General features: G+C 57.6%; 6 protein-coding genes across 9 annotated transcripts in view; 1 reads left to right on the top strand and 5 right to left on the bottom strand.

Annotated features, from left to right (window-relative positions):
- Positions 1–422: 422 nt before the first annotated feature.
- Positions 423–18265, bottom strand: ALKBH5 (alkB homolog 5, RNA demethylase). Its single transcript, XM_040245821.1, has 4 exons — positions 16924–18265; positions 9441–9521; positions 2786–2941; positions 423–2043 (listed from the first exon to the last, which is right to left on the bottom strand). The coding sequence occupies exons 1-4, from the start codon at positions 17691–17693 to the stop codon at positions 1866–1868; spliced, it is 1185 nt and encodes a 394-aa protein (XP_040101755.1). The 5' UTR covers positions 17694–18265; the 3' UTR covers positions 423–1865.
- A 4982-nt stretch (positions 18266–23247) lies between these two features.
- On the bottom strand, positions 23248–69231 carry MYO15A (myosin XVA). Its single transcript, XM_040245820.1, has 65 exons — positions 65710–69231; positions 63693–63775; positions 63091–63154; positions 62398–62507; positions 62000–62074; positions 61783–61873; positions 60169–60174; positions 59895–59998; positions 59746–59809; positions 58749–58862; positions 58084–58245; positions 56992–57105; positions 56402–56460; positions 56205–56328; positions 55253–55348; positions 54717–54848; positions 54080–54205; positions 53319–53396; positions 52706–52854; positions 52564–52609; positions 52285–52409; positions 51692–51809; positions 51217–51392; positions 50688–50772; positions 49808–49861; positions 49629–49710; positions 49423–49553; positions 48909–49004; positions 47296–47531; positions 45860–46023; positions 45545–45617; positions 45202–45390; positions 44884–45032; positions 44679–44782; positions 44380–44494; positions 44122–44189; positions 43958–44035; positions 43622–43802; positions 43405–43537; positions 43001–43106; positions 42827–42899; positions 41655–41776; positions 41487–41546; positions 40989–41064; positions 40593–40708; positions 40374–40492; positions 38903–39044; positions 38329–38440; positions 38166–38240; positions 37586–37764; positions 36938–37053; positions 36631–36703; positions 36278–36350; positions 35984–36057; positions 35681–35763; positions 33879–34009; positions 32821–32915; positions 32602–32679; positions 32191–32287; positions 30445–30605; positions 29349–29482; positions 27519–27652; positions 27103–27236; positions 25830–25970; positions 23248–23859 (listed from the first exon to the last, which is right to left on the bottom strand). Exons 1-65 carry the CDS (start codon positions 69229–69231, stop codon positions 23758–23760), a joined length of 10482 nt encoding a protein of 3493 aa, XP_040101754.1. The 3' UTR covers positions 23248–23757.
- A 5875-nt stretch (positions 69232–75106) lies between these two features.
- On the bottom strand, positions 75107–83909 carry DRG2 (developmentally regulated GTP binding protein 2). The gene is made up of 13 exons (XM_040245817.1): positions 83705–83909; positions 82852–83012; positions 81201–81290; positions 80640–80700; positions 80283–80373; positions 79696–79768; positions 79489–79579; positions 79265–79362; positions 78939–79015; positions 77879–77967; positions 77234–77292; positions 76117–76170; positions 75107–75866 (listed from the first exon to the last, which is right to left on the bottom strand). Exons 1-13 carry the CDS (start codon positions 83766–83768, stop codon positions 75780–75782), a joined length of 1095 nt encoding a protein of 364 aa, XP_040101751.1. The 5' UTR covers positions 83769–83909; the 3' UTR covers positions 75107–75779.
- A 3250-nt stretch (positions 83910–87159) lies between these two features.
- On the bottom strand, positions 87160–101555 carry GID4 (GID complex subunit 4 homolog). Its single transcript, XM_040245818.1, has 6 exons — positions 101156–101555; positions 96596–96655; positions 92798–92905; positions 92621–92722; positions 91800–91930; positions 87160–89888 (listed from the first exon to the last, which is right to left on the bottom strand). The coding sequence occupies exons 1-6, from the start codon at positions 101342–101344 to the stop codon at positions 89825–89827; spliced, it is 654 nt and encodes a 217-aa protein (XP_040101752.1). The 5' UTR covers positions 101345–101555; the 3' UTR covers positions 87160–89824.
- A 208-nt stretch (positions 101556–101763) lies between these two features.
- Positions 101764–114461, top strand: ATPAF2 (ATP synthase mitochondrial F1 complex assembly factor 2). The gene is made up of 8 exons (XM_040245816.1): positions 101764–102070; positions 108369–108413; positions 108656–108801; positions 109516–109613; positions 110958–111038; positions 112730–112842; positions 113217–113332; positions 114044–114461. The coding sequence occupies exons 1-8, from the start codon at positions 101938–101940 to the stop codon at positions 114197–114199; spliced, it is 888 nt and encodes a 295-aa protein (XP_040101750.1). The 5' UTR covers positions 101764–101937; the 3' UTR covers positions 114200–114461.
- A 509-nt stretch (positions 114462–114970) lies between these two features.
- Positions 114971–121896, bottom strand: part of DRC3 (dynein regulatory complex subunit 3) — a 19817-nt gene continuing 12891 nt past the window's right edge. For all 4 annotated transcript variants that reach the window (XM_040245814.1, XM_040245813.1, XM_040245812.1 and 1 more), the window contains exons 10-14: positions 119667–119798; positions 117502–117572; positions 116238–116361; positions 115242–115373; positions 114971–115144 (exon numbers count right to left, since the gene is read on the bottom strand). In XM_040245814.1, coding sequence (XP_040101748.1) covers positions 115031–115144; positions 115242–115373; positions 116238–116361; positions 117502–117572; positions 119667–119798 — 573 coding nt within the window. In that variant the 3' untranslated portion in view covers positions 114971–115030. The remainder of the gene's footprint in view (positions 115145–115241; positions 115374–116237; positions 116362–117501; positions 117573–119666; positions 119799–121896) is intronic.

The following is a 121896-nucleotide window of genomic DNA, read 5'->3' as shown; positions in this document are numbered from 1 at the left end:
TGGCCAGCACACAGCAGGAACTTGACAGTTTGTTCAATGAAGAAAACTTCTAGTGCATTTGCTACAAAGGCGAGGCTCTCCCTGCCTCTGCTCATGCTATTCCTCCTCCACTGGCCTGCAGCCTCTCTGATCACTCCAGAAGAGAGGCATCTGCAACTCAGCAGAGCACGATCCCGGCTGCGGTTGGTCCACGGTGCCCACCACGGGCATCTGGACACACGGGTTACAAAGTCCATCCTCACTGCAGTTTGAGAAAGACAGTAGGCGAGCCAGTCCTCAGCCCTGGGTCAGCAACTGCTCATCTCCTCTGGAGCCCTGGTGGGCAAGGACTCTGCCCTCCCACCCCCTTCAGGGTTTCAGGGCAAAACAAAGGGATTAAGGAAGAAAGGCAAATCCTCTCTTACAACAGCATCAGACAACTGTTTCAAAATATATTAGATTTGGTTTTTATTGTAGAGCACACATATCAGGGCAAAGTGCTGCACACACAACTACAAATCATTTTTGGGAAAAAAGCTGTAAAAAAAATACAACTGCAACTGCTTTAGTTACGAAGTCCCAACTTGAGGAATCCACGCTGGCAAAGGAGTTCTGGCCCCAAAAGGGGCTTCTTGATGGTGGCTGCCCAGCTCTCTGCAGCCTCCTCTTGGACCAGCCCCTGCATGGGGCAGCCTGGGGACTGGGAGGGGCTCTGCTCTCAGGGGGCCTGGGTCTTAGGCCTGCTGGCGAGGAGACATTCCTAAGGAACCACGATCAGCAAAACCTTGCAGCCCTCAAGGATGAGTGGGTGGAAACTGCCAAAAACTTCACTTTTTTCCCCTTTTGTTATTTTTTAAAAGCCCCTTCCCCAGGTCTGATGCCCGAGGTGGAGGAGGTTCCCACCCCATCTGTAGGCCCAACCTCTGGCCCTGGACGCATGCTGCAGCAGGGCCCTTCCTAGGGGGATGACACAGGGAGAAGGCCCATGCTGGTCGATGAACGAGAAAAGAAAAGGAAAGGAAAAAGCCAGGAGGCCAAAGGAAAAAAATGAAAACTCAGAACAAAAGAAAACAAAAACCTACCACACACCACAACAATTTTCCATACCCCAAACGCTAGACCTGGAAGGACACCAGTCCCTCCAGCTAGAAACAACTCCTAAAACTGCCCAACATGGCAAGTCTATAACTATTCCGTACAATCGCACGCATATGCTTGAAAGGAGTGACCAGCAGAGAGGCGGGCTCCCAGCAAGAGGTCAGGACCACTGCAGCCAGTTCCTTGGCAGCCGGGGACCCGTGGGCAAAGCAGGCCAGAGGGCATGCAAGAAGCCCGAGGTCTCAGCCAGTAACAGCTCTATGGCAGCAGGGGCTGACACCATCCAGGCTTCTGCTCGTCATCTCCCCAACAGCGGCAGGAGGGGTATCCACTTGAGCTGCTGGGCCTGGAGAACAGGTGAGTGGTGGGAAGGCAGCAGGCCCCCTGCAGAGCCAGCAGGACCTCACCCAGTGCAGACATAGGTGGGAGGAGAGGGAGGAGACAGAACTTCATTTACAACACTGAGAAGATTTACATTTAAAGCAAAACAAGAATTTTCTTAACCAAAACATTTCGCTGTTTTTAAATAACCCAGCCTGACAGAGCCCTCCACGCCTCTACTGGCCCCTCCAGTGTGCGCTTCTGTGCCTACAGATGCCAACAGCCTTTCCATCCAGGAGGAAACCCAGAACAAGAGAACCAGGTCCTGGCCAATCCCGTTCTTCAGCCTTAACAGGCAACAAACCAAGGGGAAAAAAAATAGAATCAAAAAAAAGGGGGGGGAACCCTCAAAACAGAACAAAAGGAGGGGCAGCTAGTGAGGATCACGCGAGTCCGGAGGCGCTGCCTTAGTGCCGTCGCATCTTCACCTTGCGGGCGGGGCTGCCCGCCGCCTCCGAGCAGTCCTCCCCGGGCTCGTAGGACTTGCGCCGGTAGTTCTCGGAGCTGAAGCGGCCCGCCCGCCGGTGTGCGGGCAACAGCACAGACCGCCGGTTCTCCTCCTTGTCCATCTCCAGAATGCGAGGCCTGTGGGGAGGCATCAGGGAGGCATCACCCAGCCACCCCCGCTGGCTGGTTCCCTGTGGGGCGGCACCGGCAGAAGCACTGCCCCGTGCCCTGGCCCCACGAGGTGCCAGTGCCCCAAACCCAGTTTCTGAGACACGCCCCAGTCACCCGTGGGTCTGCTGGGCTCTGAGTCTGTACCCCAGGACACTGCCAAGGTTGCCGGACACAAGGTGGCATTCCCATCGCAGCCTTGAGACCCTGCCTGGTCCTGCTGCCTCCCTGGCTTCTCAGTCCTCCTCAACGCCCACTCTCCCTCTCTGCTCACCAGCCCCACCACCCGAGGAACTACCAAGCTCTTCCTGGCTTGGGGTTTCAGCCTACATGGCACCTTCTGACCATACTGCCCTTCCTACATACCATCCCATCCTCCAGTCTTGGTGTAAACAGCTTCCTCAGAACCCTACTGGGAGGAAACCCTGCTCCGCAAACTTCCAAGTCCCTCACTTCCCCTCGAACTCCCACAGAACCCACAGGAGCACCTTAGCGTGTCCTGAGCAAGGGGAGGCCTGCAGCATCCCCACAGGAAGGTAATCAGGGCTTAGCTGGGAACATCACCAACTGCAGCAAAGCAGACAGAAGGCTCTGAAAAAGTGGGTGATGGCAGGCTCCAAACCACCTACCCCAGACCGCCCACCCATCTCACTCTGCAGTCAGACGGTGGCACCGCTCTGCTAGCCTGCATTGAGGGACCACAGCTGAGTACCTGTGGGCAGCATCGGGGTCTGCCTTGCGGTGGGACCGCTTGGGTTTCAGAGCGGGGTCCCTGTTGTTTCCCGACAGACGATCTGAGGCATAGCTGGGTGGCAGCACGGAGCTGCTCAGGGACTTGGTTTCCAATCGGGGTGCATCTAATCTGGTCCTGCAAAGGAAACGCACGTGGGGTCACCCGCGGGGCTCTGGGGAGAACATGGCCCCATCAGACCAACTCTGGCCAGGCTAGGTGAGGCCAGCACTCTCTGTTCTATGCTCCGGTCTCCTCGTGGGTCAACTAGGGACTGGTCCAGCTGACTTGCAAAGACCCTGCTGCCCCAGGGAAAGGACCCCAGGGCTCTCTCAGCCAGATGGGGCGGCCCCACCTCACCCCTCTCAGGCCTAGAGACCCTCCGGGGACGTGTGCTGCACCTGCCAGAGGACTGGGGGTCCCACACTCCTAGACATGCCCACCCCTGCCTGGAGACCCAACAGGCAGGTCCCCAGGTCCAGCGTGTGGAAGGGCTGGAAGTGAACAGAGGCAGAGCCCAAGGTGGCCTAGGCCCAGCTCCACATTCACGCATGGCTCTGGTCCCACCACAGCTACCTGGTAGCCTTTGCTGGTTCCTGAACACCGACCAACCCAAGGCCAGAGGGCTTCTGAAGGCAAAGCCCCCACCGAGCACTGGAACACTGCCTAGTCAAGGACGCAGGAAGAAAGGATGGAGAAGGTGGGTGGGGGGCAGCCCAGGGCAGCGATCCAAGTCCTTTATGACGTCAGGCCAGGGGGAAGCTGGTGTGGGAAGCCTCCAAGAAGCCCGAGGTCTTTTGCATGATCAGAGACAGCCAGCAAGTCAGGTGGCAAGAGAAGCTGGGGGCGCAGCTGGCAGGAGGCCCTGAAGGCACCTTTGCCATGGGCTGCTGGGCACAAAGGACAACTGGGTTCTGAAGAAGGTGCTGTGACCAGGCAGGGCTCAAAGGACAGCTTCCCGAGAACACTGGGGGAAGAGAGCAGAGGGGAACATGAGAGCTGCCTTGGGTTCTTGGGAACAACTGCATCCAGTCCTCACAATAGACAGGAAAACTGGGTCAGTGAGGAGGGAGGTCATGTGTCCCAGAAGTCTTGAGAGAGCGCTAGTCTAGGTGTGACTCCAGGCCTGGCAAGCAGGAGCCACAGGGCTCCAAACCTGGGCTGGGGTAACTCTCTAGAGGTCAGCAGGGGATGCCTTTGCAGCGGAAAACCAGTATTCTGATGTCATCAGACCCAAACTGGTGGACAGGCAGGCAGGGCCAGTGTCCCTGTCCCCTTGCTTTGGCCTCTTATATGGAGAAGCCAGAAGAGCCTGGCTGCACTGACTGGCCCACCAGTCTCAGCCTCCCCTCTGGGGACCCCGGGCGACAGGATCTGGTAGCAAGAGGAAGATGCAGCCCTGAGGCTACCCTCAGTCAAGCTAGTCACATCCCTCCCCTTCTGAGCAAAGGCTTCTCTCAGTTCTCAGGGTCCAAAGACCCAAGACAAGCTGCCTCCCTTCAAGGCCAGGGGCACGGGGAAGAAGTGGCGCTGGGAGCACACCCCAGAGGCAGGAAAGCCTGTGTGGGCAGGACTGAGGGCCCAGGACCGCCAGGTAGTTTCGTCAGGTGAGCGCGGACGGCCAGGGGAGAGTCTGGCCCACACCTCTGGGGCTAGAAGGCACACCCTGCCATGCAGGCAGGGCTGGCAGTCACTGAGCCTGTGGGCCCCACCCTTCCTGAACTGCTGGGACTACCACGGCTGGCCTGAACAGTGGGGGGGGCCTCATCGTGGGCCCACGACCACTGGGGCTGTAGGGAGACAGATGGGACCAGCTGCGAGTGGACACCAATCAGGGCCACAGGCCAGCTCTCTCTCTAGCTGCCTGAGAGAAGAAAAAGAGGAAAGGGCAGCTTCTCACACCTGCACTCCACCACTGTCACATCAGCCCACAGGGAGGGGGTGATCAGAGGTGGCTCTACCAGGAGCCAGTCTCCCCACCCACTCTGGGGATCTATGAGATTGGGGCCCTGAGGGCTCCTGACACTCCCTAGAGGCTATGACAAGTACATCTCACAACTGATGGAGGAGCTCTACTTCCAACAGCCACCAAGCTGCAGGAAGCCAGGCTAGAGCCAGACCCCCAGCCCAGAGCCCACCAGGAGTGCACCTTCAGAACCCACCCCTCCTAAAGAGCGGCCAGGGCACAGGCCAGGATTCAGTGGACAGTGCCACAAGCTTGGAAGCAGAAAGCCCACTTCTAGCAGTGAGGTCTGGGCCTCCTCCAGTGGTAGCAGAAACAAAGACCCTCCTTATAGATCTGAGTCAACGTCCAGGGGTCACAGCAAGACACCGCAGGTATGTCAGGAGAGTTCCCGGGACAAAGCATAGATTGGGTGTAGGTACGGGGGAAGCCAGAACCAACGGAGCATGGCCAAACATTAATGGAACATGTTAACATGTGACCTGAGCGGAAGGGAGAGGGCTGATTGTCCCAGGCACTGACCTCAGATTGGGGAAGAACGCAAAATCAGAGACCCAGTCAGTGGACTCAGTCCACAGCTGCTATCCCGGGTGCCCCTGAGGCCCAGGTGGGCCCTCCTCACTGGGGGCCCGATCCTGGAGGCGGACCACGGCTTCTCAGAGATGGGGAAACAGTCTGCTCTTCAGGCCCCACTGCCAACCACCTGCGACTTCTGGCCCCAACCCGACCTGTGCCACAAAGCCTGGCCTTTCCAAGGGGGCAAGGAGACTGGGGTACTGAGGCAGGTGCATCTGAGTGTTCCTCATCTTTGAGTGCCCTGGCAGCTCTAAGCACCAGACTTAGTCCACGCCCTGTCCCTTCCCCAGCAGGACCACCAGCAGTCCTCAGACAGGTGCTGCAGCAGCCTGCTGTGGTCAAGGGGCCACAAGGATACCTGAGCAGTTCCCCAAAGAGAGAAGCAGCCCAAGCACATACGTCGTCCTGGGCTTCCAGCAGACTGCCCCCCAGACCCAGGCTTACAGAACATCCAGGCCCTGAGCGCAGCTTCCTCCAGTCGTGCAGCCTGGCTACCACCATGCCACACCACACGAGCCTAAGCCAGAGCCCCAGGAGGCAAGGCTCCACAGAGCCCAGCCACACCACAGGGCCCAGATGACGGGCGCACAGTGATCCCCCAGTTGAAGCCCTGGTAAGGGCTTCCTGGCCCCCTCCCTCAAGACACAGGCCTCCCTGCACCTGAGCACAGCATCCTTGCCATGACCCCAACCCATCAGTTGGGAAACCTGCACTGGGCAGACTAGGAAACAGCAACATGCTAGGAGGCTGGGGGCACTGAGGGGCTGACCGACCTGCAGCTGCGACCTCACCCCACATCCTGGAGGGTAGCCCCCTTGCCACTTAAAATACCCTCAGCCCCCAGTTCTCTACTAGTACAGCAGAGGCAAGAAAGCCCTTCTGTATGAGGCTCCAGGCTCTCAACTCACAGCACCCACCCCAGGGTGGGGCTCAGGGTGCTCCACTGTGCAAACCATCGCCGGCCACAAGAGCCAGCACCAGGAAACCAGGGTCCAAGGCCGCACTCAGCCATTTACTAGTTGTGACCCCAACACATTGTAACACTGAGCTGCAGCCTGAGGAACGCACTCAGGGAGGCTCTCCTAAGGTCACTCCCAGCCTCCAGGCAAGAAACTACACCACAACGTCCTAAGTGAAGACTCAGCATCACCCACCTGCAAAGGAGCCGTGTTTTGCTGAATCAGAAAGCACCTGGCCACTGCCTGCCCATCTCCCCCATGAGGCCTTAAGAAAGACTACCCTAGTGCTGACCAGCCTTAAGTGGTGACAGAGCCCCCAGGCCCACTCTCAGCAGCCTGTGTGATCTTTATCCAAACCCAAGAGAAGGCAGGGCTGGCTCCCCTACCTACCTACAGGGAACAGGGAGGGGCTCAGTGCCCATAGCCCACCCAAAGGGGCCTTACTCAAGGACACTCTCCAAGGCCACATCTATGACCGCTGGCAGCACCTAAGCCAGCATGCTCCCCTCTCCATCAGGTGGCCAGCTTGTCCTTTTCCACTTGGTGCTGCTCCTCACTGGCCAGAGCTGTCCTCTGGACCACCTCAGTGCCAGGGCCCAGATGAACAGGGCACTCCCAGCCTCCTTTGCTTTCCGAGTGTCAAAATGGCTGACCTTTGAGTCTTGAAGGACAGCTAGATTAACCAACTTTCAGTGTGTAGACGTGGGTCATTTGGGTGGGGAGTGGGGTGGCTGTGGATCAGAAGGTGAATGTGTTCGAAGGGAAAGTAATGCCAACAGAGGCCACTGCTTCAAGAGCCTGGGACATCAGCTCACAGGCCATCCTTGGAGCTGCGGGTCCTTTAATGGCAGCAAGGGAGCAGACAACAGCTAAGACACTAAGAGAGGACCTGACTCTCACTCAGCAGGTGACAGCACGGCCCTGCCTCTTCTCTGCTCCCCAAGTTGGCTGCTTACAGTTGGGCACTGCACGCCTCAGCAGCCCTGCACATCCACCCACCCCTTTCTGCCCCTTTTCCAAGGTCTGTGCTTCTGTCCTCCAGCCCAGTCCCTGGCTGGCTCCTGGGCCCACTCAGGTCAGAAGATCAAAGAGCCCCAGTCATCCACAACAGCCACTCTCCAAGGTCAGAACACTGGCAAGGGCTCAGCTGGCCAAAGAGTGCAGACTCCTAGCCCACCAAGCCCGAGCACACAGCTCAGGCAGCCAGGTACAGGAGCCACCATGCGAGGAAGGATGACTCGGACTCTAGGCATTTTCACCCGCACCTCCAGTGAAGAGCTCCCTGGACAGGCTATCATGACGTGCTGGGAGGGACAATGGGAGGCATCGTGTTGGTTCCACTCCCCCCCAAGCCCGGTTCCCAGACCAATCCTATCTCCGGCTGCTCTTGGAGGTCCCAGGCACATCTGACAAGAAATCACTGGGGAGGGAGGCCAGAAAGGAGCGACACTCAGCTGCCTCATTTTCAGGTCATGGATTCTGGAATATACTGGGAACTACAGGAAACGCAAGCATAAAGACAGATGAAAAACCTTCTTCCGATGGATTCTGGGAATATCCTTAGGCCAGAGGAGAGAGGCTGCCAGGCTGACTGCTGTCTGGTGCTCCCCTTGGTGCCCAGGGCTCTGCCTGCACTGCAGGACCATCCACAGCTCCATTCTACAGACGATAGACTCAATGTTCTGATTTGGCAAAGTGGTAGAGCCATGCCAAAAAGACATCACCATCACAATACTCTGGAGTTCTGGACCCAAGATGGTGAAGTTATAAACTGAAGTTAGAAAGAAAGATGGTAGGCCAGAAAGTGAGGATGTACAGTGGCCAAAGGGGAAACAAGCTGAGCATAGAATAGATACCACGTGTCCATGCTGCCATCAGGAAACAAGAGAATGAAGAAGTAAATAAGGGGGACAGAACAATCTCCTGCAAAAGATCCCAAGTGGGCTTCAAGGAGGTGGCACTCACCCCCAACTCCTCACGTGTGGGCCACCTATAGCGACGTCCTCGCTGAGAGGACAGCGTGGACAGGGGGCAGCAGTGAATGTAGAGGAAACCCGACAACATCACCTTAGCCAGGCGCCTGAGGTCAGTGTGGACAATGGAAGGCCCTGTGCCCGGGACGTGATGTGACGAGAAGGGCACTGGCCCTCTGCGGCCTCCTTGCCAAACCCACAACCAGTGTGACCATGAGGCAACACCGCATACTCCCCAGCTGAGGGCCTTCTGCCATATACCTGGCTGGTCAGTGTTACCATGAACAAGGTCAGTGTTATTACGAGTTAGGCAAGTCTGAAAAGGTATCACAGCAGGCGTGACACAGAAGTGACATGACCACCATATGTCCTTCTGGGACAAAAGAGGACGTGAGGAGGAACCGGGACGTGTGAATAAAGGATGGACTTGAGTTAATCATCCAGGTCATTACTGGTTTCCCGACCGTGATGAACGTGCCACACTGACGTGAGACGTCACCAGGAGGGGACCGAGTGCGCTCTGCTGTCTGCATGCCTCTGTAATCTAAATCTGTTCTTAAAAAATAAGGTTAATTAAAAAAAAATAAGGCAAGTTATAGGACATTCTGTTCCAGCTTGGGTCTAGGCACTGGCCCCGTGCTGCTCACTGATTTCCACAAAACCTGAGCAATCAGCCAGCCTCTCAAGATGCCAGCCTCCATCCAGGGAGGATTGTCTTCACCCAATGTCTGCACGGCTCAGTCCAAGCACCACTTGTGCACACACACACAAAAGTGCTGGAGATGCCAGGATTGGCCATGTTGATCATTGCTTCCCTGACCCCCAGCCAAAGAGGAGGGACAGCCACAAGGCACGCGCCTGCTGAACACACGGCCAGCCACTTACCTTCGTCCCCTCTCCTCACTCCCTTCTCCTCACAGAAGTGAAAACTCAGGCAACTTTACAGCAAGCTGCTGAGGCACACCTAAAAATATTCAGTGAGACGCACACCCAACAGATCGGAACCAAGGAGGAAGGGAAAGGAAGAGGTGGGAGAGGCAGGGTCTGGAGGAATACTCCCCAAACCCTGTCTCAAGACCCAGGCCACAAACCCTGGGAGTGTGTGCTTTTGCTCAGCTCTCACACTGAGGGTACTGACAGAGGGAGCCAGACACCAGGGCACTCACTTCCTGAGGATGATGACCGCTCTGCGCTCCTTGATGTCCTGAGGCCGGATGCAGTGGGTGATTTCATCAGCAGCGTATCCACTGAAAAGAAATAGCATGTGAGCATGGATGGACAACCAAAGATCCCAGGGGTGAGGGAGCAGAAATAGGGGCCGGGTCTTATGGCCACACTCTGCCCTCTTACTTAAGAGGTCCAAGGATCTACACGGAAGGAAATAATGTGTTAAGATTCATGATATTTCTGCCCAGAAATCATTAAGGGAAAACCTGGGATGAGGTAAAGGTGGGGTCTTGAAGCAGAAGCCCAAAAGGCAATCTCCTTGCACAAGCAAGAAGCCCTTTCAAAGGGCCCCCAAGAGGGCACACCTTGAGTGGCTTTGGAGGCAGGCAGAGTGACTCAGGCCAGACCATAGGGAGAAGAACCGCATCCCCTCCCCCCACCCCACCCCTCGGCTGGCAGAGGAGACCAAAGCAGACGCTGACAGCACTGAGTCACCAAAGAGAACTACGGCAAAAAGAGAATTTGTCTACTTGGAAAAAAAAGCTTTCCATAGCCTTCTTTTTAGGGGATCCAAAATCTTGATGACAGCTGTATTTGGAATGTTTTAAGAATTCCCATCACATTCAAGTATCTATTTATTTTCATCAAGCTACATGATTTTTAAAACTGCTCAGACCAGTGAGTGTGGGTAGATGACCGTCCTCCTCACAGCTAATGTCTCTCCAACTTGGAACTCTGGAAGCAAACTCAGCTCCCTGAGCACATGCCCTCACTGGGGGCCTGGCAGCCAAAAGGCACCCCCACCCCAAGTTACCCAACTGAGCACAGGGAGTGCCACAGCCAGAAAGACACTCAGCCACAGGCCTCCTCCTCCTGCTCAGGGTCCCCTGGCCTGCCCCCCGACCAATCCTGTGTTCAGCAGCCAGTCAGCGCTTTCTCAGCTGTCAGATACATGGCAGGCCTCTGAAGGACTTCTCAAAATGGCCAGGCTGCCCCAACTTGGGCAAGAACTGGATGCAAGAGCAAATGAAGTCCAAGAAAGAACCACGCCTGATATGAAGATCTGATTTGAAGCCATGTTGAAGGTGGAGGAAAAGACCCTTATGTTAGGAATTTTCCCCTCTGAGCTGTTCCTCAACCAGTTTTTCAATTTTCTCTGTAAATAACAGTCCCACGAGAAACTACAGACAAATGTCCATAGTCAAATTAATCTGAAAACACTGATGAGTTTAAAAAAGCATTGGTACATTAAAGGATCTGAGAATTACTATCGCAAAAGAATCTGCTGACTTCATTTAACTGAGCACTGACCAAAGAACGTTCTCTCAAATAACACCTATTAATATCTGGAGGCCCAGAGAGAAATGCCATACAGGATGGCGTAGCTGAAGGGACCCGGGAAGAACCTGAGCTCTGTCACCTCAGCTGAGCTGCACGCTGGGTTGAACCCTCAGTGGCTCCATGTGCAGGGACAGCAGTAGGTTCTCAGGTGCTGGTGTGGTTGTGTTCTATGACTTATGACTCCTTAGTGGTGACTCATGGTAAGATTTTAAAAAGAGGTCAATGCCTCCCCTCGTCCAGCAGAATTATGTCCTAGGTCTTCTTGGTTGGCACCCTGGAGAGGAATAGTGGGAGGCCCACTTGCAGGACGACTGTGAGAATTCAGTTAGACAATGTGGGGTGCCTGGTGCCCCACATTTACCAAGCAGCTGACACCAGCCAGGGGCCCTGGACCACCTAGATCCAGCCTCTGCCTGCAGCAGAGGCCTCCTGGGCCCCCTCCCAGAGCTGGGAGTTCTAGACCTCGTCCTGTGCTTTCTTGTCACTCCACTTTGGGGAAGCACAGGTACAGGCTGTGAGACAGTCCCACGTAAATCCAGGACTTTCCAAAAAGCAATCCAAAGCACATCGCTATGGCCAAGATCTGCAGTACTGGCTGCAGGCAACCTTCCTTGTACTAATAGGAAGGACCTAACTTGTGCTAACAGGTTAGTGGTACTAACCCGTCTGACTTGGCTACAGGAGCTGCCAAGGGCCCTGACCTCCCATCTTCAACAAGGAATTGCATCCCATAACACAGAAGCTGCATATCCAGATGCTGATCAAATTTTACCTGTCCCCACCTCCCAAAGGCTTCAGAAAGAAGAGCAAGCCAGGCCAGGTTCCTGCCACCCAGCCCAACCTCAGAACGAGGACAGAGGCAGTACTGCACGGACTCCACCTCAACAGCTCACTAGCACTGGTTTTCCTGAACTTCTAGCAGCTGTGACACAACCTACTGACCCCTCCTCGGTATCAGGCTCCACTGGAAGTGGGAGGCTCAAAGTCCTGATCAATGGAAGCTCTTCAGTCTGAATTTCTGCAGAAATGGTTCAGCAGAGACCAAAGGAGGTTATTTACTGCCAAGGAACCTACTGGCTACAAGAGAAACTGAAAGTCTCATTCCACCAACCTGAAATTTAATATGCCCTGGGTCCAGTCCTACCCTTGGCGTGAAGAAAAGTGCTGGCGCCTCCCGCCCTTTTGTTTTCACAGGGAAGGGAGAGGAGAAAGCACCTCGGAATGGTATGCGCCTGGACAGGGCCCCTCACGGCCCTCTCTACGCAGCAGTGACCAGTGCACCACCAGCACACAGAGCCAGAGCCTGGCTGCCACCCACCACGCTGCACCTTAGAGTGATTCTTCAAGAGTCTCTCCTCCCTTGGGAAGCTCTGCTCAACCCTCTAGGCTGGGTTTCCCCAAACTGCTCACCCAAGTCTCTTGACTACTGTTCGGGTTTGTGGCAATTGTCTTACCCTACAAGACAAAGCTCTGCAAAGGCCTTCCACATCTCTACATGCAGCAGATGCTAAATGACATCTGTGTTGAGCTCAACGTTTCTGCTGCTTTGAAGACTCAGAGATTGCGCTAAGTTAGTCCTTCCTCAGAGGATTAGGTGCAGGTCAAGGGAGGAGTCTGGAAGACTCTCTATAAGGGACTGTGCAGGACTGCACGGCTCTCAAGGGGACAGCCTTGCACACAGATTTATTAAGGCACAGTTCCAAGGTGGCTGCCATTGCCCATCTACTACAGTTCTGCTCAGGGCAGACAGAACCAGAGATGGAGGTACTGCCTGATGACAGCCTCCCTCCAACGGGGGCTAGCTGCTTTGGCAGCCCTCATGAACCTGCCTCACCTGTGAGAGGCCTACAAAGACCTCCCTGAGGCTTAGGGAGTGGGGAGGGGAGGGGCAGCAGGCCAGCCTCCTGGGCACAGGAGCAGAACTGTGAACTCAGGCTCAAGTTATGACCACATCTGAACCCCCTAGAAGACACATAGCCAGTATGATGAAGCAGTCCTGGGGCTTTCTGAACCCAGAATGAAGGCAGTCAACCCGCTCCAAGTCCCAATTCTGTACACATCAAGGTATAAATAGAACACAGCTGAGCACAGAAGCAGCTCATCTCCAGAGGCTCCACCAAAACCTCAAGCTTCAGTAGTGTGAAAGAGAGTCAATCTTTCATAACAGCTCTAGGATGTCAATAGCCCTACAATGCGGAGGCAAACTAAGGGCCAGAGAGATTAAGTAATCTGCCCAAAGACAAACAGCTAAAGTGGTGGCACTGAAACTCTAATCAAACTTTTGGTTTCAGTGTCACCATTACGCTGGTTTTTGCTTTTTGGGTGGGAGCGCGGTGGGGAGGGAGAGGAAGAAAAGCCCATCTGTGTTTCCCAGTGACAAGGTCCAGTCTGTCTGGGGGGCCTCACTGACCTCAGCAAAGAGTACAGGTGTTCCCACCACTCTCAGAGAAAAAGTGTGCAAAGGTGAACCCCTGCCTCTGAGTAGCTAGCATCAGCCACACACCAACTGCCTAGCTGAAAACGGCTCTCTAGAGCTTCCGCTGAGCTTCATGACTGAGACTGTCACCAGCCCACCTGCTTCCTTCCCTTTGCTGCCCTCTGCCTTCTAGTCAGGCCTGGGAGAACCAAGACCAGCCAACACCCCTGGCTCAGAACTCCTCCTGAGAATAAACAGCCCTGACTTCCTCCTGAGGTCCCTCCCCATCTCATGGAATCAGAAGACTCCACACAAGAGATGTGGCCCAGACCTATCTGCCCTACATTCCCGACTATTTTAAGCCAGAAAGCTAAATTTTGCTTTCAACCAGCTTAACAAAATCAGTCCTCTGCCCAGAACTGACAGGGTGGCCACTCCACCCAACATCAACTGTTATCTGGAGGTCACAGGCTGGGCTCACCGCAGCATGTCTTGTGGTCGGGCAACCCTGCCACCTCAGACAGGCCTGGGTCTTCGGGCATGTGGCCACCACAACCACAACCCAAGAAGCAGTGATTAAAAATAGCGCAAGTAAGCAATTAGCCTTGTAATTATTCCAGTTAATCCAACTGAAATCTGTTTTAATCTGCCATTTACTATACAGAGAACAGGAGAAGGAATATGGGATGAACTGATATATAAAAAGAAGAAACAAAAATATTTATTTCCTTAGAAAACCACGTTAAGAGAGGACTTACTGAGGCCCAACACGGAAAGGTTACAAAAGCACTTCCAGAAGGGTCTGTGAAGCGTTGCTCTAAATGCCCACGTTTGGACACTGCTGAATCAATGTTTGCCACACACTGAAATCCATGCCGACAACTGTTAAATACAAAACTGTACTCCTGCCACTTTGCCTTGGACGGGTACACCCCCCCACTGCCATGAAAAACACAAGTCTGAGTCAGATGAGAGTGACTAGAAGCCTCCCCATCTGTAGAGAACCACTGTCTTCACCAGCCTCTTTCTCTGGGCAGCTCACAGCTCTGGGCTGGGGTACACACTGGGAAGTGAGTGCAAGCTCCTCTCCCACCAACCTGGGGGAAGAGCTCAAGCAGGACTTGAAGAGGCTCCACCAACAGGCAGGTGCTCACCCACCTGCACAGCAAGCGAGCTGGGAAAGCTAAGCAAGCGGGTGCTGGAGGGCTTAAATTAGTGGGGGTGTCCAGAGCCCAAGAGCAGTGGCTTTCCACATTTTACCCGCAGGAGACACACGGCAACATCTAGAGACGTTCTTCGCTGTCACAGAAGGTGCTTCCGGCCCTAGTGGACGGAAGGCGGGGATCCTGCTAGACATTCCACACCACACAGGACAGCCCCCAGCAACAACTAATGAACCAGCCCAGATGCCAACAGCACTGCTGCCGAGAAGCTTGGACCTAGAGCTTCATCGAGGCAGCCACACCAGAGACCCTGTCCTCAGGTTCAGGTTGGCTCTGCGGACTATAATGAGCACCATTTGCCCCTAGTCAGCCTCGAGCCATAGCTCCTCACCTACAGCCACTTCCCAAGCACTCACTCCACTCACACCTTCTCTGCTTGGCTTACTCCCAGTCATCTCCAAGTCACCCTTCAAGCTGCCGCTTACTTCCTCCTGAAAGCTTTCACCCTCCAGAGTGCATAGTTACCTTCCTGGACGGTCACTGTCTGTGGCCTCCCCCGGGCCAAGTGCTCCATGAGGGGAAGAACCCTGTTAAAGGCTCTCCCACAAGAAGCAGGGGAACACTTGTCATCCTGTGTATGAAAGCACCAGGGTAAGGGCCCACCCAGTGCTGGGCCCTCTAGGAGACACTAAATCACGAGATTTAGTTCTAACAGGCCTTGGAAGTTGACATCAACCCCACTTACAGGCGTAAAAGCCGGCTCGGAGAACGCCCACAAGATGCCAAAGCAAATGAGAGGACAGCTGGGTTCAAAGCCCTGGGGCAGCACTTTTCAGGAAAGGGCTGAGCCTCCCACGCTGACTCTTCAGCCAAGTCAGAACCCAGGAGGAAGGGACTGGGAAAACCTCAGGACTGTATACTCTTCTAAGGAAAAGATGAAGAAAATTTTCCTGGTGATGCAATCCTGCTGCTGATCATTAACAGACCTGCACTTTAAGAACTTGAAACTTTTCTTCAGTACAGGGAGTGTGTGTGTGAGAGGAAAGGGGACTCTCAAAGTCACAAACTGCCTCTTGTGCCCCTACCCTTTACACATCAGATCACTGTGAGACCTTGACCTGACAACCCAGAGATTCTGTGATTATGTGAGACACTAGTATCCCATGAAGAGACCACATGGCCCTTGAGTGAAACCCTTTTAGGACAGAGAGCCCTTCAGTGAAGTCGGGCACCAAACTGCCTCACACAGCAGGCCACCTGAGAGTCTGCCCTGGAAATCCCATCCTACAGGGCTTCACTAAGACTTCAATCTGGAAGCACCACACAGACCTGAGAAGCGCGGGGTCCAGGTGACAAGTGGGCACCCGAGAGGTAAGTGGCTGGCCTTCTGTCTTTTGATGCACAATGAAGCCAAAGCACTGCTTCTGCTGCTAACTTTCCTGAATTTCCCTTGGGGAGACCTTGGTATCACTCGGCTCTGCTGACATTCCTAGAATGGAAAGCAGCCTCTGCTGCTCCCCTCAATGAACACAGAAGACTTGCCTCATGATGTTAAGAGAACTCCAGCGACCCTGTTTCTACCCATAACCGTGGCCTATGGCACTGACTGAACTTCAGAGGTAAAGTGGCTCACAACAAAACCACAGTGTGTCCTGATCCTGTACTAGAATCTGGTGGTCAACCAAGCTGCTCTGAATAGCTGCAATCTAGATCTCCTAAGAGGTTTTGGGGATTACTTAAGTACATCGCTAGATGTGCTTGTTTCTGTACAGGAAAGAGGCAGCTTTCAAATACATTTTCTGCTTCATAGAAACAGCAAAGATGTTCCAGCAGGCCATCTCCTCCCGGGGACCAGGGAACTGAGGTAATTCTCGGCAGGATCCCGGAATGAAAACAGGCCAAGAGCCCGAGTTGTGCTGACACAACTACACAGTCCAACACCACGTAAAAAGACAAGCTTTACTGTGTTTCACCTGGTCCTGATTACAGGCACCACATCTTACAAAGCAGCAGTGGGCTCTCCTGCAGCCAAGGGGGACTGCGTTTTAAGTCTGTTCTCCTGGCCCAACCACTGATATATTCAGCTCCAGAGCAGCCACTCCCCCTCCTGGGAATGGAGAGCGCCATCAGTTAAATCCTCTTGGGGCCTTCCTCTGTGAGGATCTCCTCTGTTAAGGAATCCACGAACACGTTCTCTGATAGACCAGAAACGGCAGACCTGGGATGACTGTTGGGCAGTAATTCCAACGAATTTTCTTAAAAACACACACACTTGGAGCTGGAGACCTCAAATGGAAAAGTGACTTGTTCAAACGAGGAACGTTAAGAGACTCTTAAACTCAGCCTTCTGGAAAAATGCCTTTAGACTAATAGTTCTCGGGTCAAGTCATCGATCTCAACAAAGGTGCCCTAGGATAGTTTTCTAGCTCCGCCGCTCTTACTGCCCGCGTTTCATACGCAGACCCCGTTTCCCCATCCCCACCCCCGCCCCGAACACAAAAGCCCGGGTCAGAGGCTGAAAGCGGAGGCTCCCGTGGCTGCCCCCTCCTCCCAGGCGGTTACCTGAGCACAGTCACGCTCCCCCTGCGCACCGGCAGGGAAAGCACGGGCTCCGACACCCGGATAGGCTTGAACTGGAACTTGCAGCCGAAGCAGAGCGCGGAGTCGCTGAAGAAGGACACGGACACGATGGGGCGCTCGAAGATGTGGATGGGGTCCACGTGGGACACGATGCAACCGCCGGGCTGGTAGTCGTTGATGACGGCGCTGTTGACGAAGCCCTCGGGGATGACGCGGTGCTCCACCAGCTTCTGGATGACCAGCTGGTGCACCCACTCGGGGATCTCGTCCACGTCGCCGGGCGGGTAGAGGCGCTCCTGGCCGGGCCCGCGCTTCTGCAGCTGCGCGCCGTACGTGTAGCCCTCGCCGAAGAAGTACTTGTTGCGCAGCGGGGCCCGGTCCACCGTGTGCTCGTTGTACAGGCCCTTCTCGGCGCGGGACACCACCTCATCAATGCGGGCCTCGATCTTGGCGCACTCGTCCTGGCTGAACAGGCGCATTTGACGGATGCCGCTCTTCACCTTGCGTGCCTCCTCCTCCTTCTGCAGCTGCTGCTCCTCGAAGTCGCTGCGCTCGGGGTCCGAGTCCTCCGGGTACTTGCGCTTGGCTCCGGACGCCGCGTAGGGCTCGGCCGCGGCGGCGGCGGCGGCGGCAGCAGCCACGGCGGCGGCGGCGGCGGCCGCGGCCTCCCGACTGCCCGCCTTGTAGTTGTCCCGGGACGTCATGGACTTGAGCTTCTCCCGCAGGTCCGTGTAGCCGCTGGCGGCCGCCATGGCCCGCGCCGCTGCTCTAGGGCCCTCCGCTGCGGGCGGGGCGGCCGGGCATGGCTCTGGGGGACGCGCCCGGGCCCCTGGCCGCAGGGGCCCTCAGCGCCAAGCCCGCGAGCGAGGCCGCGCGGCCCGGCTGGGGCGTCGAGGGGCAGCCTCAGAGGCTGCGGGTCATGCGGCGGCGGGGGCGACGGGACTCCCTCCTCCTCCGCGTCCGGGGGGGCAGGAGCGCCGGCAGGGCCTCATGCCGCGCAGGGCGGCCACGGAGGCTCGGCCCGACTCCTGGCCGGACCCTCAGACGCCCGGCCCGGCCCGCACTTTAAAGCGCTCCTCACGACGTCACGGCCGCCCGCCCGACGTCCGCCAGCGCCGCTCCTCAGCGGGCTGCTCCGAGCGCACGCGCAGTACAGTCGGCCACCGCGGCTCCGCGCGCACAGAGCATGCGCGTGCGTGCGGCCGGGTCAGCGGAGAGGTAGGCGCACGCGCAGACGAAAGCCGCTCGCCGCCGCCGCCCCTCCCCCACCCACTGAAGGGGTCCGCGAACGCCCCAAACAGCAGCCTGCCTCCTAGCCGCGCCACCCACGCGGCCGAAGGGCTCCCTCCACAGGAATGCGCTCACGCCACCAACGCTGTCGCCACGCTGCGTCACGGCATCGTCCGAACGACCAAAATCGCCTCAGTCCCCAGCGCGCAATCACCGGGGAACCGCCACAAGCAAGGCTGCCCGGGCACCGCCCCTTTGGCGCTTCTGATTCTGTCATTGGGTCACCCGCCACGGGCCGGGCGGGACCAGACGGCAGCTTCCGGAAGCCGGTTGGCGCGTGTGCCTGTCCATCCGACGGTCGCCTTGGCTACTGCGTCCGTCCCCCTAATTAGCCGCGAGCGGGATACAAGGACCCCTGAAGGATGACCGGGTGGCTAAAAGAGTGCCTGAGTGGAGACGCTACCGAAGTGAAGCCCTTTGCGCGCAAGGGAACACTCGGATTGCTGGGTCGAGAGCCCCGGCCGAGCCCCCTGTCCGACGGCCGCCGCCGCAGATGCCACCCGCCGCCGCCCCGCGTGGACGTTGCCCGAGTCACGTCCAGTCGGCGGCGCGTGCGCGGCCCTTCTGGGCAGGGTGCCGCGGGGATGGCGGGGAGCCGGGACTGGAGCACACACCTTGGACCCGGGAGTCGCCGCTCTACCGGGCACCTAGCCCTTTGTTCAGACCCTCCAGGCCCCGCCTGACCCGCAGGCCTGCTCGCGTGGTCACGCTCTTGGGCACAGTCCCTCCCACCCGCGCCTTCATTGTGGTTTTTGGAGGCTCGGTTCACCCCTCTAGCAACATCCCCAGATTTTCTCTGGAATGAAATGCATCTTGGGTTTCGTAGTCTCTCCTTTCTGACCGTTGTGCGCCCGCCCCATTGTCCCTGCGCCCTCTCCACCCACGTCTCCGCTGGTCAGGGCCTGAGCTCCGGACCCTGCGACCCGGCAGTCGTGTTTTTGGACTTCTACCTCTGGCTTAGAACCCCGACAAGCTCTGGAGGCGGGAATGACATCAGTGCCCGCACGTGCGGTGGGTGCGCGGCAGAGATGCAGTCCCATATCCTGTCCATTAAGCAAAGAGGACCACTGGCCTCCATTTGGGGCCTGTTTCCACGTCCTAAACTGAGGGCCTAACAGTCTCTGCTGTGAAGTGGGGCCTGTAGTGGGGTAACTTGGCAAGGCCAGGACAGCAGGGCCAGTGGGATGGGAAGGCCTGGACACCTGGGACTCTGGCCCTAACCCCCTTGCGAGCAGCAGCAGGTGTAAGGGAGACAGGACAGGCACGGAGCCTGTAGGGAATGGCTCCTGGCCCTATTCTGACGCAAGCTGGTGGGCATCACTGGTAGTAGTGGCAGAAAGGCAGATGCACGTGGTAAGGTGGCCAGTGGGCAAGGCCAGAGCCAGGGAACTAGGCTTGGGCTCCAGTCGTGTCTAGCCATTCTAGGTGAAGGCTTGGGTAGGGCCCCTTTACCTGCATACTGGCAGTGTGGCTGCAAGGGCTCAGGCCCTTCAGAAGCCCAGCACCCACCTCTCAACCACCCTCCAAGAGGGGGCATTGGACTCTGCTCACACACCTGGTGGCAGGGAGTTCACTACCTCAGTTGTCAGAAAGTTCTGCCAGAGGCCCCCAGTCCTTCACTCACTGGGCAAATGTGGGAGTCACCTCCTCTTCCAGGGCTCCCAGATACCCCTTCTGGGTGGCTTTCCCATGCTCTGCAGTCAGGGCCCTTCTCTCTCCCATCTGAGCCTCAATGGGAAGGGAGAAGCTCTGGAACAAGACTGCCTGTGTTTGCCTCTAGGCCAGACCAGTTAGTGGCCCCTTTCATCTCTGGGGTCTCAGTTACCCCAGGAAGACAGGACAAGAGTGTGTCAGGCTTCCATGCCTCCCAGGCGTGTTTCCTGTTATCACCCCACACCAGGCCAGGCACCTGGGGCTGGGTTCCTTCGGTTCTTGCTGTCCCCACGACCACCTGGAGTTCCTGTCTTCCTGGGTCTGGGGAATACAGAGTGATCTGACTCTCCTGCCACCCCTGAGTTTTCCCACTGTACCACTTGGGGTCGTTAGCTCTGACAAGGGGTCGACCTGCTGCTGCCGCCACAGAAGCACCAGAAGAGCTGTAAAAACAGGAGCCTCACCCTTAAGGCCCAGATCCTGACATTCCAAAGCTCCAGTGTTCTGGTTGTCTGATTCTATGCAACAAACCTCTCAAAACTCAGACCTGTCACCACCCAGCACATGAATCTGCACTGCCCAGGGTTGGGCCCGGAGGCTCCTCCCTGTCCCATGCACTTCAGCTGGGGCCTCACTCACATGGCCTGCTTGCATGCTGCAACCCAAGAGGCCTCTCACCTGGGCAGAGAGGGGCTTCCAACTATGAGCGACTGTGAGCAACTCCCAGTGCCTGGCATTTGCCTGGTACTCAGTGGGTGCTTAATAGGTACTGAATGAATAAATAAATCCTTCCTCTGACACTATGGCTCCAGCCGATTATGACCCCACACACTCCTCCAGTGTTCCTCTCCCAAGCCTAGTGCTCTACTCCCCAACAAGTTCCTCAAAGCACTAGCACTCTCCATCAACATTCATTCAATTATTCTTTCATTCAAGTGACAAATATTTTGTAAGCACCTACTCTGTTAGGCATCGTCTTAGGCTTTGAAGGATACAGTAGGGAATAAATGGTTTTCTCTGTTTAGAATGTTCATTTTCCTCTCCTCCATCTATTCCTAGCAAACTCCTACTTATCCTTCAAAACCCAACCGCAACATCCCATTCTCTGGGAAGCCTTTTCCCAGACTTCTGCCTCAGCCACTGACGTGGGACATCTCTCTCTCTCTACCACTCTCAAGTCTTGTGTGGCCCATCCCATGACAAGGACCTGGGGTTGGGACTACCCAAAGTGGGGGAAGGTTGGGAGACAGGGGCCTGCAGGGAGAGGTAAGGATGGATGTCTCTGCTGACAGCTCTGTTCAGGAGCATAACGGGGCTTCCAACTCCTACCGCCTCCCTCAGGCTCATTTTCGAGTCACTCAACAACTGTATTCCAGAAAAGAATACAGAGAATTCCAGAAAAACATTTGCTTCATTGACTACACTAAAGCCTTTGACTGTGTGGATCACAAGAAACTGTAGAAAATTCTTCAAGAGATGGCAATACCAGAACACCTTACCTGCCTCCTGAGAAATCTGTATGTAAGTCAAGAAGCAACAGTTAGAACTGGACATGGAACAATGAACTGGTTCCACATTGGGAAAGGAGTATGTCAAGGTTGTATATTGTCACCCTGTTTATTTAACTTACATGCAGAATACATCATGCAAAATGCTGGGCTGGATGAAGCACAAGCTGGAATCAAGATTGCCGAGAAAAATATCAATAACCTCAGATATGCAGATGACACCACCCTTATGGCAGAAAGCAAAGAGGAACCAAAGAGCCTCTTGATGAAAGTGAAAGAGGAAAGTGAAAAAGCTGGCTTTAAACTCAACATTCAGAAAACTAAGATCATGGCATCAGTCCCATCACTTCATGGCAAATAGATGGGGGAAACACTCATCTCAAAGTAATGTCAAAATTCTCCAAGCTACGCTTCAACAGTACTTGAACAGAGAACTTCCAAACGTTCAAGCTGGATTTAGAAAAGGCAAAGGAACCAGAGATCAAATTGCCAACATCTGTTGGATCATCAAAAAAGCAAGAGAGTTCCATAAAAACAACTACTTCTGCTTTATTGACTATGCCAAAAACTCTGACTGTGTGGATCACAACAAACTGGAAAATTCTTCAAGAGATGGGAATACCAGACCACCTTACCTGCTCCTGAGAAATCTGTATGCAGGTCAAGAAGCAACAATTAGAACCAGACATGGAAAAATAGACTGGTTCCAAACTGGGAAGGGAGTAGGTCAAGGCTGTATATTGTCACTCTGCTTATTTAACTTATATGCAGAGTACATCATGTGAAATGCCGGGCTGGATGAAGCACAAGCTGGAATCAAGATTGCCAGGAGAAATATCAATAACATCAGATACGCAGTTGACACCAACCTTATGGCAGAAAGCGAAGAACTAAAGAGCCTCTTGATAAAAGTGAAAGAGGAGAGTGAAAAAGTTGGCTTAAAACTCAACATTCAGAAAACTAAGATCATGGTATCCAGTCCCATCACTTCATGGCAAATAAATGGGGAAATAATGGAAACAGTGACAGACTTTATTTTGGGGGGCTCCAACATCACTGCAAATGGTGACTGCAGCCATGAAATTAAAAGATGCTTGCTCCTTGGAAGAAAAGCTATGACCAACCTAGAAAGTGAAGTGAAGTGAAAGTCACTCAGTCGTGTCCGACTCTTTGTGACCACACGAACTGTATAGTCCATGGAATTCTCCAGGCCAGAATACTGGAGTGGGTAACCTTTCCCTTCTCCAGGGGATCTTCCCAACCCAGGGATTGAACCCAGGTCTCCCGCATTGCAGGTGGATTCTTTACCAGCTGAGCCACAAGGGAAGCCCTACCTAGACAGCATATTAAAAAGCAGAGACAAAAAAAAAAATAAATTAATTTAAAAAAATAAAAAAATAAAAATAAAAAGCAGAGACATTACTTTGCCGACAAAGGTCAGTCTAGTCAAAGGTATGGTTTTTCCAGTAGTCATGTATAGATGTGAGAGTTGGACTAGGAAGAAAGCTGAGCACCGAAGAATTGATGCTTTTGAACTACAGTGTTGGAGAAGACTCTTGAGAGTCCCGTGGACTGCAAGGAGATCCAACCAATCAATCGTAAAGGAAATCAGTCCTGAATATTCATTGGAAGGACTGATGCTGAAGCTGAAACTCTAATCTTTTGGCCACCTAATGCAAAAAACTGACTCACTGGAAAAGACCCTGATGCTGGCAAAGACTGAAGGCGGGAGGTGAAGGGGATGACAGAAGATGAGACGGTTGGACGGTATCACTGACTCGATGGACATGAGTTTGAGCAAGCTCCGGGAATTGGTGATAGACAGGGAAGCCTGGCATGCTGCAGTCCATGGGGTCACAGAGTTGAACACAACTGAGCGACTGAACAGCAACTATATGGAGAAAAGGCTGCCAGATGAACCTTTTATTTGCACTGAAATGACCAAGAGCCATGAATCCAAGCTCAGCAGCAGTACAGAGGGCACCTGGAATAGGGGGGGGACAAATGAGGGGCTAGGACAGGGAGATGGAGCAGATTTGAACATCAGACCCCAGGAGAAGTGAAAGCAGATTCAGTTTGCCTAGGCTTCTGGTGTGGGGCTACCATGCCGCAGCAGGGGTCAGGGCAGGGCCACAGTGGTAGGTGGCAGGAGGGCCCATTGGTCAGTCCCTGGAAGTTCCTCCTGCTATCTGACCCCAGGTTTGCATGCTGTAACTCCATCCCAACTCTCAGTTGGTCTTCTCAGGTTCCTGGGGACTCGGGCTTCTCCCCCTACTGCCTCTTGGTCTCTCCGAAGGTTCTGGCCCAAGTAGCTCCCCTGGGACCATACAGCCAGCCTCCTGCCAGCGGGGGCCTGGAGGCTGGGTCAGAGTAGTGTGATCTCGCTGGGGGGCAGCGTGAGCCGCTTCTCGCGAGCACTGAGAAGGTTCTCCACATGCACGGCCACCACCCGACACAGCTCCAGGCCCTGCAGGAGAGACATGAGTCCACACTGCACAGCTCTCCCAGGGAGAGACATGGCTGGGAGAGAGGTGGAGGCCAGACTCTTCCTCGACTGGGGTCCCACCCTCGTCCCCACCTCCTAAGGGCCCCAGGAGAAGCTCTGGCAGCTGGAAAGGAATTTTGTGCTGCAGGCGGGAAGGGGTGAGCCAGGTGGAGACCCACACATTCACCAGCTCTGCTGCATGTAACCTGGGCCGGTTACCACACCTCCGTCACCCTCAGCGGCCTTGTCCCTGGGGTCTCGGTTTCCCAGGGCCTGCCTCACAGGGTCGTGGCGAGGATGACATGAGACTTCAAGACATGTAAATCCTTCATATTTAAAAACTATTAGCCCTGTCAATAAATGAGCTGCCACAGTTACCACCTGGTACCCACGGCCTAGAATGAACTGGGCCCCAGCCTCAGGGCTCCCATGGGTGGGGGGAAGAGAGTGCTGCAACCAAGTGGAGAAGCCAGAAACGCTGCCTCTTCCTCCTCCTCCTCCATCCAACTACCTCCTAAGCATCCACTACACACTGGGGACTGTGCTATGAACACCATGTGGACACTGCCCTGCCTTCTTGCGGCTCACGTTCTAATGGGGAGAAGGACAACCTGATAACTAATAACGAAGTGACTTCCAAGCCACATGAGACCTACTGAGGCAGAGAGAGTGAATTATCAGGAGGATCAGGGGAGGCTTTAAGAAGGAGGTGATGTTTGTGCTGAAACTGGAATAAAGGGAGGGAAGAAGCCCTGTGATGCAGGGGGAGTGTGTCCCAGGCAGAGGGGACAGCAAGTGCAACAGGAGGGTGTTCTGGGGCAGGGAGGGGGCAAGGCAGGGTGGGGGAGGTGAGGTCACAGAGGTAAAAAGAGGAGGGGGCAGGGACAAGAAGGACTGCTGGGTTGGGGCCCAAGCCTGCGAACGTTGGAGGTTGAGGGGTAGAGGCCTACTGGCCTCCAAGGGTGACACCAAGGGAGAGAAATAGGAGGCTGTCTCGCAGAGCAGCTATGGAAGCCTCCCCTGTGGGGTGGGCCCAGCCTTGCACCAGTTAGAGGTCGTCCAGGGAAGGGGGCTCTAGAGGGGGCCCAGGAAGCAACAGACGGGCAGGTCCGAAGAGGTGGGGTCTCTGGCGGAGTCCAGGAAACAGGCTGAGTCCAGGTGAGGGCAGGATCAGTGTGACCTCAGCAGGAACAGGACTAGGGGGCAGTGGGAAGCAGACTGATCCCCAGTCGCAGGCTCTCCAAGAAGCATGGCAAGGGGCCGTGCTCCAGCCTTGACCCTCAGGGGCAGGGCTAGGGTGGTGGGAGCCCCTGTCTCATGCCCTGGAAAGCAGCCCAACTAATATAGGCCCTGCCTTGGGGTGGGGGAGTTCTGGGCCCACATCTTGAGGGGTGCAGTGGGCTGGCAAGGACAGACAGGTGGGCCCAGTCCCATTCAGCCCCTTCTCAGGACCTCAGCCCCCTCTCCAGCAGGTGAGAACTCTGGTCTGGCCCTGCCCCAGGGGCTGCGAGACATGGACCCGGCTGACCTAGAGGACTTGGCTTTTGAGAAGCACCCTCTCCATCTGTCAAGCCCCGGCCCCACAGTCCAGCCTCCAAGCTTTAGCCCAGGTGAACTGCCCATGTCCCTGCCCACCTAGCAACCTTCTATGGCTCCCAAGTGCCCTTGGGAGGAGGCCCAGGTTCTTAGCTTTATATTCAAGGACCCTTAGGACCTCCCCAGTTTCCCATCGAATACCTCATTCTTCTGCAAACAACCTGGGCCCTTGTTTCTAGGATCCCACCACCAAGATACCTCTCCAAGACCACCCCAAGATCCACAGGTCTGTGTAGTGTGGGCTTAGCTCTGTCCCCTACGCTGGACTGGACACTCCCCAGAACTTGGCCGGGCCGAGGAGCGCCTAGTGTGCAGAATTCGGGAGTGGAGGCTGGGCAAGTCCCCTGGGGGCCCACCTGCGCCAGCTGCAGCTGCACGGTGTGCTGGGCAGTGACATCGCCGAGCGCGACCTCTACATAGGGGCAGCTAGAGCCAGCTGTGGGCCGCTGGGTCCGCGTCGACTGGATCTCCTTCAGGGGGAACTTCACCATCAGCTCCTGGCGGGAGATGGGGAACAGATAGGCTTGGGGATGGGACAGTCTCACCTAGTGGTACCCCTGCCCTAAAGGACAGATACGCAGGGGGCAAGACACCCCGGTTCGAGCACTCGTCCCCCAGTGACCGGCTGTGTAACCCGGAGCAAGCAGCTTTACCTCTCTGGACCTCAGCTTCTCACCTGTGACATTATTTCAACAATGCTGCACGTGTGCAGCGTACCAGGCACCGCTCTAAATGCTGGAGCTCCAGGCAATGCCGGTGTGCCCTGACCTTCCTGCCTCTTCACACCCACCCCTCTGGCTCGGAGCGTTCTTTCTGGCCCCGGCAGCTAACGCAGAGCTTCCCCGGCTCACCTCAGGAGAAGCCAGAGTGATGAGAGCCAGCGGCCCCTTGTGACAGATGGACAGAGCAGACGGACACCCCAGCTTTCCCGCCTGAAGAACGGGGCATCCTCTGAGGCTGGTGCTCCCCACTGGACTGAGTCCCCGTGCCCACAGTGGGAACCTGGATGCTCACAGGCCCTGCCCTGGCTGTGACCTCCTCCTGGTCTCTCTTCCTCGCTCCATTGTTTCCACACAAGCCACTTGCCCTGGAGCCCTCGTGTCAAGGTCCACTTCCAGAGGAAGAACTAAGAATGGGGGCAGCAGGTCCCTTTTGTTCTGGACTGCATTGTGTCCCCAAATCCTGACCCACCCCCTCAGAACCTGGAGACAGGTCTTTGAAGAGGGGAGTCAGGCTAGGGTGGGCTCCCATCCCACGGGTCCTTACGAGAAGAGGACCTTGGGATTCATGGACCCCAGAGAAAGGGCCATATGAGGACTCAGCCAGGATGGCCATCTACGAGCAAGGAGGGAGGCCTCAGAGGAAACCGACCCTGCCAACACCTTGATCTTGGCCATCCGGCCTCCAGACTCACAGAAACGGTTTCTTGGCTGAGGCTCTGGCAGAGCCACACAGGCTCTGCAGGTCAGCGTACTTCCCCTGTTTCACCTGGACAACAGCCTGCGTCATCTTCCTAGGTGAGGAAGAAGGGGGCGGAGCCTCACCCAAGGTCACACAGGTGTGAGCAGTGGAGCTGGACGTCCCTGGGGGCAGGGGTGGGGCAGGGCAGCGCCAGGCTGAGCCACTCACATGGGTCTCAGTGCTGAGAAAGTTGAGGCCGTTCTGGTTGACAGCGAGGATGGAAGGGGCGGGCACAGCCGCTGTGCTGCAGCTTTGGACCAGGAAGAAGGAGGAGCCGAACATGGGTGAGGCACTGAGGAGGCCTGGGGGTGGTGGTCAGGCGACAAGGGCTCATCAGTGCATAAGCCCACCCCTCCCCCACAGCCCATCCAGCAAGGAGCCCCCAGCCTGGTGCCCCTCCTGCCAGTGCTGCTGCCCACCCTGCACCTTCCTCCATCCCTGCTGGGCTCCCCAGCCTAGGTGGGGCCTTGGAAGGCCTTTAGAAACCTGACACCAAAGATGCTTTTGTACAAAGGAAAAGGCCTCCTCACCACCCTCCTCAGCCAGGCCCCCACGACTCCCTCCCCAGCCCAACTCCTTCTCACCCAGAAACTGGGCGCGGGCCTGGTGGGGGCTGAGCGCCTGCATCTGCTGCCGGTGCTGGCCAAGCAGGTGGAGCCACGTCGAGCTGGCCTCGGTGTGGTACAGCTGGGCTGGGATGTACCCCTGGGCCTCCCGCCTGGCGGGCAGGGAAAAGCTGGCTGACCATCAGGGCTTCCACCAAACCTTCTGACGGCTTAACGCTGGGGGAGCGCGGACGACAGGGTGGGGACAGGCGGTGGTACAAGTGGGGCTGGGCACACAGCATGCGCTCAGTAACCGCTGGCTAACACCACTGGGCTCCTTGCTTGCTGACAAGGGAAAGCGGGCTCTGAGGAGTTCACCAGCTCACCCAGGGTCATACAGTGATCCCACATGGGTTCGTCCTTTGTAGTCCCCGGCCCCTGAGGAGTAGCCCAGGCCAGAGGGGTAAGAAGGAAGCCCAGGGTGGGGGAACATCAGGGCAGCACAGCAAACCCCAGCAGAGCAGAGCAGTGGCCTCCAGATGACCCCCAGGACCCTCAACTCCCACCTGTCTAGGCCTCCCCTGACCATATGCTGGCGGCCCTAAGGCAGCCCTGGCCTCAGGACATCTGAAAAATGCCAACAAGTACCAGTCTGGGCTGAACACTGGGGTAGGGAGGGATGTCAGGGGAACCCCTAAAAGACTCTCCAGGCTACATCTTTCCTTCTCTGCACTGCTAGGTAAGAACCTGGCCCCCGGACCCTCCCCAGGTCTGAATCCTGGTCGCCCCACTCTGGGGAAGCCATATCCCCTCTCTGGGGCTGAGTTTCCTCATCTGCAAGAGGGGACATTAGAGTGCAGTTTGGGGCATCTGCCAGAGCGATGCGTGCAGATGCCACGCAGAGAGTAAGGGCGCCACTACTGTCTCCATCCGGGCCTGGGGACACCTGTATGTGCTTCCTCCACTTTCCCTTCCATCATAGCATCAGAAGGGTGTGAGTGTTGCACCCTTACAGCGGGACATACCCTGTCCACACACTGCCTTACAGTTATTCACAGCAGGGGCTCTCATAGTGTGGTCGAGGGCCTGGGAGGGCAAAGTCACCTCCGTAACAATCTGAGCGGTCATCTGCCTCCCCCTCGCTCTCTCACAAGTGCAGGTGCAGAGGCCACATGACCTGTGCAGTCACAACAGACTGACCGAGAAGCAGGGATGGGTATCCAGCTGTCAGCTATTAAGCCAGATGGTACAGATTTGCAAAGGGTAAACCAGTGCAGCAGCTCTCACTGGAACTCTTGGCAAAATACACTTGTGTTTTCATGACTTATTTATATTAACACGTAATGTTACCTTACACTATTTGTATTATCATATGTCCACATTTATCTTAATGTTAATATGTAGTGTCCTTGTTTTTCATTAATAAATCAGTATTTTAAGTTGTTTCTGTTTTCATTTTGAATAGTGTAAATATATCAATAGATACGACCCACAGACACAGCAGCTCTTTGGGGACCAAGTTTCAAGAGGAAGAAGATGGAGAGTGTGGGGACGACCGAGGTCCCATCGCTTCGAGAACATCAGTTTAAAGGCCACCTGACACCCCACAATTTAAGGCATCCTCTGCTGTTGGAGGTTGTCGATGCCATCACAGTGGACATTTCTGTGGCCGACGTTCTCTGCAGGGCTGTGTGTACTTCCTGGGCCACAGTGTATGTGTCCTGAACGCATTTTACACTTGTTTGCTCTGAGCTATTAATACCAGTTGGAAGTGACATGTCCTGCTGGGAGGCAGGGTCCTAGCTGGACAGGCTGAGCTGAAGGGTGGTGGGAAGCTCAGGGGTGGGGCAGGGGTGGGAGGGCGCTCACACGCTGGGCAGGTAGAAGTGGTCCTTGGCCCGGTGCTGCAGCGCAGCCAGCTTGGACACCTGCTGAAGCTGCTGCTCGTTGGGCCGGCCAGCTGGCACGCTGCTGAAAAGGCCCTTCAGGTAGTCGGGCAGCACCTACGGGGGTGGGAAGAATGTTGGCGAGGGGCTGCAGAAGGCCAGGCACACAACCAGGGACGTCCAGACACAGATGCTGAGCTGTGCCAGGGTCATGCTTCTGGGGAGGGGGCGGTCACTTTCCTGGGCTTCGGGGAGCAGTGACAGAAGCACCTGAATGGTAAGCGGGGAGGGCCGTGGCTTGGAAGCCACAGGAACTGGGGAAGCGCTGGCCCCTGCTCTGCAGAGTGCAGGACCCAGGGGTCGTGTTTCCACAAGTCCCAGGGATGCTGCTGGCTGGCCCACAGGCACAAGAGCCCAGTGACGGGCCTTGGACACAGAATGACCGCAGCTTCGGGCCCCAGCTTCTGAGAAGCACGCTGTCTCTACTTAGCGTGTCTGCGAGGGTCCGCACATGAGGGAGACCCCGACTTTGTCAGGACCACTGCCCTGACTGAGATGACCTAGTCCAAAAGGGGAGTGACAGCGCCCCAGTGTGAAAAGGCCAGGCAAAGTCTCAGAGCAGGGGACTTCCCTGCTGATCTAGTGTTTAAGAATCTGCCTTCCAAGTCAGGGGACACGGGTTCAATCCCTGATCGGAGAGTTAAGATCCCACATGCCTCGTGAGAACTAAGCCTGCAGGCTGAAACTAACCCAACATAGTCAAATAAATAAAAATTTAAAAAAAAAATGCTACTGAGCACGGGACAGGCGAGGTGCTCAGCGCTGGAGGGGAGCAGGAGGAAGGAGGTCAGAATGGCCTGAAAACATGTCACCTGGGCAGCCTGGCTGGAGGGGCCCAGACCAGCAGCAACACAGGAAGAACAGGCTGGCCCGGGTGACAGAGGCCTGTGAAGTAGGAAGTGAGGGTGACAATGACATGCCCACATGGGGACCAGAGGCCTCGGGGCTGGAATCACGAAGGCCTCGGATGCCAAGCCCGGGGGAGCCCGGAGACTCCGGAGCTGGCCACACGCCCGGACCTGGTTGTAGTGCATGGTCACGTAGAGCTCGTTGTCGAACTTGAGCGGCTGGTCCCAGAGCACACGCCGGAACCACAGTGCATAGCCACCGTCCACCTGCGCCATCTCCGAGGCCACGTCCAGGATGTAGGCGCGCCGGCTGAGTGGACACACATGCTGGCCTGCGGGGAGCGCGGGCAAACATGGCGAGCCCCCTCCCTGCTCTGGGGCACGGCTTCCTTGGTGAACAGGACAGGGGGCCCTGATTTGTGGCAGTTGTGCCCCCAGGTGGGAATAATGCTCAAAGTTCAGCTTGCCTGGGCCTAGGGAGGTGCCCCACCCAGGTGCTGCTCAGAGAAACCCAGCCTCTCTTCCCTCTCTAGAGGAGGCTGCACCCGGAGAAGCACGAGAGGCCTCAGGTCCTCTTCTGTAGGACTCCTATGGGGAGACCCCTGCTGGGCTCCCGGGGGTGAGGGGAGGATGCGGGTCTGGCACTGAGTGGGTCTCGGCCGTAAGTTTTTATTTCCTGAAGTGACATTTCTGCTCCCTGTCCCACACCTTTGAAAAATTTTACTGAAAATAGGGATGTGGCATGATGATAAAGTCCTGGCTCTGACCCTGGGCAAGTCCCTTGGGCTCCGTGGCAGGCTGAGAAACAGGCTGACCTCAAAATGCTCCCGTCCTAATCCCCACCTGCCATGAACGCACACCTTTATGGAGAGGAGACATGGAGTGTGATTAAGGGTCTTGAGAGGGGAGATAATCACAGGGACCCAAGTGGACCCAGCATAATCTCGAGGGGCCTATGAGAAGGAGGCAGGAGGATCACGAAAAGAGACTGGAAGAGGCTACACTGCGGGCTTTGAAGACGGAGGAAAGGGCCATGAGCCAAGGGACTTGGGTGCCTATGGAAGCTGGAAAAGGCGAGAAACAGACTCCTAGAGCCTCAGAAGGACTCGGCCCTGGGGACGTTCCGACTTTCAGAACCATAAGATCATACACGTGTGCTGTTTGAAGTCACCAAGTGATTTGTTATGGCAGCAACAAGAGACTAATACAGGCTCCCTGGGCCTTGGTTTTCCCATCTGTAAATGGGAAGGACAACACATTTCATTTCATGGGGTCCTGGTGGGATAGTTGATGGGATTAAGTGCTGTCAGTTGTCACCTCTGTTCCGTGAGCTCCCTTACTAAGATTATTTTGTTACTGCCTTCTCCACCCCCATGTCATGCTGGACTCAGGCAGGGCTGAGGACATGTGTTTCAGAGCTGAGTAGCCCGAGAGCCAGCTGGAGTTGGGTGAGACTGACCGGCCAGTGGCAGAAGCTCAGCCATGTTCTAGAGCAGGTGGGCTTCAGGGACAAAGGGTTTGGCCTCATGGAGAAGGGCCAGGTGAGGCCGAGGGTGGGGCTCCTTTCAGCCGCTATGAGGACAGAGGAGGCAGGAAAAAGTACTTGCACATGTGGGTTACAGGAGCCACATTCTGTTAAGTCCTGCCCTCCCAGAGGGCAGGGCCTACTGAGCACTCCGGGGGGCAGATGGCGGCATGGGGGAGCCCTGTCTTCCACCATCTCACAGCCTGACAGACCAGATGAGTTCACACAGATCGAAGTGGGGTGGTGGGGGTCAGATGCGGGGCTGGGGGTTCTTGGTGCAGAGGCTCCTGCACCCGGGCGGGGGGCTTTTTGGAGGAAGCGGCATCTAATCAGGGCCTCACAGTTGGGATGGGGGCCATGGGCCCAGTTTGCCTCATCCTCTGGCTGCTCACCTCTGTTGGTTACAACAAAGATGACGTACTCATCAAAGGCCTCAGGGCGGGTCAGAGCCATCTCAGCACAGAGCTCTTCTACTACGTCCAGGGCCACCTGTGGATGGGGGAAGTGAGAGGCTGGGCCAGCCAGGTGACCTCTGCCCTGAGCCCTCCCTGGCCCCCCTGCAGAGGCTAGGCTCCCGGGGCCCCGGGTCAGCCCTACATAGGGAAGGACGCAGCTTCCGGAGTTGTGGGTCCCAAGTCTGCCCATCTCTCATTTGCAGCCTGACTCTGAGCTGAAGGCCACCCACCCTCCTCCCCTAGGCTCAGGCTTGGGCTGCAACAGAGAGCTAAGTCCTGACTCATGGGGGTGGTAGGGGGTGGCTCAGCACCCTTGGGGTCCCACTCCCCAGACACTCCTTCACTCACAGTGCATGTTTTGATCTTAAGATGGCGCTCCAGGCCCCCGGGGAGAAGAAAGAGCTGCCTCTTGGAACTGCGGCCGGCCTGGGGGAAGGTGCGGAGAGAGGAGAGGCTGGGATCTCATCAGGGTCTCACCCAGCCCCGGTCCCCTCCACGGGCGTGCCAGGGCCGACACAGGGGTCTCTGGGTAGGCCGTCCCCCTCCCCAAGCCCCGCGTTCGCTCACCAACATGGCCCGCAGCTCCATGCTGCCCGGGAGCTCCAGGCGGCCGCCGAAGCGCAGCGTCTTCTTCAGGTTCTGCTCACAGGCCTTGGCAATCCCTGCAGAGACTGGGGTTAGCGGGGCTGGGGCAGGCCCAGCAGAAGAGCTCCTCTGGCCCCAGCCCCAAGCCCCCTTGGTGGGGCCTGCTCTCCCCCCAGTGGCCACAGAGACCATTCAGAGGGCAGTGACTGACCCAAGGTTAAGAGCCAGAGTACAAGGGCTGGGTTTGAACCCACATCCTTTCGGAGGCCTGCACGCCTCGGTTATCCATGAGCCCCCGGAGACAGCTGGTGCCAGGGGCTCGTCCCTGGGGGCTGGGGCCAGAGTCTCCATGCAAGAGACCGTGTCATCTGCTTCTCCGTTTCTCTGGCTAAGTGGTGCCCTCGCCCCACTCTGGGGAGGGGCCAAGTCAGAGAGTTTGGGGGCACATTCAACCCCCTTCCCTGGAGCTGATGCAGGGGTGTTTGTTGATTGACTCAAAGAGGAGGCTTCAGAGGCAGAGAGGATGAAGTCTCATATCTCCTCCATGGCTGCCATGGTAACCACAGGTGCCCTGACCTCTCTCCTAGGTGGGACCCAGGGGTTCCTCCGGAAGCTAGACTTTGGGTGAGGCTGAGGAGCAGCCCCTTTCCTCTAAATTTCTCGGGGAAAAGGCCAAGACCCTGCCACCAGCGCCCTCTCAAGACCCTTGTTGATTCCCAAAGACCAGAGAAAGGGCCATGCCGCCTCCTCCTCCTCTCCCACATGCCACACATCATCTCCGGTCTTTATGCCTGCTACTGACTTCATCTAGAAATCCCTCCTCTGTGCTCATTACCCAGAGCAACACTTCCTCCGGGAAGCCATCCCTGATATGCCATCCTCCCTGTCATATCAGATAACCCATGGCATCAGCCCCTGTGGGACCTCTGCCAACGTTTGGGGACAGGATTGATATTAATAAGCACTGCCTGGGCAATAAGGGCTAGGCCCTCCTGCTGGCTGCCCAGCCAGCCCTCGTATGGTGCAGACAAGCCCCTCACCCTGGAAGGGCAGGCCTGGGGTCCGGCTCACGTCTTGGAGGAAGTGGGTGAGGTGCGGCTGGAGGACCTCAGAGCAGCTGTGGTAGGCGGCCACGATGTACAGCAGCCTCCAGCCTCGCTGGCAGCTGTCCCTGCAAGCACACACAGGCTCCATCGCAGTGGCCACTGCTCTGCAGCCACACCAGGTGTCTCCCCGCCCACCAGGCTCTTCTCCTGAGGATGCCCCTGCCCCTGCTCCTGCCCAGTGAAAGCAGGGCCGCTAGGCACAGAGTCAGACCAAAGGTGCATTCTGTTGGGAATTCTGAGTGGGAGGGAGGGTGGGAGGGAAGGGAGGGGGTGAAGCCCCTGACATACCCATTGTGCACAGAGAACTAGTCTTCCTGGGGTCAGGGGGCATCTCTCTGGGCGACAGTCCCTGAAAGGGGGCCAGGGACCCTGTGCAGAGCTGGTGGCAAGTAAGACTGGGTGGGAGGGGCAGGAGGATGCGCTGAGTGGTTCTGAAATTCCTGGGAAACGCGAGCAGGTGGACAGGAGGGTGGCCCAGTGCTAACAAGAGCAGCATAGGCTTTGGGCCCCGCCATGTGCTAGTCACCTGTGAGACACGGATGCTTACCTTTGTGCTGCCCTGGATCCGGGGTTTCACTTGTGGGAACCTCTGGTGTCTGGGCGCAGCACTTGGGCTTCCTTTGGGAAGCCACCCACCCCTCCCCAGGTCCCTGTGCGTATGAGAGCCAGGGGACTTCCCAAGTGGCTCTAGTGGTAAAGAACCCGCCTGCCAGCACAGTAGACATGAGTCACGGGTTCAGTCCCTGAGTTGGAAGATCCGCTGGGGGAGGGCATGGCAACCCACTCCAGTATTCTTGCCTGGAAAATCCCACGGACAGAGGAGCCTGGCGGGCTATAGTCCATGGGGTCACAAAGAGTCAGACACGACTGAAGTGACTTTAGTGTGCACATATGTACCCATGAGAGCCAGGACTGGCCAGTTAGAACCCTGAAGCCTCTGGCTAAAGTGACTGGTTCATGTCAATGGACATGAACTTGGGCAAACCCTGGGAGATGGTGAAGGACAGGGAAGCCTGGCGTGCCGCAGTCCATGGGGTTGCAAAGAGTCAGACATTACTTGGCGACTGAACAACAATAAAAAATGGGAGCCAGGCTTGGCAGGTTAGAGTTCATCCTCCCTCTGGCTATGGTGATTGGTCTGAGAACAGGTACATGACCCAGGTCTAGCCAATCAGAGCTCTGTGGTTGGCTCAGCGATGCCCATGGGACCAAGACAGGCCAATAAGGCTGGATTTGGGAATTTTTGCTGCAAATATTCAATCAGTCTTGCTTTGCCTGGGATTGCTGAGCTGGGGAATGTCCCCCCAGAGCTATCATCTTGCCAGTCTATGAGATATATTGTTTGGGAAGTAATATCAACACATAGAAAAGCAGGTCCAGGGTACAGAGAAAGACTGCTTCCTGATGACACCTAGATCCAGCTATGCCTAAAGTCCTCTGTTAGACTTTTCAGTTACCTGACCCCTTTTTTGCTTAAACCCAACTGAACTGGGTTTCTGTCACTTGCAACCAAGAACCTGGACTCACCCATTATCAGTGCATTTGACAGATGAGACTGAAGCTCAGAGACCAGAAAGGGCTTGTCCCAAACCAAGCAATTTCAAACATATGTGCTCTGTCTCTGGCGTGAGGAAGAGGATGAGGTGGGGAGAGAGTCAGGAGGGCACAGGCTGGGAGATGGGAGGCTGATCTGGCCCCTCCGGAGCAGGAAATGGTGGGGAGGGGAGGACACTCACTGCTTGGTGCTGGTGTTGTCTGTGATCTGCTTCACGACCTGGCAGTAACACTCGTCCCGCATGACCTCATGGTCCCTGCACAGCTGTGGGAGGGCAGGCCAGGTCACAGGTCACGTGCCCACAGGAACACAGTGGGCTCCTGAAAACAGGCCTGGCGTCCTTTCTCCAGAACCCTCCCCACCAGCAGGATGCACTCCTCATTGGGCCACACGGTTCCCACCCCAAAGGCTGCAGCCCCCGCTGACAGATGGGGAACCCGAGCCACAGGGCAGGCAAGGGAGCTCCTGGAGGGGCTGGACTGACCTTCAGGAGGGTGCACAGCACGTCCAGTTCACTCTGGCCCTTCAGCGGGGCATCCCCCATGAATCGCATCACAGCTGGAGGAAACACTGTCCCATTCAGCCACCGGTCTCCCAGCTGCCAGCCCACCAGGAACCCTGGGTTGGACCCCTCCCCCAGAGGCTATGGCCAGGGCCGGTAGGGGGAAGGGGCCTCCTCCTCTCCTCCCACATCTGAGGGAAGGGGTGGTGGTCACCAAGGGTCACAGTGCAGTGTCCCTCCTGGCCTGGGGCCCTGGCCACTGTCCCACCCCCAGACCTAGAAACATGTCTGTAGCCATCTTGTTGAGGCTGCTGTCGCTGAACTCAATGAGGGAGTCCTGGAGCGGGGTCTGTGGGGAGAGAAATTGGGTCATGGCAGGAGGAAAAGAGAGGGGAGGAGAGGGGGAGGGGAAGGAAGGGGAGGGGGAGGGTCCTATCTTAACAACAGAAGAGTCCACACCACAGAAGGCGGTGGGTGGAACCTTGAGAAGATGAGACACTTCCTTTTGGAGGAATCCAGGCCTTCGGGGTACCCAGTGGTGGGGGTCCCACTGGGGACAAGGCTGTTTGGCCCATGGGCCTGGAATGCACTCTTGTATGGCCATTTCAGAGGGACCTGGGGCTGGGCACCTTCGTAAAGCAAAGCATGTCCTCCAAGGTTCTGGACTCCCGACCCTCCTTGGATTTCAGCCTGAGGCCATCCCTGCAAGGGGAAGTGGACGCTACTGATCAGTCTTGCCTCCGAGACAGCCTTTCCCACAAGAAGTGTGCTGGACCCAGTGTCAGCCCACCTGGCAGCAAGGTCCCTGAGGCAGAGGCTGCAGACAAGCCCCCTCCCAGGGTTTCTCATTCCCTCCCAGACCTGAGGCCTCCTGCTTGGGTGGCTGGGAAAAGCCCCACCCCAGAAGGACCCTCCTCAGGGCGGGACACCACTCACTGGGGTCTCCTCTGAGGGTCTCGGAAGTACTTCTGGGCAAACTCAAGCATTGTGTACGGTGGAAGAGCCAGGCCGTCCTCCCCACGGTCCATGGAGCCAGCTCTGACTGGGGGGCCCTGCAAGAGGGCCATCTGCTACTCCTGCTACTCAAGCCTGCCCAATGCCAGCCCAGGCTGACTGTGCACAAATGCTCTCCGCCTGCCCTGTCTCCCCACGGGCCACCCCTTGCCCCATGTGGCCCCACTGCCTCCCCAGTGGCCTGGTCCAGCTGACCTTATCCCTCACCCCTTTATCTCCCTCCACCCTAGCGAGCTCCATGCCACCATAGGACCCAACCTGGCCCACTCACCAGGCCCTGCCTCGTCGAAGGTGGATTCACCATCTGGCCGCCCCAGGCTGGTCCTGCCCCATTGGCCTGGTCACTTACTCTTCCACTGACCCCACCCACCCTACTTGACTGGCCACACCTCCAGCCGCTTCTGGTCACATCTGGCAGCTCACATCCCTCAGGTCATACGTCTGGCTGTCCCTACCAGGCTGCCCGGTCCCAGGATGGCCTGCCCTTGGCTGACCCTGCTCTGCTCCACCTCCACAGTCAGGCTGACCCCGCTGCTGTGTCCGCTCCTCTGACCAGCCCTGCGTTCTCACCTCCCTCCTGCGGCCCACCTCCCGTGCAGCGGCAGTGGAGGCCACAGCTGCGGCCACAGCAGCAGCGCGGCCCCGGCCCGGCTCGGTAGGCAGCTGTAGGAAGTCAGGGGCAGCTGCAGGCTGCACCAGGTCAGAAGGGAAGCGGCCCACGCGCCCGTGGATGGTCCCAAACCGCCAGCCTAGGGGTGAAAAGGGTCTGAGCAGTGAGAGGGTGTCATCTGGGGAACAGGGGGGTACAGAGTCAGTGAGGGAGGTATGCCATGGGGCCAGTTAGGGAGGCGAACAGAAGGACACTGGCTCAGGGAAGGGGAGGCAGCCCCTCAGCGGCGGGCTGGAGTGGGGGTCCGCAGAGAGGAGAACACAGCGCCTGTGGACCTTTGGGCCACAACACAGAGGCACTAACGTCCACGGAGACCTGTCAGCCCGATGTGTGGACAGGAGCTGGGTTGCATGACCATCTTAGCAGCTACAGCCCAGCGAGACCCTTGGGGACCGCAGGACCTGCCTTGGGCATCTGCTCTGTTTGGGGTTTCCAGGTCTGGCAGCTCGGGCAGCTGAACGGGGGGCCCAGGGTACCCACCAAAGTCAGGGCCCCGGTGCCGCAGCTCCTCCAGGTACACCACCTTCTTGCCGACCACACAGCCCGCGCTGTAGCCTGCGGGCCGGGCCTATGTCAGCACCCGCCAGGGAGGCCCCCCGCCCCGCTGCCCCCGTGCTCACACCCCGTACCCCCTGGCGCTGACCCAGTCGAGGTGGCTCCAGGGGCTGCAGGTGGATGATGTCGCCCTTGTGGAAGGCCAGCAGCGCAGGGTCCTCAGGCAGGAAGTTCCTCACAGCGACCACATAGTCCGAGTCCTGCGTCAGTGAGGGGCCGGGTGAGGGCTGTGGGCCCATGCCCTCCTCCCAGAGGCCAGGGCCCACTCCCCTGCCCCGCATACAGGCTATGAGAGCACAGCCACAGACCTGACCCACCCCTACCCCTCCCACAGCCTCAGCACTGAGGCCAGGTGCCAGGCCTGGGGACTGCCTGGTTTGGAGGAAGCATGGGGCTGGATGTGGTCACAGGGTGGTCAGTGACGGGCAGTGCAGCCCCTGCAGGAGGGGAGGAACGAGGCTGCTGTGGAGCCCAGAGGCCTAAGTGAAGGACCCTGGAGAGGCCGGCAGCAGGGGCATAGGCCCCAGGTTGGAAGGTACAGCTTGAGCAAGAGCCTGCAGACACAGTTGCAGACACACAGGTGTATCCACGCCTCTCAGGCGGGCGTGGCTGGTACATTCAGGCCCTCAGCTTGCTGCGGGCATCTGCAGGAGGGCCCTGACCTTCTTCAGCTCCAGGATGAAGTCATCCACCAGGGTCTTGACCTGGTGAGCTCGGGCTGAGAACAGAATAACCTTCTCACTGGCCAAGTTGAACTCCAGCATGTTCTGGGAGGGGATGGTCACAAAGAGGATGTCCGCAAAGCTGGAGGAGGGGGACGTGGCATGAGGCAGGACACCACGGCCAGAGGGACGCCCCCCACTATCGTCTGCACCTCTGGCCCCTGCCTGCCTCCCCTCCCCTCCTGCCCGCGGCTCCAGCGCCCTGCCCATCATTCTGTGAACCCACAACCTCCCAGCACCCCCACGCTTTGTCTTTTATTTATTTTTCTGCCTCTTGATCCAACTCCCCAGATTTTGCCCACAAATCTGTTTCCTTCACTAAGCAAATGCTCAGACTCTGGAAGGAAGGAGCCTGCACCTCACCGATGCCTGAGACTCCCCATGCTGTGGCATAAAGGACCATGGGCTGCTGGGAGGGAGGGGTCGGAGGATGCTGGAAGGTTTCACACTCAAGCATCTGCACTTGGCTATTCACATATGGTAGCCCTGCCCTCAGTAGGCCCTGGGGTGGGACTTCAGAGGTGTCCAAGCTGGGAATAGGATACTGGCTCCCAACTCACCACTGCCTGGCTGTGTGACCTGAGACAAGCAACATCTCTCTCTGAGCCTGTTTCCTTGATTAAAGGGTTTGGCATAGAGTCAGGCACATGGTAGGTACAGTCAGCCCTCAGTATCTATGGAGGACTGGCTCCAGGGCCCTTGGAGGGCAACCAAATCCATGGGTGCTCAAGTCCCTCCCATAAGATGACCTGGTATTTGCATATAACCTACGCACATCCCGTTTACTTTAAATCATCTCTAGATTACCCTTAACAGTTGAAGTGAAGTGAAAGTCGCTTAGTCGTGTCCAACTCTTTGTGACCCCATGGATTATACAGTCCATGGAATTCTCCAGGCCAGAATACTCTGGGGATCTTCCCAACTCAGGGATCAAACCCAGGTCTCCCACACTGCAGGCGGATTCTTTACCAGCTGAGCAACAAGGGAAGCCCAAGAATACTGGAGTGGGTAGTCTATCCCTTCTCCAGGGGATCTCCCCAACCCAGAAATCAATTTCCTGCAATGCAGGTGGGTTCTTTACCAACTGAGCTATCAGGGAATTCAATGTAAATGCTGTATAGGTAGTTATAAAAGCAAGATAGATGTTATGGGAATAGTTGCCAGTGAGTGGAAAATTTGTTTTGCTTTTTGGAATTTTCTGGAATTTTTTTTTTCTGAGTAGTTCCCATCCACCATAGGTTGAATCTGCGGATGTGAAGCCTGTGAACACAGAGAGCTAACTGTACTCAGCCGCCAGCCATCCAGCGAGTCGGTGCGTGGAGGAAGCACTGGTGTCAGCCCACACCCCGAATCCTGCCAACCCGCGCCCCACCCACGCCCTGCATGAACCCTCCCCCTGCCTGCCGCTCACCTGTAGGTGCGCAGTACCCGCAGCTGCCCACTCGCCTCATGGCTGCCCTTGACCACACGCAGGAGCTTGATGCCTGTGTGGGACACAGCCAGCATCTGCACCCCGGTGCCCACGCTGCCCTGGGGAAGGGACAAGGGGCACGTGAGGATCTTCCAGGCTCATTCCCGGAGCCCCTGGGCAGGCAGAGAGTGGGCAGGGGGACGGGCAGGGGGCTCCTACCGTGGCAGGAAACAGGCGGGAGAAGTAGACCTCCCAGCTGTCCCGGGCAGCGCTGACCACGGCCCGCTTCACGCTCTCTGTCACCAAAGGCCGCTGCGTGTCCAGCTGGTTCTGAGCTAAGGGACACAGGTCAGGTCAGAACCGGGGCCCCCTCCCCTGCTGACCTACAGTGCATGGAGGGGAGACTGATCCTCAGCAAGGAGGTGTCAGACCACTGCGTCCTCAGCGTCCATACTGGGAAACTGATATCCACAGACAGGACAGTGGGGACCGCAGCCGGGCCAGTATAGCCCAACCCAGACCTGCAGCCGAGCCCCGGGGAGAGGCCAGGAGCAGAGCAGAGAGGGTGGCAGGGGCTCCAGCAGGCTGCCCCTCCCTCCCCACACCCCGCAGTACCAAACAGGGCTTTCATCTGGAGCCGCTCCTCCGCAGAGATGCGCAGGCAGGCCTCGGAGAGTGTGTCATGCAGGACCTGTGGGAGGGGCATGAGGCGGGCGGCTGCACGGCTCCCCAAACCTGGAGCCCAAGCTGGACTGTGTCAGGACAACTGGGGATGGGGCGCTTTCCATGCAGTGAGGGCACCTTGTAAATCAGACCCCACTTCTGAGGACCCTCACCCTTCTCATCTCCACCCTCCCCAGGGCCTAGTCTCCTGATCCACACAGGGGATCTTGGGGTGGACCCTGGCCCCCATGAGCTCAGACCAGCCATGAGTCTGCTTAGATGGGATGTGGGCTCCCCAAGACCGTCCACGGAAGGGGGCACAGCAGACCAGCTCCCTGTCCTCACTGCGGGTGAGGACCCCAAACCCGAGCAGGAGGCTTGGCAGACGGCTGATCCACATGCCTGCTGCCCTGCTGCCACTCGAGGCTGGGAGGCGGGACAGGCCCTCACCTGGCGGAACAGGAGGTCCAGCTGCACGGGGTGGCTGTGGTCGTCCTTGGGGTAGAACACCTGCGGTGTGGGGCTACCATGAGGCCCCACGCTCCTCACCAGCTGTGCTGTGACCCCCTGCCCCTGTCAGGCCTTGTGCCCCCTCCAGCCCTGGTAGGGCCCCAGCACCTCTTTGCGCAGGAAGATCTGCCAGGGGGTGTCCCGGTAGCCATAGAAGTCGGGGTTTGGGAGGCGGTGCAGCCGTGTCTGCACGGGATCCTCAGGAGGCTCCAGCGACCGCGAGGGCAGCACTGGGGAGGCAGGGCCCAGGGAGGGTGAGGTTGGAGCAGAGGGGCCTCCTCCTGCCTCGAGGGTAGACACATCTGATCACACGGGCACGTGGGCACACTCTCTCAACCCTGCCTTCCTCCCTCACACAGAGACCCAGCCCTACAGTCCTAATGTGGTGGGGGTGGGGGTAGGGGCCGGGGGTACCTGGAGCAGCAGAGACCAGGCACTGCCTGGAGCGAGGCCCTGGTAAGGTGGGTGAAACAGTTCAGAAAGGACAGAGCTCTTGGTGCTGGGAGCTGGGGCAGAAATCAAATGGCGACCTGGGAAAATCTGGGGGCTGGTCTGTGAGGGGCCTGTGGTCTTGGCGGTCGGGCAGACCTTCCCTGAGGAGGTGAGGTTTGAGACTTCTTGATGAAAAGGGGCCAGGCATGCAAGGATTTTCTGCGAAGAGCATTCTCAGCAGGGGGAACGGCAAGGATGAAGGCCCTGCGGCGGGACTGAATTCTGGTGGGCCCAGAAACAGTGAGGAGCAGAGAGCCCTGGGTCAGCGAGCAGGAGGAGGTGAGGCTAGGGGTGGGCCACAGTGAGGAGCCTGGGGTTCATCCTAGGGGCCGCTGGAATGTCGGTGGCAGGTGGATGGAAACTGACTGATCTGTTACGATCACCGATCACCGCGGCTACCATAAGGCAGGAGATGGCAGAGGTTAGGACTCCAGCTGCGATGTCAGGAGGCCTGGGGTTCTGTCCCTGGTCTGACACTTAGAGCTGTGTGATCTTGAGTGAGTCACTTAACCTCTCTGTGTCTGTCTTCTCATCTGTAACATCTATGGGCACAGACAGTAGTGTGTTGAAGAGTCTGAGTGAGGATTTAGAGTGGGCCTGGCCTGAAATCAGTGCCATGCAAATGCTGATACAATTGCACAAACATCCACATAGTATGTCCACACAGGCCCAGGGACATGGACACATACGCCACCGTCATGCAGACCAAGACTCACCTGTGCTCACACAGACTAACTCCTGCACTCAGACACCTGCCCTCCGGCCCCTCCCTCCCTCCTGGCCCTCACCTGGAGTGGGCCCCACGGATGGCCGCTGTGTGCTGGTCACTGGCTTCACCAAGGCCACGGCCTCTCTGGGGACCTGTCCCCACAAAGACGGCCCACCACAGTACACAGAGGCTCCCCCAGAGGCCCCCCTTTGTCTTCTGTTCCGCCTGGGCCCCACCAGCCCCAGCCCCTCACCTGGGTGCCGGGTGCTGCCACCGGGGGGCTCATCTGCCCCCTCAGGATCGTCAGGGCCTCCTCATGGGGATCAGGCCGCTTTACGAACACCCTCCCGCTGTCCTTCCTGGGGAGCGGGACGCTGAGCCTCCTCTTCACAGCCACACAGTCCCACCCAGGAACTTCCTCTCCCCCATCACTGTACACGATAACCCCAAGAGGACCAGAGACAGGCATGGGGTCACACACAACCCCTAGAGAGCGGTCCTGGCCTCCCTCTGCCCTTGGGGGGGCATCTCATCTGGACCACTTGGGTGAACAGACACTCCCTAAAGGCTGCTGGGCAGGGTGCTGTGAGCCCAGCAGACAGGCACACGGGGAGGCGGTCACGCAAGAGGGCCAGAGGGCTGGGTGGGTGGGCTGACCTGAGGGCCTCTGGCTGGCCCCCCCGGGGCAGCTGCTGGTGCTGCCTGACGATGTCCTTGATCTGCTGCGTGGGTTGTGGGAAGTGCTCCGAGTTGAGGGTCGAGGACCGGACCGGCTCCAGGCAGGGCGAAGCTGTGGCGGGGCATGGTATAGGGGGCAGGTGAGTCCACCCTCCTGTCCCATCTTGGGAAGCCCCTGCTGCAACAAGACACTCACTGCTTTCTGGAGAAGCCCAGCCCTGAGGCAGAATGGGGGCAGCCACGGGCTTGGTGGGGGGCCTTGGGGCCTTGGCCAGAGGGGCGGGGGCCGCGGGCTTCGGAGCAGAGCGCAGGAGCACAGGCTTGGCTGGGAGTCCAGTGCCTACGAACTTCGGCCGGGCCTCTGACGCTAAGGGTTTCTGTGGAGAGCAGAGTGTGAGGAGGGCTTCCTGGGTCACGTCAGTCTGCTCTCAGGAACCCCATGTTGGCCCAGGAGAGGCGGAGGGGGCTCCTAGTTCAGAGAGTTGCAGCAAGGCCCTGGGGCAACACAGCACTCATGGAGGGCCAGGCTCACCTCTGGGGGGAAGGGTCTCGGGGTAGGACTCAGGGGCTGCTGCTGGAGTGCCATGGCCTGCAGGGTCATCTCCCGGGCCTGTAGAGAGTGGGGGTGAGCGGGTAGGCCCAGGCTTGGGCCCCACAGGGCCTCCCGGCAGGACACCCCAGTTCCCTGGCACTCACCAGCAGTACAGCCTGCTTGTGGATGAAGGCTTGCTGCAGGGCCAATGTGGAGGCGTCCAGGCCTGGAACTGGGGTGACCGCGTCAGGGGGCACAGATCCAGAGATGAGAGAGGTAGAGGTGTGAATTCCCTATCCCGCCCACCCCGTTGGCTCACCCCCCAAGCCTAAGGCTGCCTCTGTTCTAGGGCTGAAGCTGCCCTGAGCATCGCGGGGCCCCGCCGAGCCCAGCCCTGAACCCGACCTAGAGGATGCACTGACTTGGCTTTGGCTCTGGGGGTCTCCTGGGGGGGCCTTCAGTGCTGCTGCTGCCATCTCCACCAGGCTGGCCTCCCCCTTTCATGCGGTAGGCAATGGCTGTTGGCTTCTCCAGGTCCTGGCGGGCAGATGGCTCAAGTGACCGCCCCAATGCCACGCTCCCCAGACTCCAAGGCAACAGGCACCTGATACCACCCCCACCTCCTTCCAGGGCCCCCGCTCTGGCCACCCCAGGGCCTGGCTGCAAGAGGCTCCCGTGCATGCACCCTGCTCTGGCCTTCAAAGGCCCGCTGCATCCCTACCGCATCCCCACAGGACAGCACGGGGTCGAAGAGGCTGTCCAGGTAGCAGTCCAGCCCCTTGGGCACAGCGGGCTCTCCAAGGCTGTCCGAGTCTGGTTGGGTTGGGGGAAATTCAAATTCTTTCCTCCTGCTGATCACCCCTCTCGTCCCCAGGCTCCCTCCCCACCAGAGACAGTGGCCACTGCTGGTGGATCTTGGAGGGTCACTGTCCCTCTCTGAGGCTCAGACTCCCCATTTGTACCGTTCTCATTGTGGCTGCAGTACCCATCCGAGTCGGCCACTACAGGCACGAGCCCCTGGGGCTGGGGCTTGGTAGGTGCGTCATCGTCCGAGTCCCAGCTGTTCCCAAACACCCTGGGGGATGGGGAACACAGCAGCTGAGCCTCCCAGCAGACCCGCCTCTGTACCCTGGAGTTCTCCCTTTGAAGGTAGGCTCCCTTCCTGGAGACCTTGAAGTTCAAGTTCAGCTCACAGCCACGAGCATGCAGGAGGGGGACCTCGGGCTGGGAGAGGCCACCTCTACCTGAGGCCTCCCCTGCAGGCCGGGGGCCCCTCTGCACCAACGAGGAAGTAGGCTTTCCGTCGAGGGAACTCCCTGAGCAGTTCGAGGTCCGACACCAGGTCCAACACGTAGTCGTGGCCGGCCAGCTCTGCCCACTGGACCCCGTTCTTCATGGCCACTGTCCAGCCTCGCCAGCCATCAACCAGCCCCCTGGTGATAGCACGTGGAGGGATGGGAACGAGGGATGGCGCCTGGAGGTACCGCCCGGGGAGACCCTGAATGGAACCAGACCTGGCCTCCCGCCCCCACTTCCTCCTTCCCGGGTGTGCAGGGATGTGCTGGGCCAGGCATCCCAGGAGCCAACCTGTGCCTCAGAATGTCTCCGGCCACCTCCTCCCCTGTACTCCAGGACTGCACCGGGCAGGAGAACAGGTCACCTGGGCAGCAGCGGGGGCGGGGCTTGGCTCCAAGCATCTACGGCCCATCCTGCCGCCTCCCCACTCTCGTCCTGGGCCCTGACTGCACATCCTCACGGCCCTGCTCCCAGCCGCCCCAGTCCAGGTCCTGCCCTCTGCCCCCACACTGACCTCTCTCCAGGCTGCTCACAGCAGGGCCACCCAGCTTCTCCTAACCCTGGGCTCTGCTGCCCCTCCATGGGAGGCAGGGGAGGGCAACTCACCGTTGAAGCAGCCTACATCCAGTGCCATGCCAGCCTTCTCCTGGGTGGCTGTCCACTCAAGCTGAGTCGGAGGGAAGGTGCGGGCAGCCCCAGAGACCATGGCCTGCATGAGGCGATGCTGACACACAGCCTGGAAGCCACCCTGCCCGTGATCAGACACAAACCTGGTGGGTAGGAATTGGAGCAAGGATGAGGCTAGCCAGACGTGGGGGAAACCCTGAGACTGGTCAGGGATGCCCAGGCCAGGCCAGAGCTCTGAGGTTGGACTGCCAATGATTAGGGCAGCTTGGAGCTCCCAGGCTAAGCTGAAAGCATCCAGGCCAGCCAGGGGTACCTCAAGCCAGCAGGAGTCCAAGGATGCCAAAAAGGTTCCAGGCAGGCCCAACTAAGCTCAACAGAGCAAAATGTCATTGTCAGGATGGGGCCTGCAGGAGGTGTGAGCAAAGACCTGGCCTCCGGGGATTTGCTCCATTTTACCAGGCCACCCAGGTGGTCATCAGTCCTCTCTGAGCCTGACACCGAGTTCACAGATGGCTGTCGGGGTTCCAGCTGACCCAGGGTCAACCAGCCTGCTCCCTGCCAGGGGCGGCACTCCTCATGCCTAGCTCCCTGCCCCTCCCCGCTGCTGGTGTCCTGTGGCTACCACAGGGAAGCTAGAGCCATGCCCACAGGAAGCCCAGCAGGCAGGTAGTGGCCCTGCCCCCAGCAGAGTCCCAGGGAGCTGCCCCTACCGCACTGAGCTCAGGAAGGCTCTGCACGCTCTGCAGCTCACAGCCACTGGTGGGTCCTGTTACCATTCCCAATTCCCAGGTCAGGAAAGAGGCTCAGAGAGAGGCAGTGAGTCGCCCGAGGTCACACAGCAGGTAAGTCAGAGCTAGGTTTCACACTGAGGGCCTGCTTGAGCTCTTTCCCATGCAAATCAACCTCGTCACCAAGGAGGGGGACATCACCATCACCTTAACATGATCAGGATGCTGATGACAGCCATGCTTACACAGCGCTTACCACCATCCTGTCCTCTTGGCATTTCACACGTGTTTGCATGGTTAATCCTCACACAGCCTGATGTAGGTACTCTTACCATGCTCATTTTATAGGTGAGGAAACAGACTCAGGGAGGTTATTTAAATTGCCCAAGGTCATACAGCTTATGGCTGAGCTGGGATTTGAACACAGACTGTTGGAATCTACACGCCTAACGACCTGGCTGCAACCCACTGCTCACCATGCGAGAGGTCAGCACCTCTCCTCCAGATTCCCCACACCCTGGTCCGGCCACCACTGAGTTCTGGAAGTCCTGTATCCAGTCTTGTCTGACCCACGCCCTCTGACGTGAAGCCCTGGGCCAGCCCCCGAGCCTGAGCTTCCAGGCACAGAGCCTCCCTCCTGCCTGGCCTGGCATCTGCCCCGGGCCCTGGCCCCCCAGCTCCACTCACTTGAGCAGGTATTTGTCCAGGCGCGGGGACGGTGCGAAGCTGCTGAGGCAGGCAGCCAGCAGGAGCCAGCCCCGCTCGGCGTTGTGGGAGCTGGGGTTGCGCCACACCTGGTTGGCCAGTTGTGCCAGGATCTCGTCCCGCAGCTCGGGCACTGCCAGTCCCTTCTGCACGATGTAGCTCCCAAAGACGTAGTCCCGGGCGCCATGCAGCTGGGGGTCGCCCATGAAACGTAGGATCTGGCCACAAGCAGATTCTCCTGGGCCTCTCAGAGGGCTGTTCCCACTGGTCCCCACCCCTTCATATGCATCCCTCACATGTCCTTTCCCAGTCCCCCTGCCCTATAAAATTCCCCCACAGTAAAACTGTAACAGGCTTGCGCGTGCTAAGTCGCTTAAATGGTGTCTGATTCTTGTGACCCTATGGGCTGTAGCCCACCAGACTCCTCTGTCCATGCGATTCTCCAGGCAAAAATACTTAAGTGGGTTGCCATGCCCTCCTCTAAGGGATCTTCCCAACCCAGAGACTGAACCCGCGTCTCTTACATCTCCTGCATTGGCAGGCGAGTTCTTTACCATTAGAGCCACCTGGGAAGCCAGCCTGGCTCACCCTGGGCCAAGTGACCAGGGCTTGGGGAAAGTCAAGATTCTCCTGCTCACGAACGTTCTGCAGCCTTCCTTCACCTCTGGCTCTATCCAGGCCCCAGAAGGCACGTTCGAGCATGCATATCCAACCACATCCTCCCATGGAAGCACCATCCGTGGCTCCCTTGGGCCCCTGGGAGCCCAACCTCAGCTCTGGGCTTGTTGGTCAAGACCTCCTGCCCCTCTGGCCTTACTCTCCTGAGTCTCTGTTCTGACCATGGCAATTTCTCTCCTCTCTACCCCTCCACTCGCCCTGGCTGGGAGACTCTGCCGCCACCTTCCTTTCCAGCTCAAATGCCCGCTCCTTCAGGAAGCCTTCCCTGACTCTGCCCAGGGCTGCACAAGGGGTCTTGTCTAGGCTCCCCAACCCCCATCCCCCGCTCTGTCCACAGGAGTGGGTCACTCGTTAGGTCTTCTCTGCCTCCCCTTTCAGACGAAGCTCTATTCTGGAAGCTTCAGAGAGGCTGGGAGGCAGCCATGTTGCCGGGATGACTGCGAGAAGACAGGCCCCCATCCCCAGACCCCACCCCAGAGAGGAGGACAGACACTGACTCCCAGAAGTCCCTCCCAGAAGTCCCTCCTCCAAAGGCTCAGGGCCTGGGCTGGTGGAGGGTCCAAGGGAGCAGCACAGGGGTCTCCTGTCTGGCCTCAGGGCTGGGGCTGTGATTTGGAAGGTGGTCTTTGGAAGGAATGATGCTAAAGCTGAAACTCCAGTACTTTGGCCACCTCACATGAAGAGTTGACTCATTGGAAAAGACTCTGATGCTGGGAGGGATTGGGGGCAGGAGAAGAAGGGGACGACAGAGGATGAGATGGCTGGATGGCATCACTGACTCGATGGACGCGAGTCCGAGTGAATTCCGGGAGTTGGTGATGGACAGGGAGGCCTGGCGTGCTGCGATTCATGGGATCGCAGAGTCAGACACGACTGAGCGACTGAACTGAACTGAACTGAACTGTGCAGAGTCATACCAGCTTGAAGATGCCCACGGCCTCCACATGGTACTCCGCCGGCAACCGCGTGAGGGGCGTCCTCAGGGGCACGGTCAGCATCCCGAAGGCAGGCTCCTGGGCACAGAGCAGGCACCTGGGCACAGAGCTAGGAGGCAGGGGCACCTCCAGACCCACTGCTCTAGGCCGGGTAGGGGCACACGAGCCTGAGGCGCCCGGGCTCTGGTCCCTAACATGCAGACGGAGATTCAGTGCATCAAGGCAGAGCCCTCTCAAGACACACCCGGAGGGCAGGAGATGAGCAGCGGGGGTGATACGCTGTGGGTCCACTCACTGCTTGTCAGGTTTCTGAAATGTTTCCAAACAGCCACTGTCCGAGCCCGAGGGCCCCCCACACCATTCAGGCCCCCGGAGTCCCCAGACTCCTCATGACCCAGCAACTGGAGGGCTCGGGCCTGGTCTCAAAGGGCGTGGCCAGGAGTCGGCCGTATCAGAGGACAATGCCAGCCGTCACTGTGTCTCCTCCAGCTCTTACCTTGAAGTGGCACCGGACAAACTTGGCCATGGGGTAGTTGTTGATGTCCAGGGGCAGCGTGACCCGGGGCTCGGCCCGAAGCCGGGGAGTCCGCACAAGGGCCACCCGGGGCCCCTGGGCTGTCCTGAGGCCTGTGGACAGAGGAGGCCTGAGGGGCCTGGCCCCCAGGCCAGCCCGCCCCCTAACAGCACCCACCACTGACGTACCCGCCACGGCTCGCAAGAGCCCAGCCAGCTCCACCGGGACCTCCAGGTGCCCCACGGCCACCACCTGCCGCTTGCTCAGCTCCTGGGGGGTCAGCACAGGGTGAGGGGACAGGCCTGCCACACCCCCACCTGCCGGCCTCCCTTCCTGTTCCCCGCAGCCGCCTGGACCCTACACCCACCTCCTGCTCCCGCAGCCATGCCTCCTCCACCCGGAGCCTCCGCTCCGCCCTCAGCTGCAGGAGAGCAGACGGTCAAGGCGGGCAGCGGCGGGCAGAGGGGACGGCGGCCCCAGGCCCACCTCACAGACGGGGGAGGCAGTAGTGTGGCCAGAGAAATGGGTGTGGGAGGAAGACAGCAAGAGACTCAGGCAGAGGGCAGAGCAGTGATGCTTTGGGGAAGAAGAGACGCACAGGATGTCGGAGAGCAGCAGAGAGGTGCGTTCTGGGGCCCCTCCCTGGAAAGTGTTAGTCCTTCAGTTGTGTCCAACCCTTTGCGACACCCCATGGACTGTAGCCTGCTAGGTTCCTCTCTCCGGGGATTCCCCAGGCAAGAATACTGGAGTGGGTTGCCAATTCCTTCTCCAGGGGATCTTCCCGACTCAGGGATCGAACTCGGGTCTCCCACATTGCAGGTGGATTCTCTACCGTCCTGGAGCTACCAGAGAAGCACCTCCCTGCTGCCCCACAAAACTCCAGGAAAGGCTGCAGCTCCTCGGGGCTATGTTTGTCTGGCTGTGGAAATGTGACAACAGGCCAAGACCAGCACCAAGACAAGGGCAAAACTAGAGCGAGTGCTGCTCGGGTCGCCAAATTCTAATCGTGCCCGGTTACTAAGCCCTGCTGTGAGCCCTGTGCCGGGCCACACCCTCCCCGCAGCCTCTCATTCAACCCCTGCACACCCCAAGAGGTGGGTGAGGAGAGCAGGGTTAGAGAGGGACAAGCGGGGATCAAACCCAAGCCTGTCCAGGCCAAATGCCTCCTCCCTGTCCCTGCCGCCCCATGGACCCTGACAGGGCAGGCCTGGTTCCAGGGGGAGGGACGAGAGCCCAGCCTACAGCACCTTGAGGTAACGCCGGTGGCTCGTATATGTGTGCACCAGGGCCCGGAACTTCACCAGACGCCTCCTCATCTGCTGATACCGCTGCCTGGGGCATGGAGAAGAGAAGGGGTTTTGAGTAGGAGGGCCGGGGGGCAAGGGTCATGGGTGACCATGGGGAAGAGGTGCCTACACCTGCCTTGTTGGGGTGTCAGTGTCCACACTTCCCTCTGGGACCCAATGCAAAAAGGGAAACAAACTCAGGGGCAGCGACTTGGCCAAGGTCACACAGCAAATGGAGTGGCAGGGCCCACTGGCTGTCTCAGAGTATGGGAGATGCAGGGTGGGGCCCCTCTTGGTTGGATGGATTTCTACCTACCAGTCACAAGGATCAGGGGGTAGCAGGGAAGGACCCACAGAATCTGATCACCCTTCCCACAAAGGAAGGGTGCATGCCTCTGGGAATGGGGAACTCACTACCCACGTTCAGGCTCGGCCTTCCTGGGGCCTGGCCACAGAAACCCAGGGAGCCTTGCCCACTCTGGGCCTGCACCTGGCCAGGTAGCCGCGGGCCCGGCTCTGCAGCAGGATGATCTTGCGGCGTAGGGAGCGGAAACGGCGCTGGACAAAGAAGCCACGGAGGCAGCGCTGTAGCGTGACAGCCGCCAGGCTCAGGACGTGGTCCCGCATGCCCTCCAGCAGCTGGTGCAAGTGCTCCTTCAGGAAGAGCTGGGGGCGGCAGGCGAGTGCTGAGGCTGAGAGCCCACGGGCACTGCCTGGGCCCGCCCTCCCCAGGAGTCCCTGGAGACAGAGGACAGGTCAGCCCTGGATTGGGCGGAGGACGGCCAAGTCTGGAGAGGTGGGGAAGGCAGGATGGTGAATCGGACAGTGAGAGCGGCCAGGCAGAGTCTGGAGGTGGGATCAGCATCCATGCCCCAGCTTGGCGGGATGGCCTCTCGCCTGAGCACCTCTGAGCCCACAGTCTCTAGCCACAGGGCACCCAGGGGCTGAGCGTGGGGAGGACTCACCTTGCTGACACCAACACAATACATGTTTGGTGTGACCGTGCATAGGCGGCTCAGCACGGACACACACATGTCCCCACTGGCTGGCAGGCTGTGCTGGAGGGCCACTAGACAGCGGTACCTGCAGACCCCAAACCCAGCATGGGGCTATTGGACCCATCCAGCTGCCTGCTAGACCTCAGGGTCACCACCCAACCCCTGTCTCCGGGAGGCCTAGGTCCCAGCAGAGTCTTTACTTATAGTCTCTTCTAACCAGAAAAGCGCTTTCTGTCCCAAGGCTACTTGAAAAGAGCATTAAGTAATAAATGGTTTCAGTAGAAGAAAATGCTTTAGCGCCATCTTCTGGAAACTTGTCATATTAGTAATAGCTATGAAAATCACTTCTCTTTGGGATCAACACATACATAATAGAACTATGAAAAATGCAAAGTAGTAAATATATCTGCCACGTAACAGCTAGTATGTGGTGGTCTTGTGTAGTGTGCAATCTGAGCAACTGTGCATGGCCAGCCCTATTCTGCCTGGGTTGTGAATTCCTGGGGCCACGGGGGGCTGGTAGGGGTCTGCAGAGCTCAGGAAGCACCAGACCAAAGTACCTGTCGATGAACACCTGGAAGGGCAGTCGCACTGGAAAGCCCTCCTTCCGAATCCGCACAGTCTCCAGCAGCCCTGAATAGCGTAACTGGGCCGTCACCACATCACACTCAAAGAGGCCTGGCTCCTAGGGGAAGGCCCAGAGAGGAAGCCTGCATATTGGCCCAAACATATGCAATGGTCTCCGCGGTGGGCTGGGCAGATGGGAGGTCCAGAGAGGCAAAGCCACTCGCCCAAGGTCACACAGCATGGCTCCCCCAGGGGCCCCCACCATCACATACCTTCTTGTGGTTGGGCTTCAGACACCGGACGAACAAGGGGTTACACCTGGGCAGAGTCGAGAGGAGGGCAGTGTGAGGCCCTGGGGATGGAGGGTGCTTGCCCTCAGGGTCACGGGGGAGGGGGGGCACCTGCCACACCCACCTCTCCATCTTTTCCACCAGGTCCAGAAGTGACTGCTGGAACTTGGCAGCCACCGTGTGCGCCTTGTAGAGCCGGGAGACGGAGCTGCTCTTGCCCAGGCGCTGAGGGGCAGCCTGTGGGGCATGGCTAGAGAAGAGGTGTGCTACCACCTGGGCCAGCAGTCAAAGTCAAGGTGCCAGGAGACGGAAGGGAAGGGCCCCGAGGCAGAAACAAGGAGGGAAACGGACAGAGAGAAAGAGAAAGGGGAAGTACAAAAAGCATCGGTCTCTGGACCCGGGGATCAGAAAGGGACCGCTGGACCCCTGCCCTGACTGAAGGCCATGCCCTCCCGGCTGGCATTCTCCTCAAGTCAGGGTGCTCACACCTTCCAAGTGGCCTGCCTGTGGGGGAACATGGGGCACTGTCTCCACGCCTGGCCCCGAGGGGCCTGTGGCACACCTGGCCATGAACTCTGGCAACGACCCGGGGGAGACGTGGAGGCTGAGAGGGTGGCGGGTGTGAGAACCCCTCCGGGAGGGATAGGCTGGGGTGAGCCAGAGGCTGGACCAAGCTGGGGAAGGGCTCTGACAGCGGGCTGGGTGCTCGGGGGGCCAGGGCGGCGAGGCTCGCTCACCCGAGTCCGGCTCCGCACAAACAGGTCCAGCACGTCCTGGCGCACCTGGTCGTGGTTCTTGTCCAGGAACTTGTGCACCTGGAGGAGGGGCGGGGAGGGGCAGTTTGGTGTGGACCCCACCCTACCCCACTGGCTTGGGAGACAGGGCGGAAGGCTGACCCTTCCCAGCGGGTGTGCACTGCCCGCTCCACTCCTCTCCCCTCCTCCTCACAGTGGGTTAGGGACTCACGGCCCGAGGGGACCCTGGCCCTGCCCCTCTAGGCCTCGGTTTCCCTGTCTGTCCTGAGAGGGACGTGCCCCTCCACCTGCTATGGCTCCCCCCTTCCCGTCCCACTGTCTTCTCCAATCCCTGGCAAGGGGGAGAGGGGGCAGTAGCCACATGCCCAGTCCACGTCGTGGCCTGTCCTCAGTGAGGACTCTGTCCTGTGCCCATTCTAGAGATGAGGAAAATGAGGCCCAGTGGGGACAGAGGCTTAGAATCCTGGTCTGAGACACCTCAGGGCAGGAAAGAGCCAAGATGATAGCAGTAACAGCTATCACTACTGGTGGCCGCTCCTCTTCACCATGTCTGCCGAGCCCTGGACTTCTTCACTCACCCCGGGAGATGGGCACTATCGTTCCCACTCTTCTGATGAGAAAGTTGAGGCTCAGAGAGGTAGAGGGACTTGGCCGAGATCACACAGCTGAGGATCAGCAGGGCCAGACTGCCAACAGGTCCAGGGACTGGGACTGGAGGCCGTGTGGGCCATTCAGGATCTCACCTGGTAGGTGACTTTGCCCGCATAGTGCTTGATGGTGAACTCGGGCAGCGGCATCTTGGGCTTGGAGTAGAGTGGGTTGGCGCCATGGTGGTAATGGCACTTCTGCAGAAATGTGTGGTCTGTGGCCTGGGGGCAGGCAGGAGTTAGCAGGTGGGCAAGGCCCGGGCATGCAGTAGCTGGCCTGGTGGCAAATTCTTCAGCCCTGACTGGTGCCCCACAAGCCGCAGGGAGGAGGAGCAAGTCCCTGCTCCCCTGGCTGCCCACTGCTCAGTATGGACAACCTGAATGGACCCTGCGGAAGGGTGGGCTCCCAGCTGCCTTCCCTTCAGCCCCTCTGTCTCTGCTCTCTCTGGTCCCACTGACCAGAGCACCCATACCACTTTCGTGTTTTCCAATCAGAATCTGAGGCCCAACCCCAAGGTCACCTCCTCCAGGAAGCCTTCTGTGACTTCATGCGCTAGCAAAGCCCCTCCTCCAGAGCCCCGATCCAGCCTCAATCACCCCAGGTTTGAAACCCCAGGTTGTGTGTCCTGAGCCCCCAACCTGAGTCCAGAGCAGAGTGGAGTGCAGGATTTGGGCCCAGTGGGGACATGGGCTCAGAGTGCCGTGCGCCCCAAGCAGCGTACTCAGCGCACACCTGGGGGAAGCAGCACTGGTCATCGAGGATGCGCAGGATGCCGTAGGGCTTCAGCGAGAGGAGGTTGATGCAGGGCTGGTTGTCGGCGAAGGTGATCTCCCGCCAGTTGATCTGTTCGCGCATGTACTCCTCCTGTGGACAGTGGTCCTCGGCCTCCAGCCCCGTCCCCCAGGTGGACACCATCCAGAGCGGCCCAACCGGGGCACCTGCACCTGCACCCCTCCCAGCACAGGGAGCTCACTCCCAGCAGGGCAGCACAACACGAGCCACCTCTGGGCCCTGCTTGTCCCCAGCCTGGATGGCCCTGGGAGGGTGAGGGGGACCACAGGAGGGCTTCTCCGGGCTCAGCACCCTCGCACCTGCCCCTCCAGAGCAGGGCCTATGCACATGCTGGTCCCTAGCTCAGAGCGCCTCGCCCTCCACTGGGCCTATGAACGATCTCTCGTTTGTCCTTAAAGAGCCAGCACAGCCTTTCTGCCTCCAAGGAGGCCCAGCGGCTGGCAGGACAGGACGGACAGCGGACAGAGGCTTCTCACCTGCTCTTCCTGGAAGATGATCTTGTTGAAGAGGTACTGGAGGCTCTCGTTCGCATAGTTTATACATAGCTGCTCGAAGCTGTTGAAGCTCAGGTCCTGCCAGATGGGTAGAGAGGCTGGGCCGTGCACTTCTGTGGCCAGCAGCACATCTGTCCCCACCCAGGGCCTGCCCACCAACCCCCTTCCCCATGCAGGCTTATCCCCGCCTTCCACAACCACAACTTCAGCAAGCTGAAACCCTGCACACAGACCCTCTGCTCAGACCCCTCAGGGGCTCCCTCTGGGCACAGCTGAGAGCCTAGTGGTTCAGGAACCATGGGAGGTGGCCCAGGTAGTGGCTGAAGCCCAGGCCCTGGAACCTTCTACCTAGGTTCCAACCCTGGGCCTGCCACTTTCTACCCCAAGTACCTCAGCTTTCCCATCTGTAAAATGGGGATGACAGTCCCCACCTCCCAGGCGACTGTCAGGATTAAGTCAGTAACTAGCCAAGAGCTCAAAACAGCAGCACGTAACAGGTGCCATGGGAAGCTCAGCGGCCGCTTCTGCTGTTCTGATCTTGCCTGTCTTTTTCCAAGTCCCCCACTCTAACCCCCCAAATGACTTCCAGCTCCCCACACCCCTGAGCCTTTGCATGACTGCTCTCTCCCCCTCAGATGCCTTGACGGGCCCTTAAGGAACCAGCCAGGGACCTTCTCCAGGCTCCCTCAGCACCGGGATGCCTGCTATGGCTCTGACCACGTGTGTTTGTCCACGTCTGTCCACTGGAACCCCACCTCCTGGAAGCATCCTAAGGGTAGTGCCCATGTCTGGTCCTTTCTGGGGTCCCTGGTGTCACCCACACAGCCTGGCACCCGGAAGCCCCAGGAAGTGCTTGTGGGTGAATGGAGGGAGATAATAATGGGGGAGGGCCCTGAACAGTTGATGGCAGTAGAGCCTCCCCCCGAAGCCCCACCTCGAAGCCATAGATGTCCAGGACAGCGATGGACAGCGCGCCCTTCTGTGGGGACACCAGTGCATTGACCCTGGCGATGAGCCAGCTGAAGAGCAATGCGTACAGCACCTTGGCGATGGCATCCCTGGAGCAGAGAGGTGTTGAGGGGGCAGGCACAGTGAGGAGGTGGAGGGCCTCAGGTGGGGCTGTGGCCTCACCTGGCATCCACGGCGCTCTCCACTGTCAGGGGGGTGAAGATCTTCTCTCTCATGGTCTCCTGGGGTGGGGGGGGAGGTGGGCTCTGAGTGACAGTGCGCTGGCCACCAGCTCTGGGAAGTCCCCAGAGAACTGGGCGGGGGCGGGGGTGGAGCAGGGATCGCGGAGCTGGTGTGACCAGTCTCAGGCACAACCAGGGGGCAGGACGCATAACCTCATCCCTCTGCTGCCTGGCTTGCTGGTGGGGTGGGGGCTGCCCCCACCATCAGGGAGACAGGAGCTTGTATAAGCAGAAACACAGTGACGTCAACCTTGGGAAGGGAGAATGGGCAGGGCTGCGGGAGGGACAGGCCCAGCCAGGGGTCAGGGGTGGCTCCCTGGAGCAGGCAATGTCTGTGCTGGGTCTGGAAGGTTGAGTGGGTGTGAAAACGGGAACAGCTATGCAAAGGCCTGGAGGCTGTAACGCCTTTGGGGTCTGAGGTACCCAACTCTGGGCCCAACCCAGAGATGGACAGGAGTGGGAGGCAGGGGAGAGGGGCAGGGGACCCACACAGCATGGGGCATGAAGCGGCCCCAGCCACCAGGGACTCACGGTCACTTTGAAGGTGATGGCCTTCTGCAGGCCCTCGGGGGAGACCTGCAGCAGCTCGGCCACGGCCTGGATCTCCCGGGCGCTCACCACTGAGGCCACCTCCTGTGTGTCCGTCTGCAAAACACCCACAGGAGTGCCTGTTGAGCTAGATGAGCTCTTTATGTAAAATTCATACCAAAAAAGGGAAAGATTGAAGGCAGAAGAAAGGGATGACAGAGGACAAGATGGTTGGATGGTATCACCGACTCAATGGACATGAGTTTGTACAAACTCCAGGAGATAGTGGAGGACAGAGGAGCCTGGCGTGTTGCAGTCCACGGGGTTGCAAAGAGTCAGACACAAGCGATTGAACAACAACAACGTACAAATACGGAAACGAGTGAGAACAGCCAGGAAAATTCTGAAGTAGGAATTCCAGCGACTCTATGAGATAGTAAAACATAGAGTTAGAATAATTAAAACACTGTGGGGTCAGACACATAGTTCATAAACAAATCAATGAAGCACAATAAAAAGTGTGGAATCGGACACAAAAGGACACAGGAATTGAGCATATGATAAATATGTATTTCTCAAGTTGGGAGACTGAATGACCATTAAAAAAAAAAAACAACCTGGGATCCCTACCTTGTACCTTCCTAAGGTAAGTTTCTGATGAACCAGAGATTTAAATGTTTTTAAAAAATCAAACAGAAACCCTAAGAGATCTTGAAAAAAAATTACAGAAAAAGGCTTTTATAATTTTAGAGAGATTATTCTCTAAAAATGATAAAAAGTCTAAAATTTGTATAAGAAAAAACTTGATAAATGAAATTTCTGAAAATAATCCTTAAAATCTCTGTAGCCCCCCCAAAAAAATCTGTAAATAAAGTCAACACATAAATGATAAATCAGAAAATATATCTGCAATTCCTACAGATTTCCTTAACATATATAAAGAGCTCTATATACCAATGAGAAAAAGACGAATAACCCCAAATTGTGGACCAAGCGCTTCCAGCTGTGAGCTGGCAGCTTTCAGCCTCGGGGGCGGGGCAGGGGTGGGGGACGGCCATGTCCTGAGAAAGCTGTCCTGTAGTGCGGCGCCCTCACCTCGTCCTTCTCAAAGTAGACGTTGCCCAGGTGCAGGATGGAGGCCAGGATGCGGAAGATGCTGTCCTGGTCCTCCGCGCTGAAGCCCAGCACCTCCATGGCGGCCAGCAGCCGGCGGAAGTCGTCCGCGTCGCTCTTCCCTGAGATCTCACAGTTCCCACCCTGGGCAAGGTCAGAGTGGGGGTCTAGGACCCTGGGTGGGGGCCTTGGGGTCCCTGCTCTGCCCTGGCCTGCAGCCTGGCCTGAGCTCTCAGCTCTCAATCCACTCCCAGGGGCGAGGGGCTTCGAGCGGCCCCACATGCCAGGCTCTGTGCTGAAGACTCTAAGTACATTCCCTTCACCTAACCCTCACATGCCCTGCAATGCAGAACTATTCTGTCCCCATTTTACAGACAGGAAAGTGAGGCTCTGGAAGGAAGTGTGGTTACTACAGGCCGCTGAGTTCTGTTCCAGGCTCCAGAAAAACTATCAAGTAGGCTGCCCTCACCTTGGTTTTGGATTCCAGTGACACCTGTCCCCCTTGCCACAATGAGACACTGCAAAGGAACTCACCCCCCAAGACCCCAACGCCTTCACTGTCCATCAGGACATGCTCTCTGGGCCCATACAGCATGATGGGGTGGGGGCACCTGGCCAGGGGCCCTCAGACACCTGCTGACACTCACCTGATTCAGGTAGTAGTAGGTCTCGGCCTCCTGAAGGCTGAAGGCCTGCCGGAGCTGGGCAGGCAGCCCAGCCAGAAGCTCATAGAAGATGTGGTAGTTCCTCTCGTTTCTGGCCTACGGAGCGGTGGGTGGGTGCACAGAGGGGAGCCACCCACCAGGGTGACCCCCAGACACACATACAAGCCCAGGTGTACCCGCAAATACACACACACATGGCCTCAGGTGAGACTGGCATCTCTATGTCGACTGACCCCAGCCTGGCATTGGCGGGGCTGGGGGGATCTGGCATGCTGGTGGGAAGGAGTTCTGAGCAGGGTTTAACTTTGGAGAAATAAGCACAAGGTGGAAGGAGCCCCAGGAGCCTTGTGGAGCCCACTTGCTGGTGGGGAGACAGACTCCTGGCAGACCACCAGGAGTCAGGGGAAGTGCTCTGCAAGGAAATGCTGCAGCAGTGGGTGGGCAGGCCTGGTGGGTGGAGGGGCTGCATTTTTACTGGGGGATCTTCCCTGAGCAGGTGGCATGCTGGGGAAGATTCAGAGGTGAGTCAGGGCTTGGCCTGGCAGGTGTCTGGGGGCGAGTGCTCCAGTTACAAAGAACAATTGTGCAAAGGCCCTACAGCAGGATGGTGCCTGGCGTGCTTCCATGACAAGAAGATGGGCCACAGGCTCACATACACACACACACACACAACATACATACAGATACATACACAGATACACAGAGATATACACACACAGAGATACACACATACACACAGATACACACACGCATGCACACACATACACACATGCACAAATGCACACACATACACGGATACATACATGCACATACATACAGACACACACGTACACCTACACATGTACACACATACACACCAGGAGATGGGCCACAGGCTCACATACACACAGACACACAGATACACTGCTCAGCGAGGTGCCAGGCTCCGAGGGTCTGCATGCCCCCCACCTGGACACACAGGCCTGGAGAGCCAGCCCACCTGAAACACGATCCTGGATTTCTCGAGCAGGTACTGGGAGGTTATGGCACCAGAGATCACGCCCCTGGGTGGGTGGGCACAGTTAGGGGTCAGGCTGCACCCGGCACAGTGCACACAGACTCTGTGGGTTCCTTCACCAGCCCACTCACCCTTCCAGAAAGATCTCCACAAACTTCCCGAAGCGGCTGGAGTTGTCGTTCCTGACGGTTTTGGCATTACCAAAGGACTCCAGGAGGGGTGTGGCCTCCAGGATCTGAGCGCCAGAGGACAACGTGGGCATTGTGGGGAGCATGCGGAACCAGCCCAGGTTCCCCTTCGTGAGGGCGGTGGGTTCCCTGAAGGCCCCCGAGGCCGCCCAGGCCCCCTTCCCTGCCTCCTGCTGCCCCACTGCACCACACATGCATGTGCACACACACCCAATACCTTTATCTTCAGGAGCCACCAGGACCGAGGAGGAGGAGAGGGGCAAGAACAGAAGTGGGTCACCTACAGGACTGACCGGCTCCCCCAGGATGTGGGGTGCCTCGAATCATAGAGGGACTGGCCAAGCCCTCCAACTCCTTGGCGGGCAGGAGAGTCGCCAGGTGAGAGCAGACCCCTGAGCCTCGGAGACCCAGGTGTCTTGGCTTAGAGACCAAGGTGTGGTCCCAGGCTGGGGGCTCTGAGGATGTCTTTGTGCCCCAGCGTCCTGAAAGGGCCTCCTTCCTGCCCCGCCTAGCTCCCACCTGGGGTTCTCTGCATCGTGAGTGAGGTCCTGCCTCCACCCCCCATAGCTCCCACCCCTTGGGCTGGAAGGCCTGGCACAGCCCAGCCTCGTCTCCTGCCCCTCCCTCGATCTGCCCAACACTACAGTCCCCTTGACTGTGCCTGCGTCAGCCGCTGGGTGTTAGAGTTCTGTTCCCCTGCAGCCCTCAGCCCTTCCCTGCGCCCCTGTCTCCTGCTGGAACATCAGCCCCACGGGCAGAAATCTGTCTGCACGTGCCTGGTGCCCAGCGTCCACAGAAGACCTGGCACTTAGGAGGCCCTCTATAAACATCTGCAAGGGGGCTTCCCTGGAGGTCCAGTGGTTAGGACTCTATGCTTCCACTGAAAGGGGCACGGATTCAATCCCTGGTTGGGGAACTAAGATTCCCGTGTGCCACACATTGCAGCCAAAAAAAAAAAGAATCTGCTGAATGGATGAAATAGGGGTTAAAGAGCAGAGCCACCAGGGCATAGCAAATTACAGTGCCCACTCTTAGTAAGCAGCTACTGCATGCCAAACCCTTCGTCCCAATTACAACATCGTTAATGATCCTACGAGGTAGATGCTAGTATCAGCCATTTACAGATCAGGGAGCTGAGGCTGGGAGAGGTGTGCTGTGTGCCCGGTACTCCAGGGTCAGAAGAGTGAGGACCCACAGCTGGAGCTTGGTGGTGTAGGCAGTGTTTTCTCTGGCTGTACTGTTTCCTTGGGATGAACTCTCAGGTGAAGCAGGAGGGCCCGGGGTACACAGAAGTGACACCTGTTATCCTGGCAACCGGGCCAGTTCCCTGCACTCACAGTCTAGTTTGGTCCTAGAAATATTGTTCATTGCACAGAGGAGTGGACTGAGGCCCAGAGAGGTCTGGGGGCCAGCCTGGGGGTGCTCCAGGAGTCAGGATCCACCTGGGCTTGGGCCTGTACTATCCCTTAGTCTGGGTGCCCCTTGAGGGCATCTGGAGTGAGTCCTCCTCCTGGTGCCTGGCATGAGGCAGGCACGCAGCTCTCCTCAGTGTCCCAGCACCTCCTGCCTGCAGCCCCCACATTCGGGCCAGTCCTGCCTCCTTCACGACCATGAAGCTGAGGCCAGGCGGGAAGTGTGGATGGCGCCCCTGGCCCACACAGCCTCTATTTGGGCCACTCCAGGAAGCTGGAACACAGGAGGACATGAGCAGGAAGGAAATCCCAGGGAGGGCAGGCAGAAAGAGCCCCCAGTCCTACGAGCCCTCCCTGTGCATCCCTGGGTGCTGGGCTGGGGGAGATGGACAGACCACGCAGCTGAGAGATGGATGCACCTGCCGTGTGATGCCCCGCTTCTGACTCATGGCCGCCAGGTAGCGCAGAATCAGCTTCGTGGCCTCAGTTTTTCCCGAGCCGCTCTCTCCGCTGCCCAGGCAAAGGAGCAGAGTGAGCTGCCATCTGCTCACAGTGCCCTCCCCCGGGCTCCTCTGACCCCGCCATGACACAGGAGGACACGGTAGGAGGCTGGTCCCCAGCCCCACCCCTGCTCACCTGATAATTATGCACTGGTTCTGTTTGGCATCGAGCATTTTGGCGAAGGCGAGATTTGCGACTGCGAAGAGGTGGCTGGAGAGACAGGCCAAAGGGTTCCTGGGCAGGCCTTGCCCTATGCCCCCAAACCACCCAGTGGGCGGGCAGGGGGCACCTCTGCCCAGCCAAGTGGCCAGTCCTGCTCCACTCCCACTCCTAGGAGAATGTTCCTGCAAGGCTCCCTGTCCAGAACTGAGCCTGCAGCTCTGCAGAACAGTGGCCTGCAGCCCAGAGGAGGCTATGGCCAGGCTTGGGTGGAGGCTGTTGGGCCGCCCACCACCACCTGCCCCGACCCCCAGCTCAGACAGGGCCCCAGGAGACCCCAGGCTCTCCCCTCTCCCAGACCCAGGAACACTCACGGGGGGTTGTCGGCCAGGGCCCGCCCGCTGTACTGCTGCACCTGCTCTGGCCCGTAAATTCCAAACATCTGGTACGGGTTCACTGACACCAGGATGCTGCCGATGTACGTCTGCTGGGCAGAGAGCGGCCTCAGCGCCTGTCCGCATCCCTCCCTTCCCTACTCCTGGAGTCGGGATCCCTGTTTTGTGGGGACAGATGCCTGGCTGCCTGGCCCTGGTGCCTACACCTTGGCCCCTGACAGTCTGATGGGTCATCTGCTCTGGTGGTGGCGTGTCGGGCACTGACCAGGCTGAGGCCAGAGAAGGCTGGAGTGAGCGAAGCCCCACAGCCACGACGCTGCAAGGGTGGCCATGACAGCTGCTGCCTGCTTCATTCATTCACAGGTGGGGCCGCCCCCGACTGCCTCTTCTGGAACCTGGGTCTCAGGAAGCTTTAATCCACTGGACCCCTGGTGGGGGGGTCACATACTTCTGGGTTCCCTGCCTCCAGGTCTCTGCTCCTGGCACCCACGATTTTCAGACTCTGTATCTAGGGCTTTAGATGCTAGTGCTCCCAGCTCTTGCATGCTATGCCTGAATAGTAGAAACTCCAGTCTGGGGTAGGCAGGAGAAATCCATGCTGTCCAAAGCAGCCCCAGGAGTCGGCACAGCCCTCAGATCCCAGCCCAGGGAGGGGCCAGCCCCAGGCCTTACATAGATGAGGTTCCGTTCAAATCTGGTCTTGAGGTTGGCCAGCACGGTGGTCTCCTGGAGGTCTCTGCAAAGGCATGGAGAGGGGCAGTCAGGGGCCACCTTCCCCTCAGGGCAGGGCCTTCGTCAGAGAGGTTAGAGTTCAAGTCCCATCTCTGACACCAACAGTGATGCCTTGGGCAAGTTACTTAACCTCTCTGTGCCTCAGTTTTTCCATCTGTCCAATGGGCATAACAATCACTGTCCCCATGTCTCCGAGGTGGGGATACTCTCAGGTAGCAGATGTAAGGGCTGTCCCCATGGTTGGATAATGATTTTGACCAGCACAGCCTTCACTCTGGGGTACCTCCGCTGTGCCGGCACCCCACAACAGCCTCCCCACATCCTGCAGGTGAGAAACCACGGCAGAGAGGCTGAGTAACCGCCTGGGCCCAGCCGGTAAAAGCCAGGGCTGGGGTCTGGACACAGCCCCTCCAAATTGTCAGGCTTTTGTGACACTGCCTGACCCTCGCTTTGCAGAGGAGGAAATGTTCTGGGAGGTGAGGGGGGCCTGGGCAAGAGGCGGTGCTCTGGCTGGGAGCACAGTGACCACGGCGAGCACTCACTCAAGCTGCGTCATGTCCTCCACGCCGTCCTCCTGCTGCTGCTCGCGGAGCTGCGTGGATGGCAGGTTGCGGATGGAGTGCATCTGGAGGAGACACCAGCGGTCAGCCGTGTGTGCGCTCCCGGCCCCCATGGCCTGGACACGACCAGGACCCACTCGCGTTTCAGGAGAGGGAACCCTGAGGCCAGGTTGGGTGGGTCCTGCGGGACCCCCGCCTCGGAGCGCAACCGTTAGTCCAGGGACCCACATCTGGCCTCAGTGCTCCCACACGTTCCCAAGGGTCCTGCCCAGGAGGTGAGCACATGCCTGTAGGAGCAAGGCCTCCTGCCTCACATGCTCCTGGGGCTGACCCTCTTCTCCATGGTGATGCCCAAGTTGGCTTATGTAATGACTAGCATCCATGTCTGCTGCCTGGGGCCCTTTGAAGGATGAGGACTTTCCCATTTGACACCATATCCTGTGACCAGCGCTGAGCAAACTCAGAGCCATGCACACAGACCCAGGCTCAGTACTGCCTGCCACTCAGGCTCTCTCCCAGCCCCCGCAGTCTTGCAGGGTTCCTGCGGACATGCATGCCACCCTGTGGTCCATGGATGGGGGCACACACATGCAGCATACACTCTCAACTTCCATTTGACAGTTTCTCCTGTGTCCCGTGTCCCCACATCTGGGGGTCTCAAAATAAAAGTCCCAATGCCCCCTCTGGGTGGCAGGGCCTCCTCTGTGCACATCTAGTGTGCACACTGGACCTGAGGATGCCATGTCTGCCTGGGCCATGGCACATGCACTCATGTGCTCTCCGTGTTTGGCTGTGCTGTGCCTGAGCACATGTCCCAGGGCTGCACGTGACCCGTGTAACTGAGAGCACACCTGGGCACCCGCCTTTCTTGCCTCTTGAAACCAGCCCTCACCCCTCCATCCCTGAGAGGTGAGGAAAGGGGACACCGGGAGGCAGCCCTCGTGCTAAGTAGGGCACAGCAGGTATCACCCCAGAGGCCCTGGCCTCCTGCCCACCCACCTGCCCAGGTGCGCCAGCCACTCACATATTCCAGGGTGAGGAGGGCCCAGGCATCCTTGCCCCTCACCCCTGGGCGCCTCGTTCCCCGCTCCCGCAATGCTGCGGCCCACACGGCACGGGGAACCCGCCGCCGGGGCCAGGGACCCCCCAGCAGCCAGGCCGCCCCAGTCGCCATGGCTGGGCCACTGGCTGCCCACTCCACCAGGCCCCGTCTGCGGAGACTGAGAAACACACGCGGACACTGCATGCCCCGCCTACCCCAGGGGTTCCCGGGGGAGGCTCCAGTGACTACCCGCCTCCACTGAAGGCTGCCAGCATGGAGCTCGCTTTCCGCCTCAAGTGTGGCAACCAAGCATGGACTTGGCACCCCTCAGACAAACTGCCTGCCCCACACCCTACAGGGGCCCAGACAGACTCCTGGCTCAGCGTGAAACACTGTGTGATCCCTGGGTCTTGGTACCTGCCTGCCCTGTGCAGTAAAGAGGCTGGAAGCCTGGGTCCTAAGCCCTCACATTCAGACAGTCCAGTGCCCTGCAGCCCAGGAGACTGTCCTTAAGCAGGAGCCCCCAAGAGAGCAAAGACCCCAGTTTGGCAAGAGGAAGATCATGTATGTGAATGGAGGTGGGACAGGGTGGTAGGCAAGGTCTGTAGTTTTGTGCTCAGCCAAGATCTCTGCAGGGAGCTGGGGGTGAATGTGCCATCCAGGTCGGACAAGGACGGGGCTGCTTGAAGCCCAGGATGGACAAGATCCCTTTCTCCACATGACCTGCAAGGAGTTTCTGGCATCTCTGTCCTCTGCTTGCCTGTGCCAGGCATCCAGCCCCTCATTTAATCCTCCAGAAGCCCCAAGAGGCTGTTCTTTCCAAGCTGTTCTTTCCATCTTACAGATGGGAAAACCAAGGCCCAAGCAGGCAGCCGCTCTCCAAGGTCCTGAGAATGTCTCCTGCCCTGTTTCCCAGGAAGGAACCCCAAGCCCTCCCTCTGACCTGTGCCCCCATACCTTGCTCCACAAGCCTTTGGTGCCAGCCTCTTCCGAGGGGCCCCTATGGGGCAAGCCAGCAGCTCCAGGGCCCAGGTGACAGGACAGGGGGCGGGTGGGTACTTGCAGCTGGGGTTGGTGGGCCTCCGCAGGCAGCCAGAGGCGGGACCAGAGCAGACTCCAGGCTCTTGGCCTGGGGATGGGCTCTGGCTCCTGGGTCAGCTGGACAGGGGGCTGCAGAGGGGCAGGACCAGCTCGCTGGAAGGAGCTCAGCTTCTGTATATGAGGCATGACCACTGCAAAACGCCCAGGATTTGCCTGGAACCGTTCACCTGCCTTGGGCAGGGATCCCAGGGCCCCCTTGGGCGCCAAGGGGGCTGGGGCACTGGGCAGTGTCCCCCACCGGCGCCATAGTGGCCATGTGGCTCTCATCTGGTCAGAAGCAGCCAGCGAGTTGGAGAGACTGAGCCTCAGTGCTTTCCGATCTGAGGGGACATCCCTGGAGGGTGTTGGGGCTGGGGGCTCAGGCTCTGTTGGTGTCTGGGCGTCCCCTGGGCAGGCCTCTTCTTCAGGTTTCTTGGGGCTGGGGCTGGCTGATTCGGTCAGCTGTCCAGGTCCTGGGTCCTGGTGTCTCCCCAGGAAAACGCAGGTCGAGTCAGAGGCTAGGTCTTCAGCCTGGAGAGCAGGGGAGGGCACTGGGCCCCCGTGCTGGAGGAAGGAGCTCGAGGGCACAGGGGGTGGCCTGGAGAAGCCACGCAGGCTGCCAAGGCCTCCGGGCCAGGGTGAGGGTGGGCGCTGGGTGGTAGGCATGTCCACATCCCAGCTCGGGGCCAGCGGGGGCACTGTCCAGGGTGTTTCTGAGTCCTCGGGCTCGCCCTGGCTCTCTGGGCGCTCAGGAGCAGCAGAAGCCGCATGCCAAGACCCAGGCCCCTGCGGTAGCAGGAAGGGCTGGCGGGGCCGGGGCTTTACGGCCCTGGTGGGCGGCTCACTGAGGCGGCGCCACGTGCGCGGGAGGCGCGAGGGCAGGTTGAGCGAGCGGTGCCGCGGGCCGGAACCCAGCAGAGGGGGCGGTGAAGGCGGCCGCGGGGGGCCCAGCAAAGGTGAGTGGAGTGTGCCAGGGCGTGGTGAGGCTCGGCATGGGGATGGGGGCTCCCGCAGCGAGTGGGGACGGCGGGGAGGTGGCGAGAAGGGCGGCCTGAAGGGGACAGCGCGGATGGAGGGCTGGGGGGACAGGGGCCCCAGGGGCGAGCAGTAGCCCAAACCAGGCCGGCTCCTCAGTGAGGGTTGGGGTGAGGGTCCAGGGAAGCCGAAGGCAGCCCCCCAGTGGCGAGAGCCCCTGAAGGATGGCCGGGGTCCGGGGAAGGCCAGTGGGTCTGGGAGCCCCTCAGGGATCAGGGGTGGGGGCTCTGCCAAGGCCCGCCAGCTGGCCTGGGGTGCGAGGGGCACGTGAGCTGGCGCGGCCCAGGGTGGCGGGTGCAGGCGGAGGGAGCTGTAGGGCGAGATGGCTGGAGGCAAGCCTGCGGCCCGGCCGAGGGGCGGGGCGAGGGTTGGGGTGGGCGGTGGGCTGGGGCTGGGGCTGGGGCGCAGACGAGAGGTGCGCGGCGGGGTCGCAGGGGGGTGGGAGTTGTTGTTGTTGCGCGCGCGTGCTTGCGCCCTGCGCAGCACGATGGGCGTGCTGGGCCGCTCGGAGTCCATGCCCGCCAGTTTGTAGCCGAAGCGCTTGTAAGCCGCCTCCCTGACCGCCGGGACTCGCGCCTGGGCCTTCCGGCTGCCTCTGAGCCGCGGGATGGGCTCCTTTTCCGACAGGGTGTTTTTGAGGAACCGCGCCAGCGAGGTGGCCGGGCGTGGTGCGTGGCGGCCGAAGTTAGGGCTGAAGCCCAGGCCCCGGGGGCCGCCGAAGGCCGAGAGGGCGCGCTGGAGGTGGCGCTGGCGCGACGTGAGGAAGCCCCAGAAGGGGTGGCCATAAGGGCCCGGGGGCAAGGGCGGCATTTCGTCCTCTTCCTCGTCTTCATCTGCATCCCCCAGGGGCAGAGGGATGTCCAGGGAGGGCGGCAAGGGCACCTCCAACTTCTCCTTCCCGAACAGCTTCACTTGGGGCCGCGGGAAGAGGCGGAACCTGCGGATGAGGGACAGCTTGGACCTAGCAGGCTTGTCCATGCCCTGCTGCTCAAAGAAGGCGGCACTGGGCAGGCGAAAGGAGGTGGCCGGCTGTTCGCTGCCCGCCTCCTCGGGTTCCTCCAGCTCCGCTATGTCATCCATCGGGTGGGCGTATGGGTTGTGGGGTGACAGAATGGGAGGAGGCACCCACGGGTATGCGAAGGCCGACTGCTGGGGCGGAAGATAGGGCCCTTCGGCGGGGTAGACTGCCTGGGCCCCACCGTAGGTGCCTTCCGCGAAGGGGACACCGTAGGGCTGCGCGTAGGGATCCAGGTGGGGCGCAGCATACGGGAGCTCGTAGGCCAGGTCGTAGGGTGGGTACGGCGGGTAGAGCGCCTCGGGCGGGGCGTAGGTCTCCGGGTAGTAACTTTGCGGGTGCACCTCCCCCGCGTAGGCGTCGTAGTAGCTGTAGGGAGACGCGAACGCCGACGGGGGCGCGTAGGGGGGCTCGTAGTCGTCGTAGCCGTAGCCGAAGGTGTAGTCGGGGTAGAAGGAGCCGCTGTAGTAGTCAGGGCCATAGTAGTCGTAGGGGTCCTCGGGCAGGTACCGGTGCGCGTAGTCGTAGGGCGGCCAGGCTGGGCCATGGGGGCCATAGGCGCCCTGGAGGGGCTCCTGTTCCTCCTCGTACCGGTACAACGATTGCTGGTCGTAGTAGTCATCGCCCTCGCGGTGGTAGTCGTAGTATTCGCCCAGGTCCTGGAAGCCCTCAAGCCCGTACAGCGACCTGCGGGAGCCCGAGTGCCGGAACGGGGCCTCGTCCTCAAAGGGCAGGAAGCCCACGGGCTCGCCCGACGCGTAGATGCTGTGGGCGCGCGGGAACCGACGCAGGCGGCCCCCCGGCCGCAAGATCTCAGCGCCCGACGGGAAGGGCAGCTTGCGCGAGCCCACGCGGGAGCCGGAGCGGTCCAGCCAGGCATCTAGCGTGGCCTGCGTGCTGCCCGACTCCTCGGCCTTCTTGATGAGGAACTTCTTAGTGAGCCAGTTGATGGCTGTGGACGCCTTGCTGAGCGACTGGGCACGCGGGCGCAGGCGGCCGTAGCCCCGCCGTCCGGGGAAGCGGATCACCATGAAAGATGGCTTCTTGCCCTTCATGGCGCGCTTCTTCTTGCCAACGCGCATCTGCGTCATGAGCTTCGACGTGGATTTGAGCACCGTGCGCGCCTTCTTCTTGCGTTTGGTCTTCTGGGGGCCTTTGTGGAGGCCCCAGAAGAAGGCTGACGCGCTCCGGAACTGGCCCTTCTTGGAGATCTTGGGCGTGCGGTCTCGAAATCCCATGAACAGTCGTGACGTCCCCTTCAGGCTCCGCTTGGGCTTCTCCGGCTCCGGAGCCTTCTTCCCCTTCTTCCCTTTCTTGGCTTTCTTCTCATCTTCATCTTCCTTTGCCATGGTGGTCACCTGCTCCCTCCCAGATCGTCTGGTGTCACAAGCTCAGGATCTTGGGGACACGGGGACTTGCCGAGTGTCCTGCCTGTGGCTGGACATGCAGCCTCCTTTGACTCAGAGCAGCTGGGACCAGCCCTGTGGCCTGGGAAGGTTCAGCCAAGCTCCTTCTGGCCAGGACCAGGATTTCAAGGGGGCACATTCATAATTCATCTCCTCCGGGCTCCGCCTAGAGTTTCACCCTCAAGGCTGGTGGAAAGTGCCTGGGTGTTTACTGGAAGTTGGGGAGGCCTGGGAGGCCCGTGCTGGGGCGACAACTTGGCCTTACAGTCTCCACAGGGACAACCTTGCTGACCCCAGTTGAGCCCTCCCCAAGCTTCTGCCGACCCACCCACAGCAGCGAGTGCTTGGGTCAACTGGGCCCCAGAGATGGGGAGCCTCCTGGCTAAACCACACAGCAAGTCGGTTCTGGGCTACAAATGGAGCCCCATCTCCTGAGCCAGAGCCAGACATTTAAAGGCCAGCAAGTAACCCTGGAGGGGAAGCTGGGACCCTCCAGGTCCTGTGTAAGGGACGGGGAGGGTGGGCAAGGCAGGTGCCCAGGACTGCTGTCAGTGTAACCAGAGCTGGCCAGCTCTCGGTTGTGTGAATAATTTATTGGGGAGAACCAGGCTGCTGGCTCAGAAGGCAGGGCAAGAAGGGGGTATCTCAGTTCCAGTGGGGCTTGATGAGGCCACTTGCCTGGCCAGGGCAAGGGGTGCAGAGGAGCAAAAGCAGAAGGTGGTTGGGGCCTGGTTCTGGCCCCAGCTCTGCCGCCAATGGGCTGTGTGGTCTCGGGAGAGCCCTCTGTCTTCTCTGGGCCTGTTTCCTCCTCTGGAATGAGTGATAACCCCACTGTCTCCTTCACACGGAGGAAACAAGATGTGATAGAGCTGCTGGGCAGGATCCCTGACCGGGGACACCATGCGCATGGCCCGTGTCCCAGGCCCCTTCCTGGCCCTGCCGCTCCTCCTGGTTTCTGCCGCTGCTGAGACAGCCCTGTGGTCCCTGCCCTCTCCAGGTACAGCTGATTCCTCCAGGGTGGCCGCTTAACCCAAAGCCATGTGCCCACTGTCTGGCCGGTGACCAGTCCACTTAAAAAACCTGCACTATGAGAGGCAGGGGCTAAAGCTTGTTAGATGAAGGGGGCCGGGGGAGAATTTAGGGGCCGCACCTCTGGGACCCAAGGCCTGGGTACTGTCTCTCCCCTCGCCCACGGAGCTGAGGACAGGTCTCCAGCTAACGTCAGGCTCTCCACTCATTGGACTTCCATTTAGTCCTCGCGCCCCACAGCCAACTCTGTGATTATCTAAAGGTTTTCCTTAGAAAACCCTGGGGCAGAGGCGCTCTAGCCCTGGGCGTACCACTTGCCGACCCTTTGGAGCCTCAGTTTGCTCAGCTATGAATTGGGGACAGAGAGGCCCTTCTCAGACAGAGGAGAGGAGCCAAGAGGTGGGTGTGTGAGCAGATGCACCCCCATCCTCCCCTCCTCTCACTCCCTCTGCCCCCTTGCTTCCTTCTCTGCCTCTGCTTTTCCTCCCCCAAGACTCACCAAGAGCCCTTTGGTGCCCAGCAATTCAGGGGATGGTGTGGAGGGCTAGGCCAGTGGCTGCTGGTGCCCCCAGGGAGTGGGAACCAGAGCAGCCAGGCAGCTTCCGGTGGGGGGGTGGCATGCAGGAACTGGGCCCCTACATGGTGGGATCTCAAGGGGGCATCCACCCCCATCACCTCCTCTGGTACTGTCTCCCCCGACCTCATTTTGGGCTGTGGCTACTGCCCACTGGAAGGGACATGGAGCCGGGTTCACTCTAAACCCAGAGGGGCCAATACCCCAACCCCCACTGCTTCTCCCAGAGGTGGTTTCCAACTGAGACCCAGGCCACTGTTTTCCCATGAGGGTCTTACAACAGGCTGTGGGTGGGGACCATCCACTCCACTCTCTAGATGAGGAAACAGAGAGGTGAAGTGACTTGTTCAAGGTCAACCAGCTAGGGATGGCAGAATTGGGCTCCGACCCAGGTCTGGTGGTCCAGAGTCACCCTTCTTACTAGGTCACTCTTGCCTCAGGGCTCCTGGGTGCTTGGGGTAGCATGTGGCAGGGGAAGCTCCAGACACTGGGTGCAAGCAGGGACTCAGCTGGCCTTCCAGTTCTGGGGCCAAGGGCCCAGTGCCAGTGGGAGTTGCCTAGGCCCTGTCCCTGCTCAGGGACCCCCTGGACCCCTCCCCAGCCTGGCACCAGTCCCTCAGGACAGCGAACACTGACTTGTCTGTTCATTCACTGGTTGAGAAGTGTTTGCTAGAAGCCTGTCCTGCACCAGGTGCTGTTTAAGCACTGGGGATGCAGCTAAGAAAACAGAAACCTGCCCTCGTGGAGCTGACATTCTGGGCAGGGGGACTGGCAACAAATAAGATGAGTGAGTGAAAGATACAGGCAGTTGGATGGTGTGAATATTCGTGTTGAAATAACGTAGGGAGGCAGCACCAAAAGGGGCCTGGGCGAGGTGCCTCAGAAATGATACCCGGGCTAAGAGCTGCAGGAGGGGAGGGGGGGAGGCCTGGGAGGAGCACAGTGGTCCTGACGTGTTGGAGGAGCAGCAGGGCCAGGGTGACAGAGCACAGTGAGGGGCAGAGGTGGGGGTGGGTTCGGAGGTCATGGGTGAGCACTTGACCAGAGCCATAGCACAGAAAGGGTGGAATCGGACCTCCGTGGTCTTCACAGAGTCCCTCCAGCCACTGCAGAGGCTGCTGTGGGAGCCACCACGTGAGGAAGGCTGGGGCGGTGCCGAGGACGGGGGCGGGGGGGTGGATGCCGATGTGTTTGCAGGTGGAGATGAGAGTGCCTGCCAGGGTTCCTCACTGAACCGGGCAGGAGAGTGGAGGCTGCCAGCAGATGAGGAAGGCTATGGGCAGAGCAGGGAGAGACTGGACGTCAGCCCTGCGCATGGAAGTCTGGGCCATCCCCTGTCCGGGGAGTGGCAGGAACTGCATGGATTGGAGCTGACAGCAGCCATCAGTCAGTGGCGCCTGGGTGGCGCTGAGGTCGCAGCTTGGCAAGATGGCACTGGGGTGGAGGCATGTGGAGGAGAGGCCCCAGCAATGAGCCTGGGGCTGCACTGCTGGGGACCGGAGCCAGTGGCAGAGACCAGAGGGAGGTGTGGGGAGACCCTGCATCAGCGTCACCCAGGCCACCTCCCCAGAGCAGATGGGAGCCGTGGCCTGGAGGAACTGTATTTGTGATACTAATGGTAGGCTGCCTGGCTCTGTGTTCATCACACAGAGGCTCCCCCCAGCCCCGGGAGTGGAGAGTGCCCCAGCGCCCATGCTTGCATATAGTCGAGGGGCCCAGGGAAGAGGCCACGTGACTCGCTGTGTCAGACCCAAGGCGGGAATGGGACCGACCAAGAGCTCTGAGCCACCCCTTGAACCCCAGGGGTCCCTCTGAGAACATGGGCCCTGCTATGGCTGGGCTGGCCTCTCCAAACGTCAGTCTCTTCATCTGGACAGTGGATTTTGGAGCCCAAGGACCTGAGATTCCCTGCTGCCTGGCAAGTCAATGGCCGCATTCTAGTGCCGGCCTCCCAAACACGCACCAAGCTGCCAAGGACACCCAGCATGGGCAGGCAGAGGTGTGGCTCCAGGAGGGATCCCTGGGCCCCTTTCCCCACCTCAGTTTCCTCAAATTTCACGTGGAACTGGGGGCGGGGTGGCACCCTGTAGTCTCTAAAGGGGGGGCCCTTTCTAGCTGTTGAGGGTCCCACCTCTTTCTCGGGGTCCCCAGCCTTGGCCACAGTCAAAGAGCGGCTGTGAGGGAACAAGTCTTATTCATTCACGTGTCACCTGCCACTTGCCAGGCACCGTGAGGGCTAGGGGCCACAAAGTGTAGCAGAACCAGGCACAGCCTCCACCCTCCCACAGCTCCCAATGTCAGGGGTATACGGACATTAAGCAGAAAGCCACACCAGTAAGGGGGGACTGCGGCCATGGGAAGAGCTGCGGAGGCCAGGCTGTGACGTGGTGGGGTGGGGTGGGGGGGTGCTACAGGGGAAGCCTGGAGGGCTCACCAAGATGTGTGAGATGAGGGAGCAGTTCAGATGGAAGAAGGAACAGTTTTAAGGCAGATGGAATAGCATGTGCAGAGACCAGGTGGCAGGAGGGATGGAGGTGGGAGTGCAAGTGAGAAGTAGCCAGGATGGCAGGTGGAGGAGCCAAGTGAGGCCGGGGGCTGGGGTGGGACTGTGAGCCCTCCAGCAGCGGGGGACACGGCCGGGCTCTGAGCTCTCTGGGTGCTGCAAGCCTGTGTTCTGAAAGTGGAAGTGACCAAGCGTGCTGGGCCCCAGATCTCACACCTCCCCCACAGACACAGATTTGTAACAGGTCTCAGGGAGGTTTGGTCTCTGAGCTTTGGACCCCTGGCTGCAGAGTGTAGTGCTCTCAGCAGCTGCTCCTTACGCAGTTGTCCTGGACAAAAGCTTCTGGGCTACTGTGTGGAGACGGAGCTCAGGGACAGTGGCTGGGCCTGGGTTGGCTCTGGTAGGGAACATGCTCAGGTCAAGTGGGCAGCCCTAGAGATGGCTGTGTGGGCTGGCCTGGGGCCTGAGGTGAAATGGGAGGTGTGGGGAGATGACAAGTCTGGTGTGGGAAGCAGAAGGTGTGGGGTGACCGTGGGTCCAGGTGGAGAGTCAGGGAGGAGGATTAGGTGGGTGTTGAGGCTCCTCCAGCCCCAGGGATACCTCCCCAGCATAAGGCTCTGTGAAGGGCCAGGTCATGGTGACCTAGCCTCGCACAGACTAGACAGCATAACTCTGCTGACCACAGACCCAGAAGGCCCAGGACCCAACACGGATACCCAGACTGCCCCGGAAACAAGCCCACCCATGGGAAGGGATGTGGGGCGCCACTGACCACAGTCCCAGTCACGCCTCCCAACCAGACACTGGCCAGGGACACCCAGACCTCTGGCCTCATCCTCATCCTTCCCCAGCCCAACTGGGGAACAGACAGGCCTGGAGGTGACCCCTGTGAGCCTAGGGCCCTTCCCCACATTTGAGGCAACCATCACCAAGGCCCCTCCCTTTGGACCTCACGGCTGAGGTGGGCAGCCCACCGTCACCAAGAGAACTGCACTAGGCCTTGAACATCACGCACGTCTCACAGATGAAGAAAGCAAGGCCAAGATGGACCTCACAGTGGGTCAGGACAAGGCCCCAGCTCAGCCACTGCACCCCCTACCCCTGCACCCAGGGGGCTGGGGGCAGACCCCAAGGGCCCAGGCCAAGTCACCTTACCTGGGTCCTGTGGCGCGTTCCCTGCCCGCATGCCGCCTGATGGGGGTCCTGTGGCCAGGCCCCAGGAGTGCAGCTGCCGGTGGAAAAGCTGGCCTGGGAGAGAAGCCCAGCCCACCCTGCTGCCCGCCTGGGCCCCATGCATATTTAATAATGTCCATTATTCCTGTTTTGTCACTGGAAAGGAGACTGAGCAGCTGACAGAGGAGCCAAGAACAGCAGGGAGAGCAGAGCTGTGGGCCTGCTCCACACCCCAGCCCCTCACCAGACCGCCTGTGGCTCTGCCTCTACCTGCCAGCCAGCACCAGGCTGTCCCCCCAAGTCTGTTAACATCCCCCCATCCCGGGGAGGGGCCCCTCCACCCTGCCTGCAAGCAGCAGGAGCCAACCCGCTCACTGCAGAGCCTCCCAGGGTGTTGGCCACCCTCCTGGGGCAGAGCCCTGCAGAAGCCCCCACTCTCCCTCCACCCCGCTCCTCCCAAGCCCAGGCTCCACCCGCTCACTGCTGCCCCTGACGAGAGCTGGCACCTCAGTTCTGCAAACTTAACACACAGTCCTTAGTAAACAGGAGTCATGGTTACCTTTTTAATTCAGAAAGGAGAGCCAAGATTTGGGGAGGGAATGGGGTTCGGAGAGAAAACAGTGCCCGGACTCCGAACTTCCCACCCTAGGGGTATGAACCAGGCTGGGTCCTGGGTTTTGTGCTGGGCAGGGGCTGCCCTGAAAAGGGGTGACCCTTCTGGACTGGTCAGGCCATAGGGGAGCATGAACTGTGCCTTTAAAGCCCCAGATCTCTGGTTTTCATCACAGGGCAGTCCTGGGTGGGTTTGGGATAGGGATGGGTGTTTGTCTGGGGTGGCCCCCTCCCTGAGAACCAGAGAAGCAGGCAGGAGCTGAGAGGCCCCCAGGACACAGGCAGGCCTGGGTCCCCGCCCAGCAATGAGCCAGCTTCTGCACGGGCCCCAGCACAGGGAGGTGGGCAACCACCTCCCTCTGCTCCAGAAGGAGTGGAGTGGGCACAGGCCCAGGGACCCACATTCAGGACCCCTCCGGGGCCCGTCTCACAGGAAATGCCCCGGCCCAATCCACCCAACCTCATCCTCCACCCAGCAAGTTCCTTATCATCTGCCCACTGAAGAAATGCGGAAAGAGCAGACGTGAGCCCCCTTCCCAGGGTGGGTGTATATTTTGCTGGTTTGGGCTCCAGTGAATCCCACGGGTGGGAGTGGGGGCACTACTTCTTGACAATCTGGATGACGTCCTCGTGCTCCATGGTGTGTGTCAGGCCCACCCGCTGCGGGCTGTACTTGGTGCTGGTGCCCTGGGGGTGGGGAGGGGCTCATCAGCCTCTGAAGCACCCAGCTGAGGCTGACGGAGCTGCGGGGGGTGGGGCGAGGCGGTGCTGGGGTCTAAAGTGGGGGTCCCAGCACAGGCAAACCATGCAGCTTCGACAGCAGGACTCCCAGGAGTCAGACTGCCCTGGACCCCAAAGCAGGAGGCCTGTGGCTGGTCTGGTGACGGACACCCTGGTCCCCACATGGCAGGACGGGGCCACCCTCCCAGAAACTCACCCACACGAGCGCGTACTTGAACTGGCTGGCGAGTGACCGATGGATGCGGTGGCACTGGAGGGAGAGTGGGACAGTGAGCCTCATGAAGCCTCAGCTCACAGCCACTTGGATGATCCCGCTTCCCGCCTCCAGGGCACCTGCAGGCTGGGGGGCCACAGCCACAGGAGGACCTGGGTCCTAGCGGAAGGGGCCCTCTGCCCCCTGTGCCAGAGCGGCAGCCCTGACAGCTGCTCCCTCAGATGGGCAAGTGTCCCAGGAGAGAGGGAGGCCCTGCAGGGCAGGGCTCCCTGGGCTGAGACCCAGGCCCCTCTGCAGCAAGCCTCGCCCCTGCGCTCTCTGTGCCAGCTGGCAGCACACAGCCCACACCCCGCAGTCACTCCTGCCTCTGGGCCTCTGCACCTGCCACCCACTGGCTGGAACACCCTTCTGCTCCCAGCTTCTTCACTTTCCTTCCTGGCATGGCTGAAGCCCCAAAACCTCTAGAGCTGGTGGCCAAGGGCCTGAAAGGGCTGGGGTTTGTGCCCCCTGCAAAGATGCAGGGGGCAGCGACAGGGGGGGCCAGCTCCCAAGGGCACCTGGGTCAACAGGCTGCGGCCCCAGCCCCTGGTCATTGCAGTCCCCACCCCGTGTGGGACTGTTTAGCTCCAGGATTGGGGGACTGGAGTTTGCAGACCACAAAGGACCCAATTCTGGCAGGCAGCGGGCCTCCTTTGTTCAGCACAGACTCTCCCTGGTGATGGGGTGCAGGAAGCACTCAGCCCCCTGGGGTAGGGGGCACGTGGAAGGGCCAGCATTCGGGGTACATGACTTGGAATGAACCACCCGGAATTGCCCAGGCTGGCAGCTTTCCTGACTGAACATCTGGAGGGCCCCGAGGACCCAGCAGCTCTGGTGTGACAGGATGGTGACGACCACTGCTTCCTGGGTGTCCCTGTGCCAGGCAGCGAGCCCGTGCCCAACCCGTGGGTGCTGCTCCATGCCTGACTGCAGCTGGGTGGTGGGATGCACGTCCAGTGCCTGACTGCACGTGGCTGAGGGTCGGCCAAGTGCCCAGAGGACATCAGACAGGACCCCGAGGGGAGGGGAGGGGCTCCCCACCCCTGGCAGGTTCACTCACCACATGCTCCACAGAAGCCCCTTTCCGGAGAATGATGGCATCCGTGAAGTCTGGCCTCTCTGCACGGGTTGGGGGGAGGGTGGGAGTCAGCAGAGCCAGGGTGTGATGCCACAAGGCTTCTCTTTACAGGGAACAAGGGCCCTTCCACTATCCACCAACTGCCCCCCTACTCTCCAGCATACCCTTACTAAGAGTCCTGATCAGGCAGGCTCTACAGCCTTGACTCGACACAGAAAATCAAAACACACCCCCATCCAGGTGCAGACCCCTGCAAGACTGTCAGCCGTGAGAGCCCTGGCCAAGGGGACCTGCAGGAGAACCTGGACTGGACCAGCTCCAGCTGGGCAGCTCGTCTCCCTCTGCCGATGCTAACTGCCCAGACTCAGCTGCAAGGCATGTGCTCAGGGGTGGGACTTGGGGGAGGCTCCTGTGCTACTGGTTCACTAAAGCTTGGACGTGGGGCCTGTTACAACTGGGGAAGCCACTGCTGGGCTGTCTCCCCCTCAGCGGCCCCTGGAACTTGGCTTCCTGTGCCACTAGGGCCCAGGTAGAGGGTGATGCTGGCTTGGAAACAGGAGAGGCTCTCACATGGAGCCTGCTAGGCCAGAGTCAGCAAAAGGGGGAGGGCGGCTGTGCCGGACTCACGGCCTCGCTTCTTGGTATAGATGCAGGTCAGGGCCAGGTACTCCCACAGCATCTCCAGCAGATAGTCCAGGTTCAGCTTCATGCCGCAGCTGCCGGGAGGAAGGAGGGGTTGGTCAGAGCGGCCCTGGGGTTCCTGGCACCAGGCTAGTACGGCCCTGATGGTGGTCGAGGGTAGCACACCAGTAGGCCCGACGGCTCTTCAGCTGCCATGCCTCCCGTCACCATCACGCTCCTGCCTACAGAGCCCGGCCATCTCTCTGGCACTCTTGGAGGGCCCAGGGCACCTGTGACGGCCAGGGCAGCTAGGGGCAGAGGATGACTGCACAGAGCCCTCCCCCACGGCAGCCCAGCAGGGGTTTCAGCGGCTGAGTGGGCCTTGGCTTGGTCCTCTGCGGCTGCACCGTTCTGAGTGGAGTCCCGCCCTCCCCCGAGGTGAGAGTGAGCACATCAGGATGGCCGGCGGCCCAGGTGTGGCAGCAGGAGGGGAGCAGGTGTCCTGAGGAGTGACCCTCGTGCCTGCTGCTCTCTGGATGCTGGGGACACCCAGGAAGCGGTCCTCTCATGGGCCCAGACCACCTTCTTGGTCCCCGAGGTCTTAACTCCTCAGGAGCCAAGCCTCACTGTGGTGCTACAGAGCATGTGGGTGGAGCCAGTGTGCGGCAGGGGGGCCGGGCATGAGGCCAGGCTGCCCCTGCAAGGCCTCTGCAGCCATGGTAGGCCGGGGCGTAGGTGGCCCCCAGGACTCACCCCTCAGAGAAGCCCCACCTGAGGATGTTGGGACCTTTCCCTTCTGGTGGAGATGACAGAAGCCACGTCTCCCAGGGCCTCAGCGGCAGCCTGGGGCTCCCTGGTTAACTGCTAAGCCACGAAGCCCTAACCACTCTCACCATGGACCTCGGTGGACGAAGTCCTTCTGTTTCCTGAACCAGAGCTCACCCCACGTCACCCCCTGTCCCAACCTGGTCAGCGTGGGACCTGGCCCAGGTCATGAGCAGCCCAAGGACGGCCTTCTGCCTTGGGCTGCGCAGAGGCCAGAGAGATTGGCTCTGCTCAGCCTCACCTGATGACCACGCTGTCGGGTTTCCGGGCCAGGCGGTCCACTTCTTCCATCGAGATCTGGTCAATCTTGTTATAGACCTAGGGTTGGAAAGGCAGAGGGGGCTGGGGAGGGGAGGAGCAACTCTGTGCAGGACCAGACCCCCTTGCTGCCTCGGGGAGGGGGAGGGGGTGCAGCAGAAGGGGCCTGAAGTCCAGCCCCCAGAGACCAGGCTGCACTCCGGGGTCTGGCTGGATGTGCCTGCATGACTCAGCAGCCCCTGGGGTGAGGCTCTTGCCAGGTCAGCTGGGGTGGGGGTTCCTCCTCCCAGAGGGCCTGGCGCCACTTACATACAAGCACGGCATATACACGCGGTTGCCCACAATCACGTCTATGAACTCGTCTGGGGAGCAGTCTTCTCGGAAGAGCACCTCAGCGTTGAAGATCTCTGAGGGGCTCAGGTTAAGGATGACCTATGCATCGGCAGCCCCTCGCCCCCCAGCCCCACCAGGAGGGCCCCATACAGGTGGTCTGCATCCCCCGCCCCCGCCCCCGGCCCTTCTGGTGAGGATGCTGTACTCATGCAGGATCAACTGCACCAGCTTCTCTGAGCACTGAGTCAGTGTGACCGTGGAGTTGAAGGAGATGCCGCCTCCTTTCTTGGGCTGGAGGAGAGAGAAGGAGGCACCACTGATGGAGGGGCAGCTGCAGCCCCGCCCTACCCCACGTGCTGGCAGCCTAGCCCCCAGCTCACACCCAGGTGACAGGTAATGGGCCTCACCTTGAAGTAGATGTTGGGCTTGTGCTTGTTGAGGCGGATGCCCACCGACTCCAGCTCCTTTTCCAGCAGAGACCTGGTGGAGCCCCACAGCCTTCATAAGGGTCCCAGGCAGGCTGCACTGCCTCCACATCACAGTTAGCCCCCCACCCCATACCTGGACAAAGACAAGCCCTCTCCCCCACACCACCAGCTCCCTAACATCACTTTTAGCCACCAGAGACAACGAGGAAGAGCCCTGGACACTCTGGCCAGCCCAAGGGGAGACAGGCTGGTGTGCCCTCAGCCGCAGGTCAGGGTGTGAGCAAGGCTCTGCTGCTTGGGGCTGGGCTCCTGGTGGGTTCTGGGCAGCACTCGGCACACCCAGGCCAGCACGGCATAGCCCCAGCCTCCACACACAAGCCTCTTGAGGAGGCCACTCACACTGGGTGCAGCTGTGGACCACCCTGCCCCTGCTCTCATGTGTAACAGGGCCATGTGCCCCTGGACCACCCACCAGGAGTTCAGGGACACAAGAGCTGCAGCCAGTGTCCCGCCACCCACCCCAGGGCTTCCCTGGGCATGCCAGCCTGCCCTGCCCCACCACAGACCTTTGAACCTCGCCCTTGGTGGCGTCCAGCATCATGATGACAACATCAGCTGTGCGGGCCACAGCGATCACCTGCCGGCCACGGCCTTTCCCTGGTCAGAAAGGGGGTACTGGTTATAGTGACAAGCGCAGGGCTGTGGGACCCCCAGCCCAGGGAGCCCAGACTCCTCCCCTTGCAGAACCGCATGGACTTTGCCACCTGTCATCCTGGAGCAGGCATGTCTCAAACCCTGTCCTACTCATAGAGATGTGAGTTTTAGGAGGAAGCCGACATCAGCACCTGGGGAGGAGTAGTGCTCCCCACTGTGCCCCCACCAAGGCCTGAGCCTCCACCCCCACTGCCCATTCCTGCCCCCACCTTGTGCTGCGCCTTCGATGATTCCAGGGAGATCCAGGAGCTGGATGTTGGCGCCTTTGTACTAGGAAGCAGGAGAGGAGTGAGGTGGAGCCGGCAGGCTGGGAAGGGCCCGACTGAACCCGGCTCGGCCCCAGGGCCAGGTCTGAGCCTTGTCCCACCCCAGCCAGCCCAGCGCAGACCATGTCCTGAGAGTGGGGAGGCCTCCTGGGAGGGGACCACAGTCGTCACTGCTGGTGGTGACAGCGCTTCAAAGAAACCACCTCATGGGGTAGGTGGGAGGTCCAAGGCTACAGGACCCCGGCTGCCCAGAGCTCCAAAGCTTCACAGAGAACAGGACCTGGCTGGCCAGCCTCAGGGAACCAGGGAGGGCTTCACACTGGCAGATCCTTGGAACCAGCCTGGACTGCAGGATGGGCCAGGCGTCTCTGGGGTCCTGGCAGCCCCAGTCCCCAGAGGTGTCCATGCTTGAGGCCAGGGCAGTTCAGCCAAAAGTCTCCCCACCAACCCCCTCCCCCACACAAGCTCACCCTCCCTCCTGGGACCCAGCAAACCCCAACTTACTTCAATGACCCCAGGGATGCAGGTCAGGGTTGTGAATTCATAGGATGCAGCCTCACTGGCGGTGGAGGTCATCAGACTTAAGAAGGTGGACTAGGAGAGAGAAGGCCATTGCAGCGGGAGTCGTGCCCTGCCTCCTGGAGAAGCCCACACACTGGGCGCCCCCCTCAGTCACCCTGGCTGGGGTGTGATGACAGTAGCTGGAAAAGTCACCTTGAGCCCTGACCAGTGGGGGTTGGACATCAGAGGGCCCTTTTGTGTCCAAGGCCTCAAGCCTGTCTGGAGTGAGAGGCACAGGGACCTGGTTCCTAAGAGGGTTCCTGCTGTGTATCAGAGCCCGTCCCCAGCTCCACGGAACCCTCAGACCCTCCTGGGCCTGGCAGACTTGAACTGGGTGACAACCCCATGGCACAAAGCTGCTACTCCAGTGAAGGTAAGGAGATAGGGATCCTCCAGCCTGAGACAGCTGACTGTGGGGGAGGGTGAGCGGGAAAGGGTCTGGATGGACCCTGCAGCCAGTCCATTCTGTGGACTGAGAGACCTGACCTTCAGTCTCATTTCTGCTGGAGGACCCTGGACCTCCTCCTGATACCAACCTCATGAAGGAGGCAATAAAACAGGGAGCACGGTGACCCTAGTGATGGATGCTATGGCCCAGAGGCCAGCAAAGCAGTGGGCAGTGCCAAGAGGGCAACCTGGCCTGGCAACCCCATCCTAGTCAGCAGGAAGCTGGGCACAGCTCACTTACACACCCTCAGGCCTCCAGAATGAGGTTTGTGAAAGAATCACAGTCACACATTCTCTACACAGGGCGCCTCTTAGAAACTTCAGGAAAGATAAAAACCTGGTGGTGCAGACAGGTGTGGGCAGACAGGCAGCCCTGAGAGTCACGGTCGCCAGAGGCCAACCTGGGGGACATCCCTGAACCCGTCTGAACCCTGCAGTGGGTGGTCTGGGCCCTCCTGTGCTCAGAGCCCTGATTCCCAATAGGGCCCAGACCCCAAGAGCATAGCCCCTGGTCACTAGAGTGGCTCCTTCCAGCCTGGGCTTCTCATCTGGAGAGAATGCCTTGCAGATTGGAAAGTAAGCTTGAAGGAAAAGGGTAAGATGAATGAGTCCCCAGCAATGTTCAAGGAGTCAGAGCCTGGCTGTGCTCACGGGCCGCCTGCCTGGGGGCAGCTGGGCACCGAGGTCGCACTCGGCCAGTTCAAGGCCTCACTGCCACCCCGTCCCCCTCTTGCCACTGCTGCTGTGCCCCGGGCCCCACCTGGGCCGGTAAGCCTACTCTTCCTCCGCCTCAAGGTCTGCTCCTCAGGGCTCAAACACCTGCTCACAGAGCAGCTGCCCTGGCTCCCAAACCTGCCCTTCCCGCTTTCCTGGCCCCCACCTCCCAGCTAGGGGGCTCTGAGGGAGCAGGGACAGAGTGTGCCTGGCATGTGGTGCACACTCAGTAAACGAGGCCAAGGCCAGCAGAGCCTCTCTGACTGGGAGGTGACAACATCCCCACAGGGCTGACAAAGGGGTGCAGCCTGACTCTGGAGAGGCTGGCTCTCCTCCGTCTGTGGAGTCGACTCAGAGGCAGGGAAGAGGTGCATCCGGGTGGGAGCAGAGACAAGCCGCTTTCCTCCTGGGGCCCACGCTGCCCATCACTGACCTTACCCACAGAGGGAAATCCGATCAGTGCCACACGGGCATCGCCCGACTTCATGACATCAAAGCCCTCTCCTTTGGATGAGGACGATTTGGACGGCTCCAGGAGCTGGGCCCGATACTTGGCAAGTTTTGCCTTCAGCAGACCAAGGTGGTACTCGGTGGCTAGAAGACACAGCAAAAGACAGGAGGTAAGTGTCCAGGGCGGGCTGGGAGGGACCCATATGCTCTGAATGCTGGCCAGGAGGCCCCAGAGCCAGGTAGCAATTGTCAAGGAGATCAGAGGAGAAGAAAACCACCGCTCAGTTAAAATGCCCTTGGCTTTTCACTTCACTTAGGACAGAAGCTCCTTACTGAGACCTGGAGACCCACTGTCAGGGGTTCTCAGCCCTAGCCGTACCACTCCTGGGGGCATTCTGGGGCTATTTTCTGCTGTCGCTGGGAAGATGAAGTCCTTCAGTATTCATCAGGCAGCGGCCGAGAAAGCCAGGTGCCCTACAAGGTGTGAGTCAGTGCAGCAGAGCCAAGAACTGTGAGGTGACTTCCCAAGCTTGGAGGCCGGGCCCAAACCCAGGTCCGCCAGACTCAAGACCGCTCCAGGCTGCCGGCAAGGATGTACCTGTTGGGTCTCCTCCTGGACGGCCCCTCACTAAAGGGCAGAGTGCTAACTCCCCAGGCCCAGCCGCCAGGAGACCCGGGTTCGAATCCCGACCCTGCCTATCCAAGTCGGACGCTGCTCCAAGAGCTGAGGTTCTCCATTCGGCCCTGTGGTCCGGCCCTGATCCCGCCCGGGCCCGACGGCTCCTGCCCGCCGCCCGCAGCCCTGGCGGGAGAGGCCCCGCGGGGCCGGCCCTCACCCTTATTCTTCTGCGTGCGGGCGATCTCTTTCTCGATCTCGGAGATCTTCTCCAAGATTCCCATGGCGGCAGCTGAACCGGGCGCACCGGCCGGAGACACAGCAGCGGACCCCTGAACTCTGGCACCGTCGGCTGCGGCCGACCAGCGTGCGCCGGAAGCCCACGGAGAATAGCATCCCTGTGCGCCTGGCGCTCGGGTATTCAGAGTCCGGGCGGGAGACGTCGAGGGGAGCGATATTGGTTCCGCCCCTGGGTTGGCGGGGGCTGGGAAAGCGCGATGGGCCGGACCGGGGCGGAGCCCGGCCGGCGGGGCGGGGCCAGGCGAAGGAGGGCAGGAATGGGGCGTGGGAGGTAGAGAGGGACCCTCAGCTGGTGGGCTCCGCTTTGCGGGTTCCCAGCTCAGCCGGCTTTGCTGGTGTAAGGAAAAGGCGCCGAGCTGAAAGCCTAGTGGCTTCTTTTGCGTTGAGGTTAAACGTCTGTCCCCAACTTCGCCTTCCTACCTGCCAATCAGATGCCTCCTCATAGGATGCAGTCGAGACAGCATCTCCTAAGTGCAATCCTTACCTGAAAATGCTGTATCTGAGTTTAGACTTGAGGAAACATCAGACAAACTAGAAAGTGGTACGTTTTATAGGACAAGTGGGCTGTCTTCAAAATTGTCAGTGATACAGGTGGACGGGATGGGGGAAGGATTGTACCAGATTAAAAGATGTTAAATATAACGTGTGAACTTTGCCTGGATTCTGGTTGAAATTTTTAAAAGGAGTTATGAGAAGACGTTCTGAGGACAATTGGGGAAATTTTGACTTTGGATAGAATGTTAGATATTACAGTTGTTGTTCAGTCGTTCAGTTGTGTCTGGCTATTTGTGACCCCATGGTTGGAAGTCCAAGGTCAGGGTGCCAACATGGCTGGGTTCTAGTGAGGGCCCTATTCCTGCCTTACAGACCGCTGCCTTCTTGCCCTGTCCTTACACGGCCTTTCTTCCGGGAGTATGCACAGGGACAAAGAAAGGAGACAGAGACACAGGTCTCTGAGGATGCTTTTTTTTTTTTTTGCTAGGCCTCAAGGCATGCAGGATCTTAGTTCTCCAGCCCGGGATTGAACTTGGGCTCTATGCAGTGGAAGTGCAGAGTCTTAACCACCGAACCACCAGGAAATTCCCTTCTGTATGTTTTTAATACAAGGTTGGGAGTGGGGAGCAGTATATTGGAAATCATGCTGTGTTCAAATTCAAGGTTAACTGTGAGCTTGGTTAAATTTCTTAACCTCTTCTACACTCTAAAAACAGGGATAACATGGTTGTTGTAAAAGTGAAATAATTTGCTTGCTCGAAAGTCCTCCTTGAATGCCAGAGCCACAGTCAGTCGAGTCTCCCTGGTGGTGTTACATCTTCTCCAGATTCAGCCCATGTTTGCCAACACCGTTGTGCACAAGGCTCTGGGCTGAAGAGGGGTGTTGTAAGCCCAGCTTGCTCTTCTCCTCCGCTGCTGACAAAGCCATGATACGAGCCCTGTAAAGTGCCTGACCCAGCAGCTCAAGCTATTAACAGCGGGGCTGAGATGTGAAGTCCAGTGACTGCAGGGTAACAGGTAGACTGGGGAGAACACCTACATGTTTGGCTCCGTGAGGTTCACAGGGGATGGGAGGGGAGAGCCTTTGGGAACTGAGAGGTACAGGCAGGTGTGGAGCCCTGGCCCATGGAGAAGGGGTCTCTGCCCCAGAGGCAGTTCCTGGCTCCCACTGCCACACTTGTGCCCACGGAGGTGTGCTATCGGTTTACACTCAGGGACACAGAAATGTCCTGAAATGTGACTCATCTTCCAAGAACCCTGGGACCTCTGCTGTTGTGTCTGCTTCACTTGCAGTCTCCAAAGGGTCTCTTTCTTCATAAATAATGTGGAATCAGGCCACTCCCAGGATGTAACCTGAAGATCAAACCAGCCTTTCCTGCTTGGAATGTCTGGGTCCCCCAGACCCAAGCCTGGGAAGCCAACTAGGAACCTCTTATGTTCACATCACCCGAGGAATCTTTGGACTTAGTTGCTGTGCAGCGTGTGGGATCTTAGTTCCCCAACCAGGGATCAAACCTGCGTCCTCTGCATTGCAGTGAGTTCTTAACCACTGAACCACCAGGGGAGGCCCTCGCCTGAGTAATCTTTAAGAGCTGACAAACTTCTAGACAGGCTGCTGCTGGATCTCCGAAAATATTCAACGTGTGCATCAAAGGATACCATATCAACAGAGTGAAAAGTAAACCCAAGAAGTGGGAAATATCTGCCAGCCGGGTACCTGATACGGGGTTAATAACCAGAATATATAAAGAAGTCACTGACCAACAGCAACACAACCTGATTTTTAAAACATAGAAAAGACTTGAGTAGACATTTCTCCAAAAAAGACATATTAATACAGCCAACATGTTAAAAGGTGCTCCACACCACTAGCCATTAGGCAAATGCAAGTCAAAACCAGGGAGATAACACCGCACATCTGTTAGGATGTGTGTAAAGTATGTACATGTAACAAGTGGTGGTGAGAACGTGGAGAAATTGGAACTCTCGGGCACTGTTGGTGTGTGTTAGTCACTCAGTCATGTCTGACTCTTTGCAACCCCATGGATTGTAGCACACCAGGCTCTTCTGTGCATGGGATTCTCCAGGCAGGAATACCAGAGCAGGTTGCCATTGCCTTCTCCAGCACTGTTGGTAGGAATGTAAAATGGTGCAGCCAACTGTGGAAAACAGTATGGAGGTTCCTCAAAAGTTAAAAATAGACCTACCATCTGATCTAGCAATTCCACTTCTGAGTATACATCCAAAAGTGAAAGCAGAGACTTGAGGAATTGGTACACCCATGTTCATTATTTGCAATGCCCTGGAAGTGGAGTAACCCAAGTGTTCATTGATGGATGAACAGATAAACCAAAGTGGTCTATACAGTGGTCTGTTCTTCAGCCTTAAAAAGGAAGTTCTCACACACGTTAAGTGAAACAGGCCAGTCACAAAAGGGCAAATACTGGTGACTCACTTACACTAAGTCCCTGGAGTGGTCAGATTCATAGAGACAGAAAGTAGAGTGGTGGATGTCAGTGGCTGGGGGTGAGGAGCTGGTGGGAAGCAGGGAAGGTTCTGGAGATGACAGTGGTGAAGCTTGTACACTATGAATGTGCTTAACATCACTGAATTGTACACTTCAAATTAGCTAAAATGGTAAATTTTTAAAGGATTTTTTGACGTGGACCATTTTTATTTTGAAAATTTTGTTTTTGGCTGTGTTGAGTCTTAGCTTCAGCACCCAGGCTCCTTGTGGTGGCTCAGTAGTTGTGGCACACAGGCTTAGTTGCCCCAAAGTGGGTGAGATCTTGGTTCCTGACCACAGATGGAACCTGCACTTTCCTGAACTGGAAGGCTGAAAATCCACCAGAACTGTCTTGATTTAGAAATAGGGCAGACTTGAAGCTTAAATACCTTTATTACTTTTTAAAAATTATTTGGACATTGATAGCTCTGCAAAATACTTCTCCCATCCCAAACTCTCATACCCTTTCCACATATCCTCCCCAAAGAAACAAAATACTCATCCTTTTGCCCATTCAAATCTAATTTTTAAAAACATGTAAGATTCAAAACCAAATATTACTTTTCTTTCCCAGAACTTGTTAGTAATTTTAAACCACAATGCACATACTCAATGGCATTTCCTTTTTAAAAATTAGCTTATCTGACTATTTTATGAGGAAAAACAAAATCATTTCAAGGCCTTAGAATATAAATTCCCTGTTTCTGAAAGCAAAAGACATTGAAAAGCCCCTCTGCCCCCTGGAGTCTGCTGTGCACGTCACCCATGGAACCAGCGCTGCACGGGCGGCGCCACTCAGTCTGTCCGTCCACAGGTGAGACATGTGGAGTTGGAGAGGGCGATGGGTGGGAGGGGGGCTCCAGGCAGAGGCAGGCTGGGCGTGCAGAGTGGAGCAGGAGCTGGGTCCTGAGTGGGGAGGGGAGGTGGTGGGGAGCCTGCACCCGCACTGGTTTCTCAGTGATGAACAAGAGTGTCCACCAGATGCATTGCACGTAGAACCAGAGGTGCATGGATTACTGAGGAGGCTCGGAAGTGACCACAGCTGGGGATGACAGTCCAAGCTCCCCCGGGAACTAAGTCAGGGTGGAGGGTCTGGGGGTTCCTCGGGGGATAGAGAAACCCCTGCTTCTGCACCCCTGAGAGTCGGGATTTTACGAGAACCAACCTTTATCACAGGTGTGTCCCAAAGAGCTGGCAAATGTACCACATCTTCATCCCCAAACACCACTGCATTTGACCCCTGGCTCAGCAAGGAAGTCAGCCCACAGCAGAGCCCTGCCCACCTGGGCCGCCAAGCAGCAGCAACATGCCGACACCCTGTCCAGCCCACCAGCTGCCCACTCACAGCCACACGTGGGCCCCAACCAGCTCCGGGAGGCTGGGGGCTGGGGGGCGCCTCTCCCTCAGGGGTACCCGAACCCTTCAAGGAGCTGGCAAAATGCAGGCGCTGGTTACTCGCTGAGAAATTGGGAGCAGGGAAAGGGAGCCCACGCCACCTGACCCCCATGCTGCTAGCCGGCTCTAAAATCAAGAGGATGTTTCTGACTCATCTCTCGAAGATGGACGTGATCCATCCTTCTGCTGCAGCCATCTTCCCAACACTTCTCCTTAAGGCTTCTCCTGACATGCAATCTCAGCAACATACAGCACGTACTTCGATAAAGGATTCTGAGACTAAGAGACCCGCCCCACCGCTCACCTAGACCGGAGGGCTTTGCGCCTTCTCCCTCCGCCCTGGACCTGTCCCCTGCGCCAGTTCTGCTCCTGTGGGTTATGGCAACACTACCTCTCGGTTAAAGCTTTCCCTCCCGTGTTCCGAGTGAGTCTATAAATCACCAGAAGTCACCAAACCTCCCAGGCCTTGCCGCATATGGGGGCTGTAGCGGATGACACATGAAGCTCTCTCAACGTTTAAACAAAACAAAACAGCAGCGCACGCCTGTGTGCGCACACACACATACTTTGGCACATGAGCCTCGGGTTACTTGAGCGTGTTCAAGCTCAGCCCCTCCTATGCCCCGACACTGCTGAGCTGCGGGTCTAGGGCTGCAGCGGCCCCTTCTGCCTGATGGGAGAGGTTGCTGGAAGCACTGCTGTTCTGAGTAGCGAAAGGAGGAGGAAGAAGTGCTAAACTGGCCCCCAGAATGGTCCTCACGTTTAGCACTAGAATGGATGCAATGCTGCAGAACGTCTCACCAGGTGACCAGTTTCAAACTGCTGGCTGATTAAATATACATTTACATATAGATATAAAAATTACTAAGTCAACATTTGCTGTTTTCAATGTGAAAACGATAAAATGTAATTCTGAATAATTGTGCATTTGCCATAGGGTCCTTGCTAAAGGAACCATAAAAATAATTTTGTAATAAAAAAACTTTTCTTTTTTTTAAAGTTTAGTATTGCCCTCAAGTTCAAAAGTTTGGAGCAAACGTGCTGAGTGGGCAGGACTGGAGTCTGTTCCTGCCAGGGACCTGGAAGCCTCAAACCCTGTGGTCCCAACGGCAGGCCCAAGGGACCCACTGACCACAGGCTAGCTTGGCTCGATCACCCTTGCTGAGCACTTGGCCTGCGCCCCGCACGGAACTCCAGGGGCACGTGGGAGCTGGGCTCTGCCTTCTCTTGACTTACCAGACTAAGCAGCTGGGGGCAGGGGCCCTGGGTGGGGACCACTGAGCACCGTGACCCAGCGGGGCCTGGGGCTGACCTATGCAGCTGGAGACAGGGGTGGAGCAAGGGCTGTGCGTCTCAGGGATACAGAAGTTAGCTGTGCAGGAAGGAAAAGTGCACTGACGGCAGCCTAGAAACAGCTCACGACCAAACCTCACAGGGAGGGAGGAAGAGCCGAGGTCGCCCTCCACCTGCCCTGCGGGCTGGCCGCTCCTCGGGTGCTGCGGGCTGACATTCATGCTTTCGATGCAAGTCTGCTCGTGAAGAAACAGGAACACACGTTCTCCCGGTTCTGGCAGGTACACGGTTTTCCCGGCAAAGTTCTTTTTTGCCAAGTTCAGTTTGTTTGGTTACTGTTCTGAGCCGCTGTCACCGGAATTCGTAGATGGGGGCGCTGTGTTCTGGAACGTGAGTGAGATTTAGCGACTGATACCTGCGGGAGGAGAGGCAGAGGCGTTAGAACACCCTGAAAACCACACAGAGTATGGAACCCACCCCAGGAGACCCCAAGCCCAGATGAAATGCAAGCTTATCTCAGCTTCCTCAGGGGAACTGAACCAGCGACAGCCTATCTTAGGCAAGGAGAGGCTGGTCCTCTCGGGGAGGATGCAGACCAGGCCCTCTGCCTGCTCCACCACCCTGCTTCCCTTTGAAGTCGTGTGACCCTCAGAGCTCCCAGGGGACCCGGGCACGTGCTGATCCGCCCAGAATCTGGAGGGCTTGGAATAATGACATCACAGCCACACCCCCAACCTCAGCGACTCCATCTTCCTCCTCCCTGGACATGGCTGTGAGACTCCAGAGCATCAGGGGCTCTGCAGGGAGTATGACCCCTGTGATGGGTGCTCTCAGGAGTACACAGGAGATGGAAAAACAGGCAGGGACAGCTCCCACTTGGGGACACCCAGCATGGATGGTGTGTCAGCTCCCTCACTTTTGTCCACAGAGGAGTGAGGTGCAGCACAGGAAAAGCGGCTCATCTCTGCCCCAAACACCTCAAGGAAGGACATCGTGTTAGCCATCAGAACAGAGCCCTCCCGGCGGGCCGGCCGGCATCACAAAGACATCTGAGTGCTGGGGGCATGTGGAGACGCAGGAGAAGCAGAACTGTGTGCATCCCTGGCAGGAGCGGGAAGCTGCAACTGCTGAGGGAAACGGTTCCCTAAGAAGTGACCGCAGACTCACCCATGACCCAGCAACCTGCCCCAGCCGCATACCCCGAGGAACTGAAAGCAGGCCCCAGACAGGCTTGGGCACACCCACGTCCACAGCAGCCAGAAGGTGGGGATGAGCCATAGGTCCATCCACCGATCAACAGATAAAGATAATGTGGCCCCCATCCACATGACAGGAAATTGCTCAGCAATAAAGACGAAGGACTGATATGCACTCAACCTGCAATATGGGGTCTTCAAAACACAATGACAAGACCCAGAGGGCAAACAGTGCACGGGCCCACATTCGTGAAGCGCTCAGAACAGGCAAAGCTATACTCAGAGCAGATTAGTGGTGCCTGCAGCTGGTAGGGGCGGGGAGCTGGGTGACGGCTCCTAGCGGTACAGGGTTTCCTCTCTGCCAGTGGAAACATTCTGAAATCGAGTGACAAAACTGTGCTGACATGAAGGGCCCCTGGACTCTACACTTTCAATGAGGGGATTAGATGGCACGTGAGCTGCTTCTCAATAAACCTGGTGATTTTAAAAGACCAAAAGTTTTAAACACTCATTTGAAAACTGAACAGGTGTTGAAATCCCAACAATGTCTGTTCTCAGAGAAACCAGGGTAGCATGGAGCCCCTGGGCCCTTGGCCACTGCTGGTCAGCCCTTGGCAGCGTTCTTCATGAACCTTTAAAGCATGCAAGAGTTGACAGGAAATAAAAAGCTTCAACATCCAGAAGAAATCAGGTGTTTGAGGGCACAGCCACCCTTCAGGTGGACAGGGCACTTACAGAAGCTCAAAAAGCCATGAGAGGCCCCACAACAGCGGCAAAGGCCACACCCAGGAGCACGTGGCTGTCACCTTGGCAGAAGGTAGGCCCATAAGGTCCACGGGCCCTGGTTACCAACCGACTTTGAGCAGGAAGGTGAGCACAAAATCAGAAAGGCCGCTGACAGCAGAGTTCACATGGGATCTCACACTCTTAACTACTGAGTCTGGGAGGAATGAAGACAAGACCCACAAGCCTGAGATAAATGTAGCTGAAAATAGGGCTGCTTGAAAGCATTCAACAGTGAATGCCTGTACCCAGAACTTCACCTTTGCACCCATTTACACCGCTCTGGGGAGGCAAACGAGCCCCCATGTGAGCACTTCGGGAAGTGTGGCCAAGCTCTCAGTCCTTACCACTCTGAGCTCCTGTGGTAGTAGTAGCCCTCTATGGAGGCCGCTGACTTCTGGAAGCAGATGTAGTAGAAGCCAGCAAAGGAAGCACCGCTGATGTCCTTGATCGTGTGGTCCGGGACTAGGAACTGCTCCTGCATGCACACAGAGGGTCAGTGCCGCAGCTCCGGCCCCCAGGCCTCCCTGCCCCTCGCAGCTGGCTCTCAGCCTCACTGGGTGACCGTGAATCACGTGCCACCTGTGTGTTCTAGACCAAGCATGGCCCCCATAGCTCAAGGTTGCTAGGGTCAGAGCCGGGAGCAGGCTGTGGGGTGGGACTCAGGTCTGGGCCGAGCCCCGGCCCCGGTTCTCAGCACAGAGCCTGGGAAGGAGGATGCTACAGGCTTTGGTCTGTAGAAACACTGGCGAGATTTCAAAATAAAACAGCTTTTTCCCACAGGCTGGGGGCCTGGGGCTGGAGGTGGGTGGAGGCTCACAAACTCACCTCCTGAACTTGGTACCCGTGGCTCTAGCTCAGGAACTACCAGAGGAAGCCCACCTGACAGACTCTTCAGGAGCTAGAAGGGAAACCCACCCCCATTCCCTGAGCTGGAGGGACCAAGGGTACTGTGATGGCCCGCAGCCCAGGCGAGAGGCTGGCCGGGGAGGTCACTTCACTTAGGGGCTAAGAAGAGGGGTCTCCCAAGTCCATGGGACCCTCAGGATGACCCAGCCTGCAGGGTGGAAGGTGAAGGCAGAGGGAGAGGGGTCACAGAGCAGGGAGAGGGGTCACAGAGCAGGGGGAGGAGTCACAGAGCAGAGAGGGTGAGGCCACGCCCCCTTACCTTCCATCTCATGAAGACATAGTCCCCACTCTTCAGCTCTTCGTAATCAAAGTCGTCTGAGTTAAACGATTTTGCATACTGATAAAAAGCCAGAAACTTGCCCTGAAAGCCAGAAGCAGAGCATAGGATGAGGGCTGGGCGGGGCCGTGGGCCTGGGGGCGGGGCCGAGGCACTCACCCAGTGCTTCCGGTCCACGTCCTCGTCAGCGTCCCACTTGCGGGTTAAGAAAGGGTGCTTCCTGCTGATTATTTCTCCTTCAAAGAAGGTCGTGAGGGTTGGGTACTCCTGTGGCAAAAACACAAATATCAAACAAGATGTCCAACAGGAGTTCTAACTTTTCACAAAGGAACAAACCAAGTTCGCTTTAATTTCTCCCCAGAACTTTGAAAAGAGGACCACAGTGCTGGGCAACCACCCAGACCAGAGGCAGGTGCAGCAACACCCACGGCCGAGGAGGGAGCCTGACTTGAGGGGCCCAGGGTGGGGGTGGGATGTCTCCTGGATTCTGGGGACTTTGCCAGAAGCAGAGAACCCTTCTTTGGCGCGCTTGTGATGTGTTGATGGCTCAGAAAAGAACTTGGACAAGTTACTTCTGAATATTCTAGCATACAGAGCAGATGGTAACTTGATAGGTTGTACTTTCCAAGGAAAACACCCAGAGAGACTGCGGAATCACAGCCTTGTCTTCATGGCTCAGCCTGGTCATCGCTTCTCAGACTGGCTTGGTCTGTCCCTGGTGCGCCAGCTCTTTAGGTTTGAGGATCAGGGAAGGGGCTGTCGAATAGCCCGATGTGAGAGGCACTCGTGTAATTCTATCACGTGAGCTAAGACAACTTACATGACAGGAAACACTGATGACCATGTCTGCCCCGGGAAACCACAACCACCAGAAGAGCAAACGAGTGGTCATCCTGACCGGGTGCCTGAAATGTTAATACTCCCAATAACCCTGCTGTTTGTCCCTCTGCTCATGCAAAGGCACAAAAGATTTGCAAAAAGTTAACGGAAGAACAAGTAACCACTGTAATAAGTTTACCATTTCCCTGCATTTGTAAAAACCCACCCACCAGGCAACCCCTCAGTGTCACCAGGCAGCCAGCCCCTCAGAGCTGCCCGCCAGCCTGGGTCATTCCTGGGGGTGCTGTGACGACCCCCACCCAGCAGAGCACAGGTCACCATCCTGATGTCCCGAGACCACGGAGGACCTGCTCTCTTCCTCACACCCTACGTCAGCCCCTCTTGCTCAGTATTAAACATCTACTGGTTTAAATCCATTCCCAAGGCTTTGCTACTTCTCCCGGCTTGCCTGCCAGGTGGCTCGGTGCCCCTGCAGGGTACTGCGGCCTCACTGGCCTGGGGCTTCCAGGAAGGCCACGACCACTTTACTGCACACACCAAAGCAGCCTGCCCTTGTAGCAGTGAACGTGAAACACTGCAGATCTGCCATCCCCTAAAACAGAAACCTTCACCCCAACGGTGGCGCTGCGTTCCTCAAACACATACCGACACAGACAGAGCCGAAAAATTGTAGAGACCAAAACTGCCTAAGCGGAAACCTGATTTTTAAAGGTATAAACCAAATTATAGCAATCATTTGAGAAAGACCTGCTAAGGGAAAAATTGCTTTATAAGCTGGCAGCTGACTTGAGATGTTAAATTAATGGCTAGACAGTATACTGACTTCCTGAGTTTTGAATCGAAATATTTTATCAAGATGTCCATAAAGAGAGAGAAGGATGAATGATCAAGTGGTCCTACTATGTAATAACAAAGAACAAGCTTACGGTCAAGTCACGAGTTTTCCTAACAAGTGATTCTGCACCGACCTCTCTCTAAAATGTTCCAGGCAGTCTACCAGGGTGACCACTAGGTACCCACGAACACTGAGAATTAAATAAAATAAATATCTAATGAATGAATGAAGGAAGGAACAGAAGGAACCCAAAAGACAAAACCCTTCACAGGGCAAGCAAGGACATTCAAGCTCTGACTACAGCCAGGGGTAGGGGGCTCACAAAGGGAGGGCGGGCATGGCTAGCATCCCCAGGTGTGGGCCCACTGCGCTGGGCCCGCCTCACCTCACTGGCTCCAGGCTCACCTGCCTGGAGGTGAGTCCAGCTTTCCGTGAAGACCCACCTTCTGGAATACCAACGTTTGACTGACCAGTAAGGCAGTCTCTGCCTCTGGTGGCATGACCACCTGTGTTCCAAGTAAACCCAGCACAGCCTCAGAGTGCCCAGCATTGTCTGGGGAGTGTGTGGTGGGCCTGACACCCTCCCGGAGGGCTCCCAGCCACCTATGTTGGGCTCCCCGCCACCTATGTTGGGCTCCCCAGAGATGCCCCTCTCCCTACGGGTGGCTGGCTGGGACTGCAAAGAGAGTATCACTTGACACCCATTCTTCACAATTCTGGGATTCAGTCTCCACAAGGCAAACAAAACTTCCCAAACGGTGTTTGTGACTCAAGGCAGGTAGGAGGCCAGTTATCTCCAATTATGTAGTTAGTTTTCCCTATTTCCGTACACATGAGGAAGACCATGGCTGATTAGTCACGTTAAATTAAGTCAGATAGCTGCTATTTCCACAACTATAAATGGAAAAGCAAACAAAAACAGCGCTTTGTTTTTTTTTTTGCCACACCATGCGGCACATGGGATCTCAGTTCCCTGATCAGGCACGGAACCCAAGCCCCGGCAGTGGAAGCGCGATGTCCTAACCACTGGACTGCCAGCGAAGTCTCAGGCTGTACATCTTAAATGGGTGAATTCTGTGCTATGGGAACTATATTTCAGTTAAAAAGAATTTTAAAAAAGGTGCATTAAAAGACTTGGATGACTCCGGCAGGATGACAGACCCTCAGGAAGCACAGCCCCCTCTGACGAAGGTGGCTCCTTGGGAATACGGCTGTTGGGTGGCTTGGGGGCGCTACCCTGCATTCGGGCCACCTGCCCCCACAGGGCCACCGCAGCCTTTCCGTCTGTGGGTTTTTAGTCCTGCCCACCATCTGTGTGCAGCTTGCTGTGACCATTTGGAATCAGGTCCCCATTCCACACTACAGACTCTGCTGGCTTCCTTACGAAGTTCAACACTTTTGTTCTACACTCAACACACACGTATGGCCGCCTGCGAGTTGAGCGTGTTCTGTTGCTGGGTCTTCTACAGCACAGACCCAGGTGAGAGTCCTTCCTCGTGCTGTCACTTGCTGCCCCAACTTGACGTGATATGTTTCCAGAGGTCTGTCTCAACAACTGAATTCTCAGGAGACTCTCACACATGTGATAGGAAAGCGGGAGAACCAGAGGGACAGGGAGACGGAAACCAGTGCTTTCCGACTGTGTGGGGCCCAGCCTGGGGGTCAGCAGCTCCCAGAGCTGCCCGCTCACTGATGCCGCGTCCCCTTGGGCCCTTAAGTGGGCACCTGGAGCCCTCACCTCACAGGTAAGCCAACTGACACAAACAGGTGAAGGTTGTGGGGCAGGAGGAGGCAAGGGTGTCCGCCAACCCCTCACTACTCTGAGCAGCGTGGCCAGGCCCCCTTCCTGCTCGCCAGTGGGAAGACAGAGGGTGCTCTCTCTCGCCTGTGACATTCCTGAGTTCTGAAGGTTGAAAAGCTGGCCTTGAGGGAGGGAGCAGCTCCTTCTGCCGGAGAAACCTCCAGGTCTCGGAGGGGTGCTGCTCACTCCAGAAAGTGAAACTAACCATGATGGCGGCAGCGATGCTCTGATTATATTTTTGTTTTCCTCAAAAAGGCTCAAAGTAAAATCAGTAGTGTTGGTCACATGGTGACCTTTTGATAAACTTTAACGTCTGTGAATGCTCACATCCACACTGCCTGCTCCTGCTCCCTTACAATAACTGCACTCAAGATATGGGGCTCCTGAGTCAGGCCTGCAGAGTCGAGCTCACTGGCCCTTCACACCTGGGGTCCCAACATGCTGTCCCCACCAGGCCCCCGCCTGCGGGAAGAGCACTTACCTCAGTAAGGCCTTTGATCTTCAGATACCCGCAAAGGTAGGAGTTCCCCGTGTCCACGTGCTGAAAAGACAGGACACACAGCCTTGTTACAAACACAGGGTCCACCGGGGACAGCGGAAGCATGTCCAGCATGCAGAGGCCCCTTGGAGGCCAGGGAGTGAGGGAGCCTGGAGGCTGGTACAGCTGGGTCTCCCCGGTCCAGTAGCAAGCTGAGTGTTTAATGCTGAGTGAGGCCTCGTGTTAAGAAACTAGGGGGACTCCCCTGGTGGTCCAGTGACCAAGGCTCCATGCTCCCCATGCAGGGGGCCCAGGTTCAATCCCTGATCAGGGAACTAGATCCCACATGCTGCAACTAAAGATCTGCATGCCAGCAAGGAAGACCAGGTGTAGCCACATAAATAGATACATATTAAAATAAGAAAAAAACTAGGAATGTTTGTTGCATTCCTCAGATCTGAGGACCCTATACCTTCCAATGCACCATGAGTCAAACACCAAAGTGGTGCTTCAAAGCTGCAGTGAGCTCAGCCAGCCTGAAGCACGCAGCTTCACGAAGCTGGAGCGGTCCCATTGTCTGGTGCAGTGGACAAAGGTCTGCACCTGAAAACCACCGCAGCTCTGCAAACATCCTCACCTGCTGCCGTGGGCATCCGACAAAATGGAGCAGCCAACCTGAACGGACAGGGGTCAGCAAAGGAGCTGTGTTCAAGGACCCATGGCTTGAACCCGAAGCCTTGTTTCAAGGGTGTGATTCTCACCAAATTCAATACAGTTTGGGTTTCACAGCTGCCAGAAAGGGTATCAGGTGGCAAGGATACTCGCTAATAAGATTAAAAACTCAACTAAATTGGCTAACATTTTGCATGGATTATCACATGCTTGAGAATCAGAATTTCAGTTTGGCCTCCATCCAACCATGTGTCTCTCCCTCTCTGCCCAAATTGATCTTTTTGAACCAAGGGAGTGTCGACCCAGCAACCAGCCAGCATCTCAGTGAGAGAGAACAAGGCGAAGGCCTCAGCAAGAAGGTGCTCGAAGCACAGCTGTGTCCAACAGCTGCTCTTCCTAATATTCCTCCTACAGTGACCCGGCCCTCACTTCACTCTTGGCTTCTTGGATCGCAGAGGAGAAAGAGAGTAGTCACAGTAACATTGAAAAAAAAAAAAAACCACCACCAGGTCAGAACCTTACAAAGATTTGAAGAACTCTTTAAATTGCAATTTTAGAGGAAAAGAAAGCGCTCCAGAAGCACATGAATAGAGGCCCATCTTTAGTCATCAGAGAAGTTCAATCAGAACCACAAGAGATGCCACCTCACCCCCACTGGGATGGCTATAATCAAAAAGAGGGACCGTGACAAGTGTGACAGGGACGTGGAGAAACTGGACAAGTTGACAGGGACGTGGAGAAACTGGAGCCTCTGATACTGCTGGTGGAGATGGAAAATGGTGCAGCCACTTTGGAAATCAGCCTGGCAGCTCCTCAAATGTTAAACAAAGAGTCACCACACAACCCACTATTCCACTGGTAGGGAGACACCCAGGAGAAATGCGGACAATGTACACATAACAACTCGCGCGTGAATGTGCACAGTGGCGTGTTCATGACAGCCCCAGAGTGGAAACACCCACAAGCAGCCATCTATGCATCAGCAGAGGAACAGAATGCTGCAGAGCCACTAGGGGACGATGACACAACGACACAGAGGGAGGGAGCACTGGCTCCTGCTGTGATGTGGACGAACCTCAAAACACGGTGCTCAGTGTGACAAGCTAGACACAGACAGTTACCGTTTGATTCCCTTTACGTGAAAAGGCCACAATAAGCAAATCTTAGGGGAAGAAAAATTAGGGGTTGCCTAGGGCTGGAGTCCTTAGACTGCATGGAGATCAAATCAGTCAGTCCTAAAGGAAATCAACCCTGACTCTTCATTTGAAGGACTGATGCTAAAGCTGAAGTTCCAGTACTTTGGCCACCTGATGCAAAGAGCCGACTCGTTGGAAAAGACCCTGATGCTGCGAAAGATTGAGGGCAGGAGGAGGAAGGGGTGGCAGAGGATGAGATGGTTAGATAACATCACTGACTCAATGAACATGAGTTTGAGCAATCTCCAGGAGTTACTGAAGGACAGAGGAGCCTGGTGTGCTGCAGTCCATGAGGTCACAGAGAGTCGAATATGACTTAGCAACTGAATAGTGTTGGAGGGGTGTGGCACCTAAGGATTCTTTCTGGGGGTAATGAAGATGTTCTAAAATTAGACTACAATGGCAGTTAACACAGCTTTGGGACCACACTAAAAACTACTGAATTGTACACCTTACATGTGTGACTTGTGTGACAGGCGAATCATACGTCAATCAAGCTCCTAAGAAAAACAGAAAGAAAGCAGGAAAGAGGTGGAGTTACAAAAGTCAGAAGTTTCTAAGACGACAGAGCCCAAGAACCCAGTTGTGGCTGAAAAACCAGCTGATTGGGCAACTCACAGGCCAGACTCTCTGCGACAGTAAGACACTCACCCATCCAGGTGCAGGGCGGCATTCCTGGGTGTGACTGCCGCCCCCACCAGCAGATGGTCGACTCCAAGTGGCCTCCAGCCACTGGCCAGGTCACTCTGGCCACCCTGGGACCTGCTAGTCGTGCACCAACCCAATCCCTACTCCCACCGGTTCACAAGGGAATTGGCACCAGCAGGAATTCAGAAACAACACACTGAGGACAGGGAGGGGAGCTGCCGCAGGAACCAAGATTTGTCTGTGATACCAGGCTGCTCCGCCGCTGGTCCCCAACCCCATTAGATACCATCAAACTCAACAAGGGGCCCAAGTCAAGATCATCCCAAACATGACCCACACCAGGCATCTCACTTCTGGAATTTTATGATGAGCTGTAAAATGTAACAGTCTGTATCTTCCTACTCAATTCTCACATTTGGAGCAGAAGAGAAGGGAGATTGCCTCAGTGGTCATCTAATGGTGAGAGCTGAAATAACTCAGCCACGACCCTTTTCTTTTCCTGGCCTTGTCTCACAGCTTGAAGGATCTCGGTTCCCCGAGTAAGGACTGGACTTGGGCCACAGTAGTGAAAGCGCCAAATCCTAACCATGAGACCACCAGGTAATGCCCATCTTTTCAATTACGATAAACATCATAGCTCATATTAGAAATTTCAGTTTGTAGACCAGAGACACAATTAACAGAGATGGAGTTCTCTTGATCTAAAGTAAACGATTTACTCCCACAAAGCAGTAAGATAAAAAGAGGCAGATGAATTGGCAGTTGGTGGAGACAAAACATATCCCCGTTGTCTTTAAGGTGGGAGAAGAGAGGCTGAGAAGAGAGGTTGTTTGAGATTTAAAATCAGTAAAGAGCAAAGGACAGGAGAAAAATTCTGTCCTCACACAGAACCTACATTCTACATCTACATCCTACATTCTGTCCTTACACAGAACAGCGAAGCTTCTGCAAGACCTTTGAGGGGACAGTGTTTGGATGGGCTTTTAGGCACAGCTTAGGAGGTGAGGTATCAGACTGAAGACAAAGGGGCTAAGGGAGGAGGAAGTGGGTCCTGCTGCAGGCCTGGGCAGATAGACAGGAGGAACAGTTTTCCAGGAAGGCAGAGAAGAAAGAGGATTAACCACTGCCGATTTCCTTGGGCTGGGAGGAAATGTCAAGTGTGCTCCCATCCGCATGAGAGGAGTGAAGTGCAGGAAGGAGCTGGGACAGGTAAAGCTAAAGTTCCAAAGCCATTAGGAGCTGGCAGCAGTTTCTCAGAAATCCAGGTCAGATGGGGGAAGGAAATACCATATGAGAAATAAAAGTGGGTGAGTTACATTTCCTAGCATGAGTATCAGAGACTAAGGAGGAAGCCCTGACATGTGGATCAAAGTTAAAAATACAGTAAGAGGGTCCCCTAGAGCCAGGAAGGAGGAGAACAGGGAGATGGGGAGGTCTGGGCAGACAGATGGACAGAACAGGAGTGGACTGGAAGTGGCTAGAGGGTGGGGAGTAGGGAGTGTCAGGAGTCTGAGCCAGGAAGAGACTATGGGTTGGGGTCTAGGAGATCAGCTTCTAACAGACTGTGAGGAGCCCACTTAGGATGTGAGTGCCCAGGCTAAGGAATGGGGCAGGAGTCGAGGTGGGATGGGGGCCCTCAGGTCCCGGGGCTGATGGAGAGAGGAGGCGGATGAAGCTCTGCCGAGGAGGAAACCCCCGGAGGAGGAGGCGGGTCCCAGGGCCTGGGCTTCATGGGACCGAGGAAAACGTGGGAGGCAGCAGGCACGTCTCGGGCCTGGGAGCGTCCAGAGTCAGAGGGAATCCCTGGAGAGTTTCCCGGACGGGGTCCGAGAGGGACTGAAAGAAAGACTGTTGCTGGGGCGACAGGCCATGGGGAGGCAGGGCCGGATCTGAGGCGGCCGGTCCCCGGCTCGGGCCCGCAGGGTTGGGGTGCGCCGGAGGGCCCCCGGCAGGCCCCGGCAGCAGGCCCGTCCGTGGCCGCGGGCCCGAGGGGGCGGCGGCGCGGCCCGGTCCGTGGACGTCTCGAGAGGCCGGGCCGCCGGCTCACCTGCAGCACTACCTCCACGTCGTACGAGTTCCCCTTGCTCTTCTGGTGGCCGCGGAACTTGGAGCCGCTGTAGAGCAGGCTGGTGGCCACGCCGGGCTGCTGCGTGTTGATAGGCGGCGGCGGGATGAGCGAGGCGGCGGAGGCGGCCGAGGCACCGGCCGGCGGGGGACACTCGGTGCGGACCGGCATCGCGGGGTCCCCCGGAGCCAGGGCTGGGGGAGGGGGAGGAACCGCCGCCGCCGCGCGGAAGCCGAGGGCAGACGGAGGAGAGGCCGGCGCGCGCGTAGGGCGGGAGGGGTCCACCCGCCGGCCGCAAGCGGATCGAGCGCTCCGGCCACCACCGGGACCCCGGGACCTGCGAGCAGGGCCTCCGGGTCCTGAGCTAACCCCCTCCCCGCCTGCGCTCGCACACACACCCCTTCCGATTGGTTCGGGCGCGCTGAGGGGCGGGAGCAGGCTGGCTCGGCAATTCCGCCCATTGGCGGGCGGGGACAGCACGTGGCGGGAGCCGAGGCCCTCTGGGACTTGTAGTCTTTTTCCCGAGGCGCGGCGCGGGGGCGGGGCCGGGGCGTTTGTGATGCTGATTGGCTGCGGCGTGCGCTGAGGCGCGCGGCGACGGCGCGCTACGAGTGTCGTGCGCAACATGGCGGCGCCCAGAGAGGGTGAGGGTGCCGGCGACCGGTGAGGAGGTTTGTGGAGTCCGAGCACGCGGCGTGTGGTTCCTCCGTTCCGTGTTCCCCGAGCTCTGGTCTCGAGCGGTCGTTCTCTGAGGCCCCCGCGCGATGTGGAGGAGCTGCCTTCGGCTGCGGGATGGGGGGCGTCGCCTCCTGAACCGGCCCCGAAGTGGCCTCACCGCCTCCGAGGGGCTGGGGCCAAAGCCCCCTACCCCCATCCGGGCCTACGTGCCCCCGGCAGGTGAGAGAGGCCAGGGCGGAGCAGGCTGAGGGGTCGGCCATGCAGGGTCACACGTCGGGAGAGAAGTTCCCCGCAAGGGCAGGGATCGCTCCAGGGCACACGCGCGTCGTTTCCTTTTGGCAGGTGCGGTTTTTCTCTCTTTCACTGGGGAAGCAGAGGTCATCCTTGTTTTCAAGCGGGGAAATTCGACTTCTGAGTCGGGATTGCGCTAGAGGCGCGAAGCAGACTCTGAGAGGTTTGCGGGGCAAAGGCCAGTCTGCTAGGCTGCTTTCTCTGTCCCCGCGACCGGCACTGAAGGGGCCTGAAGCTCGGGCTTTTAAGTCTTCCATCCCGGCCGCTTGCTCCACAGCTGTCCTGGCCCTGCCTCCTGCTGCCCTCCCAGAACACCTGCCACCTCTTCTAAGGAGTTGACACCCCGTACCTCCTTCCTGCACTTCCGACTCGGATGAGGCTTTCTGTAGCGGATCTTTCGTTACTCCTAGGGAAAGATTTTGGGATAAGAGTGGGACTGACTTTAAGTGAGTGAAGACAGTAACGCTTTCTTTCCTGCCAGTTAGTACTGTGCTGAAGGTGGGGGTGAGGAGAAGGTCACTGCGGTGTTGGAGCTGTTCCGAGGACGCCCGTGTGGCCTCCAGCCCCCTACCAGCTGTCCCAGCCATCAGCTGCACAGAGAAGAAAGGTCTTCAGAGAGCCTGCCTGTCCAGCTGAGGAGTACACTGGTGAAGTCAAAGCTGGGGGTCTCTGCTTACAAGTTGTCTTGTCTGCACAAGTGGTTTAGCTTCTCAGTGTCTGCCTCGTCTAAAGAGACAGCTTGTGCTGGATTGAGGGAGATGCTGTAGATAGGGAGGCCAGCCTGCCACCTGTTTTTGTAAATAGTTTTCCTGGAACCCAGGCCCCCTCATTCATTGACACACACCTAAGGCTGTTTTCACTACAGTGCAGAGTTGGCTGGTTGTGCCAGACACTGGATGGCCTGCAAAGCTTAAAACACTTTGGCTTTTTACAGAAAAAGTTTGCCAACAGTGCTGTGGATGCTAGAGCGGTTTGGGGGAAAAGTGTTTAGTCATCTGGCCCATTTATAGTAATTGCTGTGGTAGATACACTTGCCCTGAAGAATTTTAAAACAGCTTTACTGAGATGATGCACTTAGAATTCACTCACTTAGATTGTACAGTTTAATGATCCCTAATGGCTCAGATGGTAAAGAATCCGCCCTTGTTGCCGGAGACCTGGGTTCAATCCCTGGGTTGGGAAGATCCCCTGGAGGAAGGCATGGCTACCCACTCCAGTATTCTTGCCTGGAGAATCCCCATGGACAGAGGAGCCTGGCGGGTTACAGTCCATGGGGTTGCAGAGTCGGACATACTGAGCGACTAAGCACAGTATACTCAGAGTTCTGCTGCCATCAGTTCTGGAACCTTCTTATGACACCAAAGGATCCCTGTACCCTTTAGCTGCCACTCTGAGTATCCCCCTGCCCCGCCCCATCCCTCCAGCCCTAGACAACCACTACTTCACTCTCTATCTATGAAGTGAAGTTGCTCAGTCGTGTCCGACTCTTTGCAACCCTGTGGACGGTCACCTACCAGGCTCCTCCCTCCATGGGATTTTCCAGGCAAGAGTACTGGAGTGGGTTGCCATTTCCTTCTCCAGGGGATCTTCCTGACCCAGGGATTGAACCGGGGTCTCCCGCATTGCAGGCAGATACTTTAACCTCTGAGCCACCAGAGATCTGTATCTATAGATTTCCCTATTTTGGACATTTCATATAAATGGAATGTGGTCTTTTTTGACTGGCTTTTCTCCATTTAGCGTATATCCAAGGTTCGTCCTGGCTTCCCTGGTGGCTCAGATGGTAAAGCATCTGCCTACAATGCAGGAGACCCTGGTTCGATCTCTGGGTTGGGAAGATCCTCTGGAGAAGGAAATGGCAACCCACTCCAGTATTTTTGCCTGGAAAATCCCATGGACGGAGGAGCCTGGTAGGCTACAGTCTATGGGGTCGCAAAGAGTCGGACACAACTGAGCAACTTCACTTTCACTTTCACAAGGTTCGTCCTAGAGTTAGCGCATGTCAGTACTTCATTATTTTTCATAACTGGTAATATTTAGTTTTGGGGACACACCATGTCTTATTTACCCAGTCAGTCATTGATGAACATTTGGGTGGTTTTCATCATTTGACTGTTCTGAATGCCTTTGTAAACACTTGAATACAGGTTTTTGTGTGAGAATGTGTTTTCGTTTCTCATTGGAGGTACCTAAAAATAGACAGGACGTCCCCAGTGGCTCAGTGTTAAAGAATTCACCTGCAAGGCAGGAGACCCGGCTTTGATTCATGGGTCAGGAAGAGCCCCTGGAGAAGGGAATGGCAACCCATTCCAGTATTCTTGGCTAGAGAATCCCATGGACAGAAAAGCCTGGTGGACTGCAGTCCATAGGGTCACAAAGAGTTGGACACAACTAAAGCAACTTGGCACGCACGCAAGAGTAGACTTGCTGGATCAAGCAGTAGCTAACTAACTTTCTGAGGATTGGCCCCCCCACTTTCCAAGGTGGTCGCACCATTTTATATTTCCCCAGCAGTGTGTGAGGGTCCCAGTTTCTCTGCGCCCTTACCGACATCTGTCCGTCTTACTATGGCCTTCCTAGCTGCTGTGAAGGACTGTCATTTGAATTTCCCTGAGGATGAATGACCTTGGAAGGAAAGTTATGACCAACCTAGATAGCATATTCAAAAGCAGAGACATTACTTTGCCAACAAAGGTCCGTCTAGTCAAGGCTATGGTTTTTCCAGTAGTCATGTATGGATGTGAGAGTTGGACTGTGAAGAAAGCTGAGAGCCAAAGAATTGATGCTTTTGAACTGTGGTGTTGGAGAAGACTCTTGAGAGTCCCTTGGATTGCTAGGAGATCCAACCAGTCCATTCTAAAGGAGATCAGTCCTGGGTGTTCTTTGGAAGGACTGATGCTAAAGCTGAAACTCCAGTACTTTGGCCACCTCATGCCAAGAGTTGACTCATTGGAAAAGACTCTGACGCTGGGAGGGATTGGGGGCAGGAGGAGAAGGGGATGACAGAGGATGAGATTGCTGGATGGCATCTCCAACTTGATGGACGTGAGTTTGGGTGAACTCTGGGAGTTGGTGAGAACGGAGGCCTGGTGTGCTGCAATTCATAGGGTCTCAAAGAGTTGGACGCAACTGAGCGACTGAACTGAGCTGAACTGAACTGAGGATGAATGATGTCGAAGAACATCTTTTTAGGTGCATTTTGGACACTTGTGCATTTTCTTTGGAGAAGTGTCCATTCAGATGCTTTGACCATTTCTAAATTGGGTTACTTGTCTGTTTATTACTGAGCTGAGAGGGGTTTTTATATACTGCCCCCCCCCCGCCCCCGTTAGCCCAGAGCCGCCCCAGGATTGCGGGCAGTCAAAATCTTGCTATGAGGCGTAAGGCCCACCAGGTGCCGCTGTTTAGAAAGAGACCGCTGTCACACCACTCGGAGGAGGTGCGGCCTCCGCTCGCGGTGCATTGTGGGGGTTGCAGTTCTGTCCCTAGCAAAGGCCTGCCCGGAGATTGAGGCTGATGAAAAGAGCACTAGCTGGCCCGGGGAGCCTGGGACAGGACGAGGAGTGTCGGGGGAGGTGATACAGAAAATCGCTTGTTTCTTTATATGGATTGGAGCAACCTTGCAGGGAAAAGGAGCCCCGTGGACATCAATTTCCACTTAGGCTCTCTTCACAGCAGCTTGTTAGCATTCTCTGCCTATACAGCCAGTTTTCTGTTGCCCAGCTTTTAAAATTCAGTGCTTCTCCACATTCGCATTTCTTTGTATCCGTAGTCCTTAAAATTGCCAGGATGACACCACCCTTATGGCAGAAAGTGAAGAGGAACTAAAAAGCCTCTTGATGAAAGTGAAAGTGGAGAGTGAAAAAGTTGGCTTAAAGCTCAACATTCAGAAAACGAAGATCATGGCATCCGGTCCCATCACTTCATGGGAAATAGATGGGGAAACAGTGGAAACAGTGTCAGACTTTATTTTGGGGGGCTCCAAAATCACTTGCAGATGGTGATTGCAGCCATGAAATTAAAAGACGCTTACTCCTTGGAAGAAAAAATTATGACCAACCTAGATAGTATATTCGAAAGCAGAGACATTACTTTGCCAACTTTGTCCATCTAGTCAAGGCTATGATTTTTCCTGTGGTCATGTATGGATGTGAGAGTTGGACTGTGAAGAAAGCTGAGAGCCAAAGAATTGATGCTTTTGAATTGTGGTGTTGGAGAAGACTCTTGAGAGTCCCTTGGATTGCTAGGAGATCCAACCAGTCCATTCCAAAGGAGATCAGCCCTGGGATTTCTTTGGAAGGAGTGATGCTAAAGCTGAAACTCCAGTACTTTGGCCACCACATGCGAAGAGTTGACTCATTGGAAAAGACTCTGATGCTGGGAGGGATTGGGGGCAGGAGGAGAAGAGGACGACAGAGGATGAGATGGCTGGATGGCATCACTGACTCGATGGACGCGACTCTGAGTGAACTCCGGGAGGTGGTGATGGACAGGGAGGCCTGGCGTGCTGCGATTCATGGGGTTGCAAAGAGTCGGACATGACTGAGCGACTGAACTGAACTGAACTAAAGTGTGGTTTTGCCATAGAAACAGATATTCTGTAAAGGGAGTGATTTGTGCTCAAAATAAGGGTTCATTGTGACTAGCTTGTCTCTCCCATCTCCAAGGATGGGGTTTCCATTGCTGTCAGCTCACCTCATCACTGAACATGTGGGTGCTTCACGGGCTCCTGGTCTCATGACTTGTCTCATGAGACCCAGGACCTGGGAGGGTCCAGGCAGAAAACCTCCGTCTTTTGAAATTGGGGAGTGTGGATTCCACCAATTGAGTTTTCCGGATCCTGTTCTCAGCGCCTGTGTGAACCCCCAGCGTGTCTCCCTACTTCGTCAGCCCTCCTTGCGGTGACCTGCCAGTCTCCTCCCCAGATCTGGGCCTCTCTAGCCATCCTCTGCCCTGTGACTGCAGGCTCACCCTGCACACCACCTTCCTAGCTCTGAAACCTGCTCTCTGAGGCCCAGCACCTTCCTGTGAACTGTTCCTTCTCCTGGAAACTCCCCACCCCCACGCCCTGGAAAGCCATCAGTGCAGGTGGGCCTGCCCACTCTCCTGCGGCTCTTGGGTGCCATCTGGCTGTGAGGAGGTCTTTCTCTAGCCCAGATGAGACGAGCCTTCCGGTGCATGTTTGCAGCTTGTCTGGTCCTCTGGCGTCCATGGTTGCTTTATTGTTCGCCTGGATTAGTGTCCGTTGTCCCATGAGACAGGATGCACCTCAGGGGTGGCTTTTGAGTCCTGCCCTGGGAGGGGGCTGGTCCTCAGCAAGTTTGTTCCTCCCCCCAGCAGAGCCCTGAGCCCACTGGCTGACATCTCTGATCAGGTGCAGAAGTGGCCTGGCCAGGGCAGAGGAGGTAGGCAGAGGACGAAGACCCCCTTGAGGGAGACCTCGCTATCCCGGCAGCTTTGTGTGGTTCAGGCTCTGTCATCCATCTCTGCCTCCAACCACCCCCACCCCCACCCCCAGCTGCCCCTCAACCCCCAGGTCTCTCAACCCATCTACAGCCGTTGGCATGTGTGGAATGCTCTGCTGGCACTTCTTGCTGATGGGTGGGCCCCTCCCCCAAGCCCCTCCCCCAGAGATGGATCAGAGTCTTCAGATCCCCCCACCCCAGCCCTCTGCTTCCTGCTGGATCTGGCCTTGGACTTGCTGCCCTACTAGGCACTGGAAAACATGCTGGACATAGTCTGGACGCCTTGACCCAAGTCTCCCAACAGATGCAGGGGCCTCTGGACTCGGTCTTACCTGCTGTCTGAGTGAGACCAGGCTGGCACATAAAACAGTGGGCAGTGGGAACTTCCTACTTGGGTCAAAGGTATGAGAGAATTACTATTGTGATTTCAGACAAAGGTGGTAAATTTTGCCATCGTAATACTTCATCATGTTGGTGGTCACACCATCTGTAGATTCTATTGTGTTGTGCCGGCGGGTGGAGGGGTGTTGAAGAAGTCTTGGAGTCAGGCAAGCTGCAGCTTCATGACACAGCCACTGTCCTTGGGAGCTGGTGGGGCTGTGGCTCCTCCTCCCCTGCTTTACCCAGTAGCTATTGACCATGTGGAGCGAGGAGACCGGGCGCTGCCATGGAAGTCTGGGTGGTCAGTCAGTGTCAGCAGTGAGGTCATGAGCGCCTCCACTCCTCCTTTAACTGCCCTTTTTAAAAAATCTTTCCCACAGAAAGGAAGAGGTTCTATCAGAATGTCAGCATCTCACAGGGTGAAGGTGAGTGTCTGGAATTTTCTCTGCCTCTTGTTTTTATTTCTGTGAATGGGAGGTGAGGGACACTTTTCACCTACAGCCAGCTCCTTAGTGAGCTTGTCCCAGCGCTCTTGTTGGGTATGTTTCTATAAGCCATTCCCCACGAAGGGACTTGGGGCATCTTGCATCAAATCAAGTAGCCAAATATAGAGGTGATCATTCCACTCTGCCTATCAACCTGAGAGGTTTCCGTTTGATCTTTCAAGGTGGCTTTGAGATCAACCTGGACCACAGGAAGCTGAGGACGCCCCAGGGCAAGCTCTTCACTGTCCCCAGCGAGGCCCTGGCCATTGCTGTGGCCACTGAGTGGGACTCCCAGCAGGACACCATCAAGATGTACACCATGCACCTGGTAACAGGTCACAGCCCGCCCCTGTGGCCACCACAGGCTTCCTGGGGCCCTGGGCAGGAGTACGTGTCCTGTCCTGATTCCAGTAAGGTTCTGGGAGGCCCCCGGTAGACAGCCCACCCCACTCCCAGCCCGGGCCTGGTTCTTCCAGAGTCTTGGGGCACACGTCCTTCCCTAGCCACTTTTCTGCTGCAGCAGCCACGCTTTGTTTGGTTGGCTCTTGTGCTCTGTGGTGGTCTGGGTCAGGAAGAGACAACATGTGGAGAGTCCATGTTTCCTGGCACATGGACCCAGGCCCTAGGCAGGCTCCTCGGCCTCAGGCCTGTGAGCCAGCCTCCCCTGGACTGTGGGGGAGCAGGGGTGATGGCTGCAGACGGAGTCTTAGAGGGGCTCTGCAGCCTGCAGTCCACAGGGAGGATCCAGAGACGCTGTCCTGGCCTGGCAGCTCTGTCCCCCGCCTTCTGAGGCTCAGGGGGCCGGGTGGTGAGCGACTTGCCCGGATCCAGCAGCGCACTCACGTCTCTTGACTGTGGTCTCCTTGGGCCTGGGTGTCCACGGCTCTGAGATATCACTGCTGTCACAGTGGTAGCACCTCCTGGAAAATACCACAGGGCCTGGTGGTACAGAGCCTGAGACCTTGAGGGAGTTCATTCCTCCCGGGGCCTGGGCAAGGCCCTCAGGATGCTGACGGGCTTTCTCTCTGTGCCTTTGATCCAGACCACACTGTGCAACACGTCTCTGGACAACCCCACCCAGCGGGACAAGGACCAGCTCATCCGGGCGGCCGTGAAGTTCTTGGACACTGACACCGTCTGGTAATGGACATGTGGGCAGCCTTTCCCAGGGCCCCAGCAAGTCCCTCGGGCCTTTTGCTCAGAGTGGTCTCCGTGGAGGAAGCAGTGGACCCTCTGACTCCTCAGCACTCTACTGCTCTGCAGACCCCGGGAGAGAGGACGTGCCGGCTGCACCAGTGTTGGGACCAGCCCTCCTGTAGCCTGGCAGCTGTCCCCCAGCCTGGGACGCAGGGGCTGTTGGCCTCTGTGGCTGTCGCAGGCTCCACGGCCCAGGGGTCACTTCTGACCGTTAGCAGGTTCTCACAGGCATGGTCATCGCTCCTCAGCTGGGCTGCAGATGGTCTGTCCTTGGCATCCAGAAGCTGGTCTCCTCCTCGGCTCGTTTTCGCAGCCAGGTTCTTAGGGTGTCGACTGGATGTGGAAGGAACAGTTGAGCCCCCCAGATGCTCTGGCGTTACCGCCCAGGTGGCACTTGAGGTCTGCTCTGGGGCGAGGGGCAGAGCGGTTCCCTGCAGAGGCCGTGGTGCTGCTGTTGGAATATCTATGCCGTCTATGTTGGGGACAGTTTGGTGACAAGGAGGTAGCCCTTCCAGTCCAGCTCAGGGAGGGGGGTCTTCTTGGGAGCATCCCGGCTCAGAAAGCAGAGCCATGGGAGCCTCCCTCTGCCCTAGGCCCGCTCTTCCCCACTGGGCAGCACCCCCTCCATCCCTCTGCACCCCCACTGCCTCTCTGCCACTTGTGCTCACACCAGCCTGGCCTCCCTGAGCTCACCCGTTGGGTTCCTGTCTGCGACACCCTTGAACTCAGCTGACCCTAGCTCTGTCTCTTGGTCAGGACAGTGGCCTGGCCTGAGGGGGCGTCAGGCAGGGCCACCAGCGGCCGCATCTGTAATTGGGAGGGAGGCAGGCTTGCAAGGGGTGCACAGGCAGCTGGGTCTTGCCGCCTCTTGGGAGAGGAGGAGACGGCAGGATGCAGTGATGAGCTGGCACAGAATCCTAGGACCTGGGGTGCGAGTCAGGACAGTGTAGTGTGACGAGTAGCACTGGGCAGCGCTGTGGGCCCTGACTGGTCAATAATCAGGGACGTTTGGGACAGTGGGACTCAAAGTCAAGGGTCCAGGGAACCCTTGGAGGGCTTATGAAGCTGCAGGCTCCTGGTCTCCACCCTGTGAGGGTGTGGGTTTCCAGCAGGTCCTGGATAAGCCCTGGGCTGCTCTTTGAGAGCCCTGCTAATATAGGGGGAAGGCAGGGGTGGAGGGGTGGTGGTGGAGAGGTTTTCTGCTGTTGCCTTTCATGTTTCTGTATCTGTCACTGGATGAGAGAATTGTAGTTTTTTATTAATGGAGGCACTTTTGCACTGAATTAGCTACAGGGTGGAAGAACCAGAGACGCTGGTGGAGCTGCAGAGGAATGAGTGGGACCCAGTCATCAGCTGGGCTGAGAGGAGGTGAGATGCCCCACACCCGGCAGCTGGGGTCCGGGCCACACTGGACAGCCAGGGCCCTGAGCTGGTTGATGTTCTGAATTCAGGGCACCAGGGGACTTGGACAGTACAGGCCCCCTTGGGGGTAGATGCAGCTAAAGTGCTTCTGCCCCATTGGCTGTGTGACTTTGGGGTGTTGACCTGATTCCTCTGAGCTTCGCTTTCTGTGTGTGGGGCTTGTGACCCGTCTCCCTGGGTGTCATAAGGAGTACACGGAGTGCTGCACACTGCTGGGCACACAGTGGTGCCTACACTGGCCGCTACCATCCTGCTTGTTGTCACAGTTGCTCTGTGGCTGAATCAGAGCCAGATGTGTGACCTGGACACACATGGAGGACAGTCTGGGCAGGGCCTTGTGGAGGGATAGTCCAGGGACTGGTGAGGCCCAGTGGCTTCCTTCCCAGGAAGACACTTGTGCAGAGTGGACAGACCAGTGATGTGAGCAGGGTTAGGTCAGGTTTAGTTCATTCCAGGTTGTTGGGAAGGGCTCCTAGCCTGGGCTCTCTGACCTTGGTGTTCCATAAGCTTGCGCACTTGGAGTGGTTTGGACATAGCATTTTTCATCCGTACACATTTCCTGAGCACCCATGATGTGTCGGCATCCTCTGGTTTTGTAGTAAGAGGCGGAGCCAGTGCACTGAAGGACCAGGTAAAACCTGACAACTGGACGCCACGAGAGAACCGTGAGGATGCCATGCCATTTCATCAGGGAGCTTGGTGACGTGAGGCATGAGCTCGGTGCCTGCAGGGTTTTGCTGTGGTGCGAAGTTGTCCACTTTTGGTGGCAGTTAAGATTTCTCACCTATAATATTAATAGATTAAAGGAAAATGTGGCCCCTTCCTGTGTTTCATTTGTACTACTAGAAACTTCAGGAAGAATGTTTCTAAACCAATGAGAAAGATCAGCGACATATGAAAGAAAATTACAAAAATTGCTTTCATTACATTTTTCCTGCATTTTACGTAGCTATGATTATTCTTGAAAATGTTTTGTTTTTGAAGCCACCTCATGCCCGCTGGGACAGTGCCTTGTGTGTGTGATGGAGGCTTATTAATAAACGTATGAAAAAGTAATTGACTGATACAGGATTGTGGCTTAGTCGGTAAAGGATCTGCCTACAATGCAAGAGACGCAGGTTCGATCCCTGAGTGGGGAAGATCCCCGGAGGAGGAAATGGCAACCCACTCCAGTATTCTTGCCTGGAGAATCCCATGGACATGGACAGAGAAATCTGTCAGGGTACAGTCCATGGGGTTACAAGAATTAGACACGGCTTAGTGACTAACCACAGGATGTATACAAATACCATTGTAAGGAAAACAATATTTGAAAGAAGCCTTTTATGGTTCACATGTGAAGACTTCCTTCTGAAAAGCAGGCAGCCCACGGCTCTGATGGACCTTCATGCCAATGAGTTCAAGTTTCAGGAGCTGCCTGTGGCCCCTGCTTCCTAACTTGCCAGCCCTAGCTTCATGCATAGTTGATCTGTCCTCTGCTCCTAAGGGACAGAAGGTTATAGGTTAGGAGGCCTGACGGCAGTGGCTCCCAAAACCCCCAATGGGGCCTGTGTGTGCTGGGCAAGCTGGGGCTTTGCTTCTGGGCAGAAGCGGGGCTGTGCAGCTGGACAGACTCACGCGGGGCCTCTTCCTTCTAGATACGGCGTGGAGATCGGCTCTTCCACCAGCATCACGGGGCCCAGCATCCCTGCCCGGACTCGGGAGGTGCTGGTCAGCCACTTGGCCTCTTACAACATGTGGGCCCTGCAGGGTGCGTGGTATTTCCTGTGGGCCATGGAGGGTGGGCATGATGGGCATTGTGTGCAGAGCCCAGGGTTACCGGAGCACTGGGTTGGCAGGGGAGACGCTGTCACCTGATTCATGGACTGGCAGGCTCACCCCTTCCAGGAGGACATGGCTGTTTTCAGGAGCCTCCATTCCAGTCCCCCTGTCCCGGCTATAGTCACAGGGGTGGAGAACTCGCTCTGACGGGCAGAGCCAGGTCTGGTGCCTTCCCAGGCAGGGGCAGAGGAGGGACTCCTGAGGAGAGCAGAGGCTCCTGAGAATGTGGAGGGGCTGGCACCCCACCTGGCGGCTCCCTGCACACAGCAGGACCCCGGGGCCAACCTGGCTGTGTCCCCGTAGGGATTGAGTTTGTGGTGACCCAGCTCAAGTCCTTGGTGCTGACCTTGGGCCTGATGGACCTGCATCTGACGGTGGAGCAGGCTGTCCTACTGTCGCGCCTGGAGGAGGAGTACCAGGTGAGGCGGAGCTGGAGCCCCACTGTAGTGGAGGCTCCGGGTGGCCCCCCAGGTGCCCTGGGGCCGCCTGTTTGCTCACGGAGGCTAAGCCTGGACACGCAGACAGGCACCCTGGCTCACCGAGGCTGCTTTGAGTCCATGTCTGATGTAGTGGCTCAGAATGAACAAGGCTTGGCTGCTCTGCCGTTGGCATTTTTTTAACTCAGAATCACCATGTTCTCTGCAGTTCCCTTGTTACTTCTCCAGCCTCAGAAGGTTAATTGCTATTACAAATTGACTCCTAGCATGATGAAAAGCCTTTTGTAATGACAGTTTTTCCCAAGTTGGTCTAGTTATCTGCTTGGAAAAATGCCAGGGGGAGAAGCTGGTTTGTGTCACGAGAGAGCCGGCAACACTGGTGTCAGAACTGGCTGGGTGGGGGCGGGGGCGGGCAGCAGGAGCAGGAAGCCTGGCTTCTGGTCTGGGCTCTGTCCTTGGCTGCAGGACCCAAGCGGGGCCGTTGTTCCTTGAACCTCACTTTCTCCCTGACAAACAGTTCTCCGTATAAAACGCTCTTCAGATGTTCTGGACCCCCAGGCAGGTCCCGAGTGTCAGGGTGGGCAGGCCGGGCCTCCATTCTCACCTGCCGCTCCCCTGCATGCCTCCTCCCCTCAGCCGTGGGGGGTCGTGGCTTTGGCAGTCACCCTGCAGCCTGTCCCATCCTCTCCTCAGATCCAGAAGTGGGGCAACATCGAGTGGGCCCACGACTATGAGCTGCAGGAGCTGCGGGCGCGCACGGCCGCCGGCACCCTCTTTGTGCATCTCTGCTCCGAGAGCATGGCCATCAAGCACAAGCTGCTGCAGGGGTCACGCCAGCCCTCAGCCTGAGATGGAGATGCTGTGGCCAGTGGAGGCTGGTTTGGGCTGAGCCAGGGCGCAGGTACCAGTGACTGGTTATACCGAACGTTTCTCCGCCTGGAAGTGAGAGGAGCTGCCCCTCGTCTTGTTCCTACTGTCATGTCTGGGTCCCGGAGGCCACCCCGCTAACCTGCAGGACGCTCGCTGCCCACCAGGACTTTCTTGTCTGGGAGGTCTTAGTGGCCCTCAACCTTTTTTTTCCCCTGGTTTTTAATCAAACTTTTAAAGTGAAGCTGTTTGTTTCTGTTTGTTCCTACTGTTTTAGCAAAGTTATTTACTTTTGAAAACAGAAAACAATCTTTGTTGTTCCTGGGTTAAAAGCCTGGGCAAGGTCACCTGACATGCACACATCCTGTTCAAGGAGCCACTGCAGGGCCCTGGCACAGGGGGGTCTTGGGTGCCTGGGCCCAAGTGAGGGAGCGGGAGGAGTCTGCAAGATTCGGTCACAAAGGCTCCAGAGCCACCGAGCCTTGCTCACCCACCTTCCCTCCGGGTAATGCCTCCCCAGCACTGTCCCCACACCCTGAGTGTGCTGGGAGGAGGTGCTTGTCACCTCCCCACCTCACAGATAACACCAGCTGTGCTCTCAGCTCCGGAGGGTCCTTGGGTCCTCACGGCCTCCACCTTGGAAAGCCAGCTGGCCCCCTGAGGAAGGGCCTGCCCTGGACAAGAAGGGGCAGCCAAGAGCCTAGGAGTCACTCTAAGCAGTCACCAGCTGCTCAGATGCAGACACAAAGAGGATGGAGAAAGCTGACAGAAGTGTTTTATTTCTCTACCTGTGTGTGTGGGGGGTGGGCAGCCCTAGTCCAGGAGGTCCCCACACTCCAGGCTGTCCAGCTCGCCCTGCACGTGGTCGACGTACTGGTTGATCTCCTTCACACGTTTGCGGTTCCTCATGATCTCATCCTTGTGAATCTGAGGGCAAGGCGGATCTTGAGACTGTCTGCCTGAGTCTGCCCCACCTCCACCCACATGTGGCTTCACCCCCTGCCCTTGCCACACATCTGCTCACCTTGTCCAGCAGGTGTGTGCACCAGGAGTTGACCCTGGTCACCAGCTCATCCTCGCGATTGTCAATCTTCAGGAGGTGGATGTCATGTGAAGCCCCAACTGCGTTAACTATCGTGTCTTTGTCAACGAAGAGCTGGGAAGGAAAGAGTGGGTGAGGGGCCTAGATCCACCCTCAGCGCAGAGCTGCTGAGCCGGTGCGGAGCGGGGCTGAGGTCCCTGGGGGCGGAGGCAGAGCCTGCTCTGTGTCCCCACTTCCTTGCTGTTGGCCCAGCAGAGCCAGTGATGGGGCAAGGGCCCCGGGCAGCAGGGCAGTCCCTGTGGGGAGCGTACCCTTCCCCCAAAGACAGGACCAGCCCTGTGACTTCACCAAGGTTCTCAAGTCCAACCTGCCTGAAACCTGCCATCAGGTGGGGGAAAAAAAAAAAAAGGGTGTGAGGCCAGCGGGGGGCCTCAGGGCTGCTCTGAGGACAGAAGGCACCATACGCCCGCCAATGGGTCTCTGCCGCTCTCATGTCAACCCAGTTGGCCTGGGCTCCTTACCGGGGCTCCTGCCTTCACGTTCCCACCCGGTTCCCCACTGTGGATGACACTGGGTCAGTGCCCCGTCCAGGCCTGACTGGAGGTCCCCAGAGCGGGCACAGACCCTTGCAGTGCTTCTCCAGTAGCTAGAGGGAATCTCAGATCTTAACCTCCCTTGTAGTCACTGCGTCTTAGAAAGTGCCAGAACCCCCACTTTGGGAAAGCAGTCTGTCCCAAACCCAAAGGTTTCAACCAGCCTGTCAGTTGAAACCACATAGTGGTCAGGAGCTCCTCTTTAGTGGGGCCGCTCTGAGTGCTTTACTTGCTCGCCTGTCACCTGCCTATCTCCCCTTCTGCAGGTGCGAAATTAACGCTCCCGGAGGGGTTCAAGCTTTCCGGGGGGCGGGCCCCACGATGCCACCGCCCACCGGGCTCGGGCTCCGCCCACTGGACTCCAGCCCTGCCCCCCAGGAATCACCGAGCGCACGTCGTCCGGCAGGTCCTCGTCCATCTCGCCCTTGACTATCTTCTCCAGGATGTTGATGGCGATCTCCAGGACCTTCTCGTGGTGGTGGTTCTCCAGGTCCCGGCACTGCGCCATCGTGCAGCCAGAGTTAAGCCAAGGCCAGTCCACGCAGGCTGGGGCACCCTCCCCTGAACTGGCCCAGCTTGTCCTCCCCTTACGGGCCCTCTGAGTCCTCCGGCTCCCTCCACACCCCTTGGGCTCCCTTCTGGTCCCCTCCCCCACAGCCCTTTGTCCCCGCTGCTTGCAGCTCTCACTCTCCGTTGTATCCTGAAGGCCTCCTCTAGGAATCACTTCTCCCCATCCTCTGCTGCCCCCTGAGCCGGAAACGTCCTCCTCACCTCTCCAGCTGATCCCTCTGGCCCACCCTCTGGTCCTCACTTAGTGGACTCTCCCTCAGGGAGGGTCCTGACCTCCGCTCGGCTTCCACCATTGCTCTGACAGAAGGATTGGGCCCAGGAGGACAGGGGTGAACTTCAGGGCCCTGAGTTCAGGTGACAAAAGGGCCGGCATGCCCCCACATGTCAGCCCCTTACCTGACACTGATCTGATTACGGATGACTTGTCAGTGGCATCAGCATAGAGGTTGCCTACCCCTGGGCCCAGCACCTGCAGCATGGGCTGGTCCGGGGGGAGGATTCTGGGATGTGGTCTCCAGGTGAGGTCACTTGTGCTGCAGGCAGCAGCCTGTGGAGCAACCCGCTATCTGCTCTAACAAGGCGCCTTTGAGCTGGGGGTCAGGAAACACTCCTTAAACGTTCCAGAGGGTTGGCAAACCTCCACCTCTTGAAGGTGGGCTTCCTTCCTCGGTGAGAATGGGAGGTTTTACAACCCCAGTTTCAAAGGTGGAGATGCCCATTAAACAGGGTCCTGTTTAATCTCACCTTGGTGGAGATACAGATCTTCCTGTAAGTCAAACGGGGCATAGGCAGTTCTGGTAAAACGTGAAATCTGATTATAGTGTTGGCTTTTTACTCTCTGCCAGTGTGTCTAGGGCTTTGGTGGCAGTGGGAGGCAGCAGGCATGGGAACCCACAGGGAGCCACCTGGAAGAGACCCCACTTATTTTCATCTTTCGTAAGCAGTGCAGAAGCTCTACCCTCTGTGTCTTTGGTTTAGAATGTGGGCACCTCCCCGTGGGTCTGGTGGTGGGCACTATGTTGCGGGCAGGAGCCCCTGGCCCACAGTGCCTCCCCGGAGGGTCCTCAAGGAAAGGATATAGGCTCTGGACGTTCTCCACAAAGAGTCCCACCAGGTCGATAATGTTCCTTTCAAACATGTTTATAGTCTCCTGGAAATGATAAAGAACACGTGCGTTTAGACATGAACTCCACTGACTTCACGCCAGAGCCACAGTGCTGCTTACCGCTGACCGGGTGGTGACCCAAGACCTTGAGGGTAAAGACCAACCGCCTGGCCTCACAGGGGGTGGTGACCACCTTCCCTCAGCTGTCACCCTCCAGCCTGTTCTCTCGCTCACCCCTCAGCCTCAGGGCTTTAGTGGGTGCCTTCTCCAGGCCTTAGCCTGTGCTGTCTCTCTGCTTGCCCCCCCAACCCTCCACAAGTATGCACACACAGAGCTCTGCCCTTTCTGGGGCTTCCCAGTGGCATCTGGCCCCATGGACTGTAAGCCATCAGGCCCCTCTGTCCATGAAATTCTCCAGGCAAGAATACTAGAATGGGTTGTCATTTCCTTCTCCAGGGGAATCTTCCCCACCCAGGGATCAAACCTGAGTTTCCTGCATTGTAGGCAAATTCTTTACTGTCTGAGCCACCAGGGAAGCCCCCTGCCTCCATCACCTCCACAGAAACAAAAGGAAGGAGTTGCTAGGAGCTAGGCTGCCTGCCAGCTCCACCACTGTCTGCAACTCAGGGGAAGTCATTAACTTCCCTGGGCCTCAGCTTCCTCTTCTGTGAAATGGATTTCTTCCACATAGGTTGTGGTGAAGCAGGAATGGACTTCTTTACACAAAATGCTTTGGGAGGTGCCTGGCAAGAGGAGACCCTTGGGAGTGCCGGCTGCTCCCCAGGCCTCTTGCTTTCAAGGCTCCCACCTTTCTCTGTGAGGGTGACCCTGCACAGCTGCATCCAGTGCTCGTCAAGGCATCCAGCCTCACCCAGGTGCCATGGGGAGGGCTGCTGCCCCTGAGTCGCAGGGTGGTCACGCCCCTGACCTGCCCTAGACTCCAGGGGCCACAGGGTGGGCTGAGAGCACAGGGAGTGCAGGTTGAGTCTGAGGACTGCGGAAGCCGAGCTAAGTATACATCTTTCAAATGTGTGTTAACACTTGTAATAAATGAAAATAGAGTCATTGATGAGACCTAAAGGAAACCAACCCTAAATATTCATAGGAAGGACTGATGCTGCAGCTGAATCTTTGGCCACCTGATGTGAAGAGCCGACTCTTTGGAAAAGACCTTTTTGCTGGGACAGATTGAGGTCAGGAGGAGAAGCAGGCGAGAAGAGGATGAGATGGTTGGATGGCATCACTGACTCAGTGCACATGAGTTTGAGCAAGCTCCGGGAGACAGTGGAGGAAAAAGGAGCCTGGCAGGCTGCAGTCTGGGGTTGCAAAGATTTGGACACAACTTAGCAACTGAAAACAACAACACTGAAAAGCAAGGGCTCTACTTGATAGCTTTTTGGCCATTAGTAAGACAAGCACAAGTTCCGGAGGACTGCGGGGGTGATAGAAAGGGGGCTCCCTGCTTGGGAAGGTTGGGAGCTACTGCCTGAGCCCTGACACCGGTGGGCCGTTTTCAGCGGTGCCAGAGCCCCCGTGGGGGGCAAGCTCTTCTCAGAGACACGGCAGGAACCTCTCCCAGTCTGTGGGTCACTGTCTCTGCCCAGCCTGTTCTGTTCATCACTGTGCTCAGGGCCCAGCCTTGGCTGCTGGCTGCCTGCTGAATGCACAGGTCGGTCTGGCTGCCCCAGATCAGGTAGCAGCACTGTTAGGCTCCTTACTCTGCCCTGAGATATGGTAGCTACAAGTGGCAGTGCCGGCAGCCTTGGCTCCATCCCAGATCTCCAGATTGGAGGTGGGGTGGGTGGAAAGTGGGGGCCCACTTTGTTTTTTAACAGCTCCATGGGTCTAAGCAAAGACTCTCCCTGCCGGGGCTCCGGGCTCTTCCTGGGTCGGGTGCTCACTCCAGAGAGACGAGCTCAATTCTTGTGCTGCACAAGGACCACTGGGCATCCCAGTGACTGGAAAGTGCTGGAGGCACAGAAAGCTCTCATGTGGGCCGCAGATTCGCACCGCAGGGTTCTGGCCCCCAGGAGGTGTGGCCTTGGCGGGTTCCTTCGCTGCAGCCGTGGCTCACGCTCACAGCCACGCCAGGCCCCTCATCCGATTCCTGCACTGGAGCTGCACCCAGGCCCGCCTCACCTCCAGCTGCTCCACCAGCTGCATCTCCAGCGTCATGAGCACGTTGAACAGCTCTGTGATGTCCTCGCTATACTGCACTATCTTTGCCTCGACGTTACTCAGTTCACTCTCCTCTCGGATCGAGTTTAAACTCTGCAAACAAAACTGTGCTTTAGGCAGAAATCTACGATGAAATGTAATTCCTGAAATGACAGGCGGTGGTTTGGTTTTGTGGGTCGGAACCTGGATTCTGGGGTCAGCCCACATTCAAGTGTCAGCTCTGCCCCCTCCATGCAGGATGGAGGCGGTCAGAGCAGAGGCTCCACCATCTGGGGAGTTATTGGAGGTGGAGGGGACAATGGCTTCAGAGTCACCTGGACCTGAATCAGGACCAGGCTGGGTCACTGTGTGGCCTCAAGTGACTCCCATCTCCTTGGGTGCAGGGGCAGAGAGCCTGAGCATCACAAAGCCAGGGGATGGGGTGGCATCTCTGAGGTCTTGGCTCAGTGGGGCTCTGATCAGGGAGGGGTCCAGGACCAGCGGGGCAGTGAAGAGGATTATAACACAAGGTTGGACCCCCACAGTGCCCTGTGAGCAAGTAGCCGCCAGCGGTAAGCAGACATAGGTCCGTCTGTGAAGAGAAGTGCTAGTGGGCTGGACAGCATGGGTAGTCGGAGCTGCACCCAGTACCAGCCGTTTACTAATGAAGGGCCTGGGGGTTCGGCTGCTGGATGCAATGTCAGTGACCAGCAAGTGACCCAGCAAGACTGGAGGTGAAGGGTGCTTGTGGTCATGGCCGCCCCATCTGGAGGAAGGTCAGGCTTCCTCCCTAGCTCAAGCCTGATGTGAAAGCAAATCCCGACAGAGGGAAGATTAACATGTAAAAAATAAAGCCATAAAAGTACCTCAAGAAAGAAAGGGGGGGCCTTTAATAATCTCAGAGTGGAGAAATCCTTCCTAGGTGTGACTGGAAGAAAAGATTGATAATTTCTACTACATTAATTTTTTAAAAATTCTGAATGTCAGAAGTGCCATAGACATAATGGCAAGACAAATAGGAAACAGGGAAATATTTGCAACTCATTTCACTGACATGGGGCTAATTTCCCAATCTATAAAGAGTTGCTACAAAGTAATCTTTAAAAAAAAAAAAAGAGAGAGAGAGAGACAGAAACAAAGAGATCAAAAACCAGATGGGTGAGGGCATATTATAAGAGCCCCGGAAGAGAAGGCTCGGGTCCGCTGCCTAGTCTGAGGTGACATTTGAGCATCGCCATGGTGGGGGGGGCATCAGCTCTCCCCGAAGACATGCCCCAGACCTGGGAGCTAGGTCAACCAGTCCGCCCGGGGCTCCAGGAGTACCGGTTGGAGGACGTCCAGACATCCCAAGTCCAGTGGCTACAGGGACCCAATGTGATGGGGACGGGGACTGGGACACTCGGCTGGCCCACGGGCAGCCACTGCCAGGGACGTTGGCAACCACAGTTCTGTGAAATCCTCCCGTTTTCAATGTCAGAAGAATGCTCAAAACAGTTTAAAACCTTCTTCAGGACACACGCAACACACGTGTGAACAAACGAGCTCCTGCGCTGAGGTCTGAAGCTCTGGCTGAAGGTGGCTCTCGTTAATGGGAACCCTGGGAGCCCTGTCAGCCTGACCCGTGTCACCGGTGGGGGCGGGGGGTTCCTCCTCTTTAAACTAAGTCCTCAACCAGCTTCTCGCTCCTCTAACCTGGATGCTGTGGGCACTCACGGGCTTGCTGTGCCAGTGGTTTCTGGACGAAAGGAAAGTCCATAGCTTTGGAGCAGGTCAGTAATCCTGTCTGCAAAAGCAAGGTTAACTGAAACCTCTCTGCCGAGTACACATGGCCCTGCTGGCGGTGCAGCCCCTCTGCACAGTCTGCGGCTCACCCTGCTGTATGCAGCCCCAGGAGAGGTGCCCCGAGCAGTGCTGACCCCTAGGAGAGGGGGGGCCTGGCTGGGGGTGGCTTCCCAGGCTGGCACTCAAGCGCAGTGGTCATCCTCTTTGTTGTGACCACCGGGGTAATGGCACCACCGAGGCAAAAAGTTGTGGCGACCCCACCGTGAGCCTGGGATAGTGGAGGAGCCACAGTGGGTGGGGCAGGTAGAAGCCTGAGTTGGTGAACTGGTGAACAGGGACAGTGACCGAGGGGCTTGGGTCGTCAGAGGGGAGGGGCTGGGCCTCTGGCAGGTGGGCACCTGCAGCGGGAGGTGGGGAGGGGGACGGGACC

This window comes from Oryx dammah, unplaced genomic scaffold (genome assembly GCF_014754425.2).
Source record: "Oryx dammah isolate SB20612 unplaced genomic scaffold, SCBI_Odam_1.1 HiC_scaffold_8, whole genome shotgun sequence".
Classification (NCBI taxonomy): domain Eukaryota; kingdom Metazoa; phylum Chordata; class Mammalia; order Artiodactyla; family Bovidae; genus Oryx; species Oryx dammah.
Note: the sequence above shows the minus strand (reverse complement) of the source record. Positions and strands in the feature narration are given on the sequence as shown.

Excerpts from the sequence above, each read along its gene's own strand:
- ATPAF2 (XM_040245816.1), top strand. The coding sequence starts at position 101,938 with ATGTGGAGGAGCTGCCTTCGGCTGCGGGATGGGGGGCGTCGCCTCCTG. Across the intron at positions 102,071-108,368 it reads GGCCTACGTGCCCCCGGCAG|AAAGGAAGAGGTTCTATCAG; the intron begins GTGAGAGAGGCC and ends TCTTTCCCACAG. Across the intron at positions 109,614-110,957 it reads TTGGACACTGACACCGTCTG|CTACAGGGTGGAAGAACCAG; the intron begins GTAATGGACATG and ends GCACTGAATTAG.
- DRG2 (XM_040245817.1), bottom strand. The coding sequence starts at position 83,768 with ATGGGAATCTTGGAGAAGATCTCCGAGATCGAGAAAGAGATCGCCCGC. Across the intron at positions 81,291-82,851 it reads GATTTCCCTCTGTGGGTAAG|TCCACCTTCTTAAGTCTGAT; the intron begins GTCAGTGATGGG and ends TCTCTCTCCTAG. Across the intron at positions 75,867-76,116 it reads TCAAGTACGCGCTCGTGTGG|GGCACCAGCACCAAGTACAG; the intron begins GTGAGTTTCTGG and ends CCCCACCCCCAG.
- ALKBH5 (XM_040245821.1), bottom strand. The coding sequence starts at position 17,693 with ATGGCGGCCGCCAGCGGCTACACGGACCTGCGGGAGAAGCTCAAGTCC. Across the intron at positions 2,942-9,440 it reads GCGGTCATCATCCTCAGGAA|GACCAGATTAGATGCACCCC; the intron begins GTGAGTGCCCTG and ends TTTCCTTTGCAG. Across the intron at positions 2,044-2,785 it reads GACCCCGATGCTGCCCACAG|GCCTCGCATTCTGGAGATGG; the intron begins GTACTCAGCTGT and ends GCCTCCCCACAG.
- MYO15A (XM_040245820.1), bottom strand. The coding sequence starts at position 69,231 with ATGGCAAAGGAAGATGAAGATGAGAAGAAAGCCAAGAAAGGGAAGAAG. Across the intron at positions 44,783-44,883 it reads TGAGCCTCAGAGAGGGACAG|CAACCCAACCAGACTCGGAC; the intron begins TGACCCTCCAAG and ends TTGAATTTCCCC. Across the intron at positions 44,036-44,121 it reads ACAAGCAGGCTGTACTGCTG|GCCCGGGAGATGACCCTGCA; the intron begins GTGAGTGCCAGG and ends CACTCTCTACAG.
- GID4 (XM_040245818.1), bottom strand. The coding sequence starts at position 101,344 with ATGCCGGTCCGCACCGAGTGTCCCCCGCCGGCCGGTGCCTCGGCCGCC. Across the intron at positions 92,906-96,595 it reads AGATCAAAGGCCTTACTGAG|GAGTACCCAACCCTCACGAC; the intron begins GTAAGTGCTCTT and ends TTTTTGCCACAG. Across the intron at positions 89,889-91,799 it reads TACCACAGGAGCTCAGAGTG|GTATCAGTCGCTAAATCTCA; the intron begins GTAAGGACTGAG and ends CTCCTCCCGCAG.